Below are 102,367 nucleotides of genomic sequence, written 5' to 3' on the forward strand. Positions count from 1 at the left end.
TGCTGTCTTCTGCCCGAGCATGTGAATACCTTAAACAAATTACAGACAGCTATGGTTTTAGACAAATTACGTCTAAACCGACGCGGGTCACGGCAACGTCGGGCACGCTAATTGATCATATCTACGTCACAAATGATCTGGTCGTATTAAATGAAGGTGTTGAAGTATATATTGTACAGGGATATCATAGGTATAAACAAAATAGATTTTTCAAATTGCGCAGCTCAGATCAATTGGGAACATTTAACTTGCCTTGAAAACATTGACGAGAAGGTGCAGTATCTCAATGCTTGTATCACAACATTATTTAATGAATTTGCTCCTATTAAAAAAATAAAAATCACTAAAAAGAAGATGCCTTGGATAACACCAAATATTAAGTACATGATGCGACTGAGGGATAATGCACTCTCCAAATTCAAGCAATCACTGAAAAATGTACACTGTCACTCTTCCTTTTCGGAAGGGAAATGGTTGCACTATAAGCAATTGCGTAATTTTGTAACCGCTTCTATACGGAGAGAGAAAAAGGCATACGTAAAATTCCAATTAAAAAATACTAACGACTCCCAAAAACTTTGGAGCGTCTTAAAAGAGTTAGACGTTCATTCAAAACGATGCTCAGATGATATACCTGTTGAACTGTCTGACCCAAATCTAATCAACCAACACTTCATTTCAACCCCACCTGCAGTCACTGATACGGACACTCTTGACTTTTACTTAAACAACGTTCACAACTCTACTACTCAAACTTTTTTCTACTGTCACAGATACGGATGTGAATAACACTGTCTATAGTTTGAAATGTAATGCAATGGGTGTTGATTCAATTTCGTTAACTATGCTTCGGATTTGTCTGCCTTTCTGTTGTAGAGCTATTACTGACATAATTAACACGTCTTTAAAAATTGTCACTTTCCCCTCCCTAGGGAAACTTGCAATTGTTCACCCTATCTGTAAAAAGTATCCTCCTGAAAACCTGTCTCATTTAAGACCCATTAGTATCCTAACTGTGTTATCAAAAGTAACTAAGAAGATTATATATGTACAATTGTCCGCTTATATACGTGCAAAGCACATATTACCGTTACATCAATTTGGTTTCCGCAGCCATCACTCTACTGCGACCACTCTAATTGATATAGTGGACGAAGTCCTAGCAGCAACCGATCGCTCTCGCATGCTCTCAATCGATTTTTCCAAAGCATTTGACTGTATTAACCATGAACTTTTGGTAGCCAAGTTGCATTATCTTGGACTGTCTTCTACCGCGACTAATTGGTTTAAAAGCGACTTACAAAATCGAATGCAGATGGTAAGAACTTTGAGGGATGGAAGCTACAGTGACTCTAACTGTTTACCTGTTAACATGGGGGTTCCTCAAGGATCTATCCTCGGACCGCTTCTTTTCTGTTTATATGTTTTCGATATGGATACGTCTTTAAACGGTTCCTACATCCACAGTTACGCGGTCGATACATACTTAATCTATCCTGTCCATCGAAACAATCTAAATTACTCTCTGAGAAACTTTAATGAGCAGTTAAATCGGTTCGAGAGATGGTCTGAGAAACATTCCCTAAAGATAAATCCTTCCAAATCTTCTCTGATGCTATTGGGAACACCAAAATCTGTTACTGCATTGTGGGAAGATGTGGACCAAAAATTATATCTGAAAGATTCCCCGCTTCAATTAGTTAGGGAATCTCGTAGTTTAGGAGTAGCAGTGGATTGTCACTTAAACTTTTCCCTCCACGTCAATAAACTGATTCAAATTGCTTACGCAAAGCTTAAATGTATATATCGTTTCAAATACGTTCTTCCACCAAAGGTCAAGTGGCAGCTTGTAGATTCTTTAATACTGTCAACTTTAGATTATTGTGACACTGTCTATGGTCCGTGTCTAACTAGTGCAAATAAGACTCGCCTGCAAAAAATCCAAAACTCTTGTGTCAGGTATGCGTTTAACATTAAGAAATATGAACATATTTCCCATATTTATCAAGCACATAAAATTTTGAACATGGGCGAAGGACGTCATTTACATCTTGCATGTCTGGTTCACAAAATATTAGTATCTGGTGAACCTTTATATTTGTATAATAAGTTAAAATTTCGAAGTAGTATTCACGATCGTAATCTCCGTAACCCATTCTTTCTTGACATACCAAAGCACCATAAAACTCAGTTTCATGGTGCATTTACTTATTTTGCACCACTCATTTACAATAACGTTCCGAACTTTCTTAAATTATTAAGTCCCAACGGTTTCAAAAAACACCTTAGAGTACTTCTTTATCACTGAATCATATATATTTTTTTTTTTAATTTTTTATTTTTTTTTTATTTATATATTTATTTTTTCTTTTTTGCTTTACTTGTATGCTTACTTGTTCTCACCTGGGCTATCATACCATATTAATTATCATAAATTGTTTTAAATACTCCATCATGTTTTTGTACTTTTTTCTGTATCAAGGTTGGGATTAATAGCAGCCTTTGGCTGACACCCCGCCTAAATAAAGCCGTTATTATTATTATTATTATTATTAAAGTATCGATGTAAACACAATTCTCAACGTATACAATAGTATGATCCGCTCTGTAAATTAGGGTAGTTTAAGTTCGACATCCTTTGATGTAAATTTGTCTTACCACAAAGAACCTTGAACACTGTAAGGGTAGTTAGTACAGAAACGTGAGAATTTCAGATATTTGCTTAATAAACGACCAGAGAACCGCTAACTCTAAAGTTGGTGAACAATCATTGCTGAGATGCATGTAATTATTTCTTACTTTGTTCGTAAGTTTGTTAAAAAATAACAGTGTTTCTATGAACTAAATATAAAATAACAGGCTGTTAGTGTAAAAGTTTCTAAGAGGGTGGCAAGGGAACCTATTGAAAAATTTCCATTAACGACCCCTAATTCGAGATATAAACTAAGATTCATTGTCGCAAATTTGGAACGGAAAGTAATTACCGAGCCAAGGGTTTAATTAATGAATGAACAAGCGCTAAAAATCGGCCAATGATCTCCTCCAAGCGTAGTGCAGTGAATATATAAATCTTATATAAACAGGGAAAGAGAACAGAATTCGTACGAAAGAAAATGTCAATCCATCCGGTACAGAAGGACCAAGTTTCCAATTTTAATTACTGGTGAGCGTGATGAATTGGCCGCGCCAGATTGAATTAACAATAATAATAAATTACGAAAACTTCAAGTTCGAAATGTATATATAGAGGACAGAGGGTGGAGATAATAAATAATATTTATTGCGTCATATTTTTCCTAAGGGGTATCGCTATATTTCTTTTGTGAGTTTTTCACCTATTCTATTCCATACAACCGTGCGTACAGGCCGAAAGTTAATCACATTTCGTGCAATTGAAGTGAAGCTTCTCCTTTTTCACGATTTTACACCCGAAGAGTGCGTTGGGAAAAATTAATTCTCGTTCATACGAGTCAGTAGAATTGTAAACGAAGGTAATTTGAGGAAACGGATAAGCGGCACTAGCCGGCTTCGAAAACTTCAAGGGAAACGTCTCTCAGGAGATCTGAAAACATGTTTGAAGTTAATGCAAGTCGGCTTGAGAGGTAACTTAAAAGGACAAATGCATTTGGCAGTATTTAATAGGAAATTGCACAAGCGTCGACGTACTGAATTTAGTGATCCTTGAAAATTCTGTGAAAATCTAAAAAATCAATATGGAGGAGTTTTGTATTCGTGTTGCATTATTTGTGGTAGACGTTAAGAGTCATCTTAAATCAATTTCTTCATCCTTTTCAGTTATTATTTCAACGTTTGGAAAAGTGGCCATTATACTCTATCAAAATAGCACGAATTAGGTAAAATTAGGTTAAAACAGTGCTTTATGGATGCCAAAATCTTTCCCGCCCTTTAAGCTTGAGGATTTCCATTTTCAACATTCGGTGAATATGAAATAACGTTTTATTAGTATCATAAATTTTCCCAAAAAAGTAATAACGTAAGGGAAAGTATATTTACGTTTATACATTTGCAATATTTATACGTTGTTATGCGATCTCTTTTCGTTTCAGGCCGTAAAACAAAATCATGCCCACTTAATACGTTTGGTTAAATTGAACGTCCGCATTATCTTTTTATTTTAGCAAATTTGCAAGTATGATTCTTATTTTGTATTCGTCGTACATTTTAAATTCAATTTAAATGATGCGCAGACTTTCGGAATACGAAATAATAGAATTTCTATCGTGGTAATAGGTAGTTTACGAAAAAAATTCGTTTTCCTTTTTGTTGTATTTTGTAAATAATATTACCAACCAATTGTGCGCTTACAGAAATTTAATTATCTCTCCGAAGCCGAACGATAGACACACAAAGAGGAGATAATAATGCCGTTTTTATAGATAAAAGATAGATTAAAAAAAAGTTATAAATACAGGCGTCGGTAGTTCGGTACAAATCCGGTTAGCTTATAATTGCAACATTCGGCCTAAAGGCTCAGACTGGGAACATAAGTTTTCGGTTATTGGTAAACCCTTTTTTTATTTGGTTCGCATTTATATGTTGATTTTTAATTTTATCACTTGAGTTGTCCATTGTAACGGTAGCTCCCAGTACAATCCTGTAGAATGTTAAGACTTTGTATAATATACCACGTTAGTTAGTTGTTATGTTAGTTATGTAGTTATATAGTTTAGGATAATTTCGTTAACTTTTCGAAATGTATTAAGAATTTCATATTTTTGGTTCTTACTCCATCCCTGTGTAGGAACGGGGAAATATTATTGACACTCTATGGCGAATCGCGGCGAAAAATAATTCAGATTCAAAGAATTTCTTTCTACCACCTCTGCGTATTCAAGGGTCCGTTACTCTACAATTGTAGATGCGCACTACATGCTGTAAGAGTACACTAAGTCATTAATCAAAAGCATCATTCTATACGTTTTTATATTTCTTCATTTGGATTTTTATTAGGGGTTGGTTGAGTTTATTGAAAGTTTGGTCGGGCCACATACAAGAGGACAGTACTGAGCTACGCCTTTTGGGCTGTGAACCGAGGTCAGCTTATACAGGGTGAGTTTTTTTCATTTCCACTATAGGGATATCGTAAACCATAAGAAATACAAAGTCGGTTAAATGAGCAAAGTTATGCAGAATTTTATGCTGATTAACTATCATTTTGATAATTTCTTGTAGCTCTACAAATAGCGAAGTAATGGCCAAAAAACGGAAACATGCCATTTTTGAAAATGCACTGGCTTTCGTTTATTTTCAAAGATATCAAAAAATACTTTCAACAAACTCTTAGTGATTTTTCTCAGCTTTCTGGTGGTACTAAAATAAAATTTATATGACATTAGTCTAATGTGACGGCGTGAGGGATGCGATGATTTTACTCCCGTGCAAAAACAAACAGTCATACCGTGAAATAAGAAGTATATATTCTCAAAACTTAATTATTTATATATACACATAAAAGGAAAAAATTTGACTTTTTTGCCTTCCTCGGCCTTTTCGATTTTTTTGTAACCTTCTTCCGCCTTTTTGGTATCTATGGTTTCGTCGAACTCCTCTTTTTCTACTGCTTCAGTTTTTGTGTATACATATCATCTGTCTCGATTAATTCGGTGTCTTCCTCCACCGAGAAATTTTCATGTGGAATAAGAAAACGTGCTATTCCGTCAGTTTATATTCTGCGCTAATAGAAATGGTTTCGAAACACTTTCCCTTACTAAGAATTAACGTCCCCATAAACTGAATAATATTATTCCGTGTTGTTCAGTTTCGTGTCGATTGTAATCTGTCCTCCCGTTTTAACCGTCGAATAATGTCGGCAACAAACGTTGGTTCTATCATTAGGACATTAACGTAAAATGCAAACTTCGCAAAAGTGATTCCATTGTACGTGAACTGCATCGGAAACGAGAAAATTTTATTACAAAGCACGGATCTCTGATAGTTACTTGATGGTATTACATTCTGGAAGCGACGTCATTTAAATGGTTGAATGGTCTATCGAAATTGCATTTCAAGTACCGAGTGATTCAAACGTATTTCTATATTTGCAGTAAGCCGCGATCGACAGTTTTTCTGTTACCTTTACGTGATGCTTGTAATCGGTTTCACTCCGCTGGGAAATTTGTTTTTTGAAAAATTTACTTTGGTACTTTGCATATCCATCCACCAAGCGCAAACAGGAAATGGTACAGATTATGTGCATGAATCTGTAAATAAAATATGTATTGATCAGTGCATTCCAAATTATATAGGTATTTCATGCTAAAACTGTCAATACAGAATACAATTCTCATGCTTGTCGAGAAACAGACATGAAAAGCTAATATTTTTATATCAAGCATTCGCGTAAAAAGTTTTCGTTGCCTGCCGAAGAAGTTGGAGTATTCTTTTTCAATAAAATGTAAGCAAGGTGTTCAATGCGGAGAAATTAGACATTCATGGCTAGGCCTTCCACAGCCGCACACAACTTTCGGGTTACATTTTTATTGAATGCTGGTTAAAACTCGTATTTCTGATTTCAAAAGACGGCTTACTAACGGAATTGCGCTAAACTAATTAAGGGTTGTTGTAATAATTTGCCCGAGAATTTGCCAATGATGGTTCGATGTGTAGTAGTTGCAATAATGTCACTTTGGAAGTGTGTCCTCCTATTATGCACACTAAATAGAAAATTCTCCACAGTGATCTACGTCAATCCATATTCACAAAGTTGCAGACAAAACTGCTTTTTACTATAACATACGCTTAGACGACCTTGCGAACTAATATGCTTCCTTTACTGACCCCACTTCCTTATTCGAGGAATAAAACGGGATTAAATTGGAGCTTTTTCGGCCCTAATGGCGGACGCGTGATTCACCTTCCACTTTTCGCACTCATCATCCTATGCCTCAAGCCGATTTTTATTGTTCCATCGTTCTCCTTTGCGAATAATGCATCCCACATCGATCATTCAATTCCGCTAGATATCATACGAAATGACTTTCTTATGCCATAAATTCTAACGTTCACTTTTGAATTCGTTTCCATTTTGCTTTGTCCTTTACAAACTGCCACACATATGTATTTTCAAATCATAACCTCGGTGGTCTGTTCGTCTGGGGGTTTATAATTTTAATGAAATATGTATTATTACATATTCCCGTTTTTCGCTACAGTCACCCTTTCGATAGGTACATTTTACAATTAACTATATTAGATGTAATAATAATAGTGTCTTTTCGCAATTTTCTCGACCTGCCTGTTACGATTCTTCATCGACCTTAAAACGGCCAAGAATAACAAGGAGATCTCGGAGTTTTGAACCCCCAAGGAGAAACACAGAAATAGTTCAATGCACCTATGCCAAAATTATGGACATACTCTAACATATTGTAATAGACCTTATGCGTGCGTAAAATTTGGGGGACCCCACAATACTACAAGGGATGCTAAGTTTATCAAGGAATTCCTACCCTAACCAGGACGTGATACTTCAAAAATTGCTTGATTAATTCAAGAACTTATTTAACCAGCTTCTTCAACAAAGTAGTAAAATTCTAAACATGCCTCATATAAACTTCCTGTTTTTGATATGGAGCACTTGGTCCTTCTGTTTAATTTGATATTAAACTACGGCACAGCGTTAACAGCGGCGGAACGGTCAACTCGTGCGCCACCAAAGGATGCTGCAACCTTGCCCCTGGTCCAGTTCGGGATTTTAATGGTTTGACGGATCGGCCTCGGAAGCCTTGGGCAAACTCAAACGGAGTAAACGGCAGCTCCAGGAAATTCTAAAGGGCAAGCGACGGCCGGCTACGGGAGAATAAAACAAATTTAAAGCTCACAGCAATTTCCCTAAGCGGATACGAAATCAACAAAACACAAATTAGCGGGATCTACGGGAAAGCAAATGCAGGATAAAGAAACAATATCCGGGGGGCCTCCTTATGATTAGTAGAATAGAAACCTTGCAATCAAACGGAGCGGTAGAATGCAATAAAAAGCAAAAGATTTAGATACGGTGCGGTAAACTTAATGTAAAAGCAAAAATTAAGCGGTATGAATGCAAAATAAATTTACGGAAAAGCTCAAACTTCAGTACAAAACGTAGCTTACGAAGGTGAAAAAGACAAAGATCGATGATTTAAAATATACCGGTGCTGTTGCCAAAGTAAATTTACGGAAAAGCTAAAAAATTACGGTATTTACGAACGTAACTTGAAAACCCGCGGACCAATCGGGCACATATTCGGTCAACTAATAGAATACTGTATAATTTTGAACCAAATCGGCAAAGTAGTTTGACGATTTGATCCAACCGAACGGCATTCTTTCAGACATGTATTCCGATTGATGCTGTTTATTTTTAATTTTCGATATTGTTAATAGTTTTTTCGGAAAAAATTTAAAAGTGAAGTCAAGTCAAGTTAAGTAGTTTTTGACCGATTTGTTTTTGAACAATTTTCGTTTATCTCAACTCTGCGGGTGGGAGGTACAAATCGTTGAAGTTAATTTGCTACAACATTTTTACTTCCTCTGATGAACGATCAAGTTCGGTAGAATTTCCCACGCGTCCGTGGACCGGTCCAAAGACTTCGGTAAATAGTTCGATCGGTAGTAGCGACGGGCGGTGCGTATAAAGGGCAGTGACGAGCTTATGACTCGCGTTTTTACAATACGATCTATTCACAGCGGACTGTAAAGGGAACCCGAAGCCGATTTAATTTATCTCCTGAAACTTCTGCTTTCGAAATGGAACTATATGATTGTACCTGTCGCAGTAAACTTGATCTCTGCGAGGGAAAAAGTTCCCTAATATTTTTATAATTGTTCAAAGGTTCTATATACGAATTCCACTATATTTGCACGATGCACGTCAAATGACTAAGTATACGCTACTTTTGATTTTCCGAATTCGATTATTTATAACTATTCCAATTTGAACTAATGAATAGTTCGGATCTTTAACTTGATCTCACAGAAGCTTCAAAGCACACTTATTTTGACGTGATCTCTACGACGGCTCAAAACCAAATCAATTTTTCCGTGCTCTTACAATTTTACAATGAGCTATCTATTAAAATTTTTCTCTGCGCACCAGCCAACTAAATAAAAACTGCTTAATGCATTTCGAAATTTTGGAATCCCAGCGCTCTAAAGAGACCACCCTACTTAACACTGAATATTGCGAAAAATGCGGTCCGTGGAAGATACGACAAACAATCCTTCTCTACTTTTATGTAAATGGCGTACTAAATTGGCGGTCGATGCGGTAAAAGCGATGGAAAATGTGAACCATGGAAGATGATACACAAGCAATTCTTTCCTATTCCGGTGTAAAAGACGGTCCATGCCAAATCTGCGGTGGATACGAAAAAGGCGACCTATGTGAGAGTGACGGATGTCACAAAAAATGTGATCCATAGGAGATGTGTAAGCAACCCTTCCCTATTCCGATGTAAAAGGCAGTCGACAGGAAAAGGGTGGAAAATCCGTTTTGTGTTCATTGAAAATACTTATGCTGGAATTGTCAAATTAAAAATGAAAATACCGATCTGAAGTTATGATTTTTGAATATTAAAATGAAGTGAGAACGAAAAAATTAACTATCTAGATTCCCCCCCCCCCCTCACATTTTAATCCACTGAAATTAAAGCATCTATCTTAAAATCAAATGCTATAATGCAAACAGATTTCTGCTTCATAACGACTCGCCTTGTACAAAATTCTGCAATTTGGGGTGGGCTAATAGCTATGAACTCGTACGATATTGCTCAAAGTTATTTAATTGACTTCTCGCTTCCACGATGTCATAAAAATCTGGGACTCGCCTCAAACATCATGATAATTAAGCGCGCTTCAAATGACACGTTAGCTGCAACACTTCTACTTAGCTACCGGTAATTATCCTTACTTAATTGGCCGAGTTGAAATTCCTAAATTCAGAAGTTCAGTAATAGATACCAATTATTTCTTGAGGATTTCGAGTCGAGACGATTGTAAGGATGCGTTATCATCGTTCACTTCTGTGCCTGTGCACGTTTTATCTAGTTTTCACTTAGCCTTGCAAAAATAAAATCGGGGACGACTAATGAATAAACGGAAATGTAATATTCATTTTCCCTAATCTTCCAAAATGACCAGAGCTTTCGGATGCTGCGAAAATAATTTAAGTATCCCCACGGGAACGGTTACAAAACAATGGATTATACACGATATCTTGTTTTTACTATCAGCGGTTGAGGTACGGCGCAACAAATTAAATCAATTAATTCTACACTCTATTACCAACTCCTCGAAGATAAATAAATATGTCCAGAAGTTACGGTTGTTAGTAATGAAGCTTCCGATTGAGTTCATTTATATACAGTGTGTTCCTTACTTATGTCTGGTAGATTTCATGGCGCAAAACGAGTGCTTCGTTACACACTTACCTCCCTATTGTTTACACTGGTATACCACCACCCCTAACTGGTGGCTAAACCATTATACAATAATGCCTAACAATGCAATGCAAATTTTATTCAATTTGAACGTCTTATCAAATAAAATAAAGATTCGTTTCGGGTATCCATCTGGGTTATCTTGAAGTGCTACCAAAAGAATTTTCTTTCGAAGGTGTCTGTGTATTGCAGAAGTGGCGGTATTTAGAAAAGTAAATGTTGTTTTGTCTCACAATTTAAATCAAGAAAAGGTACGTAAAATGTCCCCTTGTACCTAACCTACCAAATTCCTGAGGTCGATGTTTGTTCATTCTACGATTTTTTATGTAAATTGCCTAAGGGGTTAATTTTTGAATTTCTACTGAATAATACCAATTTTCCCTTAGGGAGTTTCCTCTCAATGTGTGTTGCAAATTAGCATACTTGATAGTCAATCAATCGTATTATCGAGCTGACTTTACATTACCATAAAATGTGCCTAATAAAATGAACGCGGTAAATTAAAATTCTGATGGTGTGTTTACTTATCCGGGACAAGATTTTTAATTTCAATTTCTTAATCAACTGTTACGTTAATGTTACTTTCTGTTTCTCCCACGCGCGGATTTAGTGTTTTTTTGATACCCGAATAACGTAGGTATACCTACCTAAGTAATTACGGCGAAGTCTTGCAAGTCATTCATTAATGTTTCGTTTTGTTTTAGGTATGTACGACTATACGGTTTCTGGCATCCTGGCGCTTCCTACTTACTACTTGTGGTAAGTGTAACTACTAATGACAATTTTAGTATTCCAATTATGCATAGATGTACTTTTCCAAAATCGAATCTTAGTGTAGGTAGCCGAGTTCAATGAAATGCTTTCAGTTTACACATTTTGGCATAAGGCAGACGTAAATAAACTGGGAGGTACTTTTTCATTCAAGAATCCTTTTTTTATCCTGATTGAAAACGTGTCTAAGATGGTAACAGCACTAGCTGTCGAATGCTAGTTTGATTGCATCTTGAACTATTTACCTGCTAGGATTTGATAGTATGAATGGCGAGTCATTAGCAAAATTCTTTCGTTTGTTCACCGTGCGTGTTTTTGACTTTTGAGTAACACAAATTTGTAGGCGTTGAGACATGTCCTAATCGAGTGTCCAAGGAATCTTTCACAATTCTATCGTTCGATCTGATTCGGACATGATTTTGGTGGTAACGCTTTTTTCGACGATTAAAAGTCGCTTGACGTAATCAAAGTAGTCGACGTGGACAATGGAGAATTCGCATTTTTTTTGTATATCGGATCGGCTTTTAAGTTAAATAAAAGTCAGGCCTTCACGTACGCAACGTCGATGTCTACTAAAGATACATCAGGCAGCAGTCGATTCTATCACGTATATTGAATGGCTTCCATGTTCGTACTCTTCCCATGCAAATCACTGGAAACCACTTTCATAAAAGTTTAGAAACATCCCTCTTTTTTAACCGGGATTTTCGTATCAATCACTTTACAGCTTCAGCTTGCTTTATATTTTCTTACGATGTACAGTCTCTTGTAAAAGTAATGTCCCTCGGATACCTACCACTGTAGCATAGGCAACCAACATCCCAGCCGCCTAGTCCAAGTTGGATTTGCGGGTGTGCGAGGTAGCTATCTAATGCGGTTCATTTTCAGCAGATATTCCCATTTAGCCAAACTAAATACTAGTTAGTAGAATAAAAGTGAATGCCATCGATTTATTAGCTCAAAGGATCTGCGCTGCATATCCTTGGCTTGGTGCAGTAAACATTTTTACATTTCTTACAATTGGTTTGGTGCGTTTTAAATTTGCAAATAGTTTAGCTAGAGACTATTAAGACAAAATAATGGCTTTTCACTTTTTAATTTTTTGAGTAGGTTTTCTTCTAACGAAATAAAGGTGATATTCTTGTCCTTTAATGACACTGAAATTCCAGTGTCATTAATAATTACTTGCGAGTAGGTCTCCTCATGGAATGCGATTAATTGCCCTACAAGTGCACTGTGCAACAATACCTTTCTTTTGTAACTAGCATCAGAAATTAAATGATATGCATTTGTGATACTTGGTCGTGGTTGATTTAATATCGAATTTAGTTTAGGAGAGCTTTTACGTTGCATATTTTTGAGTAGGTAGGCATATTATAAGGATATTTAGTCCAGGTTATAGGTATATTTTTTGACAAAAAAATTAGTTACCAGTTAAACCGGCTTTTTCATGCAGGTGACATGATTAGAAATTAGGGAAAAATAATTAAAACAGCTGAATTTTTCCGCGGGTGTCATCCCGGGGTTTGAAAGGAGTGGGAGGTGGTAGTTACAAAAGGAACGGCATTGTCGGGCTTCCAGTGCAGATAATCGCATTCCATTAGGAGGCCCGAGTAATTAATAATGAGACATCAATTTCAATGTCAGTATAAAACGACAAAATCATCACATTTATTTTGTTAGAAGAAAATTACTCGAAAAAATTAAAAGTAAAAGGTCATTATTTTAGCTAAACTATTTCCAAATTTAAAACGCACCAAACCAATTGAAAGAAATGTAAAAATTTCTATTGTATTAAACCAAGGATAGATTAAAGCAGCGCAGATCTTTTGAGCTAATAAATGCCATTCATTTTCATTCTACTAACTTATTTTTAGTTTGGCAAAGTGGGAATACCTGCTGAAAACGAACCGCATTAGATACCTACCTACCTCCCACACCCGCAAATCCAACTTGAACTAGTCGGCTGGGATGTTGGTTGCCTATGCTACAGTGGTAGGTATCCGAGGGACATTACTTTTACAAGAGACTGTACATGTGCTGCGGACCCCTTTCAGCTCGCCTTTCAGTAACCCTCTTCTTGTCTATTGCAAACAGCTGCTGTCGACTGCTACCACCGCTTATCCGCAAGGATGCCTCCTTTTTTACCGCCATTTGAAATAGTTCGTCTAAGGTCTTCTGCGACGGATCCTCCTCTACCAGTCTGTCTAGCACCTTGCCATCCACCATCCCTGTCACAAACTTATCTTTTAAAACCATGGTTAAGTCGGCTCCAAATTTGCAGTTTACTGCCAGCTTCTTTACCCGCGCGAACCAATCGTTAATCTGCTCTCCTTCACTTTGCTGCATCTTGTAGAAAATTCTTCGTTCGTTGAAAATTGATATCGCTTTTGAATACTGTTGTGCCAACAATTTACAAATTTCGGCAAAAGTTTTTGTATCGGGTTTATCTGGATAACATAAATCGCGCAAGGTCGTATACACCGAACTACTCAACGCTGTAATTAACACCGGAACTTGCTTCGCTTCCGCAATAGAATTTGCCTTAAAAAATTGAACGATCCGTTCTTTAAAAATAACGAAATCTTCGTTACAGTCAAAAACTGGCATGGTTCCGACAACCGCCATTGCCACTGCCTTCTTAACCTCAACTACTGTTACTTTACTTGAAAAATTTTGCTCTACCCAAACCCTTTAAATGAATTGCTATATTTACCTCGTCGCCAGTGTTATGTATGCCGAAATGGCAGGGTGTAAATAAAAGGCATAAATCAATGTTTCGTTTATTCTTCACACGCCTTGTTACGTACTCGTCGAAAGTCGGGTTGGGAGAGAGCGATTTTGCTTGTCAACGGTCCGTACATGTTATCGTTCTTTTATACCGGATGCGTCAACATAACACTTAGTAATTCCTGAAAATTGAAACGGCGCGATCCCGTCAATAACGTATTTTAACGAAGCACTAGTACGATTTCTAATATAGCATTGTATTTCATAAACACCGTTTTAAATTTCCCTCTCAAGTTTCTTATTGGTTTTGAGGTTACAGCGGTAAACTTCAATATATTCAAATGCCAAATTAAGCAGAGATCCACACCCTGGTATAATGTGAAAGTTGAAGTAATAAGTACACCAGAATTCGACCAATTTCGCCCCTCCATCGTTCTCAACTTCTGAGCCCTCTTCCCTTCCCATTTTTATTGAAACTCACACAGACTTTTCCACGCCTTTACTATCCTTTACCTTCACATCTTCATTTGTCGTGTCGCTTTTTATGTGTTTAAGTTTTTCTGAAGTTCCCCTCTTAAGCTTTTCTTCGTGTGCACTCCAAGCGTCTGTCAATACTGCTGGAGTTAACTCTTAAATCTGTCCCAGATGCCTTCAAGCTTCCTTCAATTTCGTAACAAAGTTTCTTCTCACTTGCACTACTCAAGTTTTTAGGCTCTCCTGGTTATTTTCCATCAAGATCAAATCATCTTCTACCCTATTCGACTATCTCTAGAGTACTAGAGTTCTTGTAAAGTTTTGCTCTTTAAATCTCTTTAAAGTTCATTTCAATTTCCCTCAAATGTATTGTTCCTGTTTTAATTTTCTTCAAATTCGTACTCATATATCCTTCAATTCATCACTCCCTCATAAATGAAGCTCAAGCTCCTACGGAATCCTTCTCATTTTCTTCTTACCTTCTCTTCCTGTTCACCACAAGCTTCTTAAAGTCCTCGAATATTCTTAATTCTAAACTATCTGCCTGTTGCCACGAAATTTTCTCTCTGAATGTTTAACAATATCTCTTTAATATACTGGCGTGCTGAATTAACTCGTCCTCGATCGATTGTTGTGTAGAAATTTAGTAATTTTTGCTTTCTAAAGTAATTTTCTTGAGTTAACCTTAACATTTATTTTTAGGAAGTACCATCTACACCGGCAATTCGTGTCGATAATAATTTTAGTTTTTCTTTCTAACGTAGGTTAGATTATCGTTTGTGGTTAAGTGTTGATTATAATTTCAGTATTCGAGTTGCTCGACGTGTCAAACATTAGACTTGTCCCACACTTAAATGCTGTGCTGTATACGCTGTCTGTTTTTGTTTTATCCGATTGCAGATTATTGGCAGACGGTACCCTTCTGAATTCAGACTGTGGCCAAGATTCAAAGGTAACATTTTAATTTCGTCGTACTCCGTGAGATGACGTTTGTGCATACCGGTTTTCGACATAGTCAAGGTATAATTAATATTTTTATTTGGATAGTCATACAGCTTCGTTAGTTGTTGGGGAACCCTATTTAGACATTTACCTTTTTGACTACGAGTTGGCAAATTCGGTTGAATTTAAATTTGTTATTGAGCCACATTATAATATTTTGTTAGATTTCGAGACCAGTTATTATTTTTGGTATTGATTTTGACCAGCCAAGTCACTATAATTATTGCTTATCCCCTTAACTTTTTTCACTCTTCAGCATTATCAAGGATATTTTAGTCTACCTTGTTCCCTCTCCGAGGGTATTTTCTCTCTTTTTAGATTTACTCCAAGGTTAAGTGGCGCCTATCTGGTTTACTTATTTATTTTTGCTGTGTTTTGCCTACCCATAGAAGAGAACCCAATAACCACTCCGACCCATCTCAAATAAATGAAATAAATAAATGAATAAATAAATAAATAGTAGTAAGATAGTAATATTCGAGTACGAAAACAGAGAATAAACAGGAAGAACCTAAACAGAAGATCCAAAACGAAACAAGTTAAAAAGTAATCGTAAACGATTTACATAAAGCGCATTTCCACTTGTATTCATTTCCCATTTGTAAGATGCAACTTCTGTTAAAATCGTAAAAATCCGCCCACAAATATGAAAGATTGAAGATTGCACATGGGCAATCCATTGTTGACGTGCTACTTCAATTTCAGTTTATGCGAAGAATTTCATTTCAATGCTTTTCTAAATAAGAAAGTTGGCACTGCGCATTCGCAAAATAAAATTTTGAAACTAGCGCTAGATTTTCCTTTTTTCCAAGTGCCTATGTATCACATTTCATTTAAATTCTTCCATAAATAAAAAAAGTTGGCACTGCGCATGCGCAAAACCAAATTTTGAAATTGGCGTTTGATTTTCCTTTATTCCAAGTGCCTATGTATCAAATTTCATTAAAATACTTTTATAAGTAAAAAAGTTTGCAATTCGGCTTATAAATGGTCGAGATGCGAAAAGGGCACTGTGAATTTTGAATCGATTCGATTCAACTTTTGGCATTGCGTATTATATGGCTAAATCTATGCCCATATTGAATTTCATGCATTTCAGTTCATAACTAACGGAGATGTAAAAGCGATCGAACATTTCTAAACAAAGTTATGGTTCACACGGACAGATAGATGGACAGACAGACAAAGGAACAGACGGAGAGACCAACCGGTAGGCGACAGATAGCAATGCAAAATTATAAACGATCTCTAGGATCGTTAATAAACGGCAAAAGTGTAAAATTATGGAACATGTAAAAAACGGTTTTTTTTTTTTACAATAACTTTTTTTGTAAGCGGTACAGAAAAAATTCCTTCCTTGGTACAAGACTCGACACCATAACGAACCAAATAGCGAAAAAAGTAGAACAATAGCTCTTAAGATAAAAAACTAGTACCGTCGCAAAGTTAGCGGACGGACGGACGGACGGACAAAGTGGCCACAATAGCGCATTTTTTTATATTTTTGTGGAAATGCGCTAAAAAGAGGAGCCCTAAAAGGAATATTCAACGTTAATTGGTTATTGTGTCATCCGAAAAATACCCTTACCCCAAATTTGGGTTAAACACTTGTAAATATATCCGCAAGAAGTAGTACACAAAACGAACTTTCAGAGGAAACGGGATAACTGCCAAATTAATCTCTTAACAGTGGAGTAAAAATGGCGATTAGTTTACAAGTGAAACGAGCAACGAAGCAATTCTCCACAGGGACAGGATTAAAATAATTTCATCTGTATTTGAAAAATAAGAAGCCCGAACTTTGTGTTTCTTATTTAATCTTTTTCTCACCAACTATAACAGATAGGAAGATAATTAACAGATATGACTAAGTCTTTCCGTTTACCCTTTCTGATTTTACCGAAACTCCTATCCCGAGTGAGATAAAAAAATCCGATCTCTGATCTGATCTAGTGCATTTAAGTGCCATCTGGTCCTTTTGCGATAAGAAAATAATATTATCGGACCTAATTTAATTAATGCAAGTGTCTTTTACGCCGTTAGAAGAGATAACAAAAAGGCAGCTGTAGGTTTCTTTTGCGCATTAATTGAGGCGTAAGTGGGGACGCGCGTCGGCGTTTTGTTAATGTATTGAAATTGACTGAAGTTGGAGTCTGATGTATTAATAGTAGTGGCTTACCTTAAATATCAAAGATAAGGAAGAAAGAAAACTGGCTGTTGAAGTCACAACGGCTTAAAGAGCTTGTGCATCTTTGTACGCCAATTTTGCCAATATTGTTATTTCTGTTTGTTTAAAAACACAGTTTCGTCTATATTGGATTAATCGGTGCAGAAGCCGTTGACGTTAAAGTTTTGTGAGAAGGTGATATAACCTGTCCGCTGTCGTTTAAAAAGCAGTTCAGGTATAACCAGACCTTGTTAGAAGGTTCTTTTTGTAATAAAGTCAAAGTGTCACCCGTTTGACCTGCCATCGCATTGAAGCTTTCGGCGAGTGCTAAGTACGTCGGAATATCGCACGACCATTAACCAGATTAAGGGATTATTATTTAAAGTCGAGCACCTGCGTACGGGGTAAATGTAACGCGCTTGTATTTTACCCTCAAATGTCTTGCTTTTATCATTTTATTTACACCGTTTTCGACAAAAATCTCTCGTCTCTCATCGCCTCCACTAATGTCAATGGCGTATGTGTGTCTCTTTCAACAAACGCATGCTTATTCGACAGCAGCAATGCTCTAAAAAGAACTCAAAATGACAAATTATTTTGGACGGCTGACTTTATTTCCTTACGCATCACTAAATAGGACAAATTTTTCAAGTTTAAAGCACTAGACCGGATCAATAAAGCGAGTTAAGTGAGTGTGATCCACCTACATCTCAAATTAGTTAAATTTAGCAGAAGACATAGAAAACTTTTATATTTACTTTCAAATTCTTATTTGAAAATGGTTCGACAAAAGAACGACCGAGTTTAGACGAACCGTGAACGTCACAGCGGCCAATGCAAAATGCATGAAGTCATTTAGACTTGCTTGTGTAATACAATAAATACACATCGCTTGAGCGATTCGGCTTGAAAACTTTGCGGGTGATTTATACGGAAAGTTTATATATGCAGAGGAGGAGGTTTGTAACCGTTCTCCGAGGCAAAAAAACGACCGTGATGATTTAATACGCGGGGATGAAATTGTGAATTATGCGTGTGTCAATCAAAACTGTGTTTCCTGCACGCAACTTATAAATCGATTGCGTTCTAAAAATACTCCTATAGCCGTCATTTAAAATTTAAAGGGGATGGTTTTTGATGATGCACTATAACGTGAGGTTGACATGTTGCGGTTACGGATTTAAGTGACGTGAAACTGTCAATTACTGTTATACTACATTTAAACCGTAAGTTCTTGTTTAACTTGTCAATCCACATAAGATTGTGTTGGAGCGCAAATGGATCAATCGCTATTCGAACGTTCGAAGTACGTCGTACGTCTCCTTCTATTCCAAATAAACCTAGGCAATTATGAATTTGTTTGTTTGGTACAGCCGGAACCTACGTTCAATTTTTCAAAAACTGACGGATGAAGGGGAAAGTTGGTTGGTTCACCAGTGGCTATGTGCTGCAAGTTGCTCTTTGACAGTGCTTGAAAAAGTTAGCGTCCTCTTGGTGTGGTTAAGCTAGACACTCACAATACGTATTTCGCATTATAGTCACCATCTGCGATGAAGCGGTACCCGAGCGTTTTTTTTAAAACAAAGCAAACTGGTCTTCTTTGCTTGTAGGCGGAAGTTGTGTTTCCCAAAATACTGGAAACAGCGAGAAAACGAGGTTTCTATTGGTTTCGGGACGGTTTAAGAGAGTGTACATTTGTTTACGCGAATTTTTTTCGGGCAGTCAGCCTGTTTATGTGAAAACGTAATGGTGGGTCTCCAAATAAAATGTGCAAAAGCAAGTTAACCAAAGTGGCGTGAGAAGTTTAACCAGCGTTTGCCATTTACGGAAAGTCATGCAGAGTTTGGGAAAGCAAGCCAGGGAGCATTTTGTTAAGGTTCATTTCTTATTAAAAGTTAAAAGTAATCTTATTCATCAAGCCAGTAGTGTTTGTCGTCAAGATCAGTGTTATCAAGAACAAGTGAGGTGCAAAACCTGTCAGCGTTTGTGTGTGAGGTAAGTGCGTCGAATATCGCAAACCTTTTACGACCAGATTGCTTGGATTATTAAATACTAAGTCATTTTATGATTTCTTATTTGAACTGTCACCCGCCTGTGTGCGGGGTAACAAGCCCAAACAAACTTTGTAAGCTCTTTCATGGGTTTTGTTTTAATTTTTTTTGTCTTTCGGGATAAGTTTTGTGTAATTGTAATCATTTGTGTATGTGTGTGTTTATTCGAATCCATCGTACGACCTGAGTAGAGTTTTCATGTCAAATTTTTCTTTTGGTGTTCAAAATTATATGTTAGATATTAATGAATATTTGTGTAATTAATTCTTTGGGATTTTCAGAGGTTGATCGAGGCTACTGGATCTCCCAAATTATTAATGTCTCCTCATTGAGATTATTCATTGTGACAGGAGACGGACGTCTACGAGGAAAATAATTACAAGTTTCAATTTTGATTTGAGCTAGCTGGACGGGGGTGTTGTGGGTGGCGTAGTAACCACATGCAGTTGCATACAGCATATGTGCCAAATTTGGTTCAATTCGATGCAACAGTTTTGTGATAATATGAAAAGACGTAAAAAATGTACAATTTTTTGTTTGCTACAAAATTTTTTTTATAATGATTATTGAATAATCTGTCGGTTTCAGTGCAAGTACTCTGTAGTGACTAGTCAGGCAAAAAAGTTATAGATCTTTAATTTGATTTTTTAAATAGAACACCTTGTATATTTTAATCCAAAAGGAATTAAATTCTCATTTCAAAAATATAACAAACCAATACCGATGATGATTAAAAGTTTCAAAAAATTTAATAAAAATTAGAAAAATTTCAAATAATTCAACAAAAATTTCTTAAACCTTTTTTGAATCTTTTAAAATCGATCTTGAATTTTTTGAACTCTTTTAGTGTTGTATTTTTGAAAAAGAATTTTTAATGAGCCATCGATTTCATTTAAATACAGAAGGGAATAATCTGTCGGTTTCAGTGCAAGTACTCTGTAGTCAGGCAACAAAGTTATAGAACACTAACTTGATTTTTTAAATAGAACACCTTGTATATTTTAATCCAAAAAGGAGAGCAAATTAAATTCTATTTTTAAAAATATAACAAACCAATAACAATGATCTTTAAATAAGTTTCAAAAAATGTAATAAAAATTAGAAAAATTTCAATTAATAAAAAATAATTTCTTTCACTTTTTTTGAACCTTTTTAAGTCGAAATCGAATTTTTTGAATTTTTTTAGTGTTTTGTTTTTGAAAAAAAGATGTTTAATGTGCTATCTATTTCATTTAAATACAGAGGAGAATAATCTGTCGGTTTCAGTACAAGTTACAAGTACTCTGTAGCACAGATTTAGTATATTTAAATCTGTGCCTGTAGTCAAGCAACAAAGTTGTAGATCTTTAGTTTGATTTTTTAAATAGAACACCTTGTATATTTTAATCCAAAAGGAGAGCAAATTAAATTCTCTTTTCAAAAATATAACAAACCAATAACGATGGTGAAGTTTAAAAAATGTAATAAAAATTAGAAAAACCTCAAATAATTCAAAAGAAAATTTCTTAAACCTTTTTTTAATCTTTTTAAATCAATATTGAATTTTTTGAATTCTTTTAGTGTTGTATTTTTGAAAAAAAAATTTTAATGTGCTATCTATACAGAATACACACAGAATATACAGCGGGTGTTCTATTTGAAAAATGATATTAGACTCAATACCTTTTTTGCTTGACCCCGTATACTTATTTTGAGGATAATTCGACAATAATATAAAGAAAAGAATAATCATTTTTCTGTATTTCCTTTAACTAAGAAGGTCATATTGAAATTGATTAGTTTTTTTATTTTTCCCTGCATCTCTTGATTTTATCAAGTTTGATCAAAAAAGAGTACATAACGCCTATATTTCTCTTTTCAAAATGGAACGAGACTTAAAAGGGGACGACAGAAAATGGTGAAAAGGGTCTAAAGACGGGAAGAAGGGGTAAAGAAAACAGAGAAGGCGCAAAACAATTTTAAATAATGAGGCATAAAATGAGATTGGAGATTAAAGCACGCGTTTCTGGGTCGTGGGAGAAAGAGATAAAAAATAATTACAAGGAAAGCTTGAAGACGGCGCGAGTAAGGCAAGGTAGAGACACACAGGACTAAGTCTTGAAGAAGCTGTAAAAGAGAGAAGTAAAATGAACTGTTTTGAAAGCATGAAAAATGCACCGAAGAAAGAACGTGGAAACTGTGGTGCGTGGGGAAGGGAGAGAATAATATGCAAAAGATGCATGAAGGTGTAAAGAAGAGCGAATGAGGTTTAAAGAAGACGTAGGGAGTAGGGAGATTATTCGCAAGTTAGTAACAAGCTCTGACTGGGTTCAGCCCGTAATTACTACAAAAATCTCTCCAGACAAATCCCTACTTGTCACTTATACAGAGAGGTTCAAATTCGTGGCTCACCATTGGAATGTTCGTAACGGCGAGAGATACGGTATAGGTTAAATGGGACAAAGTTGCCCCTTTTTGTGACAAAAAAACGCATTTGAAAACTTTTAAAAATCTTTTAATTTAACAGAGAAAATCTGAAAATGTCACATTTCGTTTTTATGATCCCTAGACTACGCGGTACGAAATGGTTCCATAAAAAATAAGAAAGTAGTACCCTGTAGCTTCTACATATAGCGTGCTATGAAAATGCTAATAACAGATTAAGATTCTCCGAAAAAAAGTGCCCATAGAAGGTGCTGGGAATCTCCATTTCCCACCGTATAACGACATTTTAAAGTTTCCAGTGATATCTTAGTTATTTTCAAAGATTTTTCGAAAATTTTAAATGCGTCTTTTTATTCACAAGAATGGGAAACTTTACCGCCAATTAACCTACACTGTACCTCTCACCGTTACGGAGATCCCAAAGGTGAGTCACGAATTGGAACCACCCTGTAGTTATTGCAAATGTAACCGGCTTGTTTTTCGGCAGTCGGTCTTTACCTGTCGTGTTTTTTGTGGAAGAAGTCTCTCTTCTACAATCTTCTTTAACTGTTCTTCTCCTTTTTTCACTGTTAACAAGCCATCTTGCACTCTTTCCAAGATGTCGTCCTTCGTGACGAAATTATGGAGTTTCTTTTCGTTTTCCTTGTGTTCCTTGATTTCCAATTGTAGGAATGTGCTTTATTATTTTGATTTGTTTCATCTTTAATAATTTAAAGTTATAATAAGTAAGTATACTCGAATTAGAGTAAAAACAAGCGATGCTCACTTTTCCGCACAAATGCCAACAAATATCGTTCTTTTTAAATTTCTTGCCCTGTCTATTCTATTAAATAGAACTTAGACCATCCAGAGGGTTGACTAAGAATGCCTTCCACCACCATCGGTGACGATTTAGAGCACCTACCTATTAGCGATAAAAACCAAAATTAAGGCCATAAGTGTTTAGAGAGCTTAATGAACACAAGGGGGTGACTACCCTAATCTAAATGAATGAACTAAGGGTACACTTCTCAATAAATTTGACACTACTGATTACGATTGCGGAATTATACCTACATAGCATTAAAACTTCAGGGATTTTTAAGAGACACCCTTAAATGCCGTCTACCCTCCCCACGCTTGCAGTGCTTCTATTAAAAGCTACTCCCGAAAGAAACGACGAATGTATCGCTAGAGGCAAATTCAGATGTTCCCCAATAACGTCAATATCGAACTCTAAGTGCGTTGTAATCCTATTATGAGGGTTGTTCCTAATGTAATAAGATTTAACAAGTGATACACAGATGCGAATTCCGGGCGAGCTTCAGAGTTAGGAACTTTAGTTTTGTCACATGTGTCTTATTGTACCTATACCAACATTGTCGCGGTAACTGATGATTTTGTTGCTGAGAAAAATTTGTCAATCAATTTCGGCGTTGTCAGAAAAAAAGTAATGGAAAACGGACAAAAACATCGTAGAAAGCGCAACGAGATTTCTACAGGAATCAACAGGTTTTACACCTAACATAAAACTGGGAGGTTATCTGAGTTTCATCTAAAATTATACTCCCTTATTTTGTCGGAGAAGCTAAGCATTCTCATTTGAAATGGCCTTATCACGAGCGATTCATTAAGATCTGAAGTGTGTCGTCATCTAATATCGCAACGGCTGTTTATTTAGGGACACGAATGTAGAGTAGCCGCGCTTTATCTCTCGAAGAATGCGAAATCTTGTCAAATCCGAGTGGATACGTGAGGGGGATTTAATTCGGGTTTCGCGTGGAATAATTTTCCATTGTAATGGAAAAGCTTCAAAGAGTATATAACTGGACGGTGTTTAATAAATATTTATAATTCGAATTAGTAACAGAAATTAACTGATAATGGTAGCTAAAGGACATTTTCGGAATTACTAAGCAGGGCTTTTCTTTTTTTGTTGGCGTTTTGTACTTGGCCATACAAATTGAAATTTTATATTAAAAATACGATTTCGGGTGAAATTTAATTAAAAAAATCACTAAAGTCACTAAAATGAGACTACTTGACTCGGAAATTAAAGTTGATTTTCGAGTAGATGACGTAAGTAAAAATATATATAGTAGCAATGGCTCGGCTTTAGAAGAGGTAGTATACAGGGCGAGTCAATTTTTTGTAGCCATTGATATTTGAAACATATTATTATTATTATTTTCACAATCTCCGTTTTAAACACTCAAATGCGTGCGAAACAAAGGCCTTTAAAACACACGTGCTTTAAAGTTGCTAAGTAATGAAATTTCAACTATGACTTTTGAATCTGTCATCTGGATGAAATAAAAAATCCTCTTAGGTCGCTTTCTGTAAATGTAGAACATTTCTTTCGCTTGTACCTATCCTTTGGTTGAAGCTTTCACAAACACGCCTAATTTAGGGTATGCTTCCAAATCTGTTCCACTTTTTAATCGCAGCATTGTTTGAAGTTTTGAATGAATGTACCAAAAGATAGAAGATTTAAATACCTTTGACATTTCCTTCATATATGCCAGCATTATCGATGCATTTAAGATTTTATTTGTAAGTAACTTCCTATTCATCCATGGAAACAACTTTTCATATTCTTTATAATAGGCTTTACTGGATTTGGATTTTACACCTACCAACGTTTGTTTAGATTTTACAGCAAGCGATTTAATGGACGGTGTATTATCTTTTTCAACGGAAATCGTTTTATTCACAAAGACGATGATTTTTATAAGCAAACGTCAAGTGACATTTCCATGGCAATCGTGAAATTACGAACACCCAGTCCCCTTAATTGGACATGTATTCGGGTATAACGTCAATATGATTTCCTTGTATTTCCTATTTTTAAATTATACTGCAGGTATAATAAAAAAAAAACTATAAGATACACGTGTATAATTGGTCTTTAAAGCACTTGCAACGTTAAAGGCACTCCGCTTCGCTTCGTGCCATTAAATTCGTTGCGGGTGCTTTAAATATTTGATTATACACTTGTATCTTAGTATACTATTATGGTGCCATGCACCGGTTGCAATACAGGGCCGAAACTTCCCTTCGTTTAAAAAAGTTTTGAAGTTCTGAACAAAAACTGTACCAAAATATATGAATTATTGTTTGCCGTCGGCTAGCTTATGTTTTGCACTTCAATAAATTATATTCTGAGGAGTTGCTAAAAAGTAAAAATTTTGCTTTTTTAGTTAAGAGGGTATTAAAAAACTAATCATATTCCTCCTAAATCCTAAGCTAGAAATCAATTTTGGACCGCTATTGACGCGGGGTGAACCTTATCACCATTTATTGATTAATAACTTTCCTGGTTTCGATGGAAAAATGGAAAAAGCAATCAGAAAAGTGTCATATAACATTGAAATTAATTGTTCCGGTTACTAACTCAGTCGGTTCGCTCTTTTTCGAAAATATCTTCTCAATAGAAAAAATAGTATAAGAAACTTGTTTCATAAGACGCCCCATCGCACTCGTTCATTAGAAAACTCACCGCAAGCGGCTCGTTTTCTTATCTTGAACTCGTGCGTTAAACGCGCCACTTATGAAACTTGTTTCTTAATATACTATTATCTGGCTTACGTTGGTTTGCTTAAGGGATCTCCCCCAGTTGAAATAGCTACGATAAATTAAAAAAAAGGTATCCTGGTAATTTGCACTGTCTAATTTAATAGCGACAGAAATGATTGACTTTTGATATATTGAACGAACAACAGACACAGAAAATATTGGGGCACTTAAGTCATCTCCTTAATTACAGTAATTTTATTTTATTTTTATTTTATTGAATATTTTATGAATTAATTAAACTAAATTTAAGTGGTTGGATAATTTGTACTGCAAAAGCGGCTTATTTTAGTTGATGTTGACCTTATAAATCGCTTTTAAATGTTTGTTTTGGCATTTTAGGTTTTTTTAAATGTGTGGGATTGATTAATTGATTAATTGTAATATTAGTACCACCAAAATAAACGTAAATTTTAATCTAAATGGGGTACCAATTTTCTTTATTGTGATTTCACTATAACTGGATATTCGCGCAAGTTTTTCTATACTTTGTGTTTTTCCGAACGCCAAATTTAATTACTTGGGGCTCAGAAAGCCGCTAATAAATTCCGCTTTGTTTGGGCTGACGAGATTGACTACCCAAGACCAGACTCTTACTAGCACCATGGCTCAAACGCGAATCTATCGGTACATTCACAGATGTTTATTTTTCGAAGAAGAAGAAGAAAACTTACTAAGGTCATTCCGTTTATAATGTCCATATATCTTTAAAAATCCCATGATAAAAGGGGATATCTTATCGCGAAACTCACATAATCTCAAGGAAGACAAGAAGTCAATTCAATGGGTTATATCAAAACGTCATATTTGATTCTACCCGGGCTTCTGCTCCTTGAGAACGTTAAAACATCGGTGGTGCCGTGGAACCTCGGTAGTACACGGAAGGGTGGTAGATTGGAGTTCCCCACTGGAAACTGAAAGGTAACGAGTGCTTTCAAAGATCACACGCAATGACATTTATATAAACAAAATGAAAGAAACTTTTTGAAGAATATGAAGAGGCATTACACAACTCCAAGGGCCTATGATTAGTCGCCTCTTACGACACGCAGTGCCTTTTGCGGTAGGGTTATTCTACAAGTAGTGACACTACTCCCGCCCCTACACGGGGTAATTGTACAATACTAATAACTGATGTTAAAATAGAGGAAAAAGCTCTAACGAAAACCTGAAAAAACCTATAACCCTAATCCTAATCATAGGAATTAATTGAGAATAAACACAGTAAATGAGTAAAATAAAATGTGTATGATAGCACTTCTGGTCCCAAAACTTGGTCCAAACACCTGTTAAAAATCGCTACAGAAATTATTAATCCAAATGGCAAAATTTTTACTGGATACTTCTTCGATTTACCAGAAAGGCCGTATATTTTCCCGAATCCTCATGAAGTGGTATATGCCAATAGCCAGCAGCGGTCGATGGGACTAAAATACTCTGGACTGTCGAAACGTTTCAAAACTTGTTCTAAATTTGGTGGTGAATTTTCTATCTTCTTCGATTCGTTAACCTGGTCTATCGGGTTCACAAAAGGTGAAGAGAACAATATTATTTTCTATCATCCTTTGGATTTCCTTATCTACAGCCTCTCTTTTCGAAAAAGGGATTGGTTAACTTTTATTTAAAAAACGGTGTGTCTTCTTTGATCTTTAATCTACATACGAAGTTCTTTACTAATCCTGGCTTAGTTGAAAAAATGTCTTCATATTGCTCTACTAATTCTTCAATAACTTCTTGCTCTTCAGTATTTTCATTGGCTTGTTGTATTTGGACGTTTATTTTTACTTGTTTATCTTGGAAAAGTATATAGTAGTCACCGTCGTCATCTTGGAAATGTACCTCACTTCGTTCTTCTCATTCATGAAATCCATTCCCAAAATAGCGGTCGATTCCAAATTTTTCACCACTAGAAACTGGTCGTGCTAGCCATCTTGGATTTGTACTGTGAGAAGCGGTTGGTTGACTTACTGTACCTAACTCCACTCACTGGTAATATGATAACACTTTAGTTTCTTCCCTTAATCAGTTCAAAAACTTCTTCAGAAACCACGCTGACTAATAACAGTTCTTGTTCCACCCCCTCCAGCTTTCCTAAAATAATGGGGTTACCTTGTTTTAAATTTTGAATTAATTGATTTAAATTTTCTTGAGTCCCTTCAAATGGATTAGTTACTATTCCTTTCTCCTCTTCTTTAGGTAATTCTTCGCGTTTATGTTTAAAATCAGGTTGGTCGACATTTTGTGTTTGCTCCTTGGTTCTTGTAACTGTCTAAGGGAGCTCCTGGAGCTTAGTAGTTTTGCGGCTGTGGAGACTCAGATTTTGTATATCGCCATAATTTCTATTCGTCATCTGCAATTGTTAAATCTGTTATAACCTCCCCGGGTCTAATTTACATGTCTTTTTGTCTCTTGTCTTTCGTTGTTCTCTTGATTCTTGATTTGTATTAACGCTATAGTCTCTCAGACTTGTCGACCAGTTCGCTTATTGTCCTGACCGTAGATCCTACCAAAACGTCTTCAACGTCTCTGGGGATATGACGGGATATTGCATTGACTAACTGGGATTCCTTAACATGTGGCTGCAGATGGTTGGTTTTGTTCACCTAGTATCAAAAATGATCACTGTAGCGCCCAAATTTTGCATGGTACAGTCCTGGTATGGCAAGTCGCAGTCTAATCTTCCCTTGCACCTCTTCTGACCAATATTGCTTGATAAAATCTTCTTTAAACATTTCCCATGAAGTCCACCTCCTTCTATTTAACTCGCCCCATGCCTTGGCGTTGCCTCCCACCATTTCCTTAGCATAAGATGATTTTTTCGCTTCGTTGGGTTCAACATTCCTCAAATAATTCTCTAACAAAACTGACGGGGCGAACTGTCTGGATATTCCCGTCAAAGTTGGTAGATGAGCGGTCTTGTACAGGGTGCGGCAGGGAAACTTGCTGATCTGAATGTGGCGCCAATGAGCGACGCGTGGTCAGAATAGGATAGGGAGAGCCCCATTCGAAAGACGGCGCCCTGAATTTTTGTGACAGCTTAAGTCAGTTGTCATCATGCGTTGGACAAAGGTGGAGCGTGCGTTCGCCATCGAGGCCTACTTTTCCAACGGCCTTTCGGTGATCGCCACCCAACGTGCCTTCCGAACTCAATTTAATATTCATCCCGCGGGTCCCGTTCCTGGCCGGCAATCAATCATTTCGTGGGTGCGTGCATTCAGGCAAAGTGGCAGTGTGGTAAAAAAAAGGGCCTGGAGGTCGACGGACTGCCAGAACCCCAGAAAATGTTGAGATTTTTTTCTATGGGGATATCTCAAATCCATTGTTTACAATGACAAACCACGGACCCTGCAACACCTGAAGGACAACATTCGCCAAGCCATCGCCAATATTCCCGTCGATATGCTCGAAAGAGTGGAGCGAAACTTCCATACGCGGGTCGATCAGTGTATCGCTAATGGGGCCGCCATTTTCCTGATGTCATTTTTAAAACGAATTAAAAGAAAAATTCAGGATTTGTACAATACGTTAAAAAAGAATTAAATCAACATGTGAAATACTTTTTCTTTTATTGACTTTTCAAATCAGCAAGTTTCCCTGCCGCACCCTGTATATAATCGACGTGGTGTTTCAATGATGAGAAAATTTCATTGGAACTTTTCCACTTGGGCAGAGCCTTCCAAAAAACTATTGGATATTATGGACACTAACTGTCGTTTGGAGCTGACTATTTTTATTAAGCTCAGATTTTTTTCCGAACGCCTAATGTTGTTACTTGGGGCTCAGAGGGCCACTAAAAAATTAAGCTGAGTTTGATCTGAACAGACCGACTACCCTTTATAGTCTCTCTGGTTGACTACTCTAACTAGAATGAATAATTTTCTGCACACCCCTTCTTTCTACACTAAGCTGGCTTAAAACATGGCAGAAAGCAATTCGCCAAATCTAAGGTGGTCCACAAAAAACTTCTTAGAGGAACTTAACTCGCAGGGTAAGATATGAAACCTTATATTACCTCTTTTTATCACGTAAACCGATACCATTTCCCGACAATGGGGCGCCAAATGTGATAAAGCCCGCTGAACTCCAATCGCAGAAATAAAAACTTAAACGTGACGTACGAATATTTGTTTGGTTGAATAAATGACTGAAACCTTGACTGCATTTAAGCTTTAGAATTAATTTTTCCGTATATAACCAAAACAATTTACGTAAAAATGACTGAAAACTCCGGTTCTGCAGATGAACACATTTACCATTTGGACACCTACATAAATGATACGATATCTTCCTCCTTCCACAAAATAAACGTATGTATAATCAAATTTTAAATAAAGGATTCGAAAGGTTCATTTTCGAATTATTTGCATCTATAAAAACATGCAATCTATCTATATCTCCAATATAATATTTTATTTACGCTGTCGAATAACGTCGCATTATTCCACAGTAACTTTTGCTATTTATGACGCCCTAAATTACTGTTGCTATAAAATCGGTATACGAAACACAAAATTGCATACGCATAGCACTACTGCTTGCATGCAACGAAACACACAATTTGGTCTCTAATATAGGTACCCCCATAATTATCACTACTCTTTAAAGGTCTTTTGGAATGTATCTGAACCTCCTTGTGTTGTATTCTTTTCCAAGGTATTTTTGGACCTTTTCTCTGGGCTTATTTAGACGCACCTTCTTGACGGAGTCCCATTTTAAAAGTTGAATAATGTAATGAACCAATCAGATCAAAGGCGCGAAATGAATTTTTGAATTATATATCAAGTATGCAAAATAATGCATTTTGATAGTAGCTCAGAGTCATTATAAAATGTCAACACATTCTAGGATACGTAAGTGCTCGTAATTATTCTTGCATAATATCTTACCGTTTACACTTTCAGATATTGTGTTTGAGAGGTGGATAGTATCCCATTGTTTCTCGAATTGTCTGTAGAATAATGTTTGACCTTCCTATTTACTGGCTCTCTTGCTTGGTGTTGGCGTACGTATTTGCAGATATGATCGGTAGAGCCGACGAGTTTGAACAAGATCTGTTTATAATTGTTGCACCTACGAGCGCTGCAATAGCAATCACACTGTTAGGACAGGATACTACTGTAATAGCCCTTTCGATGTTAGCATGCGGAATACTTGCGTTTTTAGCGCTTTTAGGTGACCTAAGATAGGATGTTCTAGTGTAATTAGGATACATATAGTAGTTTTCGTCTATTCGCATTTTGTCAAGTAGTTAACTCATTCATATTAATAATAATAACAATAATAATAATAATGCCTTTATTGAGCTACACCTTACACGAAAAAAAAATTTGTTTTTATTACCAACTACTCACTACTCAAAGGGCGGAGTTCAGATTGTAATAAAAATTATTACTCCCTGCTCTTCCACTCAACCCAAAATTGAAAGTTTAAATGATGATACCATTAAAAAAAATAAAAAAAAAAAAAACAACGTAACTATACTACCTACTTACGGAAAGAAAAAGAAAGTAACTATACTACTGATGATCTTAAGAAAAGACGAAGAGAAAAAAAAAAGAAAACACACATTTGAACTACAGATAACAATTGCAACTACAGATAACAATTGCAACATCACCTGGCTACTGTGCTTGCTTTTGTTGTATGAACATCTTGCAGTTCCTCTTAAACTGTTTTAAAGAAAGTGATTTGAGATTTAGAGGGAGTGGGTTATAACTCTTGTAGATGTTGTAACTAAAGCATCTTTGAAATAAAGCTGTTTGATGGAGTGGCGGACTTACTAAACCCCTAAATCTCAAATTTAAATTATGTACGTCGGTTCTATAGGTTATTTTATCATGGAGGTACGCCGGTGTCTTATTTAGGATGATAGAATGGTAAAGCACAAGACTATGATGCAGTCGCCTATTTTTCATATTGAGCCAATTTAAATATTTCAATTTATACGTGATTCTATCATATTTCCTTATGCCGAAAATTAATCGCATACAACCATTCTGCAACTTTTGAATGCGCCGTTCATCATTAGTATCTAGACAAGTATTATAAAGTATATCACAGTAATTCAACTTAGAAAGGACTAGAGATTCACAAAGAAGAGTTTTTATGTTTGTATTTAAAGAGTGTCTAATAGAGTAAATCTTTTTAAGATTGCCGTAGGCTTTTTGGAGACAAATAGAAATATGGTTTTTAAAACGCAATTTATTATCAAGATTAAGACCTAAATTAGTTACAACATCTTTAAAAGTAATCGCTTCATTCCTAATATTAATATTGATTTGAGACATTAGCATTTCCCGCTGATTTGCGCCGCTGAACAATATTGCAATAGATTTGCTTGAATTTAAATGTAGAGAGTGAGATTGAAATGTGTTTTGCAAAGCATCTAGGTCTGCGTTTATGCGTTTACAAGCGTTACCTACATCTGCAGCTGGAAATGAATAGTAGATCTGCGTATCATCAGCATAAGAATGTAATGTGGTATATTGAAGACAATTTACTATGGTGCATGTGTAAATAAGAAACAATAATGGTCCAAGAATGGACCCTTGTGGTACTCCCCGGGTGACATTTTTAAAAGTCGATATTTTACCTGAGATTTTAACTGCTTGTTTCCTGTTGGAAAGATAACTGTCAATCAAGGCTATGGCTCCCGGACTGAAACGTACGTAATGTAAAATAGCTAGAAGCATGGCGTGATCTAACGTATCAAATGCTTTAGAGAGATCTAGCAAAACAAGAATAGTTGCTTTCCCCTGGTCCAGTGCGGAAATTATATCATCTACAATTTTCAAAAGAGCAGTGCAACAACTGTGCATAGATCTGAATCCAGATTGGACATCCGGGATTAATTTATTTAAGGACAAATGAGTTCTAATTTGTTTTTCAATTACTTTTTCTAAGATTTTCGATAAAGTTGGTAGAATACTGATTGGACGAAAATCATTTAGATTAGATGGAGATAATTTCTTAGCTACAGTGATAATATAAGCAAGTTTCCATTGTGCCGGAAATAGCGAATTTCTTAAGCAAAAGTTGATCATGTGTACTATAAACTTAAGTAGATACGGTACACAAAGTTTGATAATTCTTAAATTAATACCATCTACTCCAGTGGCTGTAGATTTCATAGCGTTAATAACCTTAAGCACTTCGTCTTCAGTAGTTGGTTGGAAAATAAGAACAGAACTTGCTGGGTGTTTTGTATTATTTAGGTAAAACTGTAGTTGTAACTGATTGTTAAATTTGCGATTAGGTACAGCATTTAAAAAATGTTCATTAAAGTCGTTAGGGTTTGACAGATCTTCCGGTATTTCCGTTTGTTCACGTTTTGAATGTGTTAGTTTTAGTATATCCTGCCACAGAATTTTAAAATTAGTTGTGTTGTATGGGTGATCAAAGTACGCCTTCTTTTCACGTCGAATCGCACTGTTGGTCTCATTACGTAGCTGTTTGTAAAATTCCCAATTCCGATCTAACCTAGTTCTTTTAAATTTAGACAAAGCCGAGTCACGTAAATGCATCATTTGTTTAATAGTATCAGTTAACCACGGAGAGAATGATTTTATAATACGAGATGATTTGAATGGCGCATGTATGTCGAGTAAAGTAGTTATATTTTCTTCAAAAAAAGTTACCTTCCCTTCAATTGTGGATATGTCATAAATGTTTCGCCAAGGAATAGATTGTAGATGATATGTAAATTGTAAATAGTTAAATTCGTTAAAACTCCGGTGTGTAATAATTTTAGAAGACTTGTTGAAAGTTATGGTAAGAACACAATAAGTCAGTAAGTGGTCAGTTACTTTGTCCAGATTTATTACCCCAGATTGCGCGACTATTTCCCTGCAGTTGGTGAGAATTAAATCTAATATCGTTGCAGAATTTTGGGTAATGCGGGTAGGCTCATTTATAAGTTGACATATGTTTAGACCTTCAAGAATAGAATTGAATTCATATGAAGCAGTGCTACTTTGGCTTAAGTCGATATTAAAGTCTCCTAAACAAAACACCGACTCATACTCAGTTAACATAAGACTTAGAATATATTCAAATTCATCCAAAAAGGTAGTAAATGAGGAATTAGGAGATCTATAAATCACACCAAATATGAACACTTTATTATGAATTTTAACGGCTATCCAAAGTTGTTCAATTTTATCATTTGTTTGGAGTACGTCGTATTTCAAGCTATTCTTGATGTAAAACCCAACACCTCCACCTCTTCCTGCTAGGCGATCACAACGCACAAACGAGTAGCCAGTTATGTGCACAAGCCGATCATTAACTTCTGGTTTTAACCATGACTCGGTTATACCAACAACATCATAATCCTCCAGTAATACATGATTTTGAAAATCTAAGAAATTGCTAACCAATGAACATATATTTACATGTGCTAACTTAAAATTATGTATTTTTGACATTTATTATTTATTGTACAATGACCTTAATAAATACAGCAACATACGGAAAACAGCCATCTAAACACAAATTGTTGTTGGTTATGGTATACAATCAGAACGTTTATCTGCAAAACATTCACTAAAAGTGATAATTTCCAACAATTTAAAAGAATTTCCCTATTTACAAACAAGATTTCAATCAAGTATAGCAAGTAGTAGGTCTCACAGTTTTTTTGACTTAGGTGATTAGAGTATAAGTATAGCTTCAAATGAAAAAGTTTTACAGTAAAAATAAAAGTTGTGTTAGGTATGGAATAAGTTTTTAGAAGGAAAAACCAAAGTTCAAATTCGTAACGAATAACAATGAATCCGAATTGTAGCGTTATTTGGGAATGCGGCACTTCACATAACTATTTCACCGATTTAGGAAACTCTGCCACACTTCTAATTAAAATTTTCTTGCCTCCAGTGTTTACCCATATGTTTCCGTCAAAGCTCCACACATTTTCTCTAGGGTATCTAGATATCGCTTCCTTAAGAAGCATTAACCGGGTTTTTGTTAAATCTTCAGCAATGCGAATCCCCGTGCCTTTTAGAAGTTTCTTGTTATCAAACACCAACTTACGATATCGGTAACTCGTAAACTTGACAATTATTTGACGGCTTGACCCGGAAGTAGGTTTTCCCACACGATGCATGCGATCAATGTGATCGATTTCAAGGTTTACATTAAGTTTGCTTTTGAATAAGTTTATGACAATTTCGTCTAGATTTTCATTTACGGTCTCCTTGATACCAAGAATACGCACATTATTCCTTCTGCTATATTGTTGAAGTACATCTAACTCGGCTTTCAGAGCTTTGTTTTCGCTGCTTAAAGCACAATTTTCCACTTTAAGTTGACTTATCTCGCCTTGCATTTGCGCGATGATTTGGTTTTGATTGGCAAAAGTTTTTTGTAAGTTGACTTCAACTATTTTTGCTACACTAGCTGCGATTTGTGAAATAACATCATTACTTGTAACAAAGTTTTCTAGCAACCCTTGTACATCTTGCGTTTGTGATTGCGTGAGTACCATGGTGAAGCAGTTAGTTACAAGATGATGATGCAGATTAATATCAGGATATGGTAACTATGCAATTTATAAAGACTTGAATAACTCACTGAGGCCGCAAACAGGCTGGAATTCCCAATTATCACACACTTTGTGCGCACTCCCAAAATACGTCTTTACGCTTCGACGATCATTTAAACTCTGTATTATACAGTAGCGAACCTTCTAGAACATTCTGGAGGTACCATCAAGTCGATAAAGTATGTGATAGGCAAATAGAATTGTGTTTAACCTCAGTATTAACATCGACGCCGAAGTGATAAATCCGCGCTGTACGTATGAATACAATTTGGCGTAACGAGGGTCTCAGTTCTAATTTAAGCAGTTAGTAGAGTTCACTTAAACATATTTCCCGATTCCACTTCATTTACCTTCCGATAGTGCAGCAAACACTATAAACAGCTCAATAGCACCTTTAGATTGCCTTAACAAAGGCATTAGGGTTGGTTGCGTGGTAGAAACTCTACAAAGAAAACGTAATATAAGCGTATGTGTACATACGGAACTGGGAAGCAAATAAATCCGACAAAAACGCTATCGTATGTAAAGACAGGAATGATAAATGGGAAAACCTCATGGTATATAGAGACAGAATATTTCTGGTGGCCCGTTTATTTTGCATCTGAATGCTGCTGTAAGTATCTTGATTAAACGGATGAAGATTAATTTATGCTTATAAAATGCAGACGGGAAATGCTATTTTCGGTGATGGATAGCCGAAAATTCATTTTCTGGTGACACATTTTTCTCCACTTTTGTTTCTTAAAAATACACCGAACGAAATCCATCATCTTTTATATTGCCAAGTTATGCTGTCCTTATACCAGAGATCAAGGGGGATCAACAGCGGCGTTTATATGGACTAAAGGAAGCAAGTAAACACCAAGGGCTAGAAAAATACATGAAAAGTTAAGAAACTTTCCGGCACGATAGATAAATTCCGCTTATATTTTCAATTCTTTTGCGTTAGACGTTTCTTTGTGACCGATTGAGAAATAGAAGGGACGACGGTTTATTTTTGCTTAATACAGATGGTTAGTAATTACATACGAAATTAATAAGTTAATAACATTGGTTAAGAATGGAGATCTAAACGTGGGTCTTTCGCCATTGCATAAGTTTCCGTCGCATACGTCGCATTCGTCCAACATCGGGTGAGATATGCACGTTCCTCTCGTGAAACAACCTCTCATCACATACGTGTCTAGGAGAAAAGTGTTAATAGGTTTAATTTGCAGGAAAGGGAGCACCCAAGATCGAACACAACTTTTTTGTAAATTTTTACTGCTAATTTCACCCCAACATCACAGAAATTGGAATCTTTTCAGTGGATTACCTCAAAGTAAAAACTCTTCCACCCTTAATTTGTGTTCTCTTACGTGTTCTTCAAAAATAAGGTTTTTTTAAGCTTCCTGACCGGATGGTTCAAATCGTTTCTTTACAGTTACTTAGTTTACGTTTGTTTTCCTGTTTTCAACGTTTATTTAGATCTTCATACACGATTATTTAGGGAACATAGCAGCGATTTTGCGTCTTGTACTTTTACATCTTTGTGTGGTATTCTATTGTTGTCATAATAGCTTTAGGAAACAAACAAGATTTAGGGGTAACAATCTTAATTGGTTTTATGTACTCCAAACCGCAGCGTAGAGCAGGAACGAAGCAAACGAATCAACGATTAAAGATGGCCGTTTGTCGTTAATAAGAAGCTATTTTGTAGGTGGTACTTTAAAGAAATAGGTAGGAGTTAGTCTGGAGTAGTTGTGGAGGCATTCGTTAGTGGGCCGCGGAAGCATCAAACGTGTAGGCCGCAATTTAGTTGATTCGGGTCGTGTTTACTAGAGCAAACAGTGTGTTGTGTTAAGGTGCGTCTCCAGAAAAAGAAACTACCGCCCCCCCCTCCCAAAAAGCAATAAAATAGAAGTGACAGCTTTATAGATGCGACACCACGATATATATTATGGAGATAGACCACTTAATCGCGAAATATCCACGTCTTCGCATAAATAAGAGGCGTGTTCGGTAAAGGACAAATTATTCGAGCGCGCAGATATACGTTCATGCAACAAAGAACCATTGTTCAAAGTCACGTATGTCAACGTTAGTAAAATCAAAAGGAGATCGAACTTTGTCATTAGAATGATCTCCTTCATTAATAAAAAATTATGGTGGAAAATTGGTAATTTGTAAAACTAGTTCGTTTGCATTCTATAAACACATGAATTAACCGTTCAAAAAAACTACGTCCAGAGAAAATTTCATTCATAATATCGAAGAAGTTTGCAGACGAAAAGTTATTGTGGCAAGGAAGATGTTCCGAGCTTATTTTTGTATTAACGGCCTTATCTACTGAAGGACATTCTGTTTAAGGGGTACAGGGTAATGCGGTGAATGACTTCCTTTAAAACTTGAACATCGGTTCGAAGGTATTGAGTACAAATTATGTCATCTAAGTAGCTGAATACATTTGGTTTCAGATCAGTTCCAATAACACGAACTATTAACCTTTGCACAACATCGTGAAGTCCACGGAACTGGAAAAAACCTCTGGTAAGTACTGTGAACGCAGTATATGATTTCGATGGTATCTGCCATATTCGGACTTGATATTGAGTGTCGTTAAAGTATCTTGCATCCCTTATCTTGTCGAGTGTGCCGCTAACGTAAGGGAGGGGATAGGCATCTGGTTTGTTGACTTTATTTTAGTGACTATCAGTGAAGTTTAAAAAATTATTAAGGAAAATCTGAATCTGTGTTTTCTTAAAGATATCAACCTCTAGGCAAATTTGAATCCTCGTGTATTGCATGTAATTTTACTATTTATGAAACACAATGAGCAGAGATAGCTACGAAAGTCTTCAGTTAGGCGATATCATGATTTGCAAAAGGGACCAAAGAGATCTGGTAAAGGTTTGAAGATACCTAGAACAACCTCTACTCTGAAACACCTTTGAATTCTTTGAAAAACAAGTTGGGTAATCCTTCTTGGTGTTCTACGAATCCTTATCGAAGCTGGGCGGCCTACCGACGTTAAAAATAGCAAAATAAACATAAATTTATGATAAACAAACGATTTGGGTCATCAAAAAAATACTTTCTATAATCTATAGGGTTCGGCAAACTACCGAGTTTAAAAAATGAGCATACGAAGTATAATCGAGAATATTCATGAAGTTGGAGTCCTATTCGAAAAATCCGAAACATAATATGGCAAAAAATATGGATATTTCGATATCGGTAGTACTCAAACTTCACCTAAGTATCTTCTTTTAAATTTACCTTGCTTAGAGTATAATTTGGCACATACTTCTCCCAAATTGCACACGGATATGGCGGTACGCTCGGGATCGAATTCGTCACCACAAAACGCATATGTCAAAGAACGGCACCTGTAGCATGCGATGTTACTCACTGAAAATTGTTGAAAGCAAATGTATCTCGGCGCAAGTTACGCTACGTACCATTTACTATCTGTACATAGAAAATCAGAAATCCCAAGATTAACTTCTTGTTAAATAAACAATTCATTTAAGTTCCGTGGGTGCTAAAGCTTACCAGTGTAGTATGGAATGACATTCGTTTGACAAGTTGGGCGTGTGTATTTTGATTTCCTTAATGCAGCTCATTGCAGGTCAAAATAGAGGAAGGGCGTAGTGGAATGGGGATTCTGGAAGAATTTTTTTTACTTCTACAATTTGCCCGCCCAAAAGATAGCATCACCTACAATGCTCGACACGGCTTTCGCTCAGAAATAAGCCAGTTTAAAGAACATTGTGTGGATTTTCCCTTGAAAAAAAATTTAGATAAGTCGGTAAAAGACCTTGTTATCCTTTTATTTCCAGACGTAATTTTGTTTCTGTTCGCTATAATGCGGTACATGTATGAATCTTCCTAGGCTTCACAAAATATAAATTCGGAAAGTTACGCGAACACCCGTTACAAGATTTAAATGAAATTTGGCGTCTGACAATCTTTGAACATGAAAATTAGAGTAGTTTTTGAAAAAAATTAATCTAAAATTTTTACCAGGTAATAAACGAATCGTAAAATCGAAAATTATTACGCCTTGCAAAATTGACATAATAAGAAAATGACTTAAAAAACCCTCAGATACCAAATTTCGAACCTCTTCAATCTTGCGATCTTTTGCTTAGGATCCTACCCAAGTAACAAAATCTCATGCTCTTAAATATACAACAAAAAAATGGGTAAAACAGTAGATCCACATACTATAGACATAGCAACTAATCGTTTTCTGCTGCCACATGCATAAAAAACATTAATAAAATCGGTGTTTGTTAGCCCGTTTGGCGTGTGGAATTCGGCGGGTATATAAGTACTTATAGGGTATATTGTAAGCCAAACTATCGGCGCGAATCTATTTTTTGTTATTTTATTTTATTTTTGTCTTTATTTTTGATTGGGCGGGATTTCAGCCAAGGCTGCTCATATAAATTTTTACCATGAAAGCGTTGGAGCCCAAGGTGCACAACGCTCATTGCGGATATAATTGGAGCGGTTGGACTACTAAAAGACCAGTTTATCAATCAAATTTGTGCATCTATTTTGTTTGTGCGACGTGCTAATAAATTTTGAATAAAGTGGCAACCGGTAAAAAGATTGAAGACAATTCATTCGTGCTTTTGTTGATTGTTAAAACCCTAAGATAATTTTATGACATTTTCTATTGCGGAATATTGGTCAATTAATCCAGTGAATAAACCAAAGTTCTGCCATTAAAGTTCGAAAAACTCGGATCCCGGATTGTAATACATCTTTCCAGATTCACTTTAAACGAGCCGTCAAACTTACCAGGGAGTTTTGGTTATGTTGGTAGAGCAAAATATTTATTTATTACCAATTTCATCAGCGAAACTGCATAACAAATTGACGCATTGCTTTGATTCACAGGAAGTGGGTTTCCACTCCACCGACAGACCAACGGATCGACAGATCGACAGACCAAGGAACCAAGGAAAATTGTTATAAACAGAAAGAAAATTTGTAAAAGGAAAATGCAATTTGGTGCCATGACAAATTATTTTCATCAACATATCTGAAATTTTACGGGCAAGAAGGGGAGGGGGGCAACATGTAAAAAATTCATAGAAATTCATACGTAAACAGAATAGAAAACGAAGAAGGTGTAATATATGCGCGAAGAAAGTATACAGGAGACGTACAAACTATAAAAAGGAAGTAAAGTAGTAGATGAACGCCTGAAGATAGGGAGTAAAGCAGACACAAAGAAGATAAGGAATTCGTCAAAGTTGGCCAAAGGAAAAGCGCAAGAGCTGGAAACCATGTGGAAGGGTAGGGGGGTAGACATCTGTCAGGATACGTTAAGAGTGAGGAAAGGAGGAGTGAAGGGGAAGCTTTCGAATGACCCATCACGTGACTTATGTTTCCACTCAAAATATTCGAAATGGCACCCTGTATAATTTTTTGCATGATTCTTAGTACATATTCATTGTCTTTGGTCTTACATTAGGGAAATTTCGTATCATTACCAACCTTAACTAAGGTTCCCATGGTTCCTCACTGAAAATTTTGGCTTCGAGTTGAAATAAACTTAGTAGGAGGCTGTCATTCACTGTAAGAAATTTCAATATGTCAAAATTAAAAGATGAAAATCCATTTTGTTTTCGGGCTAGCTCTATTGGTAAACTTCCCGAAATTAGCATCAAGGCTAATCATGTGTTACAAATGCGAGTCGAAACTTGGCAAATTTTGCGGGCAGAAATTCGACCAATGCAACAAGCGGATTGCAAGGATCACTTGCCCCAAATCGGACGAGGCATGCGCCCATTTGGAATCGGCGTCAGGTACTTCGTTAACGCGGTTGGTTAGTGAAATCAACGTCAGTTTTAGATAACTTAATAAAGCGAGGTTGTAGAAACGTTGAAATATGCAAGCAATTGACCAATTTAGATTATTGCAATATTTGCGAGACGGATCTGTGTAATAATTCAACGGGAGCGCGTCTCTCAGTGTTGACAATAATCATTTCCTGCTGCGTTATATTCTTTTTATGTTAAATGGCAGGAAGATGTAAACTTGCTCCTTTATTATACTTCCACTTTATCATTTTATATGAAAATATAACTAACAACGAAAGGCAAATTAGTTTTAATGAAATAACTTTCCATTGAACTTCTTTGTCATGCTAATAAAGTAATAGCTAAATATAAAAGTCAGGAAAATGACACATGGCTGGCGAGGGAATACCGAAGTACGAGGCCCCTTTAATTTACGAGTTGAGTAGTATCATTTTATTGACGAGTTTTGTATTAAATTTTACCCAAAATCGTATTTTACGGAACTTTTGATTAATGTCAATCTGTCAATGATGACAGTAGTCATTATAGACATTTAGCAACGTCACAAGTTGGTATGTATATATTTTTTCTTTCCCCCCCTGAGATCTTTTGACACCCCTTCCGTTATCATCTCCTTGTAGCTTTTACTTCGTATTGAGTTCTGGATTTCTCTCTCTTGCTGAACTTGGTATTTGTTTCTCTCTGTTTGTAAATTCTTTTCCCATCCTTTCCCTTATTTTTCCTCTCCTTTCAATGTCTGCCCATCCGTATCCGCTCTCTTATAATATCTTTCTTTGTTCCAACCAAATTACTTTTCTTCTTCTCACCTTTCCTCGAATCTCATTTTACCGCCCACACGCCACTTCCTCCTTTTTCCTTAATTCCCTTATTTGTGCGTTTTTCCCATTATTTAATTCATGCATCGGGTATCATAAATATTTAATTTCTTTTACTTTCTCCACCCTTTTCTTCCTCCACTTCCATTCTACCTCCCGCTTCATTCCTCCCCTCTTCCCAAATATCATCATCTTCGATTTTTCGACGTTTAATTCCATTCCTTTCCTTTCCCAGTACCAATCTTTTGATCATTTTCTTCATCTGTTTTGCCAATATTACTGTCACCAGCGTATGCCAGGAACCATATCTTCCTTCTTCCCACTACGATTAAATTAAATAAGGTTGGGATAGGTGGACATACCTGTCTCAGTCATTTTACTGCCCACAACACTTCAGACCAAATAGCCCCTTGATTCATTTCTAAGTTTCTATCCTCCATCGTTTCCCATACTTTTTCCCTTTCTACCATGTCAAAAGTCGCCTATATATCCATGATGAAAAGCGCTATCACTTTTTTTCCAAATCTATTTCAATCAGTCTGTGTAGCCCATATGTAGAATCCATCGTTCCTCTCCGTTTTCTCAATCCCATTTGTTTTCCCTAACATCCTTTTCTCCTCTATTCCTCTTTCTAGCCTTTCGTTTTTAATTCTGTTCTAATTTCAAAGCCGAAGTAATAAATAGTTCGCGCTGTAATAAATTGTGTATATGCGCGTGATAAATAATATTTTAACTGTTATAAATCAATTTATTTCAAGACTGTTATACATTTATTATTAATTAATTGTAAATACAACACAATAGGTACCTTTCTCTTTTTGCAAATCGGCATTATTACCCCTTCATTCCATTAGTCCTTCCGTTAGTCCTCCCCTTTTCATATATTGTTTATTAGTTCCATCAGCTTCTCCTTGATAAACTGATACCATCTGTAGCCAAAATCCATGCCTCGTTTCGTTATTTGTCCATCCCTGCCGCTTTCCCTTGCTTCAGTCTCTTTAATTGCTGCTTAATCTCTTGATATCTCGTCTCCTCCTCTCTTCCATATTCCTCTATCACACCACCCTCTTTCTCTTGATTTCTTTATAGTATCTTCATAAAGTGCTGCTTCCAATCTTCTATTTGTCATCTTTTTTTTTCGTTGTCCCTCCTTTATCTCTCCATCATTGTTCTGTATCTATTTGTCTTTTCTGTACGCTCTCTGGCCCACCATTCCTTTTCCTCCATTTCCGTTCTTGTACCTGTTTCCACGTTGTAGCTTTTTAATACTCTCCTTCATGATTTTCCACTCCTTCACTGTGTTTTCTCCTATTCCTGATTGTTCCTTTAGTCTCCCTCTATCAGGGAGTTTGCGGTAACTTATTCGTGTATATTGGATTTGTTAATTGTTTATTAATCTTTTTTTACATGCATAGATGGACTGACTTTTGTATGAATATTGTTTTTCCAACCTGAATAAGGCGCTATTTTGTCACGCTTCACGTATGTAAAATAGATGACGCTGCCGGGAAGATGGCGGACTTCATTCTGCATGTCGGGTTTTTTTATTGTCTCAAACAGGAGAAGTCTTACTGGCGCGCTTAATTCGTTTGTCCTTGACAGCGTCTGCGACTCTCCTTTATGCGACAGAAATACGATTACACAACGAGCACGTTAACTGGTAATACTTCCGCTATCAATATTTTTCCGCGTAGATGAAAGTGACGTTAGAATTAATTCACTGCAAGTTTTTTTTCTCTTCTAATTGTAACTAACGAAATTCGCATTGGTAAAATTTACGTTCTAATAAAAACCAAAATACCCATAATCACCACTGGATTTTTTGTATGCTCAAGTTTATTTTTGTTTGCTGTGCTAACCCAAATCCTGAACTAATCTCGCCTTTGGTGCTCGAAATAAAGCTAATATCTCGTTGACCAAGACCGAATGCATCCCAGAAACCTCCCCGTAAGGGCCCCTACTATACTTTCTCACTAACTATCACCCTCAAAGTGACTTCTTGTCCATGAAGCACAGGCATACCTATGTACTTGTTGATTTGTTTCCATCATTTTTGCACTACCATTTAAATAAAAGCTAAGGTAATAAATAAAATCTCACGTACTGAAATATGCCGATGATTATTCAGTGGTTTGGAGTAGATCAGACCATTTAAAATACGAAGTTTGGCTCTAGACAACTCGACTCCAGACATCCGGAACCCATTATGCAAACAATGCTCTAAACACGCAGAAAGGACGGTTGATAATTCCACTACTCGCTTACGAACAATTCCACCAAATATAATTCATTGGAAAATAGGCCCTCTAAATTTCCACACCCTGAACATGTTCTATCATATGTAATGTAATGCCTGCTCCCTTGAAATCCAAAAAATGTCAAAATTTGAAAAAATCAATTTCAAATTTCGAGCTACCGTACCAGAATTAATTCTAATCAAAAACCTAGAACTTCCTAATTGCAATTTCGCAGTTTCGCTTTAATCCAAGAAACGCTGCAATTATATATGTACCTGCATGGACGAGAAGATGGTATTTTATAGGAGGCTTTTAATTGGCCGGTCTGTGTAACTTTCAAACAATAAATTTATTTCTTTGGAGCGAAACTGTTCAAAATACGGAGTGAATTTCCAACAGAAAACCGCTGAACACAAGCCACAATGGACTTTCACCAGAACAACGATACTCGGGCATATTTCACCCACAATAAAGTAACTGTGGGAAAACAGACATAATCCCGAAGAAAGTTTCTCATAAAAATCACGTCGCCTATAATACGCTTACTTTGAAAGAAAGCAATACCGCTCGACAAGAACGGAAGCCAAGTATCGAACAAAAAGTGACGTTTTAATTATCTACGGGCGACAGAAGACAATCAACCTCTAAGACCATTACACTCCTTCCCTTCTTTTGAAATTATTTAAACTTAAAAAAAGTCAATTAAAGAAGTGAACTTGAGGTTCTACCTGCCTTTAATTAGAGAGCGACCCTAATCGTAATTTAAACGAGGACTCCTTAAACCTCTTTAAGGAAAAGTGTATGCCGGGATATTTTTTAATATTAGATACCTGCCGAATCATTAATTTTACAAAGCAGAGCTTAAGCTGAAGGGGATTATCTCGGAGATGGGGATTTTGTCTTAATATTTTTTCCGACCTATTATACGGTATCATTGTGAATGTAAGTAAATCTGACGCGTTATAACTGAGTGTGTTAGTTAGTAATTGGAACATTCGTTGTTTCTAGAGCACTATTCATGTCAGTACTTATGACAATATCTTCGTCAGCCAAATAAAAGGGATATTGAGGTGACCCTCTTATCTCGAACGCTCTGTATGTATGCAAAGTAAATATTATGGTCTGTGCATCAGAAGATATGCGAGATAATGCATCCTCCGAGTTTAACCCCCTCCCTTCCCTTAATTATTTCTGCCACCACATCTTCAATCCTTATTTATTATAGTTTATTGAATTTAACGTCACGGTTATGCTTTTATAACCCGAGATTGTAAGGATAATGCGTGATCGATCAAAATGTTGCCTTTGCTAGTAAAGTTATTGGAAGTATTGATTCGTATTGAGTATTAATTACAGTTTTAATGTCCGATTGCCTCTGTGTCAGACGTTAGCATTGCTATTTCGCAATATTTTATGTGCAGCGCGATTCACTACCCTTTTGATTTTTTTATTGTTGTTTGGTTACTCGTCTGAGTCTATCAACCTCTGAGCCAAAACAATTTTTTTCGAATAACACAAGTACACATAATACTTCTTTTGGAGACATTAATAATATATGGAACACAATTTTGTGGCAATCTGAAATTAATTGTATTAAAAATTCTGCACCTTCCTTAATAATTGCGCACAAAACTAAAAGTTGGTGGGCTTCTGTACATAAGCAAATGAGCTTCTCATCAGTAGTCCAGGAGCACCACGTCAAAGCTATTCTGATGATGAAATGAAACTAAACGCGTTTTTTTAGGGTGTAGTAATTGAAACATTTGCTTATGGAAGGAATTTAAATTTTGGACATGTAAATTTCCGTTAGTGAACTGTCCGTTTTAGAATTCGAGTTAATGTCGGAAACGTTGCACGGCGCAAACAAGGTTACATGGGAATTACATTGCGCGACTGACAAAGAAAAAGAGAAAAAAAAAACTAGTAATACAATTAAAATGCGCAATTTAACAACAAAGTTAAACGTTTAGTGCATTCATTTTTATTTGCATAAAAGCGATGGGATTTAGTCCTGATTATCGTAACCCAGTTTAAGCTCTCTCGCCGTTATATTTTCATTTTATGAACGCATGAAAAACCCTTTGTTGCTTATACACTTTAGTGGTAATAATTTATTTAAGTTGAATTTTTAACGCGTTTCCCGTTTACTTTTGACCTAAGGGCGGGTTTTTTCTACTCGCACGTTGCGTGTACGAAACCGAGATGTATCACTACCAATTCATGGACAAAATTTGATTGCTGTATACATTTTTAAAGCAAAAGAACCTATAAATGGCAGTGTGTGGGTCGTAGCGGGATCGTTTCATCATTTTAGATCTATATTAGCCGAAATTGAGGTATGAGATTAACTTTAAGGGTTGTTTGCCGTTTTTCTGTCAATGCTGTATCAATCATCAAGTTTTAAACCGTGCAAAGCTTTGTTCTTAATTACTTATGCTGTTCTTATCCTGGGGTCAACAGCATAAGGGTTCATTCGTTCACCTGGTAAATCAAGGGTTTATTTAAACACACCCTTAACCCACAAATGCCTTCAGAATTATTGTTGTAACCAATATCAGATATTTTAATAATTAAGAAGCTTGTAAAATACCAAGGGATAACTAAAAGTAATCTAAGGAAAACAGTTATTATGAAGATCCCAAAATTTCAAAAAATTCGGAAATCCTAAAAATCATTCTTACGGGAGAGTTTTTTTTAACAAATGGTAATACAAGAAGATTCACATGAGAGTCCAAAAACGTTCGTAAAAGATGGTTTGAATTGAAATTTTCAAAACTTAGGAAGTCGCCAAAAATAACAAGATGGACCAAGGCTTAAAAATAATCACAATAATGTAAAGAAAACATCAAGATCTGACAAATTAATTGTAGAGACTAAACGTAATCAATCAAAAAAACAAAAAGGATACTAATTATCCTTAGTCCACGACGTCCCGAAAGACCTCACGTTAATTATACCCGTTCAAAAAAATTGCACAATCTGCTTATCTTCTTAAGAATATTGCACATTAGTAGTTATTTGAAAAAGTTCATTATCATCTTTATTTGGAAACCGTTTGGTGAAAATTGCAGGATCATTAATTATTCTTATTAGGGAACCTTCCGGGATAATAATAGAATCCATACTTGAAAGCGTCCCGGAAAAATTACATCGTGGCAAAATCGCACAATAAAGATTTCTATTGGAAACCGTCCCTGTAAGAAAGTATCAGCATAGCCCCAAAAAATTCATTTTAATTAACGCCCCTATTTCTTGAATCACAGATTTATTTATATTAACGGATACTCTACCCTAACTCTTTGTTTTTTATCACTCTCAACTTGTGATCGGTTCAAAAAGCGTTATCTACGTACACCTTGGGGTTTAGTGACAACAAGTTTTTAACTTAGTCGTTACACCTAAGGACGTTACAAATGATATTTTAGTTATTTTCATTTTGGACAATTTTTACATTTACATTTATACATAGGCTATAGGTTTCTGTTACAAGAATGTAAATAAATGGTTATTATTATTATTATTATTTGAAAACGTCTCGGAAACATAGGCCCAATCATTATTTTTACCCAAAACCGTCCTGAAACCTTCATTTTCATGCCTACTTTCTGTCAGGAAATTTTAGTTTTTATGAGAGAGGCAAAGCAGACTACGTTTCCTGCCGCTTGTCACTTTCTTGCCGCGTTTTTGACATTTCCAAATGTCTACAAAGACTCCTGTCATCACTGGCAGATTGACATTAATCAAAAGTTATATACAAAAATTGGAATTTTGTATTAAAAGACGATTTCGGGTAAAATTTAATACAAAAGTTGTCAGTAAAATGTCATTACCTGTTTCAGAAATTAAAGTACTCGCCCCCAAAGGAGCCTCGAACTTCAAAATTTCCTCGCCAGTAATGTATCCGCAGGAGCGGCCGGTAAAGAGACAAGCAACAAGAAACGTCTGCTCTGCCTCTGTCATGCAAACTAAAATTTCCTGACAGAGAGTACGCATGAAAATGAAGGATTCAGGACGACTTTGGGTAAAAAATATTAGTTCAGTGTTCGACTGAGTAGTAGGTGCAAAATTTTGACATTATCGCCAGAGCAGATTTTACTTTTCCTGTTCCCCTCTCCGGAGGAAAAAGTGTGGTTCTGGAAACAAAGCAACTTAATTTCACTGAACATTGAGGTACGAGGCCCCATTTGTGCCGAGTACTATAATTTCAGAGTGAAGTAATGCCATTTTACTGACGAGTTTTGTATTAAATTTTACCCGACATGGTATTTTAATATAAAATTGCAATTTTCATGTTAAACTTTTGATTAATGTCAATCTGTCAGTGATGACAGGAGGCATTATACAGTGATATTCATGTAGAAGTAGACCTAGGGATTTCCTATGTTTACTTTCAAATGATATAAAGTTTTCTGAAGGACGCCTAATTTTATGCAACCAAAATAACTTCTTGAATTAAGTAAAGATCTGGCTGTCATATTAATTATTAATTCGTTTTCAAATAGGAACTATTAATGTGTAATTTTCCCCACTAGTTTAGATGTAAATTTTCCTGTAGTAAATTTGTTATTATCTTAGTAAACGTTTCTTTCACATAGTACTTGGTTTTGCCGACGGAGGTCGTGCAGAGTTTTGTTTAATTTTTTTCGGCGCACGTACTTCTTTTTACAAAGACGAGATTCGATCATTACTTGCAGAAGATTACACGCCATTACAGTTACACGACAATTTTTGTCAGCCTTTTTGGGATTTTGATTTATTTCTGTTGTTTATTTTGCTTTCGACACTTCGATGACGCATTTGCGGATGTACTCGTATTTTACACGTCCTAAGGCCATTTTCGGTATGTTAAAAAAAATTACGCATACACCTTTTGACTTTGAATAATATTTTTAGGCTTCTTACTTCTGGTTTACTTTTATCCTCATTATTACCTACCGGATTGAGCTTTTTACACCGATATTTCTGAGTAGAAACCACCGCATTTAGGATTTTCTCAATATTGCGCAAGGAAGATTCATTTGGGGGGTCAACCGGCCATCTTATGAATTGAATAACGCCATAAACCTTACAGACACAAATTAGATTACTGGGTAAGTTAATGAAATTAGTCATAACAATATTGTAATTACAATAAAATCAACAAGCTTTCGCCAAGTGCATTTATTAAAACACTTAATGTATCTTAAAAACTTGGATTTACCAAATAATTCCTGATTACAAAACTTGTTTGCCTTCAAAAAATCAGTAAAACTTTCTTTAAAAAATTAAAATTAAACCATTGTGTGAGGATAATATGCTTAAACAACTAATCTTGCCATTTTTAAATAAGCGACTAAACGACCATGATTTGGACTATATCACCAAGTTTTTTAATACTCCTATAGATGCTTAACAAATCCCCGCAACCAAACTTAGGGGACGTACAACTGCACACGTGACATGGGCTAGCTGCTAGACTATAGGAGATATGAAGCTGAATTAAATTTTACAAATGTCATTCCCATGGGTGTGTCAGGTTGTTTTATAGTCTACGTGTAAATCCAGAAACTTAACTTTCCGCGACGTGAGGGATGCGTCGACTTTTGAATATTGAAAAAGTTTACAGTCTTGAAGGTGCTCTGATAAGATATGTTGCCTCTTGAAAAGATCTACTGACACCCCGTGTCCAACATTTTTAGTATATCTAGGTTTTTCGAAGTTTGTGTCATTGACTTCGACCTGCGTGACCTATAAATTAGCTCCGGAATGGTTTGGCGCCAGTCTCTCCGGCACTTAGAGTAGATTATATTATCTTAATCGGGTCTACGTGACCAAACGTACTGACGTAGGACTAACGCGGGATTGTAAGTACTAGCTGAGCTAGCGTAATTGGTAGCTGTTTAACGAATCAAATGAACTAATGGTTAAGTATGGCCGATTTCGTTAACAAAGCGCCATTTTGAGGCGTCGTTTAATCAACAATTGGGTAGGGATGCGTCAGGGAAGAGGAAAGTAGATTCATTCGGTTTTGGGCCACGGGAGTGTCAACCGCACGAATCGAAGTTTAAAATTGAAAGATTCTTCGTTTAGATATGGAGCGGGAAGTCACTTATTAAATCGGTCATTCTACCATTCAGTGAATTTTTTGTACGTAGGAATGGCGCTCCTCTTCGAATCAAAGACGAACGTTTCGGGTTACATCGAAAAAATGGTCATCATGTTTAGTTGTGCAAGATGCATAAAACGAATTCGTTCGTGGGAGAAGAATTCGCATTTCAACTCGCGTTAAATCGGAAGAGAACGTGGTAATCTAAAAATTAATAAAGAGATTGAGCATCGTACATACCCTCTCAGACCACTTGGTGTCAAATTCAACACTTTAACAAAAAAAAATTCTTTCTCCTCGAACCAAAATCAGATAGTGTGCTCGGATTTTCCAAATTTGGACGACTAGTAAATAGCATAGGCGTTATACAAATAAGGTAACGTGTATTTCAATTTAAAGTGGAGCATCTCGTTCAAGGTATTATGATTCCAACTTTGCGAACTTTCAAAGTGTTAGCATGATATATTCTGGACGTCATTTTATATCGTGCTACGCGTCCCATTTGAAATATGAATGACAGATGTCATTAGAATGCACAATCAATTGTTTCACATTATCTACCCTTACGATTAAAATGATCACTTTATCTACCCTTACGGTTAAAGAGCGTCTTAGCCTACTCATTCAAACCTATTAAAATGTCAATTTAAAATATGCCATAAAATAAAAGGGTTTATTTGATTGCAAATAACATTCGTGCATTGGATCCTGTCAGGAGACTTGGATTCAGTTTTCCGTACGTAGATTCCATTTTAAGAAAATCTCCTAACTGGATCAAAGGTGTAAATTTGTAAATCGGCGTTTTTTTCCAAAACTGAATTCAGTCGTTTTCGTTGTGCCATCCTGTATATAATAAGTATGCCGATGATAAATATAATACATAATTGTATAGAATTGAAGGGAAAAATGTACACATTGTTAAAGAAAAACACGTCTATAGGTATATCATGTAAAATTCGTTGATTAGCGTCACTTTTAACTAAATTAGCACGTGAAAACTACGCAGAAAAAGAGACTCGGCCACATTTAGCTAGATTATACATTAAAAATGTGTGGCGTTACAAAGAACTTTATTACCCTAATTACACCTAACATAATAATGTAGCTCGTTGTTCAAACAACGTTCCCGGAAACAAATTGTCAAAAAAACGGGAGAAATGAATTACTCGCACGAATGAATTAGATGTAGGTAGGTACATTAGACAAATTAAAGCATTATCGTCGTATACGTAGTGATATTAATCAGACAGAAAAAAAAGCGAAGGAAAATAAATAATAAAGCACTTACCTGTAATTAACCAGAGTTCTCTTAGGCAATCTTCTCTGCTACGTTGTATATGAAAAGGGAGATTTCCCTCGTCGCCACCTTCCAATGTTTTGAAGAGGAGAGCTCCCAAAAGAGCATAACCGGAGACTAATACCAACAGTCCCGTACGACCACATAATAAAGCCGTCAAACTTGCGCATCTTCTATTCCCGATGCTTGCCTCTTCCATTTGCTGAAACAGTAATTACGCCGTTAATATTTTTATTGTCAACTTCGTCTATTGGAAGAGGTGCGATCAGAATTTTTCATTGCGAGCAAAATAAATGAGCGCGGGTAATACGGAATGCAAGGAACATCGCTAAAGGTGATTTGTGGCCGCTCCTATTATTTTTCCCCCAACATGGGATAATTGAATTATCAGACACGAGGAGAGAACGAAACTTTTTCATTGCCCGCTGAATTATTGCTGGGGATCATTTCGTTTTAGATAAAGACGAATTGCCTTTGAACTTGAACTACATTTTTACTGCGTGTCTGCAAAGAAAGTGATGGAAACTCTTTTATTTTCGGAATGGTTCCTTCAAGATTTAAGGGGAAACTACTTTTTATCTAGAAAAATCATAAACGAGAAACACTGAATTTTCCTCTCCTTTACTAGAAAGTCAAATTTCCGTATAAATTTATCTATCTGTAGGAAGTTAGGGTCCGTATATTTTTGTTTATTTAGAAAGACAAGCACACCCTCAAATGTAGTCAGACTGCAAAAGATAGATTCGGGTAGGTCACTGACTCTCCGCTAACTAGGTATCTCAAAATATTGAGTTTTTCACCAGGCTTGCACATTTTCATTTAGTATGAGGAACTGAATTCGCACCGGAAAATCGTCCGAACATTTGCGTTCGCGCCCCGGACATTCGCACACTATAAGTTTTCCCAAGGAAAATTCACGATTGGGGATGTTCTTTGGGGTAATTGCTATGCACTCACTTTTTTGAGAATTTCTGTAGCAAACCAGTAAGCGCGCCTACAAAGTAAATTCTCTCCCGTTCGATTCTCCACTGGAATATTCCCCTTTGGAAACATCTTTCCCTCCAAAAAAATTTGGAATTTATGTGAGAACATTTCGCTTCCGAAAACCCGTTCTTAAAAAAATCTGACCCGGCATGTTCGGTTCTGGAAAGTTTTCCTCCAAAAGTTCGGCTTTCGTAAGGGTCACCCCGGAGTACACAGGTCGCAGAATATTCGCTCCCAAAAAATTGCCCCGCCGGGAAACTCGCTCGTCCAAGAATTGTACAAGATTCACGTTCAGGAAAAAAATTGGCGCGTATTTGGAGTAACGTCGACCAGTGTTTTTACATTTTTTTTCTCTTTCTTTAATAAGGTTCGCCCGGGTAAACAGCTATCAGTCACGTCTTTGTTTTAAATCGCTTTTGGCGCCCCATGGATGGAAATTTGTTTCGTTTTACACGATAAAAATAGGTAATATAATGTTTCATTTCTTACACTGCGAATTAAGCAGCTTTCGTTAGTAACATTCTGTTGGATCTTCTGTGGACAGCCTTAGAGTCGACAAACCAATGAAAATTAACTAACTATCGCCGCCATTGCTTCCCATCATGAAATACGCGTTTAAATCAGCTTAGCATAGAAAGAGAGAATGAACTTTGCACGAAACTATTCATTCTGATTTAAGTCGCCAGCCAGGGAGAATCGCTTTTGGCCAGTCAAGGGAAAAGATTCGATTAACGGCAGTAAAGCCAGTTAGAGCGATGGATTCTTGTTTGAGTCGCCAATCAGGAAGATTCGCCGGTATTCGGTTAGTACGGGTATTTTTTGGTAAAGCGAGTTTTAGAACCTAAGTAATTAAAATTAACATCCGAAATAACTGAGCTCAGAAGACAAAGTTAATAGTTCAAAGTGACGTTTAGTGTCCCCAATATCCAGTAGTCCTGGAAATGTATCATTTAGCTCCAGTAGAAAAGTTGGGTGAGAAAGTGGAGTTCCCATTTAGAAAAAGTGGTTAGTTTTCGCTGCCCTTAGCAGAATTTATGTGTAGTTACCGCGCACATTAGTTTGCCACAAAAGTGCCATCTCGGTAAGAATTAACATGATACGGAATTACGTCAAGGAATATTTTCACATTAACGCGTAGAAGGTTAAAAGTTCGCAATCGTACTTCAGTTTGACAAAGAGACTATCCCTATTCATAAACGAGCTGCTATTCAGCAAATTCCACAAACTTTTTGTTACAGGTTAGAAACTCTAATATCCCGTGTAAAACGAAATTGCGATCAAGAAAACGGTTAGCAAAGTCAGATAATATTTACGTTCATTTTTGTGCCGCTAATTTGAAAGTCATTAGAGTGAAAAATCACTAAAGGGAATTAAACCTAATATTTCAAAAACGAACTTTTAAAAGCGAGTTTATGCTAGTGCTCGTTTTTTTGCCAACCCAAAAATTGTACTGACCAGAAGGATCGACAATCGAAATCTGTAATTCAATTCACCACCATCAAAGGCGTCACATTCCAAAAGCTGTTGTTATTCATGTCGTCTAATTTCTATGTCCCTATTTTACCCTTTCCCCCTTCTCCTTTCTCTTTCCCCCCTATATCTGATCTTCCTATGTACCTTTTTTGCCGAAAGTGAACTCGTCATCTATATATATCCCACTCAACTTTAACTTACTACTTATAATTTCCCCCTTCTTTTGCTATGTTAATTCCGCGACTATTTTTCTCTAACGTGTTCTAACGCGTAGTTTGTACTTGCAACTTTACTTTCAGCTATTCCTCCGTCTTTTCTCGCTCTGTTCCTTGTTCCACCTTGTTTTATTCGCTTTATATTATTTATTAGATAGTCGTAATAATATTCTAGAATTAATAGTTATAATCTTTCTTTATCATTTTCCTTTCCCTTCTTTCTTCTTCCACTTTTACGAGCTTTTCACAAGTTCTTAATCTTTTTCCCATCCTTCTTCCTCTCGTATTCCTTCACCTCCTGCCTTCCATCATTTTTTCTTTGCTATTGTCTCCTCTACCAGGATGCCCTGTTAAGTTTTTCCGAAACGAAAGGCGCCCAAAACCTGAGTATTGGCGGACAAATTAGCACAAAACTATGGTAGATATTAGCGTCATTTGTGATTTTCTCGTAAACCGATTCTGGGGGGAGGGGGCCAACTTAGCCCAGTCTTTGTGAGTTCTTCGAGTACTCGTTTTCAGGGGTGTAGTTAACGCATCTGGTGTTGCGGTAAACTATCTTCAGAATTTGAGTGAACTTTTCCGCTTTGAAGTCACTGGTATGTTTAGCCTTTTAGAAGTAGATTGAAGGTGGAGTCTCCAAATGTATTTATTATTAGGAGTCGTCAAAAGTTTTCAAAATTCTCCAAGAAACTTTTCAAGCTTTAATGGAGTCTCGTGGGGCTTTTTAAATCATTAAGGGCATCTAAAAGTTTTTGACAGTTTTTATGAGTCATACTTAGACTCTAAAAGCCTTTAAGAGATTTCGGGAACCTTTGAAAGTTTTAAAGGCTCTGTAAGAATGACAAATAATTTCAGAGCCTTAAAAAGCCTCTACAGCGAGATTGTTTTGTAACGAAACACCCGTTTACAGGAATTATATCAGAATTAATGAACACACAGTACATTGATGGAAGCTTTAATGAACACCCGGTAGTTCAATGAACTCAACCGGGCGCTTCTTTACAGGAAATTGTAGTACCGGGCTTATTTATTGATTTTCTAGGAGTTGGAAATAGAAACTAAAAGTATTGTAGCATCGTTTTAGTTCCCGATAAGGAGATCAAAATACTGTACCTAATTTGCCGTTTGTAGCAGTTCCCGTAGAGATATTTTAATTATCTTTGCAGCATCTGAAAGCTCCTTCAATTGGAAGAGGAGCGAAAATTAATATTGTACGATTTCAGCTCCGTTAATTAATGATTGACCGATTTTAGTTGCTCAACGGTAATTTAAAACCCGGACGGAAACCGGCCAAGTCGTAGGATAAATCTGATAAAATAACCTGACGCTTGACCCAAAAATTGGAATTAACGATGGCGCCTACTGACCCCCCGGCCATTTGGGTATGCATAAATACCGGTAGCTAGTCAGATGTGTTGCAGAAAATCACGTCTGATTAGATTGTGTGTGGTGTCAAATGAAGCGCGCTTAATAGGCATGAGTTATAGAAATGGACTTGGATGTTTATGTGAACCCGAAGCCGAGACATTAAATTTGAACGTTATCAACCAAGTTCGGCGACCGACTTGAAAATGCGGATTCTATTTCCACATTTTTTGGAAATTCTATATAAGATTACAGCATGATTTAGAGACTTTAGAGATTTTATATCTCTTTTATCTGTCGTTTATTGCAGCATTTTTAACGTGTTCAATTCTTCATTTTTCAAGGTAAGCGCTGGATATTTTCATTCCTCCATTTATGGATCATTTTGAACAGAAGCATTCGAAAAACTGACGATCTGTGGTGCTTCAATTTGCCAATCTAAAGGGGTGCTTGCCAAAATTCGAATGTTAGCCTAAATTTAAGTCGAAGCCTTAGATTCTTTTTGAGATCACGCTGGTTCGGTTCTGAATTTTTAATCATCGCCATTTGATCAAAACGTAATTTGAAACAAATTTAAATAAACGGAAACGTATAGAAATAAATATCAGGTAATCTACCATCTTTCCGCAACGTGCAGGTCGTTTAATATAATACCCTCATCAAAATGTTACACGATACCCGAACACCAATATCAATCAAACACCGTACTATTAATATCAACGTAAAAGAACCGCCACAGCTAAGGCATTAACTTATAAGTTATTACATTCGTGCGGCTTTATGATAAAGACACATTATGTAATTGCCCCATTTTCCGTATATTTATTACTGGTATTGGAAAAAGCTAAACTGTTGAGCTTCCATTTCCCTACTGACATGGACACCGTAAGTTTGCCTGGGGTCCCTAAACAACCCTCTCTAATTGTGAACGTCAAGGCATAGTCGTTATCGCGCTCAGTGATGCTAATTAACGTTAAAGTGTTTCGAGAAGCTGTTACACTGTGTATTGCAAGTACGTGATTCCTTCAAGGGAAGATGTATGTGCACTTTTAAAAGCTCTAAACCGTAAAAATTCGCTGTGCTTTAAAGCTCGGGCAGATAAAACCTTGTTATGTAGCTGGTAGTAATATAGTTAAATGCATTAAAAGTTACTGCCGCTACGCTTCTGGTAGTTTTTGTAACGTTTTTAATCTTGTTACTCGACTTCCGTTGAGCATTTCGCGATTTTTGCTTTCGCGCTATTAAATTTTTATTTCGTTGTCTGAATTAGAACGTGGTTACGTCTAAATTAGGTTCCACCCATGAGAATGAAGTAGCAGCGTACATTAATTACGTTATTGTTACGCTTACGACTTACTCGTACGTAAATGTCTATTATACCGGAAAGTTGTACGTTTCGCTTACCTACCCTTGTGTCTTTGAGTATAAAAAGAACTATTACGTTTTATGTACACCTAGACAATAGCTTTGTATGAGATAAAGCTTTGGTGGGTAGAACATCGTTTGAGGAAACTGATTGTTTTCTGTGCAGTTGAGGTAATCTGAGGTAAATAGTATGAAAATGGTCTTCTGTTGCGTAAATTATAATTGCAGTTTCCTTCCTAATGTAGCAAAAACTGAACAAGGATACCAACAATTTTTAATGAAACGAACGCCCCTCCATACGCTATCAGACCTGTATAGCGCATTTTCACAGATTTATAGCACCCTCTGATGTCGCTCTTAAAGCTGTCAAGTTAATTTCCCGCTAGTATTGGTAACTGGAACGTTTTACGAGGCATACAGGGTGTTTCCGTTAGAGAGCGAGTTTCTACAACATTGTTATGGGGCACACTGTTCTAAAGGTCAGTAAATTCTTAATAAAATGGGTAATCTGTATTTTACGGGGCAATGGATTCCGTGTGCGTCATGACGGTTGATGCCTTCCAGAAGTTACTGGTGACCGTCTATAGGGCATTAGCCAGCGATAATACAATCTTAATAGGTTTTACGTGTCCAAAACAGCGTATTAGCGAATTAGCCACCCAGTTTCATTGACGTTTTTCGAACTCAGATGATTCAAGGGACTGATGTTCAAATCGCTCATGATTAAAGAAAGTCGTGTTAACAAATTAGCGCCATTTTTTGATTCGCGATAATAACTCACAAAGAGAAGACAAGTAGGGATTAGTCTAGGAGGAAGAGAGCATTCGGTTTTGGACCACGAGAATGTTACGTACGTGTGCCAAACAAGTAAATTGTTTCTTTGGGCATTTAAAGCTGAAAGTTTCGTGTGGCTCGCGATCTAAGGCAATTCCAATCTCTACCACAGATGAGAAATTCACCTCAACCCAGGTTCGAACACCCGACCTCCGGATTTATAGTCCAACGCTCTACCACTGCACCATAAAGCCGGTATATTTTCATTATTCCGCCAAGTTCACGGTCGAATCAGTGAAGAACCGTGAATGATTTAATTACGACGCGTTCTAGTTTAAGCCGAGAAGATGTTTCGCTAGTCGAGTTACTCGGTGTCATTAAACTGTTAAAGAGAGAATATGTGTGTACACAAAAAAAAACACTGCGATATAACGTGCGCGAAACTAACGCTCAAGGAATAAATTCATCGTACGTTTTGTTTGAACCTACGCAAAAAGGATGATTGTGAAAGTTAAGGGGAAATTGCCTTTAATCGCTCGCCAACGTTTTCCTTTCGAAGGTTGAAGTTTACCGAAATTATTTGCTGTATGAATTTAAAATGCTTGTATTGTGACAGCAAAAGCTACTTGACGGTAGACGGTAAACACAAACAGTGCAAGTACCGCGAAATGACGTCTCCCAGGCAACTTTTGATTTCAGGTCAATTTCCAGGTAAACAGTTTCAACTTTGTTATCCATAAGGTGTGTATTTTTTGTCAAAAAAATTTAAAAAAGAACGTGACCACGGTCTATGGATTTGTAGGGTTTAAAAAGGTACCCTAAGAATGTGAAAATGTTCTAATATCCTAAATTGCTCTGAAAAGAACGTTTAATCTTTTTCTCTCAAAGGTCTACTTGTCTTAAATCCGCTGAAAAATGAACATCTCTCAACCTAGATTGTAAAAATCGTTTAGACAGCAGTGGATACCTAGATACTCCAGAAAGGCGAGACAAAGCTGTGAAAACCACTTATAAGACCCTAGAAGATGCAAACAAAACCTTTCTTTCCAGACTCCCTTGACTGCTTTATATAACAATATAAGTCTTTCAAGAGCAATCAATCACTATCCATAACCAAGGTTTGTACAGCGCCTTCCGGTAGAATGATAGCGCTCCAGCTGGTTAATTTCTAGCTATCATCAGTTTCCGAGGTTTTCAAAACTCGCCTGGCATTAAAAAGGTTATATAATGCTCTTTAAAACCCAGGAGACTTTGAAACGAGTTAGAAAGCTCTGGAAAACATCTTCATGGCCTTATAAGTGCATTCCAAAGCAATCGAGCGTTTGCTATGCACTTTCCAGAATTTTATGGTTCCTTTCGATAGCACTTTAGCGAACTTCCGTTCGCCTACAAGGCTTGCTAAATTTTTTCCAGAGACTTCTCTGTTCATTTCTGAGTTAGAGAGTTTAGAAAAATCTAGCAAGTAGCCTAAAAATGTGGAAATGGCCTAATATGATAATGTGCTCCGGATTGAGCCTCTGAAATTCATAGAACGTTAATTAATATGTTTGTATGTATTCTTGCGAATTTAAAATGCTTTGCCTCAGATTCGAGTTTGAAACAATACAGCCTAATCAGTTGTAACGAATGGGCGATTTTCCGTTTCATAAATTTGGTTTTAAATTTGTATTTTACTCAACATACGGAAATGTACACATCTACCGCTTTATAGCGAACGTGAACGACAGTATTGTCTAGAAGTAAAAGCGATAACAACGGGTGCATTTTCGTTCTATACGAAAGACCGGAATATAAGAAGGTTTGCGGCAGACGATGTTAGATCTTTTAAGAACTAGCCCGTATAATTTTCGCATAATTACAACTTATTTCGTCGCTGGTGGTTACATAGCAACTCAGATGCCATATTACCAGTTTTATTTTGAGTAAACAAATTCTAAATAAGAACGTTGTTGTAAAATAAAAATTAATTTTCATATTAAAATGTTTACCAGTGACGTAGAGGTTCAATTCTATTTCATGAAAGTGGGGTTTTCAACTTTTGTAAATGTAACTAAGTCGCTACACAGTTCTACATAGATAGGATGTACCGTGCAACTAGAATCAGTGGATCTCTGAAATCGCCACGGGAAGGAAACTACACTGTAGTAAACGTTTAGACACCCCTGTATAGCTAGATTTTCCAGAGAAAGCCATGACAAGCATTTATATCTTTTAAAAGCGACCGAAGGCATACTATAAAGGGCTGATAAATGCGTTCCAAGGTAATTCAGGGTCCAACACATTTTATCGAATTGCCCAATACATTTTGATGCTTTCCAGTGCTTTTTCGTGCTTCTCCAAAGCTTGCTAGACCCTTTCCAGAGAACTGTCAAAAGTTTAAAATGCCATGCAGACATTTTGTTTGGCTTCAGTGCCTATAATAACAATGGGTCACCCTCTATGTACACTTCAATAATTTTCAACGTTAAAAGTTGGTTGTAATTTAAGATTGTACACAAGATTCGATCATATTAGTTGCGTTGGAAGTCGATTTTGTTTTGTATCAGAATTATTAGTTGTAAATTTTGTTTAAATAATCACCTTGTATCCTATTTATTTGTTCAATTTTATTGCCTGTTAAAAGATTTGTTTTAAACATCTGCAAACAATTGCGTATGATGTAAAAGTCGTAGATAAGAAGTTATTGCGGCGTAAGCTAATTAGTTTCAAGATAAGAAAACTGAATGCGGAAGCTGAAAAGAAAAGGAAATTGTAAATAGACGGGCGTTCATCGTTACCTATTTGGTGGTGGATGTTGGTCGTTGCTTTGTTTTTTTGGTGGTCGCTGAAACGTAGCCGCGTAATTGTTTTGGTGATTGGTAGATTTGTCGTTATTTGAGCATATTATTAAAAAACCAGTTAGCCTTTATAATCGTAAAGTATTAAGAGATTTGAGTTGTCACTTTTGAGTGTTTAAGTCGAATTAAAAAGTTTTCCGCTGAAGTAGTTGTTTCCCAGTACCCGTTAATATTAAAGGGAGTTTTTCCCTCATCACAGAGCCACATTTTACATCAGTCCAATTTTTGTCTAAATCAAGATTCAAGTGCTAATGATAAGTCGAGGAGCAAGGTATATACTCTTTAAACCCTCTCTACAGCTAATAAAGCCTAGAAATCTCTGAAAAGACTACTGTAGCGAATCTTCTAGAAGCGATATCAAGGAGCCATCAAGTCGATAAAGGAAGCTGATATGACTCAATCTGCCTGTAAAATATGATATACCTTCTAGACCTTTCGAGAAGATGAATTGTGTTTAGGTTTAGTATTAGCGTTGAGGGCGAAGTAATAAATAGTGAAATCCGCGCTCGTTTTATAAGTGTTATACATTTTCCTGCAAATACAAGTCAGTGATAAATAATAATTAACTACTATCAATCAATCTATTTAAAAACCGTTTTCATTTAATTTCTCGTTAGTAAATAAATTACGTACTTAATTAAATTAAATTTACGTTACACTACTAGAGTCTGAAAGAATTCGGGATGGACTTCTAAAATGAGGAAGCCATCCGGACAACGCCTTCCATGATTCTGAGTACTTTCAAGTGCACTGAGAAGTTTTTATTAAAAAAAACTTTAGTCCTCTCTAGTACTTTGCTGGGCCTTGCAGCGACAACCTAAACATTTTCTATTTGAAAAAAGGTCTGAATAGATTTGGAAAACTACTGAGCTTTGAGAGGGCGCTCTGGAGGCAGAAGCAAGTTGACCAAGGTTGTCTGAGAAGTTTAACGCATGTTTGTCCGATTTCGGTGAAAAACCAAGCACTTATAGTACAGAAAGACCTTTCGATAAGATTCTCTTCTTATTAAGAAGGTTAAAAGTTTGTACCGTCCGAACAGCCACCGAAAATTTGTCATCTTATTCACTAAGCCAGATTTGTTTATCTGATTCTGTGTTATAAAGCAAAGTGATGTTCAGAAACTGTCTGCATATGTTTGTGCACCTAGCACGGCAAACCTTTTACGACCAGATTATTTAAAAAGGTTTCTTATTTGATTTGTTTTAATTCTTGCATGTGTTTCGGAATAAATTCTTGTCATTTTCATTCAATTAATTGTGTGCTTATTCGAATCCAAAATACGACCCAGATAGAGTTTGTATGTCAGATTTTTCTATTGGTGACTTATTTCGAGCGTTGATCAAAATTTGTGTAATAAATTTTCGGAAGTTGATCGAGATGACTGAGCATCTCAAATTAAGAAAGTCAATATTGGATCTTTCTTTACAGTAGATACCGGAAGACACTGCCAAAACCTGTTGTAACATATCATTGACATTCGCGATTTACTGTTACTCAAGAATTGATTTCGTAGATAAGACTAAACGCCATGAAAACGCATAGTAAAAATCGTGAAAAAACTAACACCTTCCATCCAATTTTTTGATAAAATAATTTGATCACTACGCAAATATTTGAGCGGTGTAACGGTAGCTCAAAATTTGGATTTATTTTTTCGGATATAAGGTATAGGGTAAGTTAAAATTATGTATCAGAAAAATTACAGGGTGTCGGAATTTAGAGAGTCGATTTTCCAATAAACTATATTTGACTAGTGACGAGTTAGAAGATATTTCTCGAATCGTTTGACTCGGGAAAAACCGTGTTTGACAAAATATTCATTAACAGCGCATTTGATTTGAATTAAAAGTGATATCAGCTCCGCAATGTGTCTCTGTGTATATTGCAAAGGCGTCATTTTGTGCTGTTTTTGATTGTGCGGCATGCGGCAATAGAGAAATGGACGGGGTAGAAAACTTGAGTCTGCGATTATTGTCAGAAATGGTTTCTATAGCATTGCACTAGAATAGCCCGCAGTAAAAGGGTCTCGCTACCAAAATATCCCATGCAATATGATTTAAGGCAAGAAAACGTTTTTCTTTAATAAAGACTACGGGTTTTAATTAAAAACTACAATGAGGCCATGCAGGTAGAAAAATCTCAAGATTAAGAATTCGATTTCACGTTCGGGCAAGTAAAGGGAGTGCAAATTCGTCTCTGTCTTGGCGTAATTTGCAAAGATGAATTTGAATTTCACTCCATTACGAAGGCGTAATTATATTTGCAAAGAGATTTTTCCACTCGTCAAGCGTAATGCTTAATAACGTACTGATTAAAAATGTTTTAATGAGATGGATATATAAAAAAATGGGACTAATGATCTGGTTATACAGTTCGTTAGACATTCGTACAGATAAACTGTGGACTGAACCAAGCCTATGGGATAATTCGGCTTATTTGATGCTTAGCTATAAGCCAAGTAGCTTTCATTATTTTATCGCGTTTTGTAACATTAACCGATCGATAAAAAATTCGTTAGTTTCATAACGAACAATTATAGAAGCATAACGTCGGTAAGTCTCACTGCGATATTCTGCCCTAATTTTATAACACAAAAATGCCATCGGGTTTACCAAGAAAAAGTAAGCAACTTGTTTCTAATTTTATTAGCCTACGAACAGTGCCTTCTATTTCACAAATTTCTAAATCGGGCAAGCCTCTAGAACGTCTTAAAAAACAAGGCAATGTAAGGAACCCCTTAGCGATGTTGATGGTTTCACACAAGCAGCGATTCGGAACTCCATCTAAAATGTGATTCACAGTATGTTAAAACACGCGTTGAATGGTTGAATTTACATAGACGTTTATGTCATATATATTATATTAAATTAATTATATATGTGTTCTCTTCCATTCATTGCATGACGCTATGTAAACATACTTAGTGATGAAGTCATAATACTCCAATGAAAATCCTACTATACTATATAAATGTAAAAGAAGACATGTTGGCAACAGTAATAAAATACTTTGTATCGTTTACTACCATTTGAAGCGAGCTAATTTATACGTGGGAGGCTTTCTTTGGAAAACCTCACTCTATAAGTATTTTTTAATTAACTTTGTTTACGCTGGTTGAAATTCGCAAAGAAACGGATTTCCCACTTCACATTGTCTTATTTGAATCAGTTGAAGGAGGTATCGATTGTTTTCGGAACAAAATTCATACAAATATAAACGCAATAAACGCGTTACTATAAAACAAAGGCACGCGCTTGATTTCCAACTGGGTAAGTAACAATACAAAATTATATCTAATTTGGATCTTCCCTCTAAAACTTGCCGGTGGGTAACTGATACTCATTAATTATCAAAATTAAAAGGATATCGTGAAAGTTTTCTTAACTTTACAAACCGAATATAATTTTCTCGAAAACGGAAAACAATTGTAATTAACACGAAAACTTTTGTTTTATGTACATCGCGAAGCCCTTCGGAAGAAAAACTCCTTAAACGCGATATTAATTTCTTTCCACTAATAAAAGTGAAATGACAAGAATGGATGTAATTACGCAGCTTGTACAAATTACAACTCCTTCCATCAATGTCAGCAAATCTTTTTTCGAGGAGAAAAGAAACTTTTTTCTCGTAAACTTTTTTATACGCCCGTAGCTCATTTTCGAGGTGTCCTTAATTTATGATATAGTGATTAGATGGTTTTCAGGAATAATTGACGCTAAGGAAAGTTTCCGTTTTGAATGTGAGAGTTGCTGTTGAATTTTGTTGCTGATCTGCCAGGATACTATAAAACTTCTTTCATCTGATTGGCATTTTACCAGTACCACTCAGCTCTAATCGAACTGGGAAATAATCAAAGTTGCAGGTTAATTAAAACCATGGTGCAAATTAAGCCAGCCTTTGGCTGCGTCGTTTAATTTCAATAGCGCTTTGTTTCTTAATGCACTTCGACAGTTTCGGAGACTATATGTCTGGAATGAGAATCAAATTATCTTAATTTAGTTACAATTAATGCACCCTAGGCGTGATGTAATGCAGCAGTGTGGAAACTGATAATTTGGCATATTAGAAAAATTAGTAGAAATTATTTAGTGTAACGAGCGCTTCTTTACGAAAAACTGTAGCTTCCGGACCTATGTATTTCTTTTCTAGAAGTTGGAAATAGAAAGTAAAAGCAATTGCTTTCATTCATAGAGCCGTTTTAGCCGCCGATAAGGAAACCAAGGTGGTGTATCTAATTGTTCAGTTCTATAATTGTTAATTAAACGTTTTCAACAAAAGAATTTGCGGAAGAATCTAAATAAAAAATTTAGTTAATTTTTCGACGAAATGTGAGGTTATGTTACTTCATATTTCATGATCACTTTTAAGTAGGTAAGAGTGTGCGTAATATTCCTGAGTGTCAACTTCAATTTTCTAAAAGGGTTATGTTAACATTTTTCGACGATCTTTTGCAGATATTTTGATGCACGTTAAAAAAATTATAAAATGTTTTGTAAAACCATGCATGTGTTTGTGATTTTACCATAATGGCAGTACCTAAGTAGTTCTCTACATGTTTTACATAATTTATGTGTAAATTATTTACAGATGAGCAGCATTTTATCCATGCATCATAATTAAAATATTTACCAATTGTAAACATGACATAGGTCGTTTTATTGAGAACTATTCTCAATTCGGGTATACAAGATGGTTTATGCTAATCGGCAGTTACGGAAAAGCCGGTCGATGCAAAAAAGGACTTCCCCTTTCGGGTGTAAAAGGTGATCGATACGGAAAAGACAAAATTACACATGAGGACATATGACGAGGTACTACAGAGAGTAGCTACGTTGACGAGCATGCGTCTTTTAGATGTGCTTTCCCCTCAACTTTATGTAAAATGTGAACTCAGTTCAAGTGGCTCAGTCTAGTGGCATGGACATCCGGTTTGCATCCAGATCGCTCGGGTTCAAATCTTGGTATTAAAAATTTTTAGTCGCAAAAAAGCGTACCAATTCAGTGAAGTTGGACATAACGCTATTTGTAGATTTACGAGTGTCTAACTTACACAAAAATGAAAGAGTACATATATGCGCTCTCGTGAAATATGAAGTAACATAACCTCACGTTTCGACGAAATTAATTAAAAACTTTGTATTCAGATTTTCGAAAATTTCGGGTTTTTTCCGCAATTTTTTTGTGCTGTAAACGCTTAATTAAGGTTTTATTAATTTCATGATCGTGGTTCGAATAACGTTATGTACTTCAGATTTACGGGAATAAACCGTTGAAAATAATTACTATTCCGTTTCGAAGCAACCCTTTTACACACGCTATTAAATCAATTGATATCACATAAATTCGCCGTTATGAATAACTCTTTTCTAATCTCCGATAGTAAGGGCTAGTTAAAAAATTCATCAAACGTTCAATGACCCCATTTCCAAAAGATTGGTCCGACAAATAACGTCCAGTGATAATTTAAAAGAGGCATTTTAGTCTCCGTCGTTAATAATAATCTGAAAATTGACGATTCAGTGCAGTGGAAATTGGCTTTTTATTCCTATGCATAAACAGCTCTAGTATATTTTCGAGTTTTACACGCCTGAAGGTGGTAGAGATACACTTTCATCATTAGGAACCTTTCAACAAAAAATATGTAAGTACCCTCCTCCGACACCCCGTTCTGCAGATATTGGCACTGAATGTTTTAACTCACTAGAAGGTGTAGTTTGGCCAACGTTCCCATTGTCCCTTTATGAGTATCCTCTTCTGACATTTTTACAGATATTCGCTCTTAAAGATTTGACATCACTAAAGGATATATTTCTTCCACACGTACCAATCGCCCTTTGTGAGTACCCCCCTCCGACACTTTGCTCTAGAGATATTAGAACCAATCACGTTAAGGGGTCAAGGAGGAGGACAGTGCTTTGTAGAAACTATTCCTTTTCAATGCCATGAAAGATAAAATACATTTCTAACCCCCACCCTCTCTCCCAATCACCCTGTCATTCTTAAAAAGGGGTCTGGGATGAAAGTTATGATTTGTAGAAACCAATTCCTTTTGATGAGAGGTTTGATTAGAAAACCATGCACGTTAGAATTTCCTCGTGGCTACAAACAATACATTTATAAAAGTCTTCAAATGGATTACTTTGTAATAGTGAAATCATATTTATCACTCACAATTTATAAGATAACACAAGTGGGACCTTAATACTTTACTTCGAATCGATGTTAGAACTAACTGGAAACACAATTCTATTTGCTTATATAGCAAATCAACCCTGTGATGTATCACTAACTTAACGTGCAGGTTATCTCTATAAAACGTTATTTTACCCATACTATGTAACGCAGAATAACGTTTAATCATAGATAACCTGCAGGTTAAGTTTGACGTTGATACATCACAGGGCTGATTGCCGGTCTTTTTCGAAAGTTAATTATATGCCAGCAGCCCTAATCACGTCCACGCCACTGGAGGGATTCCATTCCACATTCATAAAACTAGAAGAACCTCTAATTTCTCGCAAATTATCTTTTTTCGTTAAACGTTATACCACATAATTGCACTTTTGCCATACTTTATCTTTTCAAACAATTGTTAATCATATTAGATATTGTACGAAAACTGTTAAATAAGTAGTTATTTAAACTTTATCTTTTCATACCAAGAATTATCTCTTAAATAGTATATATACTTGCTTATTTGAATCTAAGACACCTGTTTTAAGTCTCAGTTTGTTACCTGCTTTGATTATTAAAAAGAAAATGAGTGTGAAAAACGTCAACACGTAACTAGTTCTCGAACGCTTCCGAATATTCTAGAATGTTCTCGACCAACAAACACGCCATATTTCCCGGAAAAAATGCGTCACATCCGTCTTATTGCCGATGACTACTGTTTTATGGCCCCTCGATGTCTAGGAATTTCTAGAATATTAGCTACAATACACATAAACAAAGAGAATAAAAATGATAAAAACTACATTTAACATTAAACAAATTTTTCACTCATTTTTCTATTGGAAGTTGTCTTATTTTTTCTTGAACTTAATTTTTATAACAGTATAAACAGTTTTATGCCCTGCACTAGTGGCAATTTACTGGTAATAGACAGGCGATGGAGTTGGATGTGTAGATCTTTTATGTTTTTAAACAATTTTATTTATAATGTAATAAATAAATACCTAATAAAAAAGTTAGCAGAGTGCATTCTTTCGACCTCGATACTTCCTCCCAACATGCGCCCTGCCTCCGACGACTTTTTAACAATGGAATTTGTTTGCAAAAAGATGACTTCACCTCCACCCACTTTAAAAATCGGTTTTCTGACAGAACCAAGTGGGTACAAATTCTAATTTTGTGGCTACTAATTAGTCTTTAATTAGTCCTAAATTATAAGCATATTTTTACTTGACTTGGGCAAAGTGGGGGTACCAACTTTATCGACTTGTCCACTTGTAATATTTTTTTGGGGAATTTTCAGTTCTATCAGCATCTGTAAATTATTGTATCTTTTTTTAATTGTATAAAATATGGGTGGGTTGTCTTTAAAAATTTGCATTGAAATTTGAATATTAACGTAATCATAATATACCTAAAGAAACCGGGCAGGGGACATAAATTCATGTGTAATTTTTTGGGAATTTGATTTCACGTTAGCAATATTATTCCTTTGAATGGATTTAATTTTTGTTTAGTTATAAGTGGTGTGTACAAATATTTTGCAGAAAAAATTACCAAGGAACTAGGTCAATCTTGTATCATACAGAGGTTTTTGTCCACCCTAACTTTCAAAGCTGATATTGGAGATTACCTTTTTATTTGTCTTCCAATATGAAGAGGTAAATATATCTAATTTGTGATCAAAGCTATCTATCTATTGAATATAACATTATTGGAAGATCTTCATAGGATTAACTAGTGAGAAAAGTTTTAGTTCTCAATTCTCTCTAGAGTCACAAATATTTCAAGTACCGAAGTAACTAATGTTTCCATTCATAAAGGAGAAAACACAGCTTTCGACCCCGTTTTTCCTGAGAAACGCCGAAGGAACGCAACAACAACCACCTACTTAAATCACTGATGGAAGTTCAATAGATAAAGGATAATGTAAGGACTGGCAGTACATAAAAACATATGAGAAATCAATGTTCACATCGTTAACTCCTAGTTAAAGAGCATGAATTGAAATTTTATATCTTTGGTTACGCTTACTCAATTAAAAAGTGTGAAACACCTGCCACACATTCACCGAGGAAATGCGTCAATTCAAGAGTTAGAGACAAATCAAATTGGAGAGAATTTCACGACTTTTACATCGCGTTCATCTGAACGTTTAAATTTCTTACCCGGTTGATTGAGTGTCGGAAATTATAGAAATTCAATTATAAAAGTGCAAAGAATAAATTAAAGGGTTCACTAATCGAGCGGTTTTCATAAAAAAAATATACGAACTTTTCAAAACTTTTAATGATAGATCGCTCCCCTTCAAAAGTTTCCTGATTAAATTGCAAATTTAAGTAAATTATTCAACACCTTTGCTGTGTAAAAATACCTTTTGTGTGATCAAGCTCCGAAGGCCTAAACACTAAAATAGAACATTGCACAAATCGTCCCGACCAAAAATTGAAAAGTTGAAAAGCTCACGTGAAAGCTCGCGAACCGGAAGTTGCAGGAAGCCCAAGTGGTGCTCCTGAAACGCGGCGAACAACTGGTTATCGCGTGCCTCTACGGCAAATCGGAGTTATCGGTGAAAAGTTTGAGTTGCGCAAGGTAGTGATATGGGCATTGGGAAATATTTGCGTAGGAAATTCGATGTATCTACTTTGATTAATCAACATCTGTAAATAAGTTCCAATTTTCCCCCACCTCTGCAGAGTTTTCAGTCGCGCTATTACCTAATGGGAAAAAGCTGCGTTTTTCTTCTCGATTTCTGGAGTAGAAGCGGAAAAATACATAAGCATACGTTTACAAAAGTAATTACAAACGTAAGCTTAAAAAGATGCATCTGGGATGTATGTTTATTTCTGGAAAAATTCGAGGCGATTGAAATGAATCTGTCACGTGCGTTAAGTGATTTCCGATTGTGTGAGTTTTTAATTTAGGGTTAGTGCTCATATATCACCATTTCACAGTGAACAGTTGCTCCATCTTCCTTGTTAAGTTAACCGGTAGAAGGAAGAGAGGTATCCTTCACTGAGGTGATTGAAGAACCGAATTGCCACGTAAAGAATATGGTTGAACCGTGGTTAATGAACGAAATAAAACAAATGGAAGGGAATATAAAGAGGATGGAAAAGAAAATGGATGAGCACAGGGTTAAGCAAAATAGTATAGAGTAGATGCACAGCACTGAGATCAAATTAATCATTGCGATTCGCTTTAACAGTAAACTGTAACTGGTACTATGTTTTTCAATTTAAAATCAATTGCTTTTTACTCCTAGTACATATAAAAATTGCCGTCTAAGTTCTATTTCTATTCTGATATTATACAAGATCAGTCTAAATTTTTGCTATCTAACGGGCAATTTTCAACATTTTTTTCAAAATACTTTTGATATTTGGCATCTATAGCCCAGGAAATCAAGCCTAAAATTGTAGAGAACGAAGCAATTTTTTCAACATGCATCGATTTGCTTAAAAATTTGGGATTCAGTTCATTTACGGTCCGCTTAAAGATCCATATTCCTATGGGGGATTTTTAATATTATTATTAGAGCGTTTTAATTTAAAAATGTTATTTCTTAAAATATTAGTAATTTCATTTTGTAACATTGTAATGCTTAAAAAGTACTTTAGTAAATAAAAATAGAAAAAATACGTATAATACATACGAAACTATATTTATGCACATTACACTACACATATACATTACATTATACATAGAAAAAAAGAAATTTCAAGTTTTCATTATTTAATCACTTTAATAATTTTATACGTTTTTCTAGAAAAATGCGTAGTTTTCCCGTTATTTGGTTATGAAATTCTCATTGGCGAACAAGAGCCATAGTTCCATTTGTATTGGTCATACAGCAATCATTAAAAATCATTTTCTTTGTTTTTTTAAAAGCTACAATTTTGTTCTACACGGTTTTTTTTAATAAAATGCATACTTTTCCAATTTTTCACGGATAACCAAGTAAAAACATTGATCTTTTCTATAAAATAGTAATACTTTCGGTCGCAAAGTATTAATTTAAAAAAAAAATGTATCACAAATGTATTTCAATTAATTTTTCTTCTATTGCTGTAGTCAAATTATAATAAACAAATTACAAAACTAATCGTAAACCATTTACAAAAAACTTTATGGTACTAAGAATAAATATAGGAAGCATTTTCAGAAAATGGTCTACAATAAAAAAAGTAATGTACCGGGTGTTCCAAATTGCTTGTTTTCGATGCTTTTCTGAGATATTTGGAGGAGAATGAAGAATGATGAGGTTTGCACTTTTCGGAGTTACTTTTCAAAACTGTCTTGATTGACAATGTAAATTTTGACGTATGACTTGCGCGGACGTGGCAACAGCGTCCAAAAATGCAATAAAAGTTTTGTGGGAATATCAAAAGGTAGAAAAGTTACGTAGAAATGGTCTCTTAGTGAGGGGGTATTTTTATATTTTCCATAGCCTGCTTCCTTTTTGAGATACAGCACCAAAATTTGTTTTTTCAAATGGAATGTATAATATTTTTTGCATCAATAAATTCCTTATTTTTTTCTAATTAGGAAAAGACGTATGTTTAATAAGAAAAAAATTGAGATAAATAGGGAAGACCTCGGGGAAAACCGTTTTTCAGCCTTGAAAATGTTAATTACTAAATACAAGTATCTTGTGGAATATATAGTTTATATTTTAGAAAATGCTGAACACAATATTTTAATTTAAATTCTATAAATCTAAAAGTTACCCTCTAATCAATATAAATCAATCTGAATTCTGAGTAAACCATAGACATAGGTTTCAGTCAGACTTGAGAGGTGCAAAAAATATTATAGTCTATTTGAAAAAACAAACGTTCGTGCTGTATCTTAAAATCTAAGCAGGCTATGGAAAATATCCTCCTACTAAGAGACTATTTTTACCTAACTTTTATTCCTTCTACTTTTTTGATATTCCCACAAATGACTACGTTTATTGCATTTTTGGCCTTTTGCGTTGTTGTCACGTTCGCGCAAGGCACGTAAAAATTGACATCGTCAATCAAAGCAGCTTTGAAAAGTAACTCCAAGAAGTGCAAACCGCATCACTCTTATCTCTGTTAGTTCTCAAAATGTCTCCGAAAAACATTGAAGACAAGCAATTTGGAACACCCTGTACTGTGCACTTAGCGTTTGGCAAAAAAATCGATTAATCGATTATAATCAAATGATAATCGATAATCGGGTTTGATTATTCTTTTAAATTAATCGATTATTTGATTAATCAAGTGCTTGATTAATCGATTATTTGATTAATCGATTAATCGGTATAATCGACCATTTTTAATAATAAGAATAATTTAATTTTTAATAATCGATTATTCAAACCTGTAATCGCCCACCCCTAATCGTCAGAACGTGTTTTTCGTAAGGGAGGCTCTACTGTAACTGATAATAGGGCTGGCAATACTCCAGATCATGCAGAACAATTAATTTTTATCGCATGTAATTCAGTTTACGTTACATAGATTGCCTAATAATAAGTGTGGGTATATGTTATTCAATAAACAATACATTTTTATGGTACATTATAAACAAAATGAGCTTTTTATTTTACCAAATCGTAGCCGTAAGACATGAATGCCGAGACGAATGCAATAAGTGCATAATGGTAGGTATTACATATACGAAGAACTAAACAAAAATTAACTAAAAACATCATTCGAATTCGTCAAAACTATCCCACACCTAAACGTACAGTAAGCTGCCTAATGAGTTACTGTTAAGTGATTATAGAATAATCGATTTGCCTATTTGGACGATTTGATGAAGAGAATTATTAGGTATAATGAACGTATTAAAGAGAACAAACAGGTATGTCATTACTCCTTGTATGTGACAATTATACGGTTAATCTTAATCGCTTATTTGGCAATAGAATATTTGATTAATCGATTATTTAATTAACCGATCATTTGATTATTCGATTATTTTATTAGTCGATTATTTGCTTAATCGATTATTTGATTAATTGATTATTTGATTTATCGATTATCTGATTAATCAAGTGCTTGATTAATCGATTGATAATTTGATTAATCGATTAATCGGTATAATATCGATTATTCAAACCTGTAACTTCAATGTGCTTTTATCTTCCACTGAAATTTCGGAAAAATTGGGTCCCAATTAATTTTCTTGTCCTTTTAGTCTGCGGAAGCACATTATATTTTTTGGGCGTTAAATTTACTTTTTTAGGAAGAACAATTCCATAAAATGTCAGAAATTCCTCCCATAGATAGTGACACACTTCCATTAGTCTCGTATAAGAGATACGGTTTTAGTAACGTAACAACTTTAACGATTATTTTGACAACATTTAGAGAAGAAAGTAGACAGTTTTCCTGCCTACTAAAAAAAATTAACCATTTCACTAAATCCAACCTAACAGATAAAAAAATCCAATTCTTTGATGCGCCATTTCAATTTGATTTTATAAAAAGCATCTTGGCTTATAGAATAAATAAATAAATAAATGACAGTGTAAAATTCTGGTCCATGAAAAAATTCTGTCCTATTCTTAACCTATTTTTATCTGAGCTAGCCTGGGAAGTAAAGTACAGAAGGTTGATCCAAAAGTACTAGACCCGATGAGAGAAGATTTTAGTACACCGAGCCACACCACTAACCTGAGAAAAGAGAGGGATTACAGAACATTACAGAACAGACGAAAGGAGAAACTGAGCGATTACGGTCTAGAATATACAGGATGGCGTTTCGAACCTGGAACACACGCAAAGATAAATTCTGGTCTAGCGTACATATGATATGGACTACTTCCAGGATTAGGTACAAACCGGGTCTGGAGTACACACAGGAATTCGTTTCTCATCTGGAACACACAGGCGGAGGTTTCCGATCAAGAGTAATATTAGATTATGAGTTCTGGTGGAATGCAAATGCACGCTTTTATAGGGGACAAGCAGGAGCACAAACATAAAGAAGGGATTTCACATTCAGAGAATAGGGAGGGTAGCAGGAGACATTTAACGGAACCCCTTTTTAAATAAACGAGCATATAATTCGACTGACAATTTAAGCAGGGATCAAATCTTCATTGTTACCAACAGTCAAATCACTTACGACTTACTTTGTTTTTTTTTTCTTAGAAAATAGTAATTTCGGAGATTTTTAAGGGAGCGTAGGTTTGGTGATTGGAGATGTACAGGGTGTCAAAGTGTAGGCGTGATTATTTCGAAATTGGAGTAAAATTAGATTTATAGTAAAGTTCGTAGCTCCATTTTAAAGTTAAGCAATCATACTTCTGTTATGCGTATTTAAATTCTATAGAGCGTTGTTCTCATAATGGTTCCCATGAGGCGGATATAAGAAAGAGGCAATCTCAGCAGAGGTACTATTGCAAACATATCTGATATAAAATTGCGTTGGCGTGATAGGAGTTATATCGGGGATTTTGTAAGGCATTCGGGTCTGGGTCACCAGTGCAAGTGGTCCAAAAAAAATTTGTTTTGTGATAGATTCGGTTCACGGTAGTACTAACCGTGGGGCTCACAATATAGAAAAATGTAAGAATTCGCTTCTATGCTATTCGCACATCAGCTGTGTGCTTCAGGTTAATAGTTCTTACATTGTTTTTTCGAGCAGCGGGTTTGGCTAGGGTGAAAGTTGCCATTATAAAAGCAAGTTGTTATTGTAGATATTTTTCTCGAGACTGAATTTTTCAAGTAAGTAACTAACACCTTGAATTGAATTAATTCTAATGTATCAGTTTTTATCGACGCTAAAGAATAGAATTGTTGTATAAAGAGAAGAATTAAAATTGTTGATTTGGACGGTTATAAAAAAATACTAAACTATAACATTAAGGCGCCAAATAAATATTCACTTTAAATCACTCCTGTAATTATTCACCTCAACAGTGATAGAAACATTAGCAATTTATACACTGGTATAGTCTGCAGCATTTTCCCTTTTAAAGCCCTTCACAGCTCGCAAATTAGTGAACATTGTTCCCATGTCGCAATTACTACAAACAATACCTTCTTATTAAAAAATACGACACCAAGATAAATTAAGTTACACATTATCGTTAGGGCTTAATGGTAAAATATGCTCATTAGAGAATATGAGAGGGGTGGTTTCTTTGGTTAGCTGTGGCGTAGCAAATGTAACTTCTTAAAATAAATTTATTTACCACCTTACATAATTTACTTACTTTTAGCATTAGGCTTAATTAATACATTATTCATTTTACTTACTGGGCGTACTTTCGGCGGTTGGTGCTAGAACACGCACTTCGGAAATTAAGTAAACGATGAGTGCTATCTTTTTCCTATCTAGATGGTCGTCAAGTTTTGCGATAAATAAAAGTGTGAAATAAATACTGTAACTCCACCCTCAACTACAGGGAGATTTAAAACTGTACGCTCCTAGGACAGTATTATTTCAAAAGTGTACATTTTTCATTTTGAAGTTTCTCGAACACTTTTTGGTTGGTGATTGTGTTAACGTTAAACGGAATTGAGGATCTGCTGGAGCAGTCGTTTTGTGGCGCGCAACATGCGGCTAAAAGCAGGCCTTTTAAGACTTCAGAGTGTCTTTGGAGTCGTGTAGAGTTGGTTTAGTGTCCATTTTCGAAAAAAATTCAAAAATGGTCGGTGTCTTTCTAGAATATTCGTGGTCTCAAGTTACTCCAGATTCTTAAGGATTTTCAAGATCTCTTCAGGCCACCCATGCGCTTCCATACCATTCGTCAATTTTCAGACACTTAAGAATCTTCATCTGTGAGATTATCTCTAAAGTGTACAAAGTGAGCGTAATCTTCAGCCTGTTTATGGTCTTAAGGGTCTCTACAAGCCTCAACGCCTTCAAGGCATCAATATATCTTCTGAGGTTAGAAATATAAACCCCTTGACATGTTCCTAGCATACTGGGTGTAGGGTTTTAAGGCTCTGAGAACTTCAGATGGCTGGATAGTCAAAATTGTTAGGTTTTTTCTAGTGCCCCTCAGCAGCTTTACAGTTTTCAGATTCTTAAGGTCCTCAACCATCACGTGATTTAAGATCATGAGCATGAGGGGTTTTAAATAAGAAAACCGGACGTTAATCGTGGGTTTTTCGGTGGTGAACGTTGAAACGTGGCCGTTTGTTTTGGTGTGTTGTCGGTATTTGATCGTATTTGAAAAGACTGTCAGTCTTGTTCAATTGTAAAATTGTGTAGAAGAAATCAAAAGTGTTGAAAGAATTTTCTTTACGTCGTGATAAAAGTAAACGTTAAGTCGATTCGATCGGCAGCATGTGTTTTACGTTGACAAAGAAGTTCAAGGGAGTCGCCATCAAAGGGCTAATACTATCACTGTAATTACGCACTTTTGTTATGAGTACCGTTACTAAATCATGATTGTTTGTTATATCGCACAGGTGGTTATGTCCTTATATTATTTTATTTAGTATGGATGTATGCATTCATATGATAGTGTATTATCAGTGGGATATTGCTCTGTACGATTCGACTAATTGTTTTTTTTAATTTATATTTTATTTATTTTATTTTGCCTTTAATTTTGAATGAGCGGGGTTTCAGCCAAAGCTGCTCTACCAACCCAACCCACTATACATTTATAAATATCCATGCCCGAACCAGGATTCGAACCAGGGACCCTTAGCACCACAGTTCAGCTTTAACTGAACTGCGCCACACGGGCCGGTTGTTTCTTCCGTCGGTCACTAAGCCACCCACAAAACACCAGCTAGCTCATACAAAACAACCTTTAAATTTAGAGTTTTGTAATTTTTTGAAGTACACTTCCGAAGAAATATCCTAACGTTGACTTTAAATTTTGTTATTTTGAAAGACACAGTGGCATCAATCAACTCCCGACAATTATAGTTCTTGGGTACGAATAAAAAAAATCTGAAATGAAAACTATCTGGGTCGGACTTTGGGTTCGATTCAATACTCAGTTAATTAATTGAAAACAATAACAAAAATAAATAAATCTGGTCGTAAAAATTTTGCGATATTTAAGCGCACTTAGAAATGACAAACACTCGCAAGAACTTCTCTTCTTTTTTAATAAACTGGATCTTGAATTTTTTTTAAAACAAAATTTGGTAGAATTTCGGACCATAGAACACTTTTCCTTTTGATGAATAACAAACTTTGTCGAAAGGCTTCTTCACTATGAACGACTACTTTTTCCGTTAACGGACAAAACGCTTTAAACACGTTTAACAAACGTTGACGTTAACTAACTCACTTTACAACGTTATAACTTAAATCCCACAATACGATTACTTAACGATTAATTGCATCTCCGACTAAACCAATAAGGCTGACTGCCCAAAATAACCGCGTAACAAAAATCACGCGCTCCAACCGTCACCAAATAAAAAAAACCTCGTTTAAACATTGTCTCCTGTATTTAAAGGAACCACCACTTCCACCAAAAAAACAATCTCCTTTATAAATTTTCACATAAACCACCAATTACAATTGAATTACTTGAATAGCACCAGCTTCGTCAGGAGGCGTCCCCACTTACGCCGAGAAATTCAGACATCTTCATAAAATACCCGCATCTTCTTATCAGAACCACATGTGCAGCCTAACAAAACTGTTTACCGCAAACGACCAGATATGAACTTTTACAAACCACTTACGCAATCTTTCCAGAAGTCCTTAATCTTTACTTTTAAATTAAACAACAAAATTAACAATTATCAAACCAATTATTTAAATATAATATCTAATAAATTTCAGTGCAAGACAACATCCACATTAAATTCAGTTTTATACAATATGACGAAATTTGCGCTGAATTCAAATCACTACCGTATTTAATGTCTAAATAAACATTAAAATTGGTAACATACGGGATGACCCTTCATACTATTGGTGCTAAAAACAAATAAAAACGTTCACATAACGTAATTTACACAGCAATATGTTACTCCCTTGTCTCGTGGCCGCTGCCGGCCGGTGAGTAAGCAATACGAGAAAGGGGTCATCTAATTAACATTTCTTCGTTTCGGTTTTGCTTGCGCGATAATAGACTTTCACATGTGTTTGGTCACCTGTACTTTTTCGTGTTAAATTAATAGTTGCCGAAGACTGAGTGTGAGTAGCGCAACGCCATTTTTTTATATACAGGGTGGTCCAAATTGGACACTTTCTTATGGAAACGCACTTTATTTTAAGAAATAGAAAAAAATGGGCCTAGGTGTCTAGAGCTCAATTTTAAAGAGAAGATCGTTGGCGTAAACAGAGTAATCTATCTTTAATGGTTTGGCCGCTAGGGGGCATTTCTCGAATTTAGTCAATTTCCTTAATGCCCCATATCTAGATCTGAAATGTAAATGTTTAAATTTCTTTATTGTCTTTATTTTTATAGTGGGCGGAGAATTAGCTAATTAGCTACCCACTCAACCCACTATACAATCACATACAGCCATGCCTTGCCTGGGATTCGGACCCAGAACCCTTGTAGCCAAAGTACCAAGGTAAACTCAACTGAGCTACGAAGATCGGCTCTGAGCTACGAAGGTCGTTTAAATGACATAAGTCAAGTAAAAAGAAATGGCGGATCGAAAAAAAATTGCACGTAAACACTGTGAAGGCCAGATCGTCTTTGCGGGAAAAGAAATACATTATGCAAGACCAAATTACAGAAGAAGGGATAGTTATCAGTATCACGGATGGTCTCTAGCGACAAACTAAAGAACTAAGGTAATAGCAAATGTACTACAGAAATAACTGACATCTTAACTTTACGGGTTTACAAATTAAATACCTAGTCGATGTAACAACATCAAATTTAAATAGAACGTTACACGATTTTTTTTTAAGTAATTTTTTGAATTTATATTTTGGTAAGCTTACGATGATTTACACATGTACCGCTTTATAGCGAACAGAAACAAAATTGCATAAGGCTCAATTTTTCATTAAAAATTAGAAGTCAACCTCGATTTACGAAATTCTTCTTCTTTTTAAAACATTTTCCTCCCTTGTACCATCTTCCACTACGTAAAAAAATATTTATTAACGTACCCGCGATTCATGTCTAAAGTACAACACCTACCACCACATCTACTTTCAAAATTAATTAACTTTTAGCGATAAACGCGACTCTTATCTACGAAAGGAGAAGAACATGAGATAAACTTATCAAATTAGTCGTTGAATTTCAGATCTTAGAAAGAAATAAGAGGCTAAACTTCCGCAAGGTAAGGGCTATAAATTTTTATTACTGAGCTAGCCGTGGGTAAATTATAAATCAATTGTTATATTGGGAGTTCTCTCAGTTTCGTAGAGATTCCATTTATTACATACTAGTGGATTTTTAAACCCCTGTAAATGTAACTAGCCCATTACAATGGACACTTAATATCTGAAGACACACACATTCCTAGTTGTTGTAGTCGTTCTACTTAGGTAAAAGTAATGAAGGGCTGATTTAGGGGTAGTGAGGCATTCAAATATTTAAGTAACGCTTCATCTAGATATATCATCCGATAGTTACAGTGATACACGCTTTCTTAAGTTGTTGATCCCTTTATCGGTCCCGTTTCCTTTAGGAAAAAGTAATGAAAGGGTACAAGTGAAATTTAGGGATGGTGGGACAATTATTCACGTATTTAATTGGCAGTTAATCTACATATACCATCCATTAATTAATAACGTCAAGAATATTTACAATCTGGTCCAATTTAGGGGTGGTTGAGCAATAATCGTACAGGTATCGTTCCTTAAACAAAACATCCAAAACATGCATTCTCCATTTTTGTAAAAATTAATTATTTTTTATTGTAGTCGTTCTCCTTTGGCAAAAGTAATGGGGAATGTAAGTACAATTTGGGGTGGTCGCGTAATAGTAATTCACATAATTGTATTATGCCAGTAATGAAGTAGGTTGCGGTACCAAACGTAAATTATACACTATGAGTCTTTCAAATCAGGCCACGGATTCGAACAGAGTGTTTTCTAACGGCGTTCTCTTTTCCTCAATTTCTTATTTCAAGGTAAGTGCAGTTCTTATCCATCTCATCAGAAAATTACGAAAAGTGACAATTGAAGAGGAATTATTCATCTATACGTAAGGGCTGCAATTTTTGACTCCACAAATGTTGAATTGAACCACCTGTTCCATCTAGTGCGTAATCGTCCATACCCTCCGCATCGATCGGTTAGAATTTCAAACTGCATGGCGAATTTACTGCTCCCCTATCGCACGCACTTCCCGCAAAGTCCATGGCAACCCCATGTTTATATTCAAATATCGATCCATCAATGTCATTTTAGCAAAGCTTTGTTTTTATACATTTACGTGCGTACCTTATGTTTCTTAATGGAAGTTAGCAATGAAGATAATTTAAGGCTTGATGGTTGTCAGGTTGGTGACGCTATTTCCTGTGGCTTAACATAACGCTCTGACTCGGCAGATACAACTTAAGATGAGACCGTTTGGAGATCAGGGAAAGGCTAGCTCTCGCTGTGCTTTATTGGGGAGAGATATTTCCAGGCCGTTTTCCGCAATTCCATTACTCAATTTGGGTCGCGTAGGTAAGACGCCGCCCAAAAATCTACTAACATGAAATTGCAGAATGAATTTGACGATTGCAAAAACTCCACCAGAAGGCCTTGGTCCGCCGACAACCCTCCCCGCTTCCAACATTCGGCGTACGAAACCATTTATACGGATGGAAGCGTGGACAGTGCTGAGGGTAAGTGACGTTTTGCAATTCTAACCTACCATCCGGATTATAGAGATGCTACCTTCATCCGCACTTCTTGACGATTTACTGTCAGAAACGTTGTACTCGTGGAGAAATGGGAAACGGACGAAGCAGAGTCGGAAGGGCAAGCACGCGCGTAGGTGTCCTCCAAAATTGACCAAGCGCGCCGTGCGGCCTTACGAAAATGACACCCCTTCGGCCGACTCGGACACGAACAGCTCCGCCGAAAGTGTAACTAAAACCGAGCTCGTGGAGAAGAGAGCTGCCAAATCTCCCAGTCCAGTCAACGAATATGAAGAACGAATCAAAGCGATGGCTCTACGTCCCGGTCTAAAAACGAAACCGCCCATTCCAAAAAAGCCCCAAACGTCGCCTAGCTCAAGAAAATCGTTTCACGATACGCAAAACTTTGAGTTAATTACCGATAATATGGTAGGTTACCTACCCGTTGACCATAGTCAAAGCAGCACCAGCACTTTGGATGAAGTCAAATGGTTTGACGAAAGAAAGACCCATGACGAAGTCCAGGCATCCGAAGTCAATACAGACTTATCCATACAGCATCTGAAGCAGAGCCAAGCAACGCAAGGCGATAGTGAATCGGATGTTGCGCACACGACGCAGTTGAACGATATCTCAAATTTCGAGCCGAAAGTAACCGGTGCAAAACGAGTCAACTTTGAAAACGTCGACTTCTCCATGTACGAAAAGCGTAAAATGAAACCCTGTCCCAAAAACTTTATCAAGGAGAACATAAAGCTCACATCCCGAAGATCGCGGAAGAAGCCATCAAGCTCCGACAGTGACGAGAGTCTTAATAACGCGGCGAAATTTGTACCAACACCGATAAGGTCGGCCGACTGCTCGAGGAAGCCCCCGACCGACGTTGAATCATGGATGGCCCGCGATGAGGGAGCTAAACCGACATATTCAGCCTGCTTGGATAGGGTCGATGAGCTGCAGGAGGTGTGCAAAGGTACACGACTGGCAGAGGTCGACGTCAGCGATGCGGATGATGGCAGCACTTACGATGATATTGTCGAGATTTTACAAACGTTAGAGGAAGAGGACAAGAGATCACGTACGTTTACCCACATTCTCAGCTCGTGGCGCATTGATTACTTTCAGAAACCACAATGGAGGCCATGAAAAAAATGGTTAGCGAGCAGCTTTCGGAAAACCAGAAACACGCCAAGCAGGACGTTGACACTGATCCAGGTCATCCACAAAGGGACGAAGAGCAACCTTCTAGGTCTTCGATTAGTTCTTCCACAAACTTAAAGTAGGTATCTACACCTTCAGGCATTTTTAACGGTGTACTTCCAGCGATATCTTCCATTTCTTGGACGAGGTAGATAAAAACTGCAGCAAAAGCCTATCTTGCGCCAAGGAGCGGTTCGCCACTGCCTCTCAGTTGCTGAACAACGGCCTACACTTGGATACCATTCCGAGGTAACAACATCCCGCATTGTTTCCCAGCGCCCATTGACCTGTTTCAGATTAGAAGAGCTTCTCGAACATTCCGATTTGGAATTATCCAACTACGTCATCCAGTTAAGCTTACGTCTCAAGGAAAAGTCATCGTCGGTTGCACTTCTTCAAAAGGAGCTGTCGAGCTTGCGCGAGCAAGTGGCGAAGATGTCGAGGGAGGCGAGCGAAACTGTGCGCCAAAAGTTGAGGTTGCAGAAGGAAGACTATGAAAATGCGGTTAAGAGGCACCAGAAGTTTATCGATCAGCTCATCACCGATAAGAAGACCTTGAATCAGCAGTGCGAGGGACTCGTTCAAGAGATGAAGGTTCTCGAAGACCGGTACAATTCCAACTTAAAGGCGGCCGAGCATAAACACAGGGTTGAACTGCAAAAGCTAAAGGAGATGCACACGGCTGGTGAGAAGATGCGCAGGGATCGGTGGATTGATTCCAAAACACAAAAAATCAAGGTAAGCCCTTTTGATTGTTTCGACTGTCATTGGCTTACATCGCAGGAGATGACGGTGAAGGGGCTCGAGCCTGAGCTTGATAAAATGAACGCGCGCCACCAACAGGAGCTGATGGATTTGCGCATGCTGCACAAACGCGAGATCGAGGACATGGAGCTGCGCTCGGCCAGGAAACTGCAGCAGCACTGTGAGGCGTTGCGCGATCAGCTCGTTACTGAAAGGGAAAAGGCGCTTGCTCAAGAGCGGGAGGCGCTGAGGCAAAGGTACGAGCACATGGTGGAAGCCGAAGAGCAGGGATTTCAGGAGCAGCGCCGCCGACTTTTGGGGGACCACGCGAAACGCGTTTCCGAATGCGAGGATCGCGAGAACGCCGCGATTGCAGAGAAGGAGCGCGCGGTTAAGCAGGCCCAGAGCGAATTTGAAGACAAACTTCAGGTAGGCCTTGTACCGGGTGACCCAATAAGACTGCTCCTTGGCCATATCTCGGGAACCGTGAGTCGTATGACTTAGGGGTGAAAAAAATTATTGGGTAAATCGGTCATGAAGAATCACTGGAAAATATTTTCAAGTTCTAAAAATGACTACCAGAGGGCGTAACTACCATCTTAAATTGTAAAATTGCATTTTCTTTAAATTTCGCATAATAAACTCAAAAAAATGTTTTCACATTTTTAAAGAGAACAAAAGCATAACGCATTTTTATTAATTAATTAATCTCATTTTCCCAATACTTGAAGTTAGGAACGAGATTTTGAAAAACGGTTTTCACTGGCCTCTCTGGGTGTCATTTGGCTACTTTTTCATAAAGAAAAAGTCATATCATTCCATTTGATTTTTTGATTTTTTTATGATTTTGGATCATACTGTCAAAACTAGCCCCCTGGCGGAGAAGGATTCAATTAAATTAACTATAATTATTTTTGTTGATTCTTGTTGCCCGAGGAATGCTCTCCGGTTAAGAAGTTAAAGCAGGTTATTGCAAAAACAATTGAACGCCCCACGCCATTCTTTGTTTTTGAAATACCTAACTGAGTTTTTGTTTTTACGAAAATGATAGATAATCTGGTTCTCTTTAAAAATGTGAAAAAATAATGTTTAGTTTATTATGCGAAATTTAAAGAAAATGCAATTTTAAAATTTAAGATGGCAGTTACGCCCTCTGGTGGTAATTTTTAGAACTTTTAGAACTAAGTCATACGACTAACGGTTCCCGAGATACGGCCGAGGAACAGTCTTATTGGGTCGCCCGGTACAATTACCAACAGCCTGACCATTTTTTTATTAGACGGTGATGAGAAAGCACAACATCGAGTTAAATTTGCTGAAAGAGAAAACCGAGATGGAAATGGAGACGTTCCGCAACAATTACAAAAAGCAGGTCGCGCTCCAATTGGGCGAGAAGGAGGCGCAAATTCGCGAGAAGTGTCGCAAAGAGCGCGACAAGGAGATCGACTCTGTGATCGAACGTCTGGAGTTGGAAGCATCCGAAAATAAGCAGCAGTTGGAGGAGAGCTTGGAGAACAGGATCAGGTTTGAGAACTCCCACCACTTTCTCGGTGTAATCTTTGTGCGTAGGCGACTGAAAGAAAAGTACGAGAAGGAAATTAGAGATCTAGAACAGTCGGAGCGGGACATCAACGGAAAGTATTCCGAAAACAAGCTGAAACTAGCAGAAGCTGACGAGCAGATACTCACCATGAAAACCAGCTCCAAACAATTGGAACTACAGCTACTAGACTTGAAAGAAGTAAGTCTCCGGACTTTTAAATCCATCTAATCCAATCTTTTCAGTTAACAGCCAAATTATCCGGCGAAAGAGAACACGTGAAGGAAATAATTAAAGATGAAATGAAACAGGAAGTGAGGGGCTTGGAAAAGGAATTGCAGGAAGTGAAATCCGACAAGGAGAGGGAGTTACAGAAAGTGTACGCAAGGTTAAATTTGAAATACATTTGGTAATTTCGACAAACGTTTTATTTTTGAAGGGTGAAAGTTGCAGTTGCAAGGAAAGACGAGACAATTTCAGAGTTAAGTCGCGACCACATCGCTCTGCAAGAGAAGTGCGCCTATTTAGAAAGTATGCTCGAGCAGCAAAGAAAAGAGTATCTTATGAAGTAGTCTTAAGAATAATGATAGAGATAAGAGCCTACTGATTTTTTTCTATTTTTATATGACTTTATACGCCCTTTAGGTTAGATTTTATAGTAAACTTGTGCACAAGACTTCATCGGTCAATGAATGATAAACTAATTCCCTTGCCCCCTTTTGCGCATAAAAATTAAAATATCCTTGGTAACTGACGACCAAATCCGATAACATGTTTAACAGGAAACTTAAATACGAGGTCTATGTTATTTTGTTTCAGATTTATTTGATGTTTGGTTTTGTTTAAATAATTACCTTGTTTTGATTTGTAATTGTAAATTTAATTTACGTGTTAAAAATTTAGGGACATTTAGAAACAATTGCTTTATCTCCGGTTAGTGCGATAAGAGTTAGTTATCGCTGCGTACCGCTAACTAATTTCAAGATAAGCAGATGTTTTTTCTTCGAAGAAAACACAGGTGTTCAGTTATTCAAAGCCGCGCTTTAATTTTGATTCACGGAAGGAGTAGAGGATGTGAGGAAAAGGAAAAACGTCTTTAAATAAGCGAATCTTGTTGTTCATAATTTGTTGTGGAAGAAAGATGCGTGTTTAAAAGAGTCGTTTTAAAAGTGAATGTCATAGTGCGAGTGAGCAGACGTGTAGTCCAAGTGTATGTCTGTCGAGCAGTTATCGCCTATATGAAGCCTTTCTATGAAGTCTTCAAGTTTTCTGCCACCAAAAAAACCACTATTACGTCTATAATTACATCAAAATTAGTGTCCTTTAAATCAAGAATAAGGCAAAAGTAAAGAAGTAAAGTGTCAGAGCAATATCACTTCGTCTATTCTGTTTAAAAAGTATCGCAGTTGACCGGATATTAAGTATATTATTAACTCTAAGGTAATTAGAATGTTCTGTTAATTTTAACTTGTTTCCATGGAACGCATGTGCGTGGTGTTAGTCGTCTGGCCCTGAGTGCCCATTTTGATTTCAGCTTTATTGATTAATTTATGTCGAATACATTTGTTTCATCTGTAAATGATTAGATTTGCTATTAATCGTGGCCAAATTCCGACCTAGATAAGAACTCTCTTGATAACTTTTCTATGCGTACCCAGAGTTACATATGTAAGGTGTTAATTACAAATTTGTGAAGTAATCCTTTGGAATTATGGGAGTGAGTTTCTCAAATGTTAAATCCATATTGAGATTTTTCAAAATAGCAGATACCGAACGTGCCTTGAGAAATTTCATAGTCAGAATTTTCTATTTTGTTAGTACATGCTTGAGCTAGCTGGACAGGTGTTTATGTGAAGAAGACGTGAAGGAAACATGAAAATCGCCAAGGAGAGATCAATGTGTGGAGCGATATAAAGGAATAGAGGGGGAGAAAAAGGAAATTTACTAGAATGATGAAGGCGTCATGAGAAAAGGTTGGGGAACGCTTGCAGGAGTCTTGAAGGAATCTTCCGAACGATTCAAACAACCCTTTTGAAGAGCCAGTTGAATCTATCGGTAATAAGTTAACGACTGACACCTCAAGATTTTGTTTCGTCTTGAGTCCATTTATACAGCGAAAGCTGGACTAATTTCGTCTCAGACCAGCGATACAGAACGCGTCATAATTTTACATTCAAAAGTACATACCTCTAGGTCCTACAGTGCAGCATTGAATAAAAAATTAAGTTTATTCAATGAGTGCGGTGAGAGTAATAATATATTCAAATTCTTATATATTTTATTGAATGCATGCGCCATCTAATGTTATATGACTATAACGCAAACTGTACGAGATCGATATCTATAACGGATCTCTTAGCTACATAGTGCTCCATCTGTACGCTAACTACAAGTACTAACGTTTGCTTCAAACTACATGTTTGTGTAACATCACGTCGTAAACAAGACATGTAATAACAACGTAACTGTTGACTTAACGTGATTTGTAATTATGTTATCACCGATACGTACAAGATAACGGTAGCTCAGTGTCCAAAAGTGTCTTTCATTTTTAACGTACATGTTATTCCGTATATGTTATCACAATAACGTTATAATGGGCGAAATAATGGCCGCCTAGAACAAGGATAGCATTATGCGGAGCGACATCGGTTAAAAAGAGTTCGGTACTGCATCTTGACAGGTAAACGCGATTTGACAAACGATTATTACGTACGAAATGGCTAAAAGGTTGAAGAAGACCACGCGGTCTCAATACGAGGACCTAATTAAATTCGTAGAAAGAAACCGAATTTTATTAAGGGGCAAGATGAAGCAAAATTTCGCTCATAAAGTGGATGGACTGTGGCAACAGTTTGCCGCACTGGAAAATCCTAAGGGAAATGGCCCGCCGAAGAATGCCTTCCAATGGAGAAAGGTACGTACACGTAATAAGATTAACGTTTAATTTAACTGTTTAGATTTTTAACGAGTGGAAAGTGAACACGAAGAGGAAAAGTAAAGCGATTCAGCTAAAGTTGAACGGTTCCGAATTCTCATGTAATAAACAACTGACGGACTTAGAAGAAAAGTTACTGATTCTGATTTCTAACTTAGACGCACGCCCCAATCGCAGTAAGTGCTCGGGAGATGCTTTAGCGAATCTTGCGGGAATTCAGCAGAAAGCGAATGGAGTTGAAGACATAGAGCATATGGAAGAACTTGCGATAGGTAAGTAGTGCGAAATCCAAACACTTTGTGCATGTTGAATTTCAATTTTAGACGGAATTAAAGTCGAATCTTTGCCCACTGATGAAGACTATACTTGTGCTTCCATTAGCGATGGTAGACCGCTGCTGAATTCTCCATGTCAGATACTTAAATGTGATTTTTTTAAAGATCCTTTTTCTGGCGAGGTCATCGAGTTGAAGCACGTCGAAGATGTGCCTATTGTAGAAACTGCGAGTGAACACAGTCGACTGGAAATCCCCGCAGAGCCGGAAATGATTCCGTTAGAGATTTTACAGACGGTCCAGACGATTTGCTCGGAGCCTACCGATACGAGTCAAAAAACTCACTTGCCGTTTGTCGAAACTAAGGCAACGGCCATTAGGGACATGGCAAATGCAATAAAAAAATTGTCGGATGTGTGCGAACAAGGGTTAGCGCTAAAGCGCGCCAAACTCAAGTTGGAATACTATAAGGTGTTTGGGAAGTGTGAGGGATTTGACGAGTTTTGTAAATAATAAAGTTTTTGTTTAATTTTACAAAGCATGTATTGGGACTAACAACGAAACGAGAAGAAAACCACCTTTCTTCACTGAAGTTGGTGACAAAATAACGTTTTTGTTACAAGACGGTTTGAAGATCTTTTAGAGACTTTCAAAGAGCTCCCGATAGTCTTCCACTCTTCTCTCTAAGAGCGAATCCTTAAGTGCTTTCGTGAGTCTTCCAGGATTTTCAGGAATATTAGGTTTTCAAAGGCATTGACTCATTCAACACGTGTGTCAAGATATTTTTAACACCATAGCAATTGGGCTTTTAGAGTCCTAATAGGTTATACGACTATAGTGGAAAAGTCTTCAATAATTTGAAATGTGACCAAAAGCATTGGGAAGACTCCAAGAGTACTCTAAGTGACAGTAAAGATTTTAATATTCTCTAACGGTTTAAATTTTAAGATGTTTTATGAGCGTATGAGAGAATATCCCTTTCGGGGCGGCTTTGTGAAACTTAACAACCAAAAAATGCGCAAAAAGCAGTTCATTTGTTATTAAAAATATTACAAGGGGCTCTACCTTAGACCATACAGTACATAGACTGCTATAATTAGCCACAAGCTTTCCATACAAAATCACTAGTCACGGATAGAGGGAATTGTACACTATTTTTTATTGGATTTTTGTTTTATTATTATTATTATATATATACAGGGTTGCTGATCAGTCTGGAAACGGTCGATTATCGGCGAAAATATAGGTACTCGATATTGAAATATATTTTATACAAAAGTTTTGGGGTTCTTCAATGTCTATTAGATATCAAAAATTAAAAAAATCGGATCTCCGATTGAGATCCGATTTTTTTAATCTTTGATATCACTCAACCCCATTTAGAGGACCGATGGATAATGTTCAAAAAGTCTATTAGATAGTAACAATTTTAATTATACAGGGTTGCTCATTAAGGCGTAGCATACGAAAGATGCATTTTTTTTAAACAGAACACCCCGTATATTATTCAGTATATAAGTTCCGTTTGTAGAAAATAGAAAAAAAAATAAAGATCATACCTTGAAAAGGCTACCCTTCTGGAATCTGAAACAAAAAAGTTATATGTTATAAATTTTAAAGTTGGGTAGGTGTCGGTTTTTACCACCCGCACGTTAGTAAGGGAGGTATTGCATTGGGGTCAAAAATGACCCCCATTTTTAATTTTAAAGAAAGACAAGTTTTGAAGCACCAGGAATTCGTCAAACAAAATCTCGATTATGTCGGTCTGTCTTCCTGTACTTTCATTTCCGAATAAACGGCTGAACCGATTGGAACCAAATTTGGTACACATATTCTTAGACATAAAAGGAATAACTGAATAGTTTTTAGGTGTGCGGGTGGTATCCGTGCTAGCCACAGCAAATTTTATTTATGTTATACTTTACGGTGATTAATAAGTTTACAGCTAGGTAGATATCCGCTAAAAAAAATGAAAATTTACCATTTAGCCTTATTAGTTCGTACTCGCCTAGGGAGTTCCGCCAACGACAGGAAGGACAACCACAATGCCCTAGGTCTTTTGTGCATCTTCGCGAGCTGAAATGAAAACGCATTTACTAACTAAAGTTTAGACGATCTAATGCGAGAGGCTGCTCACTTTGGATCATTTGGGAGTGATCGAGGGTGAGCTTCGATCTAATCCTCACCAGTAGATGAAGTTCGCGTACTGATCGAGTCTACGGGCGCGCTGCAAACAACCGGTATGATTAGAAGGCAATCGTACCAAGCAACTCAATCATTCGGCTTTCCTTGAAACCAATAAACTAACTTTTGCATATTAGTAAATGAACGCATAGGAAGATCGATGCATTTGCCTCAAAGCAGACTCCACTCCTATTCACTTTTGTTAGGAAAACCTACCATTAAAATTTCAGGGAAAAGACACTAACTAAAATGACACTCCTTAAGGTGGATCAGCAAGATGTTTAACGAAAAGTACATAATTTGCAAACGACTAGAGGATGCGTACCTAGGAACGCTTATACAGGGGCCTTTTATCTCCATTTTTTAAATTTGAAAATTAAAACTTGACGCTTTAGTTTGACCGCATTCGAATAAATGCGAATTCCAAAATAAGTAATTGAATCTGTTGAATTAAAATTGATTAAATTCCATTCACTTTTACATTTTTCTGATTTAGGATGTTAATTCGGTTCGTACAAATACAAATAATTACGACCCTTATCTTGTGATTACGTATCAGTTCTAAGTTGCCGATTATCTAAATTTTTATGGGCAATATCCGCCTTGTGATATATACACAAATTATTTAAATGTGCCTTTAGTCCAAGCTAAATGGCTCGCTAAAATAATTTATTTTCAAAAACAATTAGTTACCGGCAAAAAACGGGTTTTTCATGCAGGTGAAATGATTAGAAATTGTGAAAAAATAATTAAAATAGCTGAATTTTTCCGCGGGTGAAATCCCGGGGTTTGAAAAGGGTGGAAAGTGGAGTTTAGCAAATTGCCAACTATTAACTTTAACTTTAGGAGAAAATGTTTAATTTAAAACTTTTATAGAATAAAAATATCTGGATTTTTTATGAAATTATGAGTACTACTTTGTTTTAATTATGGGGTTTCCTAAATATACAGCAATTTTCATTGATACCTACAAGACACTTTTTCATTTCAAAATTTAAGCTGTTTTTTTCGGAAAGGTATTGATTGAATATATGTTCATGTTCATGAAATATTGCTAATAATCCAATAACGAACGATCCTCGAGATCCGCTTTTGGCCTGTAACTTTTTCACCCGATAATTTACGCATCTGAAAAACAATAACGACCTTTCTTGCATCCTTAAGAACATGTGTATCAATCTTCAAAGCGATCAGACGTTTTTAAACAGTTATCATTCACACGGACAGACGGACATATGACAGCAAGACAAAATTGTAAACGATCTATCGACGACCATTACGGGTGTTTCATCGAATTGCACAGTGCTTGTGTTTAAGATTTATGTCTAATGAAATCAACGCGGTAAGTAACCCCCCACCCCCACTTCAGTTAAACAAAATTATTTGCAATATTTCGTGAACATGAACATATCTTTAATCGATACTTTTCAGAAAAAAACAATTTTTAATGATTAAGGTAGATACAGCTTAAATTTTGAAATGAAAAATTGTGTTGTAGGTATCAATGGAATTTGCTGTATATTTAGGAAAACACCATAATTAAAACAAAGTAGTACTCATAATTTCATAAAAATCCAGTAAAATATAGCCTTTGTGATGAAAAGGTTGAGGAAGAAACTGACAAAGTGTGGTTCAACAGACAGTTTATTTTGCTGCAAAATTGTTACAAACCAGCCAAAATAACGAGTAACATAGATATGAGCCGATAAAGTGTGCGAACTTAGTAAACATTAGAAACTGGATAATTTCCAAACTGTGTTTTGTTACCAAACTTTGTACAGCATACACCAGCACAAACGCGACACTAATCAACGCACCTAGTGCGAAATATGGTATTTATTACTTATCATTCTTAATGAAGAAGTGGTAGGCAAGCGAACATTTATAATGGTTGTTCCGAGGGGTCGTTACATTGGGAAATCTTTTGTACGTGAATCAGGAATTCGGAGGAATTCATTGGGTATTCTGAGGAATTCTTTAGGAATTCTTAGATAGTCTCCAAGAAATCTTGGGCGTTCTAGGATTTTCGATTACATTATAGGAATTCTCAAGGAAATCTCATTAACGATATTTTGTAACGCTATCTGTCGGAATATGATTTGCAAACTAGTGATGACGTCGAGACGAGACTTGGTCTCGTCAAGTCTCGATGACGTCGAACGGTCGGTCTGTCTATCTGTACTCTCATTTCGGGCTAAACCGCTAAACTTGCCATGTGACACGTCAAAATTTTCTGTTTCTGTTTCGATACTTATTTTTTTGCTCTTTTTGTGTTACATGGAAATAAAGATTTTTCTCTCACTTTTCTATTCCAACCAAATTTTGTACACATATTCTTCAATATAAAAGGAAGAGCTGAAAAGCTTTTGGGAAGAATCGCACATGCGGAAGTATGTGGAAGTAACAAAAACGTTTTTCCATATTGTGACTAAACAATTTTTTTTAATTGTACTGACGGAGTGGCCTGGTGATTAGAGCACCAGACTACAAAATGGGGAAATCAAGTTCGATTGCCGCCTTCTCGTCCGTAGGGTTAACTTACTATCTAAAATTAAAAACCCGGGGCTATGATAGGCGGTTCTGGAGCGTAGTACCACACCAGAGTAAAAACCATCACCGTCACCATCTCGGTCGAAAGTCATCAATTATTAATTTCACGGTGCCTTTTGTATGCTTTACACCAATTTTAGGTAGTATGTCTAGCAATTCTTGAAAAATCTGGGAATTGTTTGGAAGTTTTTGGGTATTCTCGGGCAAGGTTGATATATTACCAACCTTGATTCTCGGGTAGTCTTTAGGAAATCTTGGGTATTCTTTGAACTGGGTATTCGTTGGTACACAATTTTCATGTCACGAGTTTTGCAAACTACACTGCATTTTTGTTGATAAATGGTGTAGTCGATTCAACGCAAAGCTGTCAAAAAAGTCTATTTCAAAATGTATAAAGTGTTGCGGCCTGTAAATCGACAGTTGTAATAAAACTTGATGTGCTGTGTGGGAATAGATTTTCATTAAAGGAAAACACATAATTGCAAAACGAGTAGGGGTTGGGTGTCCATGTACGTACAGGCTTCTGGTAAAAACTTTGAGCATACGTATTAAAAGAGCAAGATGGATGTAATGTTTGTAATAGGTTAATTTTTTGAAAGATACGGAATTTTAAAAGGACTAGGGTTGATTAGTTAATTGTTTAGGTTTATTTTAAGGATGTTACTAGACGCATTGTAGTCCAGGAAATGAAGTTTGATACCCCATCTATCTGGAGGTCGAACACCATACTTTGTCCGAAATGCACACTGAACAACTGTCGTCAATAATAAATTATTCACTCTTTGAGGGTAAACACTTTTTTTTTATTAAACCGCAGTAAGGGTTAATTTTTAAGGGTGGAAATATTCCGAAAGAATGTTCCAAAGCCTCTAACAATGATTTACTCAACTCATCTGAGCCAAATTTTACTCACCGTAGGCTTTAATATGCAGTTTTATGGCTTTGGCAAAAAGGGGTAGTTTTCACCCCTAAAAAATGAAGAGCGCCCATCGGCATAATATAGATTTTGAAGTGGAAGGTAAGTTTAACCTAATCCCAAATTTTCATGCGAATCGATGCATTTTGAAAAATTTGCCAGGGCGTGAACCAAACCAAGAATATTGAAAACGTACCATCTCAGGATTTTCAGGAAAATGTACGTGGAATCAAAATGGTTAAGGGTTGAATTTGATGTCTATGCACACCCTTGAACTGTTATATGTCATGAGTAAAAGGCTTAAAGTCTCCAGTTACGTTTCCTGGTGATGACTAATTGCAACATAATAGGGCGTTTTACCTGAAGTTGGAAATGTTATTCAAAAAAGAAGGAAGTATTGAGTGACTTTTAGCCTAAATGTATAATCATTGGTTACCTTTATGAGGTCTTTGCATCACACCGTAAAAAGTCCAAGTTCTGTACAATCCCGCAGATTGTTTACCATGTTACATAAAATGAATCAAATCTGCTACGAAAAGCTTGCAATTAAATTTTGCGAATTAATTTGATGTAACTTGCCGTCAGTAGATAGGTATGATTCTTGTTATTGTGTTAAATCACTGTATCCCTTTAAGTATTAACAATTAAAAACTCACCCTTCAGGTACAATTCGCTATTGAGGGACGAACGATGCACTAAACTCAAAGGTTAACGTACGAATGGCCGAATAAATTTAATATGGTATTTAGGATTTGTATTCGTATTAGTTACGCATTAAGCGATAATGCGTACGGCGTAAAGGCCAATTTCGCCGCTATCACCTTATCTGCAATAAGAAGGTGGACGTCTGGAAAAACCAGTGCCGCTTGTCACATTTTATTTCTGTTCGTGCATTTAATTACGTTTCAAAGATTCACTTATCGATTTGAATCAAATATTTTGGTTATTTTAAAATTAGATCACTTTCTGTTCAAGAATTTAAAATGACTTTCGACTTTTTACTGTGACTTGCTTAATGCTTAGCTACTGGAAAACTTATCCTTTCCTAATTTCTCTGACTTTAAGCTTTGATTTTCTGAAAATTGCTTGCTTGCATAAAATTAAACACAAGTTTAGATATACTGGGTGTCAACGAATCTATTTGACAAACCATAGTTACATGTATCAAAATGAAATTCGGTACAGATCAATGGTACGTGAAGAGGAGAGCTTTCGTATATTTTTCTCTTTCTATCCACTTTCCGTTTCACCGGAAATGATCCAGGTTTTGAATTTGTAGATGGAACATCCTGCATATTTTTTAATTTTTGGATATCTGAGTCTAAATTAACATCGTTAGTTGCGTTAAAAAATCCTTTTTTCGGTCATGCTTGTCAATATGAAAATACTAGTTAGACACGAAAATGTCATTTTGCCAAACTGTTTTATTTCTGTCTCTCGTATTAGCCACTAAATCTTTGCGATTGTAATTTTCTGAGATCACCTAAGATTAGTGTCCAATCATGGCCACCTAGATGCAATATTAAAAGTGGCTCAAAGAAGTCAAGTTAATGTCCACAAATATACAGAGTGTTCTATTTAAAAATTCAAAACCTGGACCATTTCCGGTGAAACAGGAAGTGAGTGAATTCCATTTTACATTCTTTTGTTATAGACCCTAATAATCATATACAGCACATCATAATAATGGAGGCACTAAATTTCATATTCTCTTGATTGAAATTTGAACGAACCAAGTACCTTACGGCATAATTTAAAAAGGTTAACACTCGCCATCGGTACAATTGTACCTTTTAGTATTTTCTTTCATAATCCTTGGCAAATAAGTATTTGTATGCGTGAAATGAATGATATTCACTGGTACCACTACAATACTTTCCGGTAATTAAAGGAATTATGGAAGTTTAGTAATAATGGCACTATTATAGTGATTGTACTGTCAACTCTTGAATAAACTCCTCTCCTCAAGTCGCATTGAACCGACCGAAGAGGTCGCCTGCGGCCGCTTTCCGGTGTATTGCTTGCACTCGTGTTTTACCTATTGTGATGAGTGAAGTGTTAATTTTAGCTTATGTAGTTTTTTGTAAAAATTATTATGAGTAGTGGCAAAACTGCTGCATCAAGTCAACCTAAATGGCGAACAACAGGGTTGGTATAAGTATACAGTGTGATTGATTCTGCGTGTGCAAGAGTATATATTTCATTTATTATTGGAGACTATACTTTCAATTTCTGATAAAGCTACATGCATTGAATAATAAATTTTATTATTCAATGCTACATGTTCAAAAAAAGTGATATAAAACCAAAATAGCATCAGAAAACAATTTTTGTTGGGCAAATCAAGTTTTTGTTTACAAAATAATAATGGAGCAACTTTCTAAATTTTATGATTTCATTCACAGATTTTAGGCAGTTTGCTGAAGAAATTGATACTGTTGATGAAAACCCAATTATGAGTCTTGAGATGTGCGACATTATTTTGGGTGAAACAAATTTAAAAGTCCAACAGGTTTGTGAGGCTTATGATTTCCGAATGCACCACAAAAAAAATTGAGCCATTCACTGAGAGCGATCTTGATACAAGCTGGTCAACACAATATTTTTTATTATGGCAACGAGGTGCCTCCAACAGTTTTTTGCAAGTTTGGAAGGTTCTTTGATATTTAATTTCTTAACAAGCGCAAGTTTTTTAAGCCAAATTTGGGGGATAAATTTACGGATTCACCGGAACTGAACCCTAACTCTTTTCAGTGTAACAAAAATATACTGGCGCGCTTAACTAGTTTGTCCTTGACCGCGTACGGTTGATTTAATCTCCCTAAGGACAGCGTTTTATTCGGCGTTAACTCTTAGTTCCTCTTAAATTTGCGATAATCCATATTTTTTCTGCTTGGATTAAACTGACGAATTCACTTTAGAATTTTTTTTCTCTTTTTATTGTAACTAACAGAACTCGCGTTGTCAAACTTTACGTTTCAACGAAACCAAAATACCAGTAACCACCACTGGGTCTCTTTGGGACAAAACTACGTGGTTATTCCTTGGTATTTCCCGATCGAAAACTTTTCTAGAACCTTCCTCTAATTAATTATGAGATCATTTTCGTTGCTCGCAACGCAGCGCGAAAAAACCAAATAATCTGAATTGCCGGTGGTTCAGAACCGTCTGTCTCAAGAATATTTTTCTACTAATTCCTTCTTATTGAATTACCGCTCCTTTCAACGCGACTGATGGTAAAAGCTCAACTATGTTTTTTTAACGCGCCAATTGGAATTACCATCCCCACGAAAGCACAGCAAAAAGAGGCCGTCCCTTGGCACTGACCCGTCTTCTGGCGATCCAAGGAATGATCTCATGCTTAATTCGAAGTTGTAATCTAATCGAGATAACTAAACATGATACAAATCCCCGATGTCTAGTCTCCGGACATCCCGAATCCATCAATAAAACAATGCTCCACAGAAATTAGACGGCGAAGCAAGGACAATCTTCCATTCCACCGAATACTTGTTTATTTATTCTTACAATGCCACTAAGTACTAAACAATTATCTGGAAAGGCGGCCCTCGAACTTTTCAACGAAATTTCGAAAAAAACTGCAGATTTTAGACCTACCGTTACACGACCCAGATGCCATTTGGATTAAAAATTGCAAAATCTAAAAATGTCTTGGGGTTAAATCTTTAAATCATTATTGGATTCTAGAGTTCTTAGGAAATGTCCTAAAGTAAGAATGCGTTAACCCCTAAAAAAATGTAACCCTTTCAGAATTTACCTCCTAACTAGTAGGCCAACTAGTGCTCAATTTTAAAATGGATTTGAGAGAAATTTTGATATCAATAATTTTAGGGTCCCGATTGGAGCTTCAAGAATAATAGAGAGTTTCAAGTAGCTTATTCGAACCCAGTAAATATGGCACTCCGTTTAGAGTATAAGACTAAGAAATCCTTTTAATTGAAAATGATACTGTAATGAAAGGAATCAATATCTACCAACCATAGTGTCTTCCTCCTCGGCCCCTTATCGTGATCGGATATATTCCCTTATATCTCCAGAACGGATTGTCTGAAGAGGGTACTCACAAAGGGCGATTGGAACGTCAGGAAGAAATATCCAAACAAAAGCATTTATACTTGTTTTTTATGTATGTGGAGTCCTTAACATTAAAAGTAAGAGAATAATGCAAACAATTGTATAATTATTAATGATACACGCTGTATATACCCTACAAGCGACTTCGGCTAGTCAGATCAACTAGCTACTGATAAGCATTCAATGGGAACAATTTGTCCCACACAGAGTAACGTTCCTCATACAAATTCTGCTTCATGCTCAATTCATTTCCAATATCCATGTACTTCCTCTTCCCTGGAGTATACGGAATCGAATGAGCATTACCCAGCGGTTCGCTATGATGATGAGGAGTAGGATTGCTGAAATGATCTGCTAAGCGAAGGTGTCGATATTTCGTCACCACTTACCCAGTGATCGCAAAATTGGTCCACATCGTCGTTAGTTTCCTGACCATTGTGTACTCGGGGTCGGTTACATTAAATTTGGGAAATAACTGCGATATGTAGAATAAGTAGATTAGATCGTCATGGTGAACAACTCCTACAATCACTCATAAGTAAAAGTTCAAGAAAGTAGATAATTATTACCGTAAGGTACGGTGGAATTAGGCAACTTAACGTGACTGTATCTTCCTTGATAGCTGAACTTGTAATAGTAAGTGCACTCGGTGTTTTTTGCGGAGAGTAGCTTCACTCCTCTATGCACTCCAAATCCCACTAATCCATCGGCGTATAACTGTTTCAAGTTAAAGTAGAGAACAGCGCTCTTATTGGCGTATTACTTACATGTCCTAGGCCTGTTCGGTCAGAGTCGGTTAGAGGACCATTCCCCAAGAAAGCCCTCCTCAGTTCAGAGCTAATGGATAGAGATCTGGTTGTATTTCTTTCATAGACGAATGCGATAGGGGCGACCCTGTCGAAGTCTTTGTCCATCTCTTCTAATAGTTTCGGGTTGGCAAACACCTCTAAATATTTCTTGTTTGCCCAAGGTATCATCCAAAGTGATTCTGCTTACCTGCCGCAATATACGAAAATTCTTGATCCGTTATACCTGCAATTATAGGCACTTTGGCAAAGTCCCCTCTAAGAACGCTTCTCAGTGGGTGCTCAGTAAGAAATCGTTCTTGTCCGAAATCCGGCTCAACAACCGGTGTCCACAGTAAAACTGGATCAAAGCCATACTCCTACAATTTTATCGATTACTTTGGTGTGCCACCTCTGGGTGTGACGTACCGCAAATCCTCGCAGAGATTCTCCTAGTTCCTCCGCACTTTTGGTCTTCAAGCATGTGACAATCTTCTCGGATGTGTCATCAGGGCAGCCGAGTAATCGAGCCTGCTTCTGCGCGAGATTGAGCTGGTGATTCCCAATTGGCCACTGTCCAAAGACTGTGTCGCTCATTGCTATGGCTCTGTGAAACAGACCTAAACGAAGATTACTTGCTTCACTCTTGTGGTATCAACCTCTAGACATTGATGACAGTAAGTGGGCGGTGACGCTGATGCCGCCCGCGCTGTACCCGACGATCGTCACCAAATTGGGATCACCACCGAACGCCGCGATGTTTTTCTTCACCCACTTCAACGCGATCACCTGGTCTTTCATGCCATTATTTCCAGGCGCCCATTTATCTCCAGTACTCATATAGCCTAAAACACCCCCTAACTCCAATGCGACCCAATTTTCATACTCACCTAAAGACCCTAATCTATAATTGATAACGACCATGACCACGTCTTGATCTATAAAGTATTGCGGTCCGGCCCAGTTACTCGCGGAGGTCATACTGTAAAAACCACCCGGATGGATGAAGAACAGTACCGGTCGTTTGGGGTTGTGACGTTTTGTAGGTAACTGTAGGGCATAAGTTGGGTTTTAGGAAAACCACGAAGTGATACTTACTTCAGTGGTGTAGACGCTTAAGGATAGGCAGTCTTCGGAAATCGGCCTTAGAATTGGTTGTGGACACATTGGGCCATCGACGGTCGCGTTGTAGACGCCAGTCCATTTTTCCACCGGAACTGGAGGCTGGAATAAGAAATATCGTGTTTAGTTTATTTTCCAAAAGTAGGCTTTTTTTCTGTACTTTTCGTCTGCAACTATGGAACCGTTTGAAACCTTGGAGTAAGAGAAGGAAAGACGTTAATGGTGTTTCTCATAAAAGCGACCAAGGTGGGAAAGGTGCTCTAAAGGAGAAAGCGCGAATGAGATGAAAGATGGCTGGAGAAGTGGCCCCGGGTTATAAATGGACTAACTGGGTTAAAGCTCAGGAAGAAGAAGAAAACTTTTTTCCTTTTGAGGCTTAAGGTATTTCTGGGCTCCAGCAAATTTCCATTATTGTTCTCTTTGTCTATCTCAGAAAAAAGAAGAATGCACAACATCAAGGGGGGCATCTTTTACTCCAAAATTTACACCCCTGCTGTCAATCCCCTAAGCAGAGTTGCCACCCCTTCAATAATTTTAAATTGAACGTTGGATCGAGTGATACATCATCGGAAAGGGCTCTTAATTTCCTATACGTCTATGGTTTATTTTTTAAATTTGAGCGAGTTGTTTGTAGGGTACCGGGTGTCAAATCGCAAAAAATATTAAATTTATTTACCTGAAACCTTAGATCTCCCGTTGGCGCCTGCGCATATCTTATACCCCGGAAGGAGTATATCGACTTTCCTAAAAGGCTTTTAATTATACCACCCTCAACATCACCAAGGGATGTGGTAACTCTCGGATTTTCTGCACTAGCATATCCGCTTATAGAATAAATCAAACAAACACAAAACCAGAGCTGCATATTGGTCGTTATTTGACTGTTCGTGGAATAAACACGATTAAATGGATTTGCAAGTACCTAAGTACTAACAGATTATATAGTAGGAATTTCCCCGTGACACTGTCATCAACGCAGCTGCCGGTAATTCCCAATTAATTAATAAGCAGCGAGTGCTCCGACCTATGAATTACTGTTGATCTAAAATTTTCCAACCCACTTGTGTTTTATCAAGCACCTTGTGATTGTTTTCTTCCGTTGTCTGAGTTACTGTTTATTTACTTACTGGGTTTTTTTTTGCTTTATTTACACAGCAACTATCAGTAGATACGCAAAAAATTCCCATAACTTGTAACAAAAATAGTGTATGTACGGTCATTGACAAAAGTAAAGAACGTTACCTAGTAGGTAAACTCTACAGCAGTGCCTATCACATTGGGCTGAGTCGGTCTCTTCAACGAGGAGATAACTTAATTTATTGGTTCGCATTTCCAAGCTGCACAATATGCGGCACATGCTGCAGGATTCACCTATTCGGCGATCATTACTTTTGTCAATGACTGTACATAACCGAATAATTGTAAATTGGCAAATAGTAATGACTAAAGGTATTTTGACCATTTTAAGTGGAAAATTTAAAACCAAGAATCGAATTGCTCGTTATGGTAAAGCGCTCTGAATCAAGTTCAGTGGGTTCCTGGTTGCTGATGATAAACTATATAAGACGTCAAAACATCATTTTTCTTCTGTGAGGTTATCTAAAGTATGGTATAGATTAAGTTGGTGCCTTTCGAGATTGATGACATTTTGTTTGATAGCCTAATCTGTTTCATTCTTAGGTTTTCATAGTAGTTGTCCCACCCCTTCATCCCTCGGCACCCCCAACTTAATTTCAAGTACAAATGGAATCATAATCACTTTAAAGGTCCTTACCCACTCCTTGTAAGCGTGTTAGTCGCTGATAACTTTTACAAACGAAATGGTGCTTGATCGGATAGATCCTAGAGATTTTATAGATTCCTGCATTCCGTTGCTCCTGTAGATCCTGTGCACCTTTGTACACTCTGCTGGTTTTTACATTCTATAGGTCCTGTAAATTCTGCGAATTGTGCAGTAGGTACTTGTATTCCGTAGAATGTAGATACTGCACGTGCTTTTGATACTGTTGATTCGATAGTTTCTGACGATTCTATAAGATCTGTTTCGCCATTCAAGTTCTGTAAATACCTTGGTTCATGTAAATCATACATATTCTGTAGGTTCTGTAGATGCAGAACGCCCTGTAAAATCACTAGGATCTGCATATTTTAAAAGCTTTAGGAGTAATTAAGTGTTGTGATCTAGACAATTATGTCTGTAGACCCTGTGGATTTGAGCCCAGAAAAACAAATTGTCTCAGATCAACCCGGAAAAATTTTTTTCTTATAGAATGTGGCCTGTAGAATCCATAACTTCAAACAGTTCCAAGATTGGGCTAATAGTTCAAAAGTTACAGCCCTTTCAATTTTCTTTCGAAATTGGTTTCTAGTCTATAACTTTTGATCCTGCTTTTGATTGAGCAGTCCGATCGAAAAAGTACGAATTGTTTTGGATTCTACGCACCAAAATTAATAAGAAAAAGTGTTTTCCCGAGAAATTTTGGTGTAGTCGATTTTGGTAAAAAAAGCTTTTTTTGAAGCCCCGAAAAAAAAATTGTCTCCGATCGACCGGAAAAAAATTTTCTTATAGAATGTGGCCTGTAGAATCCATAATTTCAAACAGTTCCAAGATTGGGCTACTAGTTCAAAAGTTACAGCCCTTTGAATTTTCTTTCGAAATTGGTTTGTAGTCTATAACTTTTGATCCTGCTTTTGATTGAGGAGTCCGATTGAAAAAGTACGAATTGTTTTGGATTCTACGCACCCAAATTAATAAGAAAAAGTGTTTTCCCGAGAAATTTTGGTGTAGTCGATTTTTGGTAAAAAAGGAAGGTTATACACTGCCTTTTTGAGCCCCGAAAAAAAAATTGTCTCAGATCGATCCGGAAAAAAGATTTTTCTTATAGAAAGTGGCCTGTAGAATCCATAATTTCAAACAGTTCTAATATTGGGCTACTAGTTCAAAAGTTACAGCCCTTTGAATTTTCTTTCGAAATTGGTTTGTAGTCTATAACTTTTGATCCTGCTTTTGATTGAGCAGTCCGATCGAAAAAGTACGAATTGTTTTGGATTCTACGCACCAAAATTAATAAGAAAAAGTGTTTTCCCGAGAAATTTTGGTGCAGTCGATTTTTGGTAAAAAAGGATGGTTGTTCACTTCCTTCTTTTGAGGCCCTCAAAAAAAATTGTCCCAGATCTACCCGGAAAAAAATTTTCTTATAGAATGTGACCTGTAGAATCCATAATTTCAAACAGTTCCAAGATAGGGCTACTAGTTCAAAAGTTACAGCCCTTTGAATTTTGTTTCGAAATTGGTTTCTAGTCTATAACTTTTGATTGAGAAGTCCGATCGAAAAAGTACGAATTGTTTTGGATTCTATGCACCCAAATTAATAAGAAAAATGTTTTCCCGAGAAATTTTGGTGCAGTCGATTTTTAGTAAAAAAGGAAGGTTATACACTGCCTTCTTTTGGGCCCCGAAGAAAAAATTGTCTCAGATCGACCCGGGAAAAACATTTTCTTATAGAATGTGGCCTGTAGAATCCATAATTTCAAACAGTTCCAAGATTGGGCTACTAGTTCAAAAGTTACAGCCCTTTGAATTTTTTTCGAATTTGGTTTCTAGTCTATAACTTTTGATTGAGAAGTCTGATCGAAAAAGTACGAATTGTTTTGGATTCTACGCACCAAAATTAATAAGAAAAAGTGTTTTTCCCGAGAAATTTTGG

At 36.5% G+C, this 102,367-nt stretch overlaps 4 protein-coding genes and 1 long non-coding RNA gene across 8 annotated transcripts; 2 read left to right on the plus strand and 3 right to left on the minus strand.

Moving 5' to 3' along the window:
* Nucleotides 1–36,146: 36,146 nt before the first annotated feature.
* LOC116177875 lies at nucleotides 36,147–38,709 on the minus strand. The gene is made up of 3 exons (XM_031497030.1): nucleotides 38,592–38,709; nucleotides 38,410–38,541; nucleotides 36,147–36,334 (listed from the first exon to the last, which is right to left on the minus strand). Exons 1-3 carry the CDS (start codon nucleotides 38,656–38,658, stop codon nucleotides 36,153–36,155), a joined length of 381 nt encoding a protein of 126 aa, XP_031352890.1. The 5' UTR covers nucleotides 38,659–38,709; the 3' UTR covers nucleotides 36,147–36,152.
* Nucleotides 38,710–51,401: 12,692 nt separating this feature from the next.
* On the minus strand, nucleotides 51,402–89,233 carry LOC116179591. The gene is made up of 4 exons (XR_004147002.1): nucleotides 89,146–89,233; nucleotides 88,990–89,084; nucleotides 88,568–88,592; nucleotides 51,402–51,606 (listed from the first exon to the last, which is right to left on the minus strand). It is a non-coding gene; the product is annotated as an uncharacterized LOC116179591 (long non-coding RNA).
* On the plus strand, nucleotides 79,850–84,472 carry LOC116179588 (centrosomal protein of 131 kDa). 2 transcript variants are annotated; one of them, XM_031499385.1, is made up of 12 exons: nucleotides 79,850–79,966; nucleotides 80,016–80,132; nucleotides 80,177–80,297; nucleotides 80,341–81,390; nucleotides 81,438–81,591; nucleotides 81,636–81,761; nucleotides 81,809–82,250; nucleotides 82,296–82,685; nucleotides 83,536–83,780; nucleotides 83,826–83,997; nucleotides 84,042–84,184; nucleotides 84,236–84,472. In XM_031499385.1, the coding sequence occupies exons 1-12, from the start codon at nucleotides 79,922–79,924 to the stop codon at nucleotides 84,366–84,368; spliced, it is 3,138 nt and encodes a 1,045-aa protein (XP_031355245.1). In that variant the 5' UTR covers nucleotides 79,850–79,921; the 3' UTR covers nucleotides 84,369–84,472. The 2 variants fall into 2 exon arrangements, with proteins under 2 accessions (XP_031355245.1, XP_031355246.1); XM_031499386.1 differs by having other exon boundaries at nucleotides 84,042–84,175.
* On the plus strand, nucleotides 86,209–87,695 carry LOC116179590. Of its 2 annotated transcripts, XM_031499388.1 has the most exons (5): nucleotides 86,209–86,713; nucleotides 86,757–86,835; nucleotides 86,893–87,006; nucleotides 87,058–87,120; nucleotides 87,175–87,695. In XM_031499388.1, the coding sequence occupies exons 1-5, from the start codon at nucleotides 86,516–86,518 to the stop codon at nucleotides 87,519–87,521; spliced, it is 801 nt and encodes a 266-aa protein (XP_031355248.1). In that variant the 5' UTR covers nucleotides 86,209–86,515; the 3' UTR covers nucleotides 87,522–87,695. The 2 variants fall into 2 exon arrangements, with proteins under 2 accessions (XP_031355248.1, XP_031355247.1); XM_031499387.1 differs by having other exon boundaries at nucleotides 86,757–87,006; nucleotides 87,175–87,692.
* Nucleotides 89,234–96,781: 7,548 nt separating the features above from the next.
* On the minus strand, nucleotides 96,782–99,650 carry LOC116179041 (venom carboxylesterase-6-like). Of its 2 annotated transcripts, XM_031498744.1 has the most exons (11): nucleotides 99,337–99,650; nucleotides 98,637–98,762; nucleotides 98,429–98,588; nucleotides 98,364–98,383; nucleotides 98,198–98,300; nucleotides 97,968–98,158; nucleotides 97,750–97,918; nucleotides 97,521–97,699; nucleotides 97,323–97,470; nucleotides 97,143–97,275; nucleotides 96,782–97,094 (listed from the first exon to the last, which is right to left on the minus strand). In XM_031498744.1, exons 1-11 carry the CDS (start codon nucleotides 99,523–99,525, stop codon nucleotides 96,920–96,922), a joined length of 1,593 nt encoding a protein of 530 aa, XP_031354604.1. In that variant the 5' UTR covers nucleotides 99,526–99,650; the 3' UTR covers nucleotides 96,782–96,919. The 2 variants fall into 2 exon arrangements, with proteins under 2 accessions (XP_031354604.1, XP_031354602.1); XM_031498742.1 differs by having other exon boundaries at nucleotides 98,198–98,383; nucleotides 99,337–99,648.
* Nucleotides 99,651–102,367: the final 2,717 nt, after the last annotated feature.

This window comes from Photinus pyralis, unplaced genomic scaffold (assembly GCF_008802855.1).
Source record: "Photinus pyralis isolate 1611_PpyrPB1 unplaced genomic scaffold, Ppyr1.3 Ppyr1.4_LG8, whole genome shotgun sequence".
Taxonomy (NCBI): Eukaryota; Metazoa; Arthropoda; class Insecta; order Coleoptera; family Lampyridae; genus Photinus; species Photinus pyralis.

Excerpts from the sequence above, each read along its gene's own strand:
- LOC116177875 (XM_031497030.1), bottom strand. The coding sequence starts at position 38,658 with ATGAATTGTTTATTTAACAAGAAGTTAATCTTGGGATTTCTGATTTTC. Across the intron at positions 38,542-38,591 it reads CTATGTACAGATAGTAAATG|TGAGTAACATCGCATGCTAC; the intron begins GTACGTAGCGTA and ends AACAATTTTCAG. Across the intron at positions 36,335-38,409 it reads CAAATTATACTCTAAGCAAG|ACACGTATGTGATGAGAGGT; the intron begins GTAAATTTAAAA and ends CTTTTCTCCTAG.
- LOC116179588 (XM_031499385.1), top strand. The coding sequence starts at position 79,922 with ATGGAAGTTAGCAATGAAGATAATTTAAGGCTTGATGGTTGTCAG. Across the intron at positions 80,133-80,176 it reads CATTACTCAATTTGGGTCGC|AATGAATTTGACGATTGCAA; the intron begins GTAGGTAAGACG and ends ATGAAATTGCAG. Across the intron at positions 83,781-83,825 it reads AGCTTGGAGAACAGGATCAG|GCGACTGAAAGAAAAGTACG; the intron begins GTTTGAGAACTC and ends CTTTGTGCGTAG.
- LOC116179590 (XM_031499387.1), top strand. The coding sequence starts at position 86,516 with ATGGCTAAAAGGTTGAAGAAGACCACGCGGTCTCAATACGAGGACCTA. Across the intron at positions 87,007-87,057 it reads TATGGAAGAACTTGCGATAG|ACGGAATTAAAGTCGAATCT; the intron begins GTAAGTAGTGCG and ends TTTCAATTTTAG. Across the intron at positions 87,121-87,174 it reads TTGTGCTTCCATTAGCGATG|ATCCTTTTTCTGGCGAGGTC; the intron begins GTAGACCGCTGC and ends ATTTTTTTAAAG.
- LOC116179041 (XM_031498742.1), bottom strand. The coding sequence starts at position 99,525 with ATGCAGCTCTGGTTTTGTGTTTGTTTGATTTATTCTATAAGCGGATAT. Across the intron at positions 97,919-97,967 it reads AATCTCTGCGAGGATTTGCG|GAGTATGGCTTTGATCCAGT; the intron begins GTACGTCACACC and ends ATAAAATTGTAG. Across the intron at positions 97,700-97,749 it reads ATTTTCGTATATTGCGGCAG|AGGTGTTTGCCAACCCGAAA; the intron begins GTAAGCAGAATC and ends AGAAATATTTAG.